Source organism: Protomyctophum parallelum (assembly GCF_964188405.1).
Source record: "Protomyctophum parallelum genome assembly, chromosome: 18".
Classification (NCBI taxonomy): Eukaryota; Metazoa; Chordata; class Actinopteri; order Myctophiformes; family Myctophidae; genus Protomyctophum; species Protomyctophum parallelum.
Window position 1 is genome coordinate 26,582,643 of NC_139716.1, and position 144,179 is coordinate 26,726,821.

Sequence of the window (144,179 nt, forward strand, 5' to 3'; positions counted from 1 at the left end):
TATTTCTGAGAGTAAATAGGGAACAACCACGGTCTATATCTTGAAGTTCCAAATCTGGAACTATAGGCACAATAAGCATTTTTACTGCCAAAAAGATTTTTTTAAGATATAACTGCCCAAACAATATCTATACTAAATTTCCAAACGATATAACCATATCAGTCTATCAATGAAGCATCCTGCAGAAATCATTGTTGTGACTAAAATTGCAATAGCAAAGCTTAACACTGCCGTGTAATACAGTAGCCTATGATAACCAGTGGACTGACCATACATGTGAAAAAGGACCCAATCTACCTTCATGCGCGTTTCACCTGCAGTCTGCACACTGTCTCTTGTTTTGGTGCACCCAATACATCCAGTCATTATTCATTTCTTCTTTATTTTTCTTTTAGCTTCATTTTGTCATTTTCTTTTAGTCGTTCTTCTGAGGTTGCACATTTCTTTCCCTTCCTCTCTAGTGCTCCGCTCCCTAACCCCTTCCTTGTAGTAGTGTGTGATGCTGCGATGTTGATGATGGTAATAAAGCTGCCAAGAACCTTAGATGTTAAGGCTCCTGTCCCCGAGGCTAGCTCTGAATAGACTGGCACCTTGGATGAATATAGCCTTGTTCACTATTTAGTTAGAAATGGATGGATCAGGTGCAAATGGTACAAATTGATGGATCAGGTGCACGTAGACGGTGGCCGACAACTTTGTACCACAGCGGTTCTCAACATGTGGGTCGGCTCCCCAGGGGAGGGCAGCTCATGATATTTGTGATTTCTCATGCACCTGCTGTTTGTTGATGTTGAGAAGAGAGTGGTGAGCAGAATGGGCGCCCACAGAGTGTAAATTGTCGACACACATGGCTCCAACTCGCGTGTGGGTTCAACCTTTTAGCAGTTTTTTTGCCGACGCTACGAGTTGAAGCCGTGCGAGCGTCATTTCCATCCAACAGCTGTTTAAATACCCGGAAGAGACGCCTGGATTAGGCGTTTTTTTTACGTGAAGGTGTGCCTGTACCATAGAGTTATAAAGGATAGAGGGAGGACCGGAGCGACACCCCCCAAAAAAATAATTGGTTGGCAAATGCAGAAGTGCAAACGAGCGCTCAATGTTAAACCCCAGATGCACAGGGCCCGTTTGCAGTTCCAGCTCTAACCAGTAGGGCCGAGCGCTCCAACTGCTCCCTTGGGGATTGGCCTGTACCCAATGTCTATACGTGATGGTTATAGGCTCCTCCCAGCTTTGTGTTCAATCAGGCATGGGAAGTTCTACCAAATAAGGGATTCATGGGTGAGGCCTAGATAATTTGCCAAATAAAGGAAATGGTTTTTTCGTTGGTTTTTTCCCCCCTGAGAGTGGGCCAGGGCTGTGTGAAATGCTTGTCCATTTTCTTTTCTACAATACTTAATTTCCCCTATTTTGTTTTCATTTTTGTAAAACATGTATTTTTTATCTCTGTGAAGTGTTAGTTTACCGTCCCGGTGTGCTCACAAGTTAGTCAACTGTGTAATAGTTCTTGTGTACATTTTTTAGCTTTAGCTCTGAAAAGGGAGAATAATAATAATATTAACAAAAAAGAAATAGAATACAATCAAAATGTACTTGTGTGGCTAATTTCTCTGTGTAATGCAATGCACATCATAAAAAATAATAAAAGCTTAAGAGAAATTTCAATGATTATCTTCTTTTTCTTTTCTTGTGATTTTTCTTATTTTATTTATTTGCCAAACACTATATTGGCATATTGTGTGTGTGTGTGTGTGTGTGTGTGTGTGTATGTGTGTGTGTGTGTGTGTGTGTGTGTGTGTGTGTGTGTGTGTGTGTGTGTGTGTGTGTGTGTGTGTGTGTGTGTGTGTGTGTGTGTGTGTGTGTGCGCGTGCGCGCGCATATACTGTAGGTATAAGGCACAGTTAAATTAGTGTGAACGATAAGGGAAATAATTATCACTGCATGTGTATTAAACACACACGCACACACACATCTTTCATTGAAGAAGTAACCTAATAAACCTGTTGACTCTAAGATTTAATGTTAATCCTTGTATGCATTTTACTGTAGCCTAACTGATTATAGCAGCCACATCTATTGAACTATTCAGTATGCTTAACCTTCATTAATTAAAACCTTCATAAATTAAGCTCGACCAGAACAGGGGGGGGGAAAGAAGTACCACAATGCTGAAACCTGTCAACTCAAGTGGTTAAAATGGTGGTGGTGTGGTCTACCTGGCAGGGTATGTATATAATAGTGGTGACCATAATAATTAAGAACAAGTAGCTATCTGTTTTTTGTCTCCTCTGATCTATATTCCCACACTTTTGATGAACTGTAATGCCATATAATGCCACAGAGTGGAGTGAAAGACAACATTTTATAACATTTAACATTCTATAGCCTAGAAATCATAAATAAATAAATAAGTATAGGCTAAGTAAGTAAGTAAGTAAGTAAATAAACACATAGGCCTAAATAAATTACAAATTACAAAACCATTTGCACCATCAAAGTAGCCTATATTGATGACCTGTTCACCAATTTGTTTTTTGTACAAACTTTAAAGTCGCTAAAATATAGCCTGGGTATTGTATTATGTTTTTTCTGGTACAATCTTATACATCAACTGAACTAACAGCACGACTTTACTATTTATCACATATTTAATTTTTTTTTACTTCAATTTAAGGTGAGACATGGTAGGTGAATAGGGAAAAAAAGTTTAATAATAGCTATCACAATGAAACTTCTCCAGTTGATTACTTATATTAAAACCAAGATTCTTTGTATTACAAGTTTTCTGAAATTATATGTTTAAATATGTAAATTAGGCATTATATGCGCTAATTTGCATACATTTCGGGACGATAAATCTGAAGATCGGATAAAGCCAGGTTCAAAATTATCATTTCATTTTGTTGACACATTAGAGACAAAGAAAATTACAGATGGGATTTTAGATATCTTTAATTATCACTCCACAAATCAGAAAATAGTGTCAACAGGCATAGAAAACCCAATTTTCTGCATGTTTTTAGGTATAAAATGTGATGTAAATCAGGCTGTGAATGATATATCAACAAAACAAAGATTCTTTGTCCCAGGTATGAGGGAAAACTCATTTTGAGAAAACGGCCTTTAAAGATTTGTATTGTAAAATTCCAAAACGTTTTATTTGAAGCCACTTTTTTGAGACAAAATATCTCATCCAAACCTTGGCAAGAAAATATAATGGGCTGGCATATATCATTGGAAAGGTCTGGACCTCGAGCTGACTGTGGTCTGATCCAAATATGGTCACTTCCTTTGTACCAACAACCAATCATGAAAATAGAGATGGTGGATTAATAAACATCTAAATCTGTATTTTTAATGTTTATTTTGCTTTAGTTTGATTTCCCCTGCCATGTCTCGCCTTAACATGCACAATCAGGCCAATGGAGGGCCCCAGGAGCCCTTGTCAGGGCCTCAAACCCTACTGTGCGCCTAGTTTTCTGAAGGGTCCCTGAGAGCCAATAAGGGCCCCTGGGCCTCGGCCCCACCGGCCCAATGGCTAATTTGGCCTGCATGACCAATGGTTCCATCCCAATTCCTTTTCTGCTCAGTGCTTGCAGCACTTTAATTGCACAATTTGCCAGACAGACAACATGGAAATAAAGTTTAATTGATCATATAGGCCAGTGCTACTCAACCCGCCCCTGTAATGTATGATCTGCGGCCCATCATGGTCATCATAACAATACCAAAAAGTTATTTTCATTATTTTGAACAAGATTGTAAGTATTGTTTGTTCCAAGAGGAAGTGATATATGGCCTGATGTCAGCTGAGACCACTTACTTATTTATTCACCTGTGATAATCTTCACATTTTGTGAAGCCTCATTTTGTAACTTCATTAATCACAATGTTGTTTTTTTGTTATTTTTTTCAGGTTCGGCCTTATAGATGGAAATGTGGCTTTTTACTGTGTGTTTCCTTCTGCTGAGTCACTCAGCAGTGGCCCCTGAGCCATTTTAAGTTGAGTAGTCCTGGCATGGGCCTACAGTATAGATGTTTTTTTAATCCATAAAATAGGCAGGTTGCTGATTCCATCAATTCTGTGTGGGTCTAGTAGGCGAGCGGATACGGAAACAGCACAGGCGGGATCTATAGGATGTAGACCGGATCACACTGATTAATTTGAATGACAATCAGTGATGAATGAACGATGACGCTATAGTGTGAAATATGTATTGTAATTTTGTTCCCCGAGAGTGCAACCAGGCCAGCTGCACGCCTGAAGACCGCACCACCCGGACCCGTTCAGCAGGACCGTGCCCTGCAGAATGTGTAGCAGCGCACAACCGGTTAGATGAGGTTAAAAGGCTTAACCGAGGGGGAAAATCAAAGCTACAAGCTCACACCGCGTCGCATCCGACATGAGTTGTGAGCTTGCAGGTCTGATATTTTTACCGTCTTAGATTTTTCGGGAGGGACCCGACGACGTCACCGCCAATCATGTAGTCCTCCTGTCATTCTTCAATCACTTTGAGCATCTCGACGACGCGCCCACACAGGAAAACAAGTGACAAACACACGCTCATTAAAACTTTACATAAACTCTATTATTGGCGTGCGTTGTGTTGTGTATTTGTGTAATGCCCCGTGTAGTGTAAGCCGGATAATAATCACAAAAAGCACGCTTGTTTTTTGCTTTGGTCATGAACGGAGATGCAGCTGTGGTGGTAAGTTGAAAGTTTGGTAAATAATTTGATTCTGGTGAGCACACGTACATGTGAGAAGTTTTGATTAAAACTTAAAAAGCTGGATTTTTGTTGTTGTTGATCGTGTGCTGTGAATGCCAGGAGAATGGAGAGATGGAGAATGGACCTCAATACTTCAGAGAAAGGCGTCCAGTGAGTAGATTAATAATCAAATTAGATGGACATGATGTCGTTTTTTTGGCTGTGGTTTAAAAAAAGTCCCTTTCATCTTTCATAATATTATTTCTATTGTTGTAGACTTCTATAACTTTAGAATAGGCCTACCTAGCTGATTCGCACATATATTATTGTACCATTCTTCACATTTATTTAATGTAGCTACTTCTAAATATCAGGAGAACAAAAATACACACGCACACACACATACAGCTAGGTAGGCAAACTTAAAAAGACATGTTTAACGTGTATTTATCTCTCTCTAGCTCAGTTGCACCTTAATTGCTGCTCTCCTAATAACCTTTAAACAGGATTCAGAACTGAACAACCCATCTTTTTCACACCATTTTTCACAACCATTGTTGTTAAGCACCCAAACCTTTATTAGAGACGGACAATAACATTTAGAGACCTACATAAGGTCTTCAGTAGCCTACAAATAATAACAAATGCCACACATAATTCCATTGACATCTTGTGATTCCCCTTCTACAGCATGTTCACTGCTCTGTTTCGAACAATTAAACACAGTGGGACTCACAAACATGGATATTAGTCAAATATTTGATAGGTTATTAAGTTTAGGCCCTAAACCTATCAAATGTTAGGCTAATAGAAATTCAATTGTCCTTTTTTTATTTGAGTTGCACAGTAGTTGTCCATTTTTGATCCTTGCATCGCTCTCTTTCATATATCCATTACCCATGCCTTGAGACATACATTTCTTTTTTCTTTCTTCAGTGCAATTGGTGTCCAGCCATTTAATTAAAACTTACTGTTTGGCATGCTGTGATAATGTTTTGCAGAGCATGATGAAAATACAAGGGATGCTGAAAAGAGTCTCTCAAAGTTCATTCCAGAACCAATCCAAGGTGACAACACACACACACACACACACACACACACACACACACACAGAGCTACGCCCACTCTAATTATTCCAGTGAAGTGGCAACCCTAGAGTGTAATGTATTAGGGAGGGACATGTTCCTGCCAATGTATTCATTGAATTCCTCCTGACGCACATTTTTTGTGTGTGTTGTGACTGTTGTCAGTTGTCACTGCTGTTTTATCCTACTGACTCCCCTGCCAGTGAGCCTCCGTCCCACTCCTCCCCACCAAACACTCCCTGCTGAGAGGTGCTGACTCAGCCCGTACAGTAGTACAGTACATAAAGTAACCCTTCCCTTCCCAAACACGGGCCAATTGTGTTTGTATAGACACTCGACAGACTGGTGGTGGGCACTGGGCAGCTACTCTGCCACTGTGCCAACCGAGTGCAATGCCTTTGGCTTACTAACTTATATTGTAGGGACATCATCAGCTACAAGTTAGTAAAATAATAATGCAAATGGTACAGAGAGTATAAAGTGGTAGTGCATCATCATTGAACTGAAGCATTCAAAATAGAAAAGAATTGACTGTAAATGACATATCATGCAATAAATGACATGGTATCGGAATGGCATTGACTGACATACTTGCCGATACCGCAGCTTTTCCGATACAACTCTGAACTCTATACAATATTATTTTGTGCCCAGTGTTGTTTTGTGCCCAGTGTTTTGTGCCCAGTGTTGTTGACGGTGTTAACTTGTCCCGTCTTCCCAGATGCTTCATGCTTTAACCGCTTAAGCCCTATATAGTGTTATTTGGCCAACATAGTGTTGCCATGGCATGCAGGGTTAATGTGGTTAAACCTAGCATTGCTGTTGTCCTGTGCCTCGCTTATGCTGTGCTACTGCTCTCGTTAGTCTTTCTTGATTTGCTTGTTCGTTACAACCAGGGACTGATTTCTAGTGAGGTTGTTATCGACTTGGAGAATGACTCAGCATGAATCGGCAGTTCTCTTTATGAAGTGACAGTGAATTAGTTTTTATTAGCACGTTGATAATGTCCCTCCAGCAGTGAGGGGTGTTTCAAATAGATGTCTACACTGTGTGTAACGATGTGTTGTTTGTACATTTGGCATGTGAAATATGGTCAACACAGTGCCTGAATCAATCTTTCATTGGTCTCTAAACTCATCTGCTGCACACTAACGAAAGCAATAGTCAAACTATGGGAAAACTGCTACATGTTGTTTTCAGTGGAAGCCAAGCCAGCGACATGACACTCCATCCGCACTGTGAGCAATGCGAACGAATGTATATATATTCGCTCGCAGAGTCTATTTGAGTGAGGTTTCGTGGCCGCAAACACTTTATTGGTTCAGGCTACGTCGCAGCACAATGGCCGACTCTCCATATCACTGGGGGTTAGCAGAGATGGATCACCCGTAGGAACTGGTTATTCGCCTAATTATCAAATTGGGATATGAAGGGGAGACATTTTTTCTTTAGATTGCTGCCATTGAACATTTTTATAAAATATTTTTAATGTGAATATTGTGGAAAAGTAAAATTTCTTCAGTCAAAAAGTGAAACTTCCATACAGTATATTCTAGATTAATTGTGCATAAAGTGAAACATAATGTCTAGAAATGAGAGTTTTGGATGTCGGGTAAGCTTGATTACAAGAGGGCTGGGTCATATATAAACAGGATTATCATACCAAAATATAAACTAGAGGCATGCCATGTAGGAAGACGATCACCTTGGGTCGTACCAAAATCTGGATTGTCTGCTCTACTATGTTTAGAATACAGTCACTCATTTTTCCACTTGATTTATTGTTTTATTTGTTCAGGGTGGCGCCAAAACGGAAGATTCGCCAGTCCTCCCTGCTGGTGCACAGGTACAGATTCCAGCCATTGTTGTGGTGCTGTTTAATGCATTTATAGGCTATTTATAGGCCTGCTGTAGGAAAAGGTTGTGTTGCAGCTAAGTCCATGATGTCAGCCTGACTGTATGCACGTGCACACACCTGCTTTGAGATGGAAGATTTGGCCACCACTGAAGAACCACTTTGACATTTTCAGCAGCATGTGTAGATGTGTTTGTTTTCATTTTTGGTGCACTTTGTACACAATGCATCATCAATCTGTCCTCCCTCTGTAATGCTGTCATTCTTTCAGAATGGAGTGTCAGATCGTGGAGCATGGAATCCATTCCACTACAGCCCTCAGGTATGGAGTGAAGTAATTTGGCAACAGACCAACCAAGTGAAATATTACACTTCTTCCTTATGTCTGACTTCTGCCCCCTCCTCCCCCCACCCACCCTTTTCCTTTTTTTCCCTCTTCTGTTTATTAGAATGGAGTCGGTGCGGGTTTGTCCAGAGTCAATCCATTCTATCAACATTATATTGTATGTATTCTTTTTGTATTGTATTATATTTTTCGTTTTTGTTTTCCCTTGTTAGACTATTGGAAAATGACACATACTGTACATACACCATATAAGAACCATGCAGACAAACTGGATCCATTAATCTTGATACACTGGTCCACTAAACATTATTTACTTTACTCTATTTTATTTGTTTATTTAGATGGGACGATGCATATTAATGGGCATTACATAAATGCAATGTAAATACACCGGATTTAACAAAGATCATCCGCAGTCCCCACATAAAAACATAAACGATACCTTACATTAGGAAACGAAGCATTAAAAACATATACATACACAAAAAGTACAAAGGTGTACTAAAGGTGTACTAGCTAAAGTAACCTGTGCATAAGGTTTCAAATACTTCTGGGTTCTGGCCAGTGGGTGGTGCCGTCTGAGCCTGAGGCCATTGGCTTTTGCTCTGTTGTTTCCACATTCCACATAATCTTATCTTATACAGCTAAACACTACACTAACGTATTTTTTCTGAAAACGTTTGGAGGTGTAAAAAAAGGCAATTCACTAACAGAATCTTGATTTGTATATATCGGCCCTGCCCAGTTTGATAGATTCATTGATCTGGCTTTCGCCAGCTGTTGTACAGTCATAACGTTGAGGTAGAGTCATGATTATGAAAGTTGAGATATGGCAGTTGTTGCTGTGTTGCATCCATCACGCACAGCCTAGTGGCTAGATCAGTGGTTCCCAAAGTGGCGCATAGCCAGGGGGCGTCCGCAAAATAATTCAGATTATTATTATTTTTTGCCAGTGAATTATGGTTTGTGACTATGTGTGATATGTGAGTTTACCATAATCACAGTAATCCTTAATCATATTCCATCATTCAAGGGCAATGAAACAGACTCCATGCAGTCACTTTCAGTTAGGGTGCTGCAGAGGCTGAGTGTCTGTGACTGTGACCAGCTGATGGTCGTTGACGCTTAATTGATGCATCAAGGAAGGCAAATTATGTTTCTGCACTGTCAAATAGGTCTACACCTTTTCTAAGATAGCATCTGATGGGTATTTTATCTCTAAAATACTTTAAAACAACTATGAAAGGACTGTATAAATAAAGACTATGATAAATAAGGAAAAGCTTCGATAGCAGAGAGCTCGGAGCTAGAGAGAGCTCCGGAGCACCGGAACTGAATAAATACTTTAGAAAGTAATCTAAGTACCATAAATACTCTTTACCAGAATAGAAGCAGAGGGCTTGTAACTTTACAGAAATGGATGTAAAAACCTTTTAGGCTATAATGAGTAAAAGTCAGAGTATAACCGAGTTAACCAAATACCTTAGAATGAATTGACGGACACAATGAAGAGAACTCAGACAAGCAGAACTTAGAGGGAGGTTCAATCAGATATATTCACCATTGTTTCGGGAGAGAAGAAGACATGCCATCCGGACAGCGTTTCACAACGATCTCTCCCCATGTTCAAATTGAACAGGGTTAATATAGCATACCGTAATCAATACACCGGAAAATGTGTTGAACAACAAAGTAAAAAAACATATTTGTTTACAAATGGACAGATAATGCAAGACGTCACGAATATTGCACACCGGAACTATCTCACGGGGCAGAGATAGTCCGGACCTGCAATATCAGTTAGTGGAACCGGGGGACAGGGCATCACGTCATTGAGTGCAGTTTACCAGTCTGTTAGAGCGAATACTAACTTTCAAGGGCAAAAACACAGAGGCTGGGTGTTATGGCCAACGGAAACAAAACAATTCTTATCTAACAACGCTGGCTAGGGGAGAAGTCTTACTATCTAGTCTCCGGCAGGGCCAGAACCATACTATTTTAACGTCAGTGGGACAGAGGGACATCAAATGTCAGTCACAGGGCAATTCATAATCCATCATTCTGCAAGACCATAGAACCGTCATCCACCAAAATAACAGATCTACAAAAGAAAAATACCCAACAGCATCTTAAATAAATGTTTTGAAAATGTGTTGACTTTGAAAAGTTTTAATACAAATAATTCCGATGGCATCTAAATGTAAGATTGCAAATATGCTTATCGGTGTTGCGAGGATGAGGGGGTACCTGGAAAAAAATCTTCACCCCAAGGGGTACCTGGGCCAAAAAAGTTTGGGAAACCCTGGGCTAGATCTCCTGCTCTGCATGCAAAATGTATTGGACCGTTCAGAAGATCCAGTGTGTCTGCAATGACAGGGGGTCCTCAATAATTCCTTTATATTTTTTGAAATATTGAGTAATGGAAGGTAGTGTTTTTATTGAAAGGATATATATTACTTGGAAATTAATTCTTAAAATCTGGTGTCTTTAATTCTTCTGAACTTTGTACTTTGGCCCTAGGAGTCCAGCAGTAAAACGATCAACGTGGTGAACATAAAGGGAGATGCACCAGAAGATACAAGCTTCACTACCATCTTTGCTCCTCCACCGGAGTTTGAGAGTTCGACTCTGGACCTGATGTCTGGCATTCAGACTAAGTCACCAGATCCCCAAACAGACCGGTCAAGCCATACCTCAGACCTCCTCCGAACCTCAGCCTCGCCCGAGAAAACACCTGGAAATGAGAAGGGTTTTCACAAATCCCCCCTGACGTCACTGGATATTCTTGGGTCAACTCCCCTGCAAAAACAGGATGTCTCCCAAACCCCGTGTTCAAATGGAAGAGCCACTGAAAGAGGTGACCTTGTTCAGGAATGCCAGAAGGAGGATTTATTCCAAGCCATGACCACCAAGGAGCCCGGAGTTTTCAATACTTACCTCGATAATTTTCTGGACCCCTTCCAGTCCCCTTCAAACAAGGTTGAGGATGTATGTCACCCTACGCCTTCTAAAGAATTTGAATTGTTCAAAGCACCTTCACTCACTGAGGGAAAATCCTCGTTCGACTCTTCTACTAATTCTAAGGCCTTGGGGGAAATATTTTCATCGCCGTTCACTACAGACCCATTCCCAAGTCCCAAACCATATAATCCACTCCCGTCAGACGCCTTTCCATCACACAACTATTTGCCAGATCTTTCAAATGGGACTCCAGACATCTTCCAGCCCCAGACCCCTGGCAGTTCCCAGCCCTGGCTCACAACAAACAGCCGAGACATTTTGAGACCGAAACCTAAAGCCTCTAAGTTCACATTCTCCCCAATGCCACTTCACAACTCGCCAGAAACTAGCAATGTTTTCACACCCACTTTGGCTGATATGCCAACACCACAAACGCCTTCAAGTTCCCATTTCGATGTTCACCCAAGCTCTTCTGATGGACCACGTGATGTTGATGTTGTGTTGACCACTCCGCAAGGAACCAAGCACGATCTTCTTCTGCCAACGCCTTTCATCCAAGCCAGGAATTTGTCGATGTCACCTAGCGATTCGACCCCAGGAATGACGCATGTAAGTGTCTGTCGAACCAGATTTTGGTCAAATAAATAACATCTTGAAGGGATTAAGCTTGTTCTGATCTATTTGACTGAGCAGGCGGGTGAGGCACACCACTTCTAGACCTGTCAGTGAGTGTTATGTAAGCTCATTGTAATCCTTTGATTGCACTTAATGCTTGTTGGTGTTGTGCTACTGTGGAAAACCCAACCCAGCTTAAAGCTGCTATAAGCAATAATATGTCAAAATTGGAATGACTTTAACGTTTTTGGTATTCAGACAGCCAGCAATGAGTAAAACGCTCCCCAAATCTTTTTTGTCTCTGTGACACATCTAGGGGCCACAATCTGCATTCAAAGATGTTCCTAGAAGCTTTGTCATTGGTCGAGAAAAAAATAAAGTAGACAGGCCTGTCCCTCAAATTGACCAATGACAAAGCTTCTAGGAAAATATTTGAATGCAGATTGCCCGCTAGATGTGTCACAGAGAGTAAATCTTTTGGGGGAGCATTTTACCCATTGCTGGCTGTCTGAATACCAAAAAAATAAGTAATTACATTTTTTACATAATAAATTGCTTACATAATAAATTTTAGATTTCCCATTATATTTTAATTTGTATCTTTTCACAATACGGTATATGCCTGTATTGCAATGGCAGCACTCTAAACCCTTTATTATATACACAAGTATATTATTTGTGTATATACTCTTGTGTGTGTGTACAGTGTGATATCTGGTATTTGAATCACTGCATCATGCTCTCAGTGTGCCATTCCTTTTACAAGGCCTGCGTGTGCTGTTGAATCTCATACTTGATCAGATAATTGTTATAAACACGACTGAGATCATAACTGCTCTAACCAACCTTCCAGGTGCAGAACTTCACCCGCCCCCCGAAGCCACTACCTCGGACCAGACCACCCATACCAAAGAAACCTGTAAGAGTTATGCTGATGATTATACTAAGGTTGCATCCCAATATAGCTAGTATTCATTTGTAATAAGTGTTCTCACCTCATCCACACTGCCAGCGACGCGAACGAGGACGTCTCATTAGAATACATGGTTTTTCAATGACACTGTCCTGACGTACCGCGAGCGACGTCATCCACCCCTCCTATATTCTAGTCTATTTGAGCAACACTTATATTGGTTGAGAGTTACACACAGCTACTATTTATTTTGTATTTTTCGCGCAATATTGCCGTCGGATGGCTCACTCCTTGCCTGCATAGATGTTAGAAATGTCCCCAAACACTAGAGTGCTTCCTGGACTTCCTGGACCGCCAGTCTAGTCTTATTTGTCAACAATGAAGAAAAAGTAAGTCAAGAGTCATGTCAGGATCTAGGTGAGGTATCATGATTACAATCACCTGTTGTTTGCAACCATGTAAATGACACAAAGGGATTGAAATGCTTGTTTAATTAAATGAAGCGGTACATGTTCTTATTCGTCAACAATGAAGGAAAAGTAAGTCAAGAGTCATGTAAGGATCTAGGTGAGATTATATCTTGATTACAATCACCTGTTGTTTGACTAATGCCTCTACAGTTATACTAAGACTAACGCAACATATGGCCTTATTTTTAACCCATTTAGACCTGAGGCAGATTCTAAAAACACTTTCTAAATCCTATTTATTCAGAAATTACAAAAGAATTATGTTGAAATGTACGGCACCCGTCCTTAAGAAAGATAGCATAAGGCCTTATCTAATATCTATTGTAACATTCTAGTTATTACTTGCTGTTTTCTTTGAACGAACGTGTCTTTTTTTCCCTTCCTTTTTCAGAGTGAGCCCGAAGTATCTCCCCTAACATCTCCCGTAGCATCTACCAAAACTCCTCCTAAACCTCCCCCCAAACCAGCTGTCAAAGTCGCCCCCAAACTGCCCCCTAGGCCACTTACTCAAGCCACAACAATACCACAATCACCTTTGGTGAGTATGTACTAACTATGCAACTCTTTAAACTTAATTACATGGTCAAACGAGGATAAAACATGACCAATGTTAATTATCATAGTGAAATAGAGAGTTGCTTGAATCATTTAATCATTTAATATGGTATGTTATAACTGATGACTATGAGCTTCTTTCCTTACTTTCTTAAGCCTGACATCGTTGAACGATGCTTGTAGATCTGTTTATTTCCCCTGTACCATGTGTATCTATGAATTAAACATATAGACCAAGGCAATTGTTTAGAATATCTACTTTACAACTATGTCCAAAATACAACACTAAGGGCACTAGGGTTACTATGGTTAACAATGAAGAACTTTCAATTAATATGGTCATGCATGATCAGTGAAGATAAGAGAATATGTGGACAAAGATACCGAAGGTAAAGTGTACGGTACATTCATCCCACTGATGAAATTTGGATTCTCATTTTACAGGAAGACCAACCAGTCAAACCTGAAAGCTTTGTGGTCTTTGAAGACATTCTGCTCATTGGAGAGGTATGACAACATGCAGTGATAATGAGTTTACATTTAATGCCACACCCTTTTTCTTATAACATCAATAGCATGCATGCTTAAGAGAATTACTGCGCGTGCGTGCGTGTGTCAAAATATGTCGGAAATCGGATAATAAAGATCGACTGGGTGGCAGAATACTGTGTTAAAGGAAAACTGTCTATCATTGTTAATGTCACTTTTCTCCCCAAACAGGAAAGATGTGTGGAGGACTGGCCTGAGAACAGTCCTCAGCTCCAACCCGAGTTCAGACCAGTATGAAACCTTTTCAGTCTTTAAATTAAATTTAGAATCTACACCTTTTCTTTTAATGTAGTGCCAATTCATCCGGTATTCTTTGGTTCTTTAGCTCCAGTGCCATGTGTTTTAGGGATGGGGTTTAAACACATACACGTTTAAACGCTGTTAAACGAAGAATGACGTCATACAGAATGTATACAAATGAACATTGCTGCACATATGACCAGTAAGACGTCTGAGGGCGAGAAGTGACCTCGCCGAGGTCACGTGTAATAGCCATATATTGAGCGTGTCTTGAGTGTACAGGGTGTGATGAGGTCAGATCAACATATGGAATGTCAGAACAGGTCAGCTCCATGTATGGATATCTAAGGGTGGCAGCGGGGGCAGTGTCTTGAGTGTACAGGGTTTTAACTTTCGGGCCTGGGGCAGTTTAGCTGTGACTACTGGCAGCACACATTATGTTGGCACGTCAAAGTAGTGCACGTCCCACATTGGAATGAAACGCTTGTAGAATGTTTAAAATCCAGGCTGAGAACTGCGTCACAAAAACGTGTGAAACACTGCGGAGTATTGTAAAGTCACACATAAATTAACGCAAACAAAGCAGATTGTGTAACACCACAGCTTTTCTTTTGTTGCATAACAAATATAAACTTTAAAGCCAACTTCCTGTTGATTTTACTACCGGTATTTTAATATTCCAACCTGGATCTTCTTCCTAATTACTATAGTAAAATCAACAGTAAGTTACCTTTTTTATTTAAAAAAATTATATATTTTATAAAACCCTCATTATGTTTTATATCCTAGAGGTGTGCTTTTACTAGGATACAAACAAACTGTTTCACTGTGCAATGTAAGTCAACGAGGAGATAGTTTTGGAACATCAAATGGGCATAATGATATCTTGCCAGTATTTGGAGTTGCATCGTTGCAAGGTAACCCACTACACAACCAAAACCTCTACCAAAGTGTTGTTTTGCTTTGTAATGGTGATGATCACCATGTTGACATTCCATGTTATTACTATTTTACACACACACACACACACACACTCACACACACACACACACACACACACACACACACGGTACTTGCATAATTCAGCATTATACCTATTTAAGTATGTTCTGGCTTTATTCATTATGTAATGATTAATGTATATTTCCACCACCCTTTTTTCCAGTCTGGTAGGCTGAGACTACGACGGGAGTCTTTGAAGGTGCAAGCTTCAATTAAATTAATCTATTGCTTGTTTAATATAGTAATATCATTGTTGCGTATGCATCATTTGTATGATGTATTTTTTAATCTGATTTCTAAACTCCCTATTTTTTCCTTTTCCCTAAAGATAAAAGTGGATTCTGATGGAGGGAGTGGTGGAGAAGAACAGGATGGCAGCGGAAAACATAACAAGGTACTCATATTTAACGGTGTATAGTCAAAGATGAGCAATTCGTCAATTACTAATCACGAAATAATTGCATATCCGCAAGTTTCTGTCCAATGATTTGCATTGGACTGAAACTTGCGAAGTATGCAAGTAGTTGTTTAACAGTATGTTAACAAGTACACTTCTATTACAGAATAGGGGAAAGAAGTTTAAAGTGTCCTTACTTTCCAGAAGAGGGTCCAAGGTAACTGAAACAATGTCCTCAGACAAAATAACACAAGACATCCTATCAGTTATTGTCAATTTGTGTTTGATGCGTTTCTTAACGATTAGTCACTTTTCCTAGGACAAATTTAGTGAGGACCCGAACGATGGAAACACTGCCAGCCAGACACTACCCAGAATGGCTAAGGTAAAGACCCAGTGTTTACTGCCAACACACTTGAAGCATATAGCTCCATTTATTCAAAGAGCTTTACAATTCATCCATTCACGAACACCTTCATGAACACTGGTCTCAGACAGGCTCACTGATAACAAACTATCTTTACACCTGTGGAAAAACTGAATACATTCTCTTTGGCTATGCAATTAATTAAACAGAGGACCTCTCTGTTACAATGACGGAGGCGGAGAAAACCATGCAAGGTCTACCTGCTCATCCCGAATAGTTACGGCCCGGGTTCAGACAATCTTGACACGGACCGGAAATCTTCCATTTCCCAAGCAGCTGCTCTATCCTCCTGAGACACTGCTGCCCCTCGGGTGGCTCAGGAGGTACCCCATATTGGGTACTGCTGCCCCTCGGATGGCTCAGGAGGTACCCCATATGGGTACTGCTGCCCCTCGGGTGGCTCAGGAGGTACCCCATATGGTTACTGCTGCCCCTCGGGTGGCTCAGGAGGTACCCCATATGGGTACTGCTGCCCCTCGGGTGGCTCAGGAGGTACCCCATATGGGTTCTGCTGCCCCTCGGGTGGCTCAGGAGGTACCCCATATGGGTACGGTGCCCCTCGGGTGGCTCAGGAGGTACCCCATATGGGTTCTGCTGCCCCTCGGGTGGCTCAGGAGGTACCCCATATGGGTACGGTGCCCCTCGGGTGGCTCAGGAGGTACCCCATATGGGTTCTGCTGCCCCTCGGGTGGCTCAGGAGGTACCCCATATGGGTACGGTGCCCCTTGGGTGGCTCAGGAGGTACCCCATATGGGTTCTGCTGCCCCTCGGGTGGCTCAGGAGGTACCCCATATGGGTTCTGCTGCCCCTCGGGTGGCTCAGGAGGTACCCCATATGGGTATGTGAGCGCTGGACTGCTACAGTATATGCATTTGTTGACCATGCAACATCTTCCTGGGTAAATTTTGCCTGGACAGATGTGTCCTGTCTTGCTACTCATTCTTTTCACGCACACACACACACACACACACACACACACACACACACACACACACACAAAAAAAAAAAAAATCCTATAAATAATCTTTAAAGCAATTGTAATTGATGTACTGTACAAAGACTACTGGTAGAACAATACAGGATTCATGAAAATGTCTTATTGTAATAAAAGTGCAGCTTTCTTGATGTTGACACATGTGTGTTGTGTGGTTCAGGCAGGGTTCCCAGGGACACATCTACTCGATGTTGGAGAAGATGAAGAGCAGAGTGGTGCTGCTGACTGCAAACCAGTACGATCTTTATTCATAAATAATGACAAGATTATGTTGTAATGTAACCCAGTTCAGGCCAAGTGATGTTCACTGTTGCCTTTTGTATTGTAAAATTAACTAATACTGCCAAGCTTCATTAAAGTTAGTGTGATGAAATTTAAACCTTTATCCAAGTTCTACCCATCTCCTCTCCAGCTCAACTTAAATTCTAGTGTTCCAGTTACAAATTTGTCTGCTCCCTTTTGTTTTTGTTTCATCACTTGAAATCTCACTTTTGTCTCACTATCTCTTGAATGAAATTGGCGTCCAGACCTGAACACTTATTTTCTCTTTACTGAAGAGCTATAGACTCGGGAGACCTCTGTAACTGAACAAACACTATAGTAATGATTTCTTTCAGAATAAACACTAATTTGAAAAGATTAGTGTTACACACTCGATGGTCCCCAGACCCCATGTATGGTGCCTTACCTATACAAAATATCTAATTATAGTTATGTCACAATATGTTTTTTTCTGTTTACCAGAGGAAACCCCTCAAGGACAAAGTGCATCAGCTGCTTCGGAGAGCTTCCATTGCTTCCCCTGTACAACATAAAAAAGAAGATGACCTGAAATATATGAATGGGGATTTACCCAAAGAATCAAAGGTATGTCGTATTATGCATCAGTACGTGACTTGTGTTGACTTTTGACTGTAGCTGCTCAAGTCTTACCTCTGGATTATTGGTTTTGTAGCAGCCTGGACTGACATGGAATTTTGCCCATGGCTATATTAAGCTCAATCAATTTCAGCTCGAATGTATATTTTACCCCATTGCATTGTATTTACTGATTAGCAGTGGCTAAAATGTTGACCTGAACGTCATTCTGCTATCTTTTGACCAAACTCTAATCAGAGGTTGTACTTCTAATTCTGAAGTAGAACCCATTTAGGACTGATGCCGATTCTCGAAAAACGCCTTCTAAATACTGAACTAAGTTTTCTGAAAATGTTCAAATATTAATTTGAAAATTACAAAAAAAATGTATGTTGCTGATATACTGTACATACTGTAGTAACCAGAACCCCAAAAGGGGTTCCTGTCCTGAATGGGTTAACACGGACTCATTTGGCATCAGAGCGGGAAATGTTATTTTGAATATCAGCTTCATCATAACATTACAATGGAGAGAAATCATGTATTGTATCCCCACAAATAACTTGAAATTCAACTTGACATTGACACAGGTAGGCACAGGTTATTGTGTAGGTGTACTGTATTCATGCCATTGTATAGTGATTCTGATCTTGCTTCCTATGCCACAATAGGACATCGACAGGCTCACATCACCACGATGGTCAATGTCCGAGGCGACCTACCTACCTACTGTATCTAAAGTGTGTATCTATCTACCTATCGATCTTCACTCCTATTGTCTCTACCTATATACATAATAGGCACCCACACACACATACCTTATAGCATTTCTTTAAACATCGTCAAGCATATAAAGCCTTTTGGAAGAAATAATTTGCTTAACCACTTAAAATATATAATAATAATAATGATAATAAATAGATTTGATTTATAATGCACTTTATAGTTATGCATAAAAAATCATCACACCACTATAAAATATTTAAGAAACAGAAATAAAACATATGTATACTTTGTTGACTAGACTGCAGTCAACCAGGGCTCTACACTTCCGGAAAAAAGGAAGGGTTTTTTTCCCCGTCTAGACCAAATTACTTTAAAAGAATCACACCCGTGTGAACTGAGTGGTGCAACTCCCCTCTCTCCCTCTCTCGCTCTCTCTCGCTCTCGCTCATATTAGCAGGCAACAGTGCAGCACTATCTCTCTCTGTTTCTGGCACAACAGTGCCCCTACTGGTACTCATAGTCATATCACTGGTGCTCATGGCCACATAGGTAGTCACATAGGTGAACACATAGGTAGGTGAACACGGACATTGCTGTTCCTTGGCTCCCTAGATCTGTCTGATCTAACCCCACGTGTCGTTTTGTGAGCTTCTATTTTCGCCAAATGTTCACCGCCATGCTAGGGGATGCTAGGGTTCACCTGGTTCAATGTTTTTATTGATTGATGACACAGAGGTCAATTAGGTGGCTTTCAAAGTATTTTCTTATATCCGCATGGCTTAGTGAATTGTTTTTATATTTTTTACTTGAATTATGGTTACTTTTTTTTACACTCATTAGTATCTTGTTGTATTGTATTGTTGTTGCATAAGATGTTCCACCAACATTTCACTTCTTGTACTGTGAGTGAAAAATAAATCACTTGATTTATTTATTCTTTTGCTTCCTCAAATTCAGTTCCAATTCCTATTATTGCCATTGCAGGTGCAAAACAAAGTTCAATGTTTGCTTTGACCACGTCAGAGTGGGAAGTGAGACGGAGATATACAAGCAACAGAAATAACTATTGTAACTACTGTACCACCAGTAAGACGCCTGAGGGCGAGAAGAAAATACGGCACAGCTAAGAAGCAGGAGTTAAACTATTAATCTGGTGTCCTTGCCCAGCAAGCCAAATGACGTCATGATGACGTTATGATGACGTCCTCCGGTGGCGTCCAGGACTAGGCCAGATCACAGCCCATATGGGGATGATCTTTACGTCATTTCCAGGACGTCCTTCACCAGTTGAAATAATATAGCTTATTCTGGGCCAGATCTGACTATAGTTATGATATGACTTAAGTTGATCTGGCCTCTATCGGACTCTCTCTAATTCATCCAGGGACGTCCGTCTTAGTGGGCAGAATGTATGTTGGTTGAAATCGGGTGATATTCTGGGCCAGATCAGACTAGTCTTGGTTTGACTTGATTTGGCCCCAATAGAGACGTCACTAATTCGTCCAGGTCCTGACCGTGCTTGCTGGGTGAGGTCAGATGTACTAGAGTTTCTGGCCGGCTCCATATATGCAGATCTAGGTGATGATCCAGTCTTCTCCATATATGAAGACCTTATCAAACCCTGAATAGCTGTTGAGCTGGTCGAGTCATCATTGTGATGTCGGAACAACATTGTAATGTCGGAACAGGCCAGCTCCATATATGGAGATCTTAGGGTTTGATGAAGTCGGATCAACATATGGAATGAATTCTGTACTGGCCATATATGGAGCGTGTCACAAGGCTTGACGGTCGCAGGATGCAGGTTTTCATAGTAAACTGCAACCTACGGTCACAATAATACTTTTCAACGTTCCCGCGCCACATGATCGCCAATGGAATGCGAACGCTCATTCCTGAAAAATAATGTTCACCCTCTGGCCAATTAAAATGATTGGCCATGCTATTTTACATTACACACTTGAACTTGCACAACAAGCATGCCGACCTCCTGTTTTGTGTATTACACTCAAAAGAGTAATATGAGTAAGTGAAATGGAACCAGATGTAAGAGAATACAGTGATGAGAGCTAAAATACTTAACTTCCTTGCTTGATGTAACATTTTCTTAAAGGAGATGAAGTTGGACCGAAGTTCTGAAGGTGAAGAAGATGATGAAGAAGATGGGAGTGAGGAAGCCAGAAACAATGGATTTGTAAGCTTTATAATGAACATTATATGCCAAACTCCAACAATTCCCTTTGATATTTGAATAGATTCCTGAACTCATCTCTGCAAGTTGCTATTGATTCTGACTCTGCTGTTCAGACAATCTAACGTACCTAATCGTTTCTCTCTCGCAGAAGAGGAGAAAGACTGTGAAGAGAGGGTTTTCCATCAGCCTAGATAAGGTACAGGAGATAATGGTGCTCTTTGCTATGTGTATTTTGACAATAACAGATCTACAAGCCCAACACATCACGATGTGAGCTTGTAGATTGGTTATTTTCGGCAAGTAGAGAGGGGGAAAACGGTTTCACAGTGATCTTTGATTTGTAATTGTATTATGAAACTTTGTCTTTGATAGAAGCAACAGGACCATGGGAATTCACCTCGGAGAGGCTCCAATAAGGTACAGGTATTTCATGTTTATGGTATTTGAGTGTCTATGAAACTGTCGACGCATTATACAGTGTTTTCTCTCTATCTCTCAGGAGAATCCGCATCATAAACGTAATGGTGAACATGGTCAAACGCATCAGAAAGAGCCACAGGTAGTGTACTGAAAGGGGTGCAAAAGTTAACTTTTAAATTGGCTCAACTGAAGATATAAACTGTATTTTTTTCACACGTGTGTGTGTGTGTGTGTGTGTAAAATGTACACGTTATGTTGAGCAGTCATAATACGATAACTTTATTTATTCTGGTTTCACCCTCAGGATGAAAACTTTAATGATATAGAAGGAGGAGCAGTCGGCTTCACTTGTCCGTCAACCAGCAAGGTGATGAATATAACATCTCATCCTAAAGTAAACCGGGCTTCCAAGCTCTTGGAAGTATGAGTAACTCGACATACAGTGCCATAGTGACTTTCATTACCTACTGTATATATGGCTATTGTGTGTAGAGCCTATTGAAGAATAGCACTTGAAACCGCCTTACTGTATCTCCTCATTGCGCCACTGCAGTATAAACTTTTCAAGCCTCGTATCCTTTACTTTCCATATCACAATATTATGTATCTCAGGCTGCTATCCTGGATGACGCAAGCCCACAGAAGGGATGGGATCTAGCCTCAGTTGGCGTAACGGAAAATGAATATCTCGCTGGAATGGAAGACTGCAAACCTGTAATTATTATCATTATTTGAAATAAAGGATACTGTGGCACTTTCCGATAAAACGCTAGACATTCACTACGTAACTCTACACAATATAAAGAGAGCTCAGGTAAACCATTGTCTTTTTTTATTGTACTTTTCTTAGAAGAAAACGACAAAGGGGAAACGGTTGTCTGTGGGTCGACGCAAATCTAAGGTACAGTAATTATTCTGCAAAGTAACTGGTTGCCTTCTTTACACTAATGTTTCCCCAGAGATTTAGTGATTAATTTGTGTCGTTTAGGATGACATGTTTGATGAAAAAAGCCCTCAGAGATGCAGTGTATCAACAGGCGAGATGGACAACGATGAACAGAATGGGATGGACTACTGCAAACCGGTATCATGTTTCTCCATGCATTATCATAAACTTCCATGCTGTTCCATGCCACTGACTTTACGTCTTTGTATCTGCAATTGCTTTTCATTTTCTACTATAATAACATTAACAATAGTCCCCTTTAGTTGTGTTTGGGGTATTTTTGTCACTGTACATGCACATAACGTGACATTTTCCTGGAATGGAAGACTGCAAACCTGTAATTATTATCATTATTTGAAATAAAGGATACTGTGGCACTTTCCGATAAAACGCTACAGACATTCACTACGTAACTCTACACATTATAAAGAGAGCTCAGCTAAACCATTTTTTTTTTTTTATTGTATTTTTCTTAGAAGAAAACGACAAAGGGGAAACGGTTGTCTGTGGGTCGACGCAAATCTAAGGTACAGTAATTATTCTGCAAAGTAACTGGTTGCCTTCTTTACACTAATGTTTCCCCAGAGATTTAGTGATTCATTTGTGTCGTTTAGGATGACATGTTTGATGAACAAAGCCCTCAGAGAGGCAGTGTATCAACAGGCGAGATGGACAACGATGAACAGAATGGGATGGACTACTGCAAACCGGTATCATGTTTCTCCATGCATTATCATAAACTTCCATGCCACTTACTTTACGTCTTTGTATCTGCAATTGCTTTTCATTTTCTACTATAATAATGAGTTATAAAGCCAGCTCAAATTATACAACACAGAGGACCAATAACATTCATTGTTGTCCAGACTACATTAGGACTAAATAGTGATATGATATGTGGTCTGGAACAACTGCATTGTGTTCATACCAAAGTCTTATGACTAAAGAATAACGCATGACCAGGTAAACTGTTCATAATTCTTGCATCAATGCATGGTGAATTGTGTGAGTGAATTGAGCAATACGGTGAGAAGATTTTCTTTAAAGGACTATATTTGCGGGTCTGGCATGTTTAAGACTGTGACTCATTTTACACTTGCACTTGAGACTTGAAACATTTTTGAGATACAGTAGGTAATCGAACACAGAGATAGTTCGTTTTCACAGATGTGTTATCATTGTTTTGGTTTTATGCGTTTGACAAGTCTAGCCAAAAAACATGAAAAGATACAGTAGTTTTTGGAATTAAATAAAGCATCCATGGCTTCTCAGTGGCTACAGAAATCGGTTAATCATTTTAAGGTGAATTCGTCCCCCGGAAATGAAGTAATTGAATGAAATGAACAAACAAGGTATGCTTTTGAAAATGGTCAGCACTATAGTCAAGTGTACTGTGAGGCCAAAGCACAGGTATGGTCTTTTAAGGCATTGTCCTCCTATTACAGAGTGATACAAAGGTTTAGGTTTATTTCTAACATTTTGGCTTCCTTCATCAGAAGAAGCACTTCAAACACAAAGGGGCTAGTCATCGTAAAACCAAGAAAACCCCGGAAACCATTCTTCATGACAGCTGCCATATTCGTTTGAGCCACGAATCTCCTCATTGGGCATCCGGAGTAAGTGTTGAGGTTGTTGACTAAACTTATTTATTACAACACAAAATACTAGTGTGTGTGTGTGTATAATTATATTACAGTGGCCTCCCGTTCGCCGTCATTTATTGGGGGTCTCCCTTAATTAAAATCCATGCAACATTTTAGCCTTGATCATGTCCAGGAGATGTACATCAAGCCACCTCACGCTAGAGAAATAAGAGATACTGTAGGCTCTTTTGGGCCACATTGGTTGGTAAGGCATTAACGTAAGTTTGAATGGCTCCCCGTTAAGCAAAGAATTGACTTCAAAGTACTCCTTACCGCCTACAAGGCCCCTGCATAACCTGGCTCCCCCTACCTCTCTGCCCTCCTCGAGCCACACGTCCCATCCCTCTCCCTCAGGTCCAGCGTCGCTGGCCTCCTTGTGATCCCCAAGAAGATCAGGCTTAAAACCTGGGGCGACAGGGCTTTCTCTGTGGCCGCCCCCACCCTCTGGAATGCTCTCCCCAAACACATCAGAGATGCCCCCTCACTCCCTACCTTCAAAACAGCACTGGAAACCCAAAATAAGGAGAACATTGGGAATCCAGGTTAAAACTTGATATAGGTCAAGTGCTTTGTGAAACAGGTTAAAGATCAAAGTGACAATCAAGAGACATAGCAAGACATCTTGGTAGCGGCAGGGTTTACATGCAAGGTGCATTTGTTTAATTCATTGATGGTTTATATTTCATTTCACCAGGGGGTGTTTCTAGAAGATGGTTCTCCTCGGAAGGGCGGAGATATATATATTGCTGGACAACTGGGTGGGGATGAAGATGAATACGGCAAACCTGTAAGTTGTATTGTTGTTACAGTAGGTTCACTGGTAACAGTTACTTCATTGCATAATTGTGTATACACGATATTCAACTTTTAATTTCTATGTTTAATCAAATCTTATTGGTCCATTTTTAAATGAAAATACCAGGTTTTTAAATATTAATCTCACACTATCTCTTCAGCAGAAGAAACCGTTGAAACTCAAAGGCCTTAAAAAGAATAAATCCAAGGTGGGTTTTGTGTGTGTGTGTGTGTGTGTGTGTGTGTGTGTGTGTGTGTGTGTGTGTGTGTGTGTGTGTGTGTGTGTGTGTGTGTGTGTGTGTGTGTGTGTGTGTGTGTGTGTGTGTGTGTGTGTGTGTGTGTGTGTGTGTGTGTGTGTGTGTGTGTGTGTGTGTGTGTGTGTGTGTGTGTGTGCATTTGCGTCTGTATGCATTAGACAATTATTCATATAATGTATAAAGGATATCGATAATGTTAAAATGGCTTAGTTAAGACAATAGGATAGATTGATTGAATACTTTATTAGTCAGAAAAGTAAACCGCACGAGGTAGAGTTTGAAAGAAGCCAGTGATCCACATTTTTAAGGGATGTTGTCGGGGCATTCCATGCACATTTTGGTGCCAGAAGGAGAATTTCCCCATGTTTGTTCTATTAAATGGGAGGTACCATATCGTTGTAGCTCCCTCTAGTATTGTGGGTGTCACTGACTTTGGAGAAGTGGTTAGTCAGGTGTGAGCATATTGAAGGCAATGCCCCTTGGACTATCTTAAAAAACAATCCCATTTTTAGGTGTTTAACCTGGTCTTCAACACTGAACCATACCAGAGTAGCAAAATGTGTTTGAATTAGCTGTGATTGGGGTCTGTGCCGCAGGTCCATGACTTGAAACATTTTGAGAACTGCTATAAATAGTTACTAGTGTAATGCATAGATATAGCTGCAATTCTTTGATTCTTTTTTTTCCTTTCATTTTTACTCGTCTCCGTCAGACCTCTGCCCTCGTTATATGCATTGTGAGCTGATAGATATAGTACAGAATAGAGTTTATAAGTGGCCACAAAATTATTTTGATGCTACAAATTTAGCTGGAGACCCGTCCCCAGACCCCTCTTTGAGAACCACTGGTTTATGGGATGTCCATTACTGTACCCTGCTATTGTCCTGAATATTACGGGGGGGGTTTTACAATGGAAATATCATAAAAATAACGGGGTCGCATTATTATCAGGGACTAGATTATGTGACACAGTACGGTACTTTCCTGTCCTCATGCCACCAATCTCGGTGAAACTCTCCAGCTCAATTTATACTCATCACATTTGGAGAATTCTAAAGTAGTTGACATGCTGATGTTCGTCTGTTCCCAGAAAAAGGCGACGGCTCTGGACTCGCCTGAGGATCCACCGGGAGCTACCTCTAGTGACTACTTCTCGGAAGCAGCACAGGTGAATGAATGTCTTATGAACAGATTTCTTTTTTTTTTTACTCCTTATCACTGTGTGCATCACAGATGGTTGTATGTCTGCTTGTAGGTCTGCTATTTTTGAAAAGTCGTTAATATGTGGCGCAAATCATTGAATATATATTTCAGAGCGGACAGACAGTAGGCTGACAGGAAACGGGAGAGAGATGGGGGGATGACATGCAGTAAAGGCCGTGTCGGGTCCGGGAGTCGAACCCGCGGCACACTGCGACTGGATTACCAGTCCGGTGCCCAGACCGTTACGCTACGGCCTGGGCCAAGAGCGAACATTTTTAACTAAAATATTTGTTTCTGGAGGGTTCCTGGAACAACATATTTTGAGATGGGGGTCCGTGGCCCAATAGAGAATTCTGGGGGTCCCGTCACCGTCAGGGAATGTTCCCCCCATAGAGACACACAGGGACTACAAATTTCACGCCCCCAAATGAGACAGCGGCCCCACTTCTGGTCCGTTTCAACGGTGTACTGCAGTTGTCAATGCAATCCCTATGAGAGGCATCATAAAAATACCCTCATTTCACTGGTTCATTACCAGTGTTGGGCAAGTTACTTTGAAAGCGTAGCTTGTAAAGCTACAAGTAGCTCACCATGGCAGTAGCTTGATCAAGCTACATAGCTACCCCTGGAGAGATGTAGCTTGTAAAGCTACAGCTACATGGAAAAAGTAGCTCAAAGTAGCTCAGCTACTTTTTATTTTTCAGCGTTAAATTGAGAATGTACATGCGGGAGACCCCTCCTCCCCTCTGGGAGACCCCTCCTCCCCTCTGGGAGACCCCTCCCACCCTGCTCCCCTCGGGGAGACCCCTCCTCCCCCTGCTCCCCTCTGGGAGACCCCTCCTCCCCCTGCTCCCCTCTGGGATTCCCCTCCCACCCTGCTCCCCTCTGGGAGACCCCTCCTCCCCCTGCTCCCCTCTGGGAGACCCCCCCACCCTGCTCCCCTCTGGGAGACCCCTCCTCATCCTGCTCCCCTCTGGGAGACCCCTCCTCACCCTGCTCCCCTCTGGGAGACCCCCCCACCCTGCTCCCCTCTGGGAGACCCCTCCTCACCCTACTCCCCTCTGGGAGACCCCCCCACCCTGCTCCCCTCTGGGAGACCCCTCCTCACCCTGCTCCCCTCTGGGAGACCCACCCACCCTGCTCCCCTCTGGGAGACCCCTCCTCCCACTGCTCCCCTCTGGGAGACCCCCCCACCCTGCTCCCCTCTGGGAGACCCCTCCTCCCCCTGCTCCCCTCTGGGAGACCCCTCCTCCCCTCTAGGAGACCCCTGCTCCCCCCTGGGAGACCCCTCCCACCCTGTGATACCAGGGCCAATCAGAGGCCAATTAGAGGCAGCTGTCAAGTGCTGATATGCCCTCAAAGCAATCAGAAAAAGTAACAGTCCTTGATTTTTCAAAGGGGGTTCTAGTACAAGAATTAACACAGCAACCAATGGTCAAAATTAATATATTTCTTTCATGTTATTTCCCAAAATTGTAGCTTGTAACTTGAGTAGCTAAGCTACAAAAAATGACCCAAAAGGTAGCTGAGCTACTTGACGAGGTACACAAATATGAATGTAGCTAAAATACCACAAGCTACAGCAAAATGTAGCTCAGCTACGTAGCTCAGCTACATGTAGCTTAATACTCCCCAACACTGTTCATTACTGAGGCTGTAGCGATTCTTTTTTTTTTGTTCCAATAAAGTCTCCCATATGTTTGATTTGTCCTTTTCAATGTCACATACCTGCCATCTCAATATACAGCCCACAATGTACTCTAATATACTCCATCAGTTTGTGAAAAGTGCTAGCATTGTAAATCTCAAGTCCAAGTCGTCGCACGGTATATACGTCACGGTCGCATCCCTTCAGGTTTTCAATACCCACATATTTGTTGCGTTTCTTTTATAGGCTATGTATTTGTGGAAAACTATCCAAACAGCATCTTGCAAGATGCAATAATTATTAATACTCATCTGGAGAATTCACTAGGTAGTTGAAAATGATATGTCACTCCTCCATTTAGCTGGGTTATTTTCCCAACTATTCAGCCAAGTTAATTATACAACAAGGTGACAACGGTAAAACACACCGTGTTCAAAATATTGACATGCATGAACAAAGTCAGTCGGGATCGGGATGTATTATTGAGAATTCCACTCTTCAAAGTCGGTGCTCGTAGCCTCGTAAAGTCCCTTAAAAGCGACAGGTTCTCTGTCTGCCGTCTCCCCTCGGCTCCGTTAACATTATGGGTAACTCGTTCAAGTGGTAAATTAAATGTGAAATGCATCCTCTATTGAGAAAACAACAATATATGTTGACAAAGACACTTCATACATTTGGATTATTCTAATCAATATAGTCTTCAGTTCATTTTGTATTCTTTTAAAAGTAGGCTAACTACAGTTTAATTTCAATGGACTTCTATGGGCTGGTCTGCAGTACACCGTTCTAACGTACCAGAAGTGGGGCCACTGTCTCATTTGGGGGCGTGAAATTTGTAGTCCCCATGTGTGTCTAAGAGGAGATTTGTACGGCTCTTAGTAGTGATTCTTTTTTCGTTTAATTTCAAGGAGCCTCAGTTTGACATGCATATTAGTCTACAGACCCCCATTTAATGGAATTTCTATCTCTGGGACCCCAATGTATATTGTAAAATCGAAATTAATTTAACTCGGGCCGTGTACAAATGGACCTGTTAGGGTCCATTTGGTTCCATTTGTACACTCTCTGAGTTACAGACGCATAAGGGTCCATTTGGTTCCTAATTATCATTTAGCTGGTGACCCCCTGGAACTCTCAAGGACCCCTAGGGGTCTTTGGGAACTACTGATATACAGTACATCTACAGTACATGTTGTACACACACTCACACTCTCTCACACACACACACACACACACACACACACACACACACACACACACACACATACACACATACAGTATACACCTCATCGGTGGCATAGATTGGGCCAGGCTCCTTTTAATCTTCCTATTTGTCAGAGTCCGACTGAGCTGTGAATGCGTTCCACACGCGCAGCCCCAGACACACACACCCCTCATATACATGTGACATAACTGGTTCAGCTGCATCAGTGGGATGTATACAGTTTAGAAATCAGACCAGGCAATGGAAATACCTTACTTAGTAATTTGAGCCACAGCTGTGTGTGCACAATGTGCTGGTGGTCGATGCCAAATACCTTTACACACAACGCAAAGGAGAATTTCTCGCCCACTCTCTTATTTATTTTTAATCTCTTCTATCACACAGGCGGAGTGGTTAGCTTCCCAAAAGGATGAGCGTTTGACTGGATTGGAAGAAGTCGAGGAGGATGAGGAGGACGAGGATGGGGTCAGTTTCAATCAATTAATCAAACTCCTTTTTCTTTTTTTTTGTTAATAAAAAGCAATACAATGTGCTTTTAAGTGAACGTGTACAGATGAAATGTAAAATAAACAGACACCAATCAAACACGTGCACTAATTTGACAAGGCAGGTGTCATCGCAGAGATATTGTGATCGGTTTGTCCGTCTGCACTCTGCAACTAATCTTGCATACTACTAGGCATGTCATGCTGCCAGCAAGCCAAAGACGGCATTGTTAGAATATTTTCCAAATCTGTGACTGTCATTTTTGTGAATTTATTAATCCCAGAGCAATCGTCCCTTCAGGGCTATAGGATACACGACCCGCGAGGCTCACGTCGTTAATGTTGCCTGCGGTCTTTTTGCTGTTCATTAGGATCAAAGTGTGCTTGTATACGTGCTGCAGGCATTCCGTTTGTACAGCGTGTGCTTGTGTTACAGGACACCGACAGCTTGATGGAGTGGTGGAACACGGTGGAACGTAAGTCTCTTCTACTGTAAATAAATGTCATGCTATCTTAAAATTGCTAATTGCTATCTCCTTTGATGCATGCCACATGAAAATGATGTCAATCAAATTCAACTAAATGCAACTATGATCTTTGTTTATTATAGTAGGTAGTAGGTACTAGCCTTAAGCCTGATTTATACGCACGGGTGTGTTGCTCACTGAAAACATCAGCGCTACACATTGTGAGCTGACTTAACTGAAGGTGGAAATGGTGTATACTATCTTGATTTGACCTGTTGACTAATCTCCTTCCAATCTTTATCCAAGTCTACACACCCACATCCAGGGCTCCACTCAGCATTCACTACGCACCCTGAAGAAGACACCGTTTGCTAAAACATAAGTTAACTTTTTCCTTTCTTTTTAATAGAATGGGATGAGGTGACATCAGACGATGAAAGCACTTGCAAAACCATGGAGGAAGATGAGTCCAAGTATGTTGGGAATGAAACCACTTCCTTCCCTTAATTTCACTGACCCCTAGTTTACTATGTATTAGGCCACAGACCCCCATAACTCTGAGAGTGTTCGAACTGCATGCATATACGCTACATTTGGTTCCATTTGTACACACTCAAAGTTTATAAATTATTTTAGTTCGAGAGCCTCCTGGGGGATCCTGGACACCACTAAGAACCACTGATATACTGTACTGAAAAATAGATGATCAGAATCAGATATATGGTTTATCTACCAGCCTTTTGCCTTCCATACTGTACATTGTCGCCATTATCAATATCACACTGATTGACTGTATATAGACACCTTATTTGTTTACCCATGTTTGCTTTGTAGTATTTATATTATTTTTATTATTATTATAGAGGGTATGTGCGTGACATCATCATCAAAAACCCGGAAGTTATGCGCAAAAACTACTTTCTGGCCTTCGCATCCATTCATCTACACAGAAATGTAGTATTTGATTGCAGTAAACTATATTAAACAAATTTAAACTCACTTTGTCACTCACTTTGCCACTCGATTTGCCATTCAATTTATGCATGTGCATACCCTCTATTATTGTTTCTTGATGTATCTTGTCTTTCTTTGCCTTGTTTCTACTATACTACAGTACATTACATGTAAGTTGTAACCTTAACTGCTGTGCCGCCACCCGTGGGTTAATAAAGTTATCTTATCCATTACCCTTCTCAGGGCTTTCCAAGCGCTGGCCGACAAGGTTAACCGCGGCCTACAGGTTTTCAACAAGGTGTTCACCGAACACGCCGAGGTCCTCTGGCAGTACATCATCACACTCCATGCCATCGCGGAGGACATCAGCACCTTCCACAAGAGGGCCAAGATGGCCAGCATCACCGGCGGCACGACCACGGCCGTGGGCGGCGTGACGGCCATCGCCGGCCTCGCCCTGGCTCCCGTCACCTTTGGTGTCTCGCTCATCGTGACCGCCATCGGGGTGGGCGTGGCCACGGCCGGTGGGATCGCCTCGGCCTCTGCCACCATTTCAGACAACCTTAACAACATGCAGGACCGCAAAAAGGTTTGAACTTGAATCGTGTTTTTTACCCTGCATCTTAATGTAACTGTGAAACTGTGAAATCAGACTTGCTCATTGGCTGTTGGGCTTTGTTGACAGTGAAAGAAGAATGCACATACAAAGTGACCCCACGCTTGATGGGGCATGAACTGGGAGAGATTTTCTGCTTTTAAATCATTAAAACACCTAAGCTGTTGGGTCCTCCACAGGTCCTCCACAGGACCCATTACTCCAAAGCCTGACTAGCAGAGATATATCCTAATGTAAACAACCGATGACCGTTGTAACCACGCCCCTGCTGATCTTAGTCACATGTTCTTTTTTTGCCCCAAACTATATATATTTTGGGTCTCTTTTTTAAAAGCCCTATCAGATGTCCTGGCACTGGATATCCAACCATGCCCTCGCATAGCCATCTTTGGGGTCCCCAATGACACATTAATCCTTCAATCCACCCATGCAGATCGCATTCACCTTTTGGCACGAAGGAGGATCCTGCTCATGTGGAAATCCCCTTCCCCCCACCTATATCCACCTGGCTGGTAGACGTGATGTTTTTCCTAAACCTTGAAAAATTTAAATTCACAATTAGAGGCTCAATCGAGAAATTCCATGCTAGATGGCAACCCCTCATATCACACTTTAACAACTTGGAAACACTCCCGAGCGATCAGTTATAATTTCATTTAACTACTCAGCATCAATTTCAATGTCCCAAGGAGGTATGCAGTAGGCTATATTATACGAATGTCTATTTGGTAAATGTTTGTATTTTATTCTCTGTTTGTCACGTTCCTTTTTTCTTGTTTTTCTTTCTCTTTTTATTAATTTATTCTTCTCTTTTGTTTATCTTACTTACTTTACTATTTATTTTTCCTTATTTTGTTGTATTTAAATTTATTTAAATTCTTATGTTTTGCCTCCCCTACGACCCATGGGAGGGTGGGAGGGTGAACGGGAGGGTAGGCTGGGCAAGTGTGACCACTCTTGGTCACTCTGCCCAAAAGGGGAAGGGTTGCACAAAAACATTATTATCCTCTTGACAAGATACGATATCCTCTTTTCAGGAAATGGGGCCATATCGTGCACTTTTCAGCTATTAAACTTAGGTCCACTGTATCTCTGCTTCTTTCCTTCCTATAGGTGGAGACGGTACTGCTGGACTACGAGAACCACCTGCTGGACCTCGTGAAGATCCTGCACTTTGTCAACGAGGGCCTCTACCGGCTGCGGGGCCACTCCTTCCTGAGGGCCGGCAATCAGCATTACTCCGAGGACTGGGAGATCCGCAGGGCCGTGCAAATGATCAGCCTGGTCGACGGGCCCGTGAGGCGGGCATCGGACATCACGGACGACTCCCTGGCCTCGGTCATGGGACTTTTCAAGGGCATGGACCGGTACTTCCTCAAGGACGCTAAGGAGCTAAAGGGGGGGCTAAAGGGCTGTAAGAAGGAGGTGGTGTCTCAGATAAAGGATATCGCTAACATACTCAACAATGGGTTGGTGGAGCTCAACGCCATCCGGGAGGAACTGCAGGATAACAATGGCAACTATAGAGCCTCTGTGGACAAGGTGTTTTAAATGTCGGTCACTGCCCCCCTCTACTGGTTAAATCGGGAACTACTGTTTTTGTGTTTTGTTTTGCTGTTCAAAGGGTAGTAACTGTTTGTTGGGAATGATCAGATGTTAAACTGTTGACATGGGTGAACAACGAGAGACGTGACCAAAACATATGAGGGTAATTTTTTACTACTAATAATAATGAGTAATCTGACACAACCTGTAGGCTACTTTGTTGTGAATGTATGTTCATATAAAGAGTAGCAATTTGTGCTGTGTGCGCATGTGTGCTGAAGAGACTTTGAATGTGTGCTTTCTCTTTTGTCATACAGTAGAGTATATTCCTTATTGCACTGATGGAAGAGTTGGCAGACTCGTCAAATAGATGTAGCTTCCAGCTTGGAAGTATTTATTTGCTAGACAATAAACGTTGCTGTTATTGGGGGGGGGGGGGGGGGGGGGCTTTTAATTATTTTTTTCTTGGTACCATTGCAATGCAATTTAAATGACACTTTGTAAATTAACTCTACACATGCCATGTAAACTTTGATTCAAGTTAGGAATGGGGTTGATTTCTTTCAAGAACATTTTTTTGTACCAACATGTTGAGGCTATTCTGTATATTACTGAACATTATAGGTTAATTATAATATCTTAACGCTTTTTGCACATGATAAGGCCTTTTGCACAATTAACTGTTTTGTGTTACATATCACAGTACCAAAATTCTGGCAACTTTCATGTATGCATGTGTTTGTCTGTCAGCATTGAAAATATAACTCATATTTATGCTTGTTTTAATGTGAACCGCCATACCTATCACTGTGCTGGTGATGACTTTATGAATAAATATAATTCTGAATCTATTTGGTGGATTTAGCTCCTGTTTGGATGCAAATGATGGATACTGGCATTTATCTTACTTTAATACATTGTAATGTGACATGTCACTGAACAAAAAACATCTCTCTTCACGCGGAGCAGAAATATGTAATATGTATGATCTACAATAGAGAACTTGGATACAGGTGATGAATGAGAAGCAAAAGGAGGAAGTCTGCACAAAGTTTTAAAACCATGTGCAGACTTCCTCCTCTTGCAGTTTATTTATTTTGTTCGAGCACCCGTTGAATTTACTGGAATGTGCGTGCACCTCCTGACCACTTTAAGCAACTTAACAGGGACACAAATGCTTTTAAGTGACACATACTATTAACATCCCTACAAACAGCCTAGTATGTTGGCAAGAGAAGAGAGACTGACTTGGAAGTGTGGGTAATGTTGAAACAGTGTTTCAACACAGACGGACAAGTGAATACTTTTGTCTGCTGCTTTACTGTGGGCTCTGCTGGGCAGGTTAACAATGGGACAGGACTGTTAGGATCCGTTACAGGAAACTGACTGCCTGGACATTAACATATACGCTTTATCTACACATGTTTTAAACATCATGAATAATATATTATCAAGGCTACACAGCCTAAGCCTATATAAATACACAGAGAATGAGATGTAGCTGAATTTGTGTTTGATGGACCCAATTTATATAGTATGACTGAGTGAAGATAAAACATTTACTTTGACAAACAAACTTTTGTCGTGTGTGTGTGTGTGTGTGTGTGTGTGTGTGTGTGTGCGCGTGCGTGCGTGCCCATGTTTTTTCTATTGAGAAGAAATATGATGCAGACAAATCAGGTAAATTGTACAGCACAAGCAACAAAAACAAGACAGACATACAGATAAACAATACAATATATAACAATACAACAATGACATCAAGGTTCGGGGAAAGACTATTCATACAGCTGTAGCATTTATTTATTTTTGCCTGTAGGTCGCTGATTACTATGAAAACCTGCAAAACCCGTCCGTTGCTGGACTGGCCAGGAACTCTAAATCTGACCTCAAACCCTATATCTCTATATCTGACCTGCTTCAAACTCTAGACGGGCCGGCCCTGCCCCAAAGTTATCAGTGCAGCCGCGCCCGGCAGCCAGCGAAAACAGGCCTTAAAATGAAGGCCTGACCCTATCTAGGCCCTCATCAAACCCTGTACACTCAAGACACTGCCCCCGCTGCCACCCTTAGGGCCGATTCATACTCCTGGGGGGGGGGGGGGGGGGGGGGGCGGGGGCGGGTACCGTCCTAAAGTCGGCTCTTCGGTGCTACTGAAAATTTCTGACGAGCCGAAATCATTTTGGCACTACAGCGCTGAAACAGCGGTAAAATAGGAGTATGAATCGGCCCTTAGATATCCATATACTGTATGGAGCCGAGCTGACCTGTTCTAACATTCCATTATGTTGATCTGACCTCACCAAACCCTGTACGGGGCGGCGGTGGATCAGGGGTAGAGTTGCCTGGATGGTAACTGCAAGGTTGCCACTTGGAACCCGGGTTCCTTGAGCAAGACATTGAACTGCTCCCAATGTGCTGGTTGGTGCCTTGCACATGGTTTCCGCCGCCATTGGTGTATGAATGTGTGTGTCAATGGGTAAATGTAATGCACAATCTATGTAAAAGCACCTTGGATAAAGGTGCTACAGTATATAAATACACTCACCCAGGAATCAGCCCAGCTCCTAATCCAGACAACAGTCTTGTCAAAACTCGACTATTGTAACTCCCTCCTTACTGGCCTACCAGCATGTGCACTTAAGCCTCTCCAGCTGATCCAAAATGCAGCAGCTCGCTTGGTCTTCAACCAGCCAAAATTCTCACATGTCTCCCCCCTGCTCCGCTCCCTCCACTGGCTCCCGGTCGCTGCCCGCACAGAATACAAAACTCTGATGCTGGCATTCAAAGCAACCAAAGGTATGGCTCCCCCATATCTTACAAGTATGATTGAACCCTACAAACCCTCCCGCGCACTCAGATCAGCCAACGCAGGGAAACTGGAAGTACCCTCACTAAAAACGCCGGGCCAACGCTCCACACGTCCCAAACTCTTCTCCCTTCTGGCTCCAAAACTGTGGAATGCACTTCCCATTGCAGTCAGAACTGCAGCATCACTCCCAATCTTCCGCCGTAGCCTGAAAACCCACCTTTTCAGACTCCATCATGGCCCATAGCACTTACCCTAACCCCTTAGATAGCATTTCTGTTGGCTTAGATAGCATTTGACACAGACTTATAGCATGTTATGTAGACAGCACTATAATTGTATTGTATATAGTTATAGCACGCCATAGTACATATGTATAGCATAGTAGTAAATATGTATAGTTTATATGTATAGTGTATGTATAGTTTCATTATATAGATATTCCACTGTTACTTTCTTAGCTTACGCATGTTTCATGATATTGATAAATGCTTTTATGTGATGTATTCCCATGCTTTTGTTCTTGCTTAAATGTAAGTCGCTCTGGATTAAGAGCGTCTGCTAAATGCCTAAATTGTAATTGTAAATTGTAATACACCATTTGCCATGTTTGTACACTCAAGACACGCTCTATAGTCTATAGTCTATATGGCCAGACCTCATCAAACCCTGGCTGTACACTCAAGACACCCCCGCTGCCTGCCACCCATAAATCTCCATATGGAGTTGACCTGTTCTGACATTCCATATGTTGATGTGACCTTGTCACCTCATCAAACCCTGTACACTCAAGACACACTCCATATATGGCCAGTACATAATTAATACTACATAATTGATACTGACCGCCCATGCTAAAGCACCAGCACTCGCCCAGCAGTCTGCCGTCACCCAGGCGGATGCGTGCACGTGACCTATAGGTAGGTCGCTAGAGAGCATTTTAAATTCCAAAATGAAGTGGGTAAAGTTTGGTAAATTAATTGAGAATCTTTGTTTGTATAATTATAGTGAATTTAGCGTATAGAATAATAAAATGTAAAACAAATTCAAAGTGCACCATATTCTGTGTGTTTTGTATTGGCATATGTATTTGAAGGTCATTACATCATAGGGATACTCGACCACGCCCAGATACAGGTGTACGGAAAGAATCTATACGTTGGGGGCGGTGCTCTGAATGGAAGGACAAACTTTTCTCCTGAGAGAAAAGTTTGAACAGCCGCGGCGCTGCATGTCTGCCCCTGGCGTTATTGTTGTATTAGCCAAACAGAAACCTGCAGTCCATGAAATCAGAGTAGAGTAGACGGAAGACAGAGAGCAAACTATAACTCAAGTAACCGAACCGCGGCGGCCCAGTTTTGTGGCGTTTGTTGTCTTCTGGTAAAACCTGTTTGACTTTCCTCGCTACTCGCAGCCAAGTGAAGTGACTCAGACGGAGACCTTCTCCTCCGTGACCGTGCTCTCTTTAAAAGTTTATTTTTGTGTCGGTTTCAGCCAGTTTTCTATTTTATATTCTACAGTACACCGAGGTAGGTTTCCCATATTACGACTCACGGCTCACGAGTCATACTATTGTGTTGTTGGCGTGGTGGCGTTCGTTTGCGTGTGAAGCATTCTTTCCTGTAGTGTACACTGTACAGTCTACAGTATGTGTCACAAAAGAGCGCACCACGTACGTAGCAGGCAGGCTTATGGCGCAGACCATAGCTGATCTACAAGCTCACAAAGCGGTCAGTCGCGACCCCGTTGTGCGCTTGTAGGTCGGCTATTTTCGGCACAGTCACTGGTCAGCCAGCTGGTGGTGATAGCAGCCAGCCGGTGAGCCGGTCACAAGGAATTTTGTAAAACAATTGAACGCATTGTGTTGTTGACAATAAGCTGACTGCTGCTACGTATTGGGTATTATATTAGTCCATGGTGGTTCTAGGTCGGATAAAAGTTTTGTGGATATTCGTGTTAAAGGTAAAAGTCTCTCTCTCTCTCTCTCTCTCTCTCTCTCTCTCTCTCTCTCTCTCTCTCTCTCTCTGTGTGTGTGTGTGTGTGTGTGTGTGTGTGTGTGTGTGTGTCTGTAGGAAACTGTCAAACTGAACATGTTTCGTAGGGATAAAGGCAGAACAGGAGCAACGACCCCAGCTGTCCCCTCTCGACCCAGCAGGGAGGTATGTGTGTGTGTGTGTGTGTCTCAAATGAATACAGGTGTTTTATTGCAAGAGAGGGCTGCTAATGGGCCATGTGGCAACATGTCATGTGTCACCAATTATGTAACATAAACAGTGGAATCATCATTGAGGGATGTTGAAAGTCTTGGATCAATTTCTCAAGTTTCAAAGTAATTCTTTCATACAAATGTTGCTTCTGGTCAAGCAGCATTAGGTGTCTCATAACAACACATAAACCTGAATTAGCTCTTCATTAAACCTCAGTTTTGCATTCACAATATGAATGTAGCCTATGCCGTATAACCGTATTAAACTATAACGCACGAGATTTTTCGATTGACATCTTTATTTATGCAATGCATACATACATAAACATGCTGTGTGTATATATAGGCATTGACACTAAGGGTTGCCCACCTGCCTCAGGCGGGTAAATAAACATTTCAGGCAGGTAGAGTTTGCTTTCAGGTTGCCTGACGGAGCAAGTGCTTGTTTGAGAGGGGACGCAACTGCATATAGTATACAGTAAACGCAACACACATCTTCTGGTCTGTGGAATGTAAAATAAGAGCACTGTTTACCTATAATGTACTGTTTTCACTGTTGCTACAATTAAAAATATAAAATAATTAACGAGTGTGAACCGATTGTCATAAACTTTATGTAGGTAGGCTATTTGGTATATTCAGTGATTTCACTCAAAAAACCTTAGGTTTCGTTTTTGGCTGTGGGACCCAGCCTTTCGTCCAATCAGGATAGAGAGTCAAAAATGAAACCTAAGGTTTTTTGACCCCCAGGGGTTAACTGGGGACAGGGAGGAACTCCTTATATGGCCAGCACACTCTATAGTAGGGAGGATTATCACAACAAAACAAAAAAATAAGTGATATTTGAATTAAGTGAAATCACTGAATATACCTTTAAATTGAACGGTAATTAAAAATGTACCTATCATTTTATAATGGACGATTTACTTTTTGGCCAAGTATAGGCATGGCCTTGGCTTTGGGCAAGTAGAACATGACCTGTACTTTACTTGCCCGACGGGCAAGTGCCTCTGAGACCTTAGTGTCAAACGGTAATGCTCGAGTGATGTGGTGATGGTTGTGTTTGTGTTTTTTTGCTCTAACATATGAGAGATGTCATTTGTCACCAGGAGCTGGACAACCCTATTGCACACAGTCTGAGTGAGAGAGAGATGGACACTAGCTCACAGGTAGAGATGACTTTTAAAATATGCTCTGATGAGGAAGGCTGAGGCCGAAACATGTCAAGTGTTCTCAATAAATAAGAACGTGTACATGAGCCAGAGCCAGTCTCACTTTCCTTTTATTGTGGAGTGCTGCTTTTTCCACTTCGGTAGGTAGAGAGTTCATCAGTGTTGCCATGTCCGCTTAATAATACTATATGAGCCATCTTCAACCACTTATCAGTAGTCGGGTCACGGGGGCAACAGCTCCACCAGAGAGCTCTAAACTTAAGTTCCCTCTCCGGAGCAACATTAGTGATCCCGAGACGTTCCAAGGCCATTGAGTCAATGTGTTTCCTCCAACTGCGCCTTGGTCTGCCTCGGGATCTCCTCCCAGTGGGACGTGCCTCGAGGACCTCCCTAGGGAGACACTCGAGAGGCATCCTAACCAGATGCCCGAACCACCTAAGCTGGCACCTTTCCAGGCAAAGAAGCAGCAACTCTACTCCGAGTGACTGAAATTGTGACTGAAATTCTCACCCTATCTCTAAGGGAGATGCCAGCCACCCGTCGAAGAAATCTAATTTAGGCTGATTGTATTCGCGACCTTATTCTTTCGGTCATGACCCACACTTCATGACCATAGGTGAGAGTAGGTAGACAAAACAGGAAAGGGCGCACACCAGTGTTGGTGAGGTGCTGGCCTAAGGCAGTAAATAAGTAACATTTTGAAAAAGGCTGCACACACGTAGCCACGATGCTGTATATTTATTATTATCCAACTTTTCGACCTAGGAGGTCTTCTTCAGGGAATGATGGGTGAGAGTAGGACATTTTATGTCACCCCCAAATTTATATATTTGTCTACAAGCTCACAACGCGTTTGCAAATATCCAATGCTCATGTGGCCTAGGCGCTTATTTTGTGCCTGTTTTCATAGACTAGTAGTTGCTTATTTCTCCAGCAACACTGGTAGAAATGGAGAGACGGACACGCACAACAATAACCCAGTATACCAATAAGTGTAATTGTTTCTTGCAGGAGAACAACAGTGATGTAAAGAGTGAGCCTGTTCTAAAGAAGAACAAGGTGAGAGCATACAATACACACACACACACACACACACACACACACACACACACACACACACACACACACACACACACACACACACACACACACTTTAATAATTTGTGCAAATACATCAGAGGTATACTAAAAGCCTATACAAATAGCCTTGTGTTGGTTAGAGTGTCCGCCCTGAGATTGGGAGGTTGGGTTTCAATCCCCCGGCCGGGTCATACCAAAGGCCATTAAAAAAAGAAAACGTGACTCGATGCCTCCTTGCTCAGCACTTGGCATCGAGGTCTGGATTCTCCCACATACTAGTGTCATGTCCAGGGGGTGTACTAGATATTATAAAAAATAGATGCCTCACTGGCCGCTGCAGTTCATTGGAGCGACGTGTCTCCCAATGAAGGCAGGAAGTAAAGTGGAAGTGCAGTGCTGAAGGCACAAATCTTTATAACAGTCATGACATACAATACATTACAATACAAAACAAGACAAACAAACAACAAAGTTATTAATACAACAATTCAACATCAGAGCCAGGGGGATTACTAACAGAAAACATTAAAGAAAGCAACAAAGCAACAGTTCTCTGCAGCTTTCTTATTTAGAAGTGCTGAAGGCATGCTGCGTCGCTGCCCAAGTGACGTCACTCATGCAACTCCTCCATGTTTCTCGCTGTCACTCAAGTGACTACTGGCCAATCACAGCGCATCTTTTCCGGGACTTCTGTTACGCACGCATTGAAGGCAAATTCTTTGCAAGGAATCTTGCCGGAAGAGGCGTCTACGTTTATATGTCTATGGGTGTACTTGTCTGGGGGAAGTATAGTTGTACATAAAGCCACCTCATGCCACAGAAACAGGAGATCTTCCTGAGTCCTGCCCTATGGGTCACATGGCTCGGGAACCATTCATTCCCAAGGCTTCCGACATACTATACTAAACCTTTTAATACTGAAGTTAAGTGTCTTCATCTATAATCATGTGATAAAGGGTTCTGTAAGTTACTTTTATTCATCCTCACCATTCTTCAAAGCTAATTTTAGCTGATCCTAAAAGTAAAGTCTTACAAACCTTGTTCTCAACATTGATACATCACTTCACAATGAAACATCACGTCCGTTTTATGTTCTCTATGAAATATGCATGTTTTTCAATTTAGAGCACAGGAGTGATGGGGGTCATGCAGAAGGTCAACCCATTCAAATCCACCTCACAGGTAACTATCATATGATGTCAGATATGCAAAGCAAGTAGAAAATAACCATCAGATGCTAAGCGTTTTCTTTTCCTTCTCAATTTAGAAGAGCCAATTACTCAATTGTATTTTTATTTTCCCAATTCCCTACACATTTCTGTGGAGTCTTACTGCCCTCTATTGGCTCACCTGCCATTGAGGAAGGAGGTCACTGAGATCCCTTTTCCATCAAAAGTACTTGGTTCTGGAACTCGTTCCGTTCTTTATTTTTTATGATGGTTTATATCACATCTTCCAACCTGAATAGTGGCACGCCCACTTTGGTTCCCACTTCAGGGCAAGAAGTATTTTTTTGGTTCCAGTTCTCCGCTAACTGTTAGGGATCCTGAGAGAATGTAGTGCCTACCTCACCATTCAACACAGGCGTCGCCCCAGGTTATAGGAGTCACTAGAGATCCCTTACCGCCCTACTTGTATGGATGCTTGCCTAAGCCGGAGACATTGCGGATGATTTGTACCCCTATTCTCCACAGTGTTGTATCCCTAAATGGGGATACCAAGTGCAAAGTGTTTAACCAGCCGGTGCTATGGTTTACTTTAAATCACAAAATCCAACATCACCATTGAACCTTCTTGTTGGTTGTAGGTCTCTCCCACGGTCAGTAAAGCTTCTTCGTCTGAATCACTGACATCACTGGAAAGGGGAAATGCAGATTCCACACAGGTGAATGGATAAAGATAATGACACATTTCAATCATATATTCCAAGAGCTTTACTGTCAGGTTTCTCTGACAAAAACAGTAACTTTTATAATCGAAGATCAGCTTTGGTTTCGGTTTTCATGTGAAGAGTGTACATTTTCTCACGACTTGATCTAATCGTTTCTTTTCCACATTGTGTAGAACCCTGGCAGACTGAAAACAGCCATGCAGAAAGTCAATCCATTCAAGTCAACGTCACAGGTCAAAACACACTACAGTACATCAAACACACAGGGGGTTTTATTATGGGTTCTTCTGTAAAATTACACTTTAAAGCAAAAGGACACTATATAGAAGTTTGTGTAATTACTTTGCCATGATGTAACTGCAAATATTGGCGAGATATCGTCAATGGTTGGAGAAATTGATAATCCAAAATAGTCTCCTCACTGACCTACATTGCACAGAGAAACGTACCGGTATCTCAAAGTCACTCTTTTTTTCACACGAACATACACAAGCAAAATGGGTTCTGTGTAAACATTACTTGGAGTAAGTTGACATTTTTATTAAATCAAAAAACGAACTTGTCTGGCTTTGTAATATTGCAGATTGACAGAATCCACTTTGTTTGCATTAATTTATGTACTAGTCTGTACAGTACTGTACAGAGTAGACCAGTACATAAATGAATGTACTAGTGCACATAAATGAGCATATATCAATGATTTTGGCAACCTTCTCAACCTTTTCACTGATCACTGGATCACTGGAAGTACTGTAGCAGAGGAAAAAAAGAAAATCCATGCCGAGCGTGTTTTTTTTGTTTACACCTGTTGTAGATGATGTGGGGATTAAGTCCACAGAATGTTGACACTGTCCCATCCTGCTTACACAGCATGTCATTTGATGCCACCTACCTTCTTAAAGACTTGGGGCTGTATCTTGCGACACCCCTTAACCCTTATCCCTAAACAAATTTGCCATGTTTTACTATTTAAAAAAACCTTAGTAATAGTTCAAATAGCCGATCTACAAGCTCACAATGTCTCAATGTAGATTGGCTAGTTGAACTATTTTAAAATGTTTTTCAAAATAGTAAAAAATGGCAAATACGTTTAGGGATAAGAGCGATAAGGGTGGCACAAGATGGAGCCCCTAGTGCCCTATATATTTTGTTTTACTATTTTTTTCGCCATTTTATTTTAATTTGGATCTCTTTTAGCCTTTAGGCTAATCTTCCAAGAGTCCAGAAATAAATTAAAACATTACAGAATGCATTATATTACATTACAAAACAGTACATTGCATTTCAAAAATACATTACAAATTACACTGATGCTAAAAGACAACAGTGAGTCAAGTATTACAGCGTAACAAACATACCTATACCTCTAATCCTCTACTCATACAACCGCACACACAGGCACAGCATATGCCTGCCCACAGACAGATACAGTACATTCACCTATCTATAGTGGACTATGCATGGCAGGGTCGTCCTCTTCCCTGAGCCAGCTGAAAACCTGACCGCATACCAACACAAACTAAAACTAAAAAAACAAAGCTAAACTAAAATCACAAAATGGTAATGAATCAATAAAAGCAATCCCAGCTATAATGACTAGTTCCATAATTGAACTGCCCTAAAAATAAAAGATCGGCTTCCCATACTAGTTTTTTATTTTTGGTAGAACATAATTATCTTTGTGTCTTGATCTTGTGTTGACCTGATGTTTCTCGCGAACTAATGTTAATTTATTCTTTTATGTTTACTGGTTTATTAGATTTTTATTTTAGAAATCGATGCAAGAGACTGTTTTCTTATGCACTCAAGTTCTGTGGGCCATCCCATTCTGTTATGCAGTTCACCTGTGCCTATTTCATAGCCACATCTTAAGACCATTCTAGCGGCCTTGTTTAGTGTGATCTGCAGTCTTCTCATATCGGTCTGAGCTGCGTTGCCCCATATTGCACAGCAATAGTTTACGTGACTATAAATCAGACTACGGGATATTAGCTTCAACGTCTCTTCAGATAGAAGCCCTGCAATTCGCCCAACCATTCCTGCCATTAACAGTGGTTCACTGTTAATGAAAAAAATAAATAATGTTGGGACCCCCAACCCACTTGTATCATGAATATAAATATAAAATATTAAATGTTCCTTTAGCATAGTCTTCCTTGGCCCTCATTCATTCGTTTGTTTTGTGTGTGTTTTTCTTTTGTTTGTTTTTTTGTCACTGACATGTCTTGGCTGATTACAATGGTATATTTGCCTAAGGTGGTCTGTTATTTGTCAGTGCTTTGGTATAAATCACAAAATCCAACATCACCATTGAACCTTCTTGTTGGTTGTAGGTCTCTCCCACGGTCAGTAAAGCTTCTTCGTCTGAATCACTGACATCACTGGAAAGGGGAAATGCAGATTCCACACAGGTGAATGGATAAAGATAATGACACATTTCAATCATATATTCCAGGAGCTTTACTGTCAGGTTTCTCGGACAAAAAAACTAACTTTTATGTAAATGTATAATAAAACATTCAGCTTTGGTTTCAGTTTTCATGTGAAGAGTATACATTTCCTGATTTCCTCACGACTTGATCTAATAGTTTCTTTTCCACATTGTGTAGAACCCTGGTAGGCTGAAAGTAGCCATGCAGAAAGTCAATCCATTCAAGACAACGTCACAGGTAAAAACACACGCATCAAACAACACAGGGGGTTTGTTCTAACCCCCTGTGGGTTATTCTGTAAAATGTCACTTTAAAGTAAAGGGACACTTTGGTAGACGTTTGTGTCGTTACTTTGCCATGATGTAAGTCCAGATATTATCGTTAATAGTTGCTCCGTTGACAAATGGATATTCCAAAATACAAAAAAAAAAAATCCGTAACTGGGGACCTCCCACCCTGACAAGCACTTGGAATTGTAGGAGTTGTTCAGTTGCTTCGTATTAATATTCTGTGCCTTAAATTCTTATTTTAAACTTCAGTTTTAACCCATTCAGGACGGGAACCCCTTTTGGTGTTTTAAGCATTATGTTATACTTAAGCTATTGAAAAATAGCTGATCTGATCTACGAGCTTGTAGATCTGCTTCTTTTTTTTATCGTGAAAATGTGTCGCAAATCTTTGAATATAATTCTATTCTTTCAGAGAATTGAAAAAGGTTGAGCACCACTGACATAGAAACGGAGGTTTTTCATGAAATTGTTTTGTAAGTGAAAGTGTATTCTCCATCCAGGTCTCGTCTACAGTTGGTAAAGCTCCTTCAACAGAGTCCCTGGAACAGGGAGGGCGTCCACAATCCACACAGGTGAGTCTTGCAAATGTCATTAGTCTTGCAGATGTGTTACTGTATTCTCTGAGGGCAGGCACGTGCAGAAAGTGTTAGAGAGGCAGGGGCTGAAATCCCATAAGATGGCACTTTTTGCCCAAAATAGCAGATCTACAAGCTCACAACGCGTCGTGCTGCGATGCGTTGAGACTGAGAGCTTGTAGATCAGCTATTTTTGGGGCGCATCCCTGCACTCTTTAGCCTTTATCTACTGGAGATGTGGTGTACGACATGGATTTCGAAACAAATTAGTTCAGTGCAAAATGCTGCGTTCAAGTGCAGGAGACTTCGGAAAAAAACAATTCTCCTGAATGCTGCCTTCTGTTGTGGCATGGAAAGGAGAGGAGGGCATTTGCATTTCTTTCACCATATTAATTCGTGGTCTGGAGAGGGCAGTTGTTTTACAGACGGGTAAAGGGGCAGGGTCTGAAGCCCCCTTTGATATCTATGTGTGGACGTCCCTGTCTGAGGGGTTTGGGGAAAGTGTTGACCAATGAATAGTGGTCCGGTTATTAGCTCTGATAATTGCTCAAGAAAAGCAAACATCTGGAATGTTTGAGTTGATGAGAGTTTGGTATGGGTGCATAACATTGAATAAAAGTATAAAACCTTTATGAAATATTGATGTAAAATGTCAAACATGTCAAATGACATATAGATGCCGGTAGTACGACGACGACTGAACATGTCCCTAAAAGTACTTTCCTCTAACATCCTAGTGTGACGATCAATGTACAGCAGTGGTTTTCAACCCGTTTCATATCGGACTCTCAGAGTCTATTATTTATTCAGCATTTGAGCCATGGACCACCATTTGATATCATTTAGCCTCTCAGACCCAAAAATGAAGAATATTTTGTTGTCGTTGGATAGCTCTGGTCCATATCCTTAAAGGGATTGTGACATAAAAAAAAGTTTTTGTAATTTCTCTTAATTTCTTTTAGTTTTTTTTTAAGGATGAATTGCACCCAATACACAAATTACATCCACCAATTCAAGAATGTGGAGAGAATTCTGTTGGAAGAACCTAATGAGATTTTTTATTACCCCCAAAATTAAATCGAGACAACTGAAAACAGATCAGCCTTGCTGTGTGGCCACAAGGGAGCGGGCCACGCTCATATTTTCTGGTCTTGTCCTAAAATTCAGAAATACTGGCAGGACATCCATTCCACCTTGGAGACCATTCTGTGTTTTGAGATACCTCTGTCTGTTTTTTTTCTACTGTTGGGAAATATCCCTGAAGAGTTTCTAACACATGATAAATATTTAATCAAGATCCTCTTAGCAGCAAGTAAAAAAGCAATCACACGACGCTGGTGCCAGCAGGACCCACCAACGAAAGATCAATGGATGGACATTATTGAGGAACTGTATTCTATGGAAAAACTAACATTCATACTTAGACTACAAGAGGATAAATTCTATAAAAAGTGGGAAAAGTTGAATCTCTTCTCTCAGCCTAGCGATATTGCAATTGGATTTCATTGAAAGTTTTTTGTAATATGAGAAATGCAGCCTTTTTTTTCGTTTACTTTTTGTCTTTTTTCTTTCCGTATTGTCTTGTCAGTTGTGTATGTTTTTTTCCTTCAATAAAAATTAAGTAAAAAAAAAAAAGGATGAATTGCACCCAAAAGACCTGGACTTTTATAACATTCAGTAGATTTTCTCTGGTTTTCTGGCTCAAACAAGTGCTCTGACTTTCCACAGCCTGCAAATCCCATTATGTCAATGGGAATTGCCAGCAGATGTCACTGTTTTGCCTGTTTTCATTGCAGCTCAAAAGGCTCCAAACCCCAGAGAAAACTCCAGACCACAGAAAATCCACTGAATGTTCAGGTTTTTGGGGTGTAATAGAGCGTCGCAGTCCCTCCCCCTTTCAGAACAACGAGTGGCCCAGGAAATGAATCGCAATGCATTTGTCCCATAGGCATTTCGTGCTTTATTTATTTAAAGACCTTTTAAACGTTGTACGAAGCCAACTCTTGTCGTGACAAATCATGACAACACACACAATATTTCGGGCCAAACAAAGAATTAGAAAGTAGAAAGAAACGGCAGGTTACAACCCTTTTTTTGTAATTATTTGTTTGGTCCAAAATATTGTGTGTGTTGTCATGATTTGTCACGACAAGAGTTGGCTTCGTACGACGCTTAAAAGGTCTTTAAATAAATAAAGCACGAAATGCCTATGGGACAAATACATTGCGATTCATTTCCTGGGCCACTTGTTATTCTGAAAGGGGTGAGGGACTGCGACGCTCTATAGAGATCAAACCTAAAACAAAAACGAAAAAACAAAAATAATTAGGGCATTAGGGCTTTGGACCAGAGCTAGTAGTTACTTGCGCAAGCAGAGCACGCAAGTAATGGTTTCGCCCGGCTCGTATGCACCGTCCCAGCCAACCCGCCACTTTTGATGCGTATGCACCGTCCCAGCAAATTGTGCCTGATTTGCTGGGACCAGATTACATGGTGTGTATATGTATAACTAGCTCTTAATGATGACGTAAAAATATGTGGATTAAAGGACCCAATGCCAGAGTGTAATTGGTTTTCGATGGTGACGTAATGACGATATGTTTTAGTGTTGGGAGGATTAAAGGTAATGCTCCTATGTATACATGTATGTAATCTGGCACCACTGCCGTATCGGGCACAATTTGCTGGGACGGTGCATACGCATCAAAAGTGGCGGGTTGGCTGGGATGTGTATACGGCGCAAAGTAACCACAGTATACCGCTAATCAACTTACAAATTACATATATAGAGTATAACTAGCTCTCAATGATGACGTAAGAAATATGTGGATTAAAGGACCCAATGCCAGAGTGTAATTGGTTTTATTTAATGGATTAAATAACCCCGGCCAAGTGTTAACAATAATGGAACTCTCGAGAGTGTAAAATTAAACCAAATTGACCCATACGGGTCCATTTACCACTGGACCACTGGTTGAAAACCGCTGATTTAGAATGCATCTTTCTTTCATGACAGAACCCTGGTATGTTCAAAGGAGTCATGCAGAAAGTTAATCCATTCAAATCCACATCACAGGTAACGACCAACTCTACACATCTTTTGTTATAATCATGGATACCATTGAGTAGGATTGGGTGATATATAAGAAATATAGCAAAAATAGCTGATATGCAATCACGATGTTTTAGGACGTTTTCGAAAGTATAAAATAGGGCTCAAGTAATTAACCCAGGGAAATACAACACTTGCGCAATATTATAATCACGATATGCAAAATCCCAGACGATAATTACTCATGTCTCGTAAGGTTGGGTATTGCCTACAACCTCACGATACGAATCACGATACAGAGGCCACGATACCTATGTATCTCAATACGTGTTGATTTTGAATGACCAAAACATAAAGACTGTGTCCTTCCTAAATTTTGTTTTGCAGAGTCGTAGACGACTGATTGCCCTTGTTTTGACCAATATATTGTCTGAAAATGTAATGTTTCCAAATCAATTTTAAAAACTTAGTTGCATGTAAACAAAAAACTAAAAGCAAGGAAATAAATAAAAATAATGTGATAGATGCCTATGCAAAAGCATATAAGTAAGTAGCCTTGCCGAGCCATGAGGCCCATAGGGCAGGAGCCTATCTCCTGTTTCTGTAGTGTGAGGCAGCTTGATGTACAAGTACACCCCCTGGACATGACGCTAGTATGTCGCAGGGACTTACACCCCAATCCAACCCTTGATGCTGAGTGTCAAGCAGGGAGGCATTGGGTCCCATTTTTAGAGTCTTTGGTATGACCCGGCCGGGGATCGAACCCCGACCTCCCAGTCTCAGGGCGGACACTCTATCAGGACTGACACTCTAAAAAAAGCATATATATTGCATATATATTATGCATATTTTTTCATAAATGCCAATTTTCTTTTTACTGCGACTCGCGTCACACACAGCATTTCCTGCCGTATCGATATGTAGCCTTTGCTTCGATGCGATTATCGGCAAGGAATTCGATGCGATTGTTGCCGTATCGATTAATTGAGCACAGCCCTAATATCTCAGCATCAATATACGGTAATGGGGATATATTGCCCAGCACTACTGAGCTTCTCTGTTCATGTCGTCAGGTCTCTTCTGCAGTCGGCAGAGCTTCTTCATCAGAGTCACTAGAACAGAGTAACTCTCCAGAGTCCACACAGGTAAGCAACATTTTCCTCTGAGATGTAGTGGAGTCGAAGTAAATTGATTGGAAATACTCCAGTAAAGTAAACAAATACCTTGTAATTGTACTTAAGTACAGTACTTGAGTAAATAAATGTACTTATAGTAACTATCCACCACTGCTGATTGATAAGGATGATGTTGATGGTGCATTACAACCCCTGAGTTTAGGTGAATTTAGGGCTGAAATCAGGATTATTAATCACGATTATTGGTAGTAAAAGTATATATATAAAATATATGAATTGTCCCCGCACAGGAGGCACTATAGGGAGCCACTGACAACCAAATGTGTTTTTTAGGATGTCCTTTATTGGTGCAATTCCCCTTTTTGTGTGTGTGGTTGTGGTTTTTCCTGTCATGTGACTGAGCCGAAGATAATCTTCCACCTAGTGTGGAATATAAAGTTGTATAGCGGATGTGGTACAGTACCAACCATAAAAGTCAGTCCAGGTACCTCACAATAGGAAATCATTCAAATAAGCCTTCCACACAAGGCAAAATAGGAGCAATGGCTGATTCCTGCCTCACCTACAATATTACTACCTACCTCCACTGTGCACAATCACATCACAAATAGGACATTTTGCTTAGTAATGTGCACTTCACTGTAGTAGGGAATGGTGCAACCGTAAATGCAATTATTGTAAATTACTGTGGACTGAGTTAAATATCCCTGGATAAATGAAAGGGAGATGAAAGAAGCTTGCAATGGAGCACGGATGTCTTGGGGAGGTCTGTCGGTCCAAACATTTCCAGCATAGCCATAAACATAGCTGGTGCGTGTTAAAGCTACTGTACAGTGCACGACACGTTGGTGTTGTGGATTATCTTCTGTGCACACAAAGAAGCCAAATGGATGACCTATGTATGCCTCTGTCTTCTTGACCTTTGGCTGCAGGTGCCAAAGGAGGATTCTAGCAATGTCTCTGATCTGCAACTTACTAACAAACAGCCTGAGGGCAAGCAGGTAAAACCCGTTGATGTGACCTGGTATCCATTGATCCTGTTGGGATGACTTTGACCCATTTAGGCCTGACCTCAAACTTATAAAAAAATCCAGTTCTCTGAAATAAATATTTTCACGATTTTTCAAAAATAGCAGACCTACAAGTTCATAGCGTGCCACTCGGTGGCACGCTATGAACTTGTAGGTCTGCTATTTTTCAATAGCTAAATTATAACATGTTTAAAACACCAAAAGGGGTTCCCGCTCAAAATGGGTTAAACTGTTGCACTCTGGCTCAAATGTATATAATTCCTACCCAGTCTCACCCAAACAAGGTGAAATAGCACGGAATTGCAATTCCTTACATACACGCTTAGAAAACCCTAAAATCTGCAAAATCCTCCCCATAGACAATGACTGAGGGGCGCCGTCTCTACTGAACTTGAGCGACGGGAGATGCCACGAGCGGCCCTTTAGGGCCTGGAGTTGCCGTGTCGAGTGTTGCCAAGTTCGGTAGAGCCGACTCAGCCCCGTCCGAGTTGTAACCCGATATGGACAGAATAGTAAATATTGTCAAACCGGAACTCACCCAGCCCGACACAGCCACTGTGAAATAGCACCTCCGTACTAGTGATAGCCATGCCTCCGTCGCGGTCAAAACAGTAGTCGTGTAATATGTGCAGATTTTGGGGTTTTCTAGGCGTGTATGTAAGGAATTGCAATTCTGTGCTATTTTGCCGTATTTCTGTGAGATGGGGTTGATAATTGTCTCTGTTGCAGAACCCAGGGATGTTCATGGGGATGGTGCAGAAGGTCAACCCATTCAAATCATCTGCAAAGACACAGCAGGTATAGCGGCCATGATGATGAGATTATTGGCATGATGATACTACTGTTTATACTTCTGGCCGTGTTGCTAGCCGAGTGTAACTCATTTTCAACAGAAAAATGTGAAATGTGAAAAGTTTGATAAGTTGCAAGTTATTTAAAATTATATATTGTATTATAGATCTGTTGTGTACATGGTCGTACAACAAAGTATGAATAAGCCATGGCCACTTCAGCCCTATTGTATACTTCAGCGTATGACTGTCGCACAGTGAAAATAGACAATTCTTCTACGTGTAATATTGTTTGTGGATATTCAACCATAATGACGTGGACGCCAGGTTGAACATTGTTAACCTTTTTATCTTTTCAGGACACTCGGTCACTTCACAGTGACCTTTCATCCAGCGCCGGAAGCTTGGCAGACAATAACAACCTGACAGAGAAGCAGGTCACTATTCCTGTACACATCTATACACTTCTATCTACAGTACAGTATGTGAACAACATGTTACAATCCGAAAGAAACTCAACAAAACCATACAATTAAACATGCCTGTTCTCTTTGTCACCCACAGGTGACAAAGGGCGGCACAGACACTGCGGATCAGCAGTTGACCAAACAGGTACTGGAGGCTAACGTGTGTCGATGTAACAGTAGATTCTGATGAATCAGGCATTGTATCTTGAAACAAGATGAATAGTTTCAAGGTTTTGAATGTTGCTCTGCCATGGTTTAATGTCTTTCAGAACCCTGGGATGTTCCAAGGTTTTGTACAGAAAGTAAACCCCTTCAAGTCTACTGCACAGGTATGAATCTTACTAGTATTATTTATGTTAACCACTTGAACCCTATACTGTATATGCATACAGTATTTAGTAGACGGGGGGGGGGGGGACGGGGGACGGGTCCCTCGTCAGGGCTCTGTGCTAGGTCCCCCCCCCCCCCCCCCCCTCTACATCAGATCGCTTTGGCAAAAATCAAGATAAGATCACAGGATAACAATGTGGCGTATTGTGATCTTGTAGGTCTTCTATTTTCGCAGAATGTTCGCCCCAGAATAGGGATGCCAAGATTCATGTGGTTAAATTATGTCTAGGGGTTGTGTCAAGATCCTATATTGTTATTCTACACTCACAAGTTCTAAAATCTAAATGCTTTGGCCTTCACTCAACTGAAAGACAGTCTCCCAGCTTTCATCATTATAACTAGGTGGAAACAATCCGTTCAGTAATTCTCAAACCTTTTAATTTCAAGGACCCCCATAACTTTGAGTACGGTACTGTAACACGCTATTGGTGTCACAATGTTTCAAGTGCTAAATATTAACCATCTTTTTTTCGGGGGTGAAAATCAACAAGTGGAAAAGTACAGCTAATTTATTGGACTAGTGATGACACTCGGTGTCATTTTCTCTGTCACATGTACAGTAGATGGTAAATGTTCAACCTCTAACCGTTATGCTTATTTATCACCATGTTCATACAGGAGTGTATTGATTTATACTTGTTGATATATATTGATTTTTCAGTCTGAAGCACAGTCGATTCACAGCGACCAGTCCTCCAGTTCCGAAAGTTTGGATGAAAGCACCATCGACAGACATGTAAGACATGAAGCATTGTGTTGGAGAGTAGTGAATGTCTTCAATGCAACAATGTAAAATTAACCTGAAAGAGAGACTATTGAACTGTAACTAAAAAACAAAGAGCATCCAATCTGTAAAATTATCATTTTATCACAACCAAAACTGTGAGTCATAGTATAATGCTGTATTGTCTTAACGATTCATAAAGCTTCCAAACGGTGATGAACTTGGTATAGCCATTATAGTTTGTACTTAACTCTACTAACTCTGCAACTTCCTCCTCAGACTGTTTGGTACACTGATACGGCGGGCAGCTCTGAGGTGAAAAGCCAGCCAAAATTGGCAGAGAAGAAAAGGACGCCGGTATGTGGACAATGATAATTATTGTATATGTAATGGCACAAACAAACAAACATGAATTAAGACTCACTGCACTACATTATATTAATTTGAAAAACAATGGTCACATGTATTAATACTTTTGGTAGTTAAAGATATTGACCAGTTTATTTGCATGTTCTCCCTGACGTTACAGTAAACCTGTGTAGTGTTTTTAGTACTTCCTGAATTTATAGACTTGTGATAAAAGTATTTTAATCTAGAATACCACAGTGATGGACACTAGATATGTCAATAATTCCTACTGTATGACTTCTTTGTGCTCTTAATCTGCCAGACATTCAGGATAAGACGGATTCTCCCAGGTGCTTTCTTTGGCTCTGGAAACAAGGTACTGTTTGAATGTACAACCCTAATGTATCTGAAAACAATTCCTCTCTGCTTCTTGGATTCTTTTGATGTCCTGTGATGCTTGTCTTTGTGCCTTTCAGAACTCTGTTACAGAATCAGAAGACATTCAGCCCATCATTCAGGTATGGACTGTTTTCTTTTTTTTTTTTTACACCTCAGGTACTGCACTGAACTGGAATGAGCTAGCTAAACTGTACGTCTATCTAGAAGATTGCTATTGATTTAAGTGGATAGAGAAGTTTCTTCGGGATTAGGGTTGGCCTCGGATGGGTACAGATGGCATTGCAGTTGTGTCTAAATTGTGTATGTTTTAGTTTAGATTTTGTAAATGCCAGTGGTTTACTACTGTATGTGCATCAATCTAACTAGTTAATCAGGATGAGAAAGGCAGATGCCATTCTCTGCTATCCTACTAACGACCCCTAGAGGGCAGTTTTGGCTCATAATGGCTTTTGTACCTAAATAATAAATAAATTAATAAATAGAAGAGCCTTGTATGCAGAAGAAACTAAATAAATTATATATATATTATTATGTACATTATATATAATGGATATTCAAAGGGATATTCACCTCACAAATAGGGTAAAAACAGTTGACAACTGTCAAGTTAGTTTAATGGTCTTCGATACAGTATGTGATGTAATTGTCATGATGATATTGTAAACCTCACTTTGTACGCCAAAAAATGTGAACAATCCAGTTTGAGTTGAATTGTGTTTTTCTAGGAGGAGGTCGTGGAGGTTGAGCCAGTGGACTTGGCTGATGTGCCTGTGCCCTGCGATGGAACCACCACTGACCCTATGGATGTAAGATTCCACTATATTGGATTAATCATGTTTTTACAATGAAGTGGATTCAATCTGTTACAGTATATCCATTTTGAGAAACATTTATCATTCTGAAACACTTACACAGTATTTTCTTAACTGAAATGCAATGCATGTATGTGATGTATTTAAAAAAAAAATATATATATATAAGAAAAAAAACATGGCATGCTGCACAAGGCTGAAATTATAGTAAGTACACAATGTGACAGCTGTGGCTATTAAAATTGCACATTTTGGCTTTGCACACATAAATCTAACACCACTTAATAATTATATTGGCTATAGCGGTGTTGCATACTAGTCTGTCATGTTCTTACTTTTGGGACAAGAGGAAAAAATTGTCTGCAACACTGATCACAGGATCTTCCTGAAGATCCTAAGGGATCGAAACGTTGAGTCAAATAAACCAGTGGAGCTGAGTTTTCATACTAGTGTTGCGGACTTATGTTTTCCCTTTTGTACTGCCTTTTGTCCAGCACCTGGGCTAGAGTGGAGGTGCATGCTCTATTTCCTTTCTTACTTTTGGGACACACACTGATTATGAATCATAAGTTGTCAACCTGTGTACAGGAAAGCATACAGACTGCCTCCTTTTTTTGTAAAGTGTGTGTGTGTGTATTCAAGTATATAATGAAATTATATTATGCCTTTACTCGTGTTACATTTTCAGGATGAAGATGGCCTGATGACGTGGTGGGGAACAGTAGAGGGTATGTACTGTACACGAAACATTCACGTGTACCTTGTCTATCAAGGGTGTAGCTGAACTTCAGAAGCATAATTTCAAAGGCACTTTCACTTTCAAAGCACAGACGGCATCAAATTGTTTGTATAAAGCCCAGAGGTAGAAAGAATGTGTACCATTATCGTTAGTGCTTTGCTTTTGTTCTTGTAAATCCTTTGTGAAGACTGAATTGGTTGCTGTCCTAACTGTCCCATAGGCTGGGACGAGTGGAATGACACCAACAAGGATGAAGAGGCGGAGGAGTAAGTACAGGCTTACAAATCTAAGCCGACAAACACTTAACCCATTCTGACCTAAGCCGACAAACACTTAATTCATCCTCGACCCTGAGGCTTAAATTAATATAACGCATGTTAAATTGACACTCCTGTGATAATAGAGCCAGACAGATACTGTATGTTTTGCAATGATCCTTCAAATCAAACAACTGACACAGATATAATACAATGGAGAATATTATATTAGGGGCGACTGTGGCTAGAGCAGGTCGTCCAATGATCCATGGGTCGGTGGTTCGAATCCCGGCTCCTCCTGTCTACATGTCGAAGTGTCCTTGGGCAAGACACTGAACCCCAAATTGCTCCCGATGTGCTGGTTGGTACCTTGCATGGCTTCCGCCGCAATCTGTGTGTGAATGGGTGAATGTAATGCACAATCTATGTAAAGCGCCTTGGATAAAGGCGCTATATAATTGCACCATTTACCATATTAGGATATTTTATGTTTCAATGCATTTGAGACAGGCGGAAGCGCGTACTGTACATAGATGTGTGCCAGTTCAGATCGCAAAGTCATAGACCGTGACGTAGGCAAAAACTGCCGTTCCCCACTGTGCTTTCTCTACATCCAGACTGTGTTCTGGTCCTCATATGTCACTGGCTTCCCCTTTGCATTCTATCTCCACATGCGACGGCGCTCCCCATGCCTTTCACGCCCCTCGCGCAACATTGATCTGTGCTCTGGCACCAACGTAGACTCCTTTCACCACCGTCAATGTGCTTGCATTCTTTTATTTACTTTATCTCGCCAATAGTACCCCCCTCCCCCTAGCAAGTACCCCCTCCCCGTAGCATCGCGCCTGCTTCCGTTTCTGAAAGCCGCCATTACTCACTCCGTCTGTCTAGAAAGTGTATCTCTTCAGAAGCATTAATGTTGTAACCTCGACACAGCATAACACAAATGATCCCAGAACGCGCTCTGGTCAATCATCGCGGATGCCGCCTAGATTCAGAGAAAACGGCTTCTTAAAACGGCTCAGAAACAGGAACTGGACTCCTGTGTTTCCTTCTTCCAATTGGCTACGGCCGATCACGTGACAAGCGCATCGACACAGTGCAAGGCTTGTTGGGTTACAGGTGCATGATGGGATGCAGATGTTTTTTTGTTTATTTTAAGCTAGATGTCCATCGTCCAATATTTAAAAAAGTGCACTCAAACAGTAACTTTAACTGGGAATTTTATAATTATAAATAACTATAAAACAAATTCACAAATGGAACATTTACAAAATTGCCCATAACATCTCTTTCTGCATTATGTTCTGTAAAAACAATAGTATTCCTATCGGCATATTTTGGACGACGTCAGTGGATGTGAGCTTCCCACCATCCAGGACGTGATCCGGATGTGATGTGAACAAGCAGACCAGGAAGAAGATCAATAATGACTCATTGACTTATCCTCTATTTAAGAGTTTTTAGAAGCATTCATATTTTAACCGCGCAGTAACCGGGATTTTGTATTGAGCTGCGTTGTTCAATCCAGCTCAATCTGAGCCGTAATTCCGAGATTCACGGCTATAAACATCAGCGGCCCCGGGATTGTGTGCGGGCCGCCATCTTGCTGCGGGTTGCTAGGCACAGGGGGGTGCCTAGCAACCGGGAGCCCTGCTTTACGGTAAATATGAACGAGATGATTATGAATTATTACAAAGCTCAACGTGTAAAAGGAGTTTTTGGCGCTGTGGGATTTCATGAAAAATAAGTGAATGAAGTCCTCGTGTATCTACAGTATGAGAAGTTTGGGGAAAAGCTAAAGACGAGGCTACTCTCCCTCAGGGTGGTGGAGGACGCGGCGGACCGCGTGTTCATGGCGGCGCGCCTCTTCGTGCGCCTCTTCAACCGGCGTGGGGCCACCCTGCAGAAGTGCATCCTGGAGCTGCTGGCGCTGGCCGACGCCGCCGACACCTTCCACAAGAAGACGGTGACGGCGAGCGTGGGTGGTGGTGTGGCCAGCGTGGCGGGCTCCATCACCACCATCACGGGCCTCATCCTGGCGCCGTTCACCATGGGCACGTCGCTCATCGTCACGGCGGTGGGCATCGCGGTGGCGACCGGCGGCGGCATCGCCTCGGCCTCGGCCAACATCACCGACACGGTGCACTCCAAGACGGACCGCAAGAAGGTGGGAATCAATCAATCATTCAATATTTATTGTCTCAACACATTACAAGTAACGTGAATGAGATCTTTGGTTGTGCATGCTCATCATTGCAGTTAAAAGATGGAGAGAAAAACAAAGTGCCTAATCTACATAATTCTAACACAATATGTATGCAATAAAATAAATAAGTATTAAATGTTTATATGGTCTACGTGTATAATATAAAGGAGTCTCTGACTCTCTATTAAAACAACAGTCAGTTCAGTTCAGTCTGTGCAATGTCACCAGACTTGGTTCTTGTTCAGCAGTCTAATTGTTGACAAATAGAAACTCTTCAAGAGTCTTGTGGTGCTGCTTTTGATGCTCCGGAAACGTTTGCCCGGCCGTGTGTGCGGCTTTGGCTTGAACAGGCTATGGCTGGGGTGAAAATATGCACATGTATATGTTACTATTTTTGAGGATTGCTCTTTCTTGCACTCTTTATTCTATCCCTTTGTTTGCTGTGTTTTTGTTGTTTTGAATGTTATGTTATATATGCTGCTGTATTGTCTGAAGGAAGCCAATTTTTTTTTACTCTTATCATGTACCTGTACACAAGATGTAACAATAAGTTTTACTCTTATGTACCTGTACACAAGATGTAACAAAGTACAACCTGTACACAAGATGTAACAATAAAGTACAACCTTGAACCTTGAAGGTGGAGAAGATGATCCAGGTCTACCAGGCTGAGATCAAGGACATCAAGGAGTGCCTGGAGTTTCTGCAGGTGAGGGGGATGTGCATGGGGGAAATGTTTGTTGTGTTAATCTAACGTGTTGGTGCTTTATAGTTGTGTTTCTCCACAATATGCTGATACGTATACGGCCAAATAATGGAAAACATTGACCAGTGAGGGCAATGTGCCAGTGTGAAGTTAACTGCACAGGTGCTGTCCATGCTGGTACATGGTTTAACACTTACATAAGACACATTCAGTGTATGTTTTACCGTCAACTGGGCTGCTATGAAAGGTTTCCATTGGGGCCATATAAATAAGTAAAACTATTTGCATTCTGCTGATAAAAGACCCCAAGGATAGAGTCTCACCCCTTTTGCTCGCTCCACCCACCCAACAGGCAGGCATGGACGCGCTGGCAGAGTGGGACTTTGAGGCGTATGCGGACAGCATCAACAAGAAGCACCTGAACCAGAACGTCAAGCACGTGATGAAGGAAGGCGGGCGGGCGGGCAAAGCCCTGCTGATCAACGCAGAGAGTCTGATCAGCACCGTGCAGATCCTCAGCGTGGCCGGCGGGGCGGCCAAAGCCGCACAGGTGATGAGCGTCACCACGGGCGTGATGTCAGGACTCTTCCTGGCCCTGGACGTCTTCTTCCTGGCCAAGGACTCCATAGAGCTGAAGAAGGGCGCCAAGACGGACTTCGCCGCCAAGATCCGGGAGGTGTGCAAGGACCTGCAGGACGGGCTGCTGGAGCTGAATCACATCAAGGAGGAGCTCCAGAAAACCATCGACGGTATCGAGATAGAGGTAGACGAAGAGGAGGAGGAGGAGGATGAAGAAATGTTGAAGTCTGACCTGAAGAAACTGGCCCTGCTTGAAGAGTAAATGGAGGTGGTTGGAGGAACGCTGAACGTTAACCGTTGGAACATTTAGAGCAAAATGCAAAACCAGGGTTTAGGGTTATGCATATTTATGAATGTACTAGGCAATTTCCTTTTGAATGTACTAGGCAATTTCCTTTTGTTGCTAAAAGAAAGCGACTATTATATTTCAGAACATATAATGTAAGATTACTTTAAAAACAATGTAGCAAAAGGCAAAGTGAGGCAAGGGGTTAAACCAGTTCAACATAAAACAAGATGCCAAATGTCACTCTAAACTACTGAGAGCTGTAATTTTATTTTTCATAGAATCTCAAGCCTAATTTAGTAGGCAAGTGATACCGTACTCTATCGTACGGTATCACTTGCCAAAAAAAAGATATGCGATGAGTATGAATTAAGCTTTAGAGTAAAGTGACACGTTAGCACTTTTTAATCACACATTTTAATGACATGATACAATCTTGAAGGAGCTGCTTTATCTGGAAATAACTGCTGGTATCATTTTTCCATGGCCGGAGTTAGGCATGTAACGATTCACTCAACTCACCATACGATTTGAATCACGATATTAGGTTCATGATAATCTTTTTCACGATACGATTTGAATCACGCTATTGGGTTCACGATAAGACTTTTCACGTTTTTCTTAAACACTAATTTATTTTCCCCCCAAATTACCGAAATATATTGTATTTCTCTTGCACCAATCCAATATTATTTTTCTTTTACAATACTGTTTGTGCGTCACCACGCCGCTTCACCCCGTGTTCGTCCATCCCCACCACTACGTGTCAACACATGTGGCCATGTTTTTATTAAATAGATGTAAGTGGCCATGTTTTTATTAAATAGATTTAAGTGGCCATGTTTTTATTAAATAGATTTAAGTTGTCATTGTCACCATATATCGATATACAATATATCCTTACATGCCTAGCCGGAGGTCATGTTTGTGTCATTTTAAGAATGTAAAGAGAGAACTTTAAATGTAAGTCAATAGTTTTAGCAACGGAATCCAAGCTCCATTAACACCTTGTATTCTTAATGAGGGTTATTTTAAGTAGATATATTGTATCTTAATATATTTTAATATGTATTTTATAGTACTACTTAACAGACTGTTTCTATTGTAATTTTACCTATTCTTTATTTATTAGATGATGTTGCAAAATCCTGGTAATAAAAGTTTGTTCCTAATAATGCTACCTCCCTAATCATTCAGGGTTGATCCCCCTATACTGGGAATTTCAGTTTGAAGAAATTCCATCTCTTTGTTGATGTTGTTTCACAATAATATCCATTCAATACATTCAATGGGTTTGTTGATCCCAAAGGATGAGTAACAAAATGCATACATAAATGGATGCACCTGGGACGTATCCTCAGTGATGTATCCTAAGGTCATCGGGGTTTCGGGTCTCCCAACGTCATACCCCTCACTCAGGTGACCCAGCTGGGGTGATCAAGTCCCGACTTACGTCCCAGTAGCTACCCTCGATAAGTCCCATTGGGGAAAAACCAGGGCCACAAAATCCGTTCCTCCTGAACTACTCTGCCGGGACTAGGAGGTAACATTCTGGCGCATGGAAGGATAGGCTCTGTGGGTTGACTCCTGTCCGGGCCCCTCCTACGTCTCACCAGGTCCACTCCTGCTCTCACCAGGTCAGGCCCTGTGCGTTGCACCAGACTCCCAGCACCAGGCACTTTATTCAGGAATGGTGGATTCTCGAGCCGCAACGGTTCCGCAGGCTCCGCTTGAGGCTTGAATGGCCCTCCTAAAGGCCTCACCGTGGGTTTGTTGGGCTATACGGAAGAAACAGGCTGGGGCACCAACCCATACTGCTCCCGGGTGCCGTCTAATTTCCGGCTGTCACCCGTCTCTCCGGTGGTCACCAGACTATTCCTTGTCATGTAGTCTATTCCTTATGTTAATGAGAACAATCATGTCATACATAGAAATTAATGAAGAATTCCACCTTTTCATTAAGTTTTGATTGACTAGATTCGAGTGGCTTATTTTCAGTAGTATTTCCAGTTTTCAGTCATTTTACTTCTACTCCACTTCCACTACATAATCATATCAGAGGCAAAGTACTTTTACTCTACTACAATTACATGGAAAGTTTAGTTGCTAGTTACTTTGTAGATATTGATTATTACAACACATATAGTACTGCATTACAACACATTAACCGTTCAACCCTATATACATTTCTGCCATTTGAAAATAGACAATCTACAAAAAATGGCCATAGCCGTCATCACGAATGTGATGAGGTCAGCACATTTGGGCTGGCCTCTATGGCTATGGCTGAATTTAGCCTGGGAATGGGTTCAGAATCATGAACACACCCTAGTTTGACACGTCTAAACTTACTTACTAAGTATAATGAAATTTTGAACATTTTGCCTCATTGGTTGCCTCAATGTTGATTGTATACCCCAACTTTCAGCTGTCAAAAGTTCCCCTAGGGTGGTTGAATAGAAACCAATGTGGTAGTGGTAATGTTAGTAGACTCCTTTACAAACACCTTGAACAAAATTATTATTATTTTTTATTAAAGATATTTTTTTTGCGGCTTACGCCTTTTATTGATTTTTTCAAGGGACAGATAGTAGGCTGACAGGAAACGGGAGAGAGATGGGGGGGATGACATGCGGTAAAGGCCGTGTCGGGTTCGGGAGTCGAACCCGCGGCACACCGCGACTGGATCACCAGTCCGGTGCCCAGACCGTTACGCTACGGCCTGGGCCCAAAATTCTTGGTAAGAAATGTATTCCCATATTGTATTAATACCCCCTGACTATTAACAACAATGACAATCACACATGGTGACTGCTGTCAGTCCTAAAGATCAGATTTCCGAAACAAATTGGATGTGCCTGTAGTGTGAACAAAACTCCATGCAGGGCGGCCTGGCGGCATACTTGTATGCCCATTGTGCTCCGTCGTACAAGTACCGTATATACTGTAGATCATGGATCATCAGAATAACTCGAGTGGAAGATCTCATCCATCTCGGTGAGTCTTATTTTCGCCAGTGCCTTACCCCTTATCCCTAAACTTCTTTGCCTTTTTTTGAAAAACATTTAAAATTTGTTTAACTAGTCGTTCTACATAGTCTATTTGGCTATTCAAACGCAAAGATGTTTAGGGGTAAGGGCACTTGTGAAAATAGGGCCGTTACTAAATGTCTACAAAGTTTGTATACATATTTATTTTATTATTATAGAGCAATATGGCAAACATGTATTTATTGTATTCATTATACCGTTATCATAAGTTGTACATGTCCTTTTGTCTGGATGTTCTTTGCGTCTCCAGGCTGCTGACAGGTTATTAGAGGTCTCAGGTCTACTGAACATTTATTTTCTACAGCACAGTGTAGTTCAGGATTGTGTTTCAATGAATCCTAATTCCAGATTTTATTATAACACACACCTTTCTTTCGCTCTCTCTCTCACACACACACACACACACACACCCTCACACACACACTCTGTCTTTATGAGGTTTGTATGTATTACATTATGGGGTGCTCTTGGAAATGTTTACCCAGGAAATGTTGCATTGTCTGTAAAGTCATAGTCATTATATGATTTGTTATATAGCCTATGCATGTTTAATCTTATGTGTGATTTAAAGTAAACTAGATAAAGTGCCAATCGGCACAGGTCTCCACCAGGGCAGGTCAGGTTGTGGCCTCATGGTGGCGCTATAACAGGCTGTTGAGGAAGATTTGGGCCGGAGGTTCGTGTTGGAGGGATGCAGGTACAATGTTTTTCCATGTGTGCATACATAAGTTGTATACAGATCGATGCAGTTATAGCTAAAAACAGGAATTGGCCTGTTATAGCGCCACCGTGAGGCTGATTTTGAGGAATAAATTGTGGCATGTCGTCCTCGGCCTAGTGAAAATGTGCGTGTATAATTTAACGGAAATTGCACACTGTGTTTGTGATTTGTGGCCTTTTTTGGAAATGGACGAATCGTGTGAGCTTTGGAAGCCAATCTTAGCCAATCAGGATGGAAGATGGGAAATGGTGCCGCTCCGTGTTGATCACATGACTATGGAGATCATGTGTACCGATTTGCGTGAAATTTGGATAAAATCTGAAGGAGTAATAATAGAAAATGTGTTTTACATATGTCGGCCTCCTGGTGGCGCTATAAAGAGCAGATGTGAAAAATTCCAGACAAAGGTTTTTCCTTGGCCTCTAGGGAGTTGGCATACAAAGTTATCCACAGATCCGTGCAGTTAGAGGTAAAAACACTTTTCGGCCAGTTATAGCGCCACCTTGAGGCTGAGTTGAAATTGTTCATGTGGCATTTCGTCCTCTGCCTAGTGGGAATGTGGGTGCACAATTTCACGGAAATCACGCGATGTGTTCATGATTTGCAGCATTTTGTTTGAAACTGAGCACTCCTGTGAACTTTGGAAGCCAATCTTAACCAATCAGGATGGAGTCTGATAAATGTGAAAGACCCGTTTCGTTGAATGGCTCTAGAGAGACTGTGTACCAATTTGCGTGATGTTTGGACAAAATCTGTAGGTGTACTGTGCAAAAACTTGTTTTGCACAAAGCGGCCTCCTGGTGGCGCTATAACAGGCTGTTGTGGAAAGTTTGGGGCAGAGGTTCATCGTTGGCATCCAGGGAGTGCGTGTGCAAAATATGGCATCGACCGGGTTAACGGTGGCCGAGATTAGCTGTTCACGGACACACGGACGGACACACGGACGGACGGACACACGGACGGACGGAGTGCAAAACATACTCTCCCCACATGCCTTCGGCCTGGGTGGAGACAACTATTATTGCATATACAGTATGGTACTGTATATGAGATGAATAGATAGACAGCACAAAACCTACTGTGGATGGAAAAAACATTTCAAATGGTGATCATGTTTTTAAGTACTCCTGATGCTGAGTTTTCATTATGCAAAGACAGTGGCCAAACCGGCCAGATGACCTTGAGGTCAAGGTGGCAAAGGTAGCACAAAGACCTATTGAAACAGTGACTTTTATTTATTTTAAATTTTTAGCTTTCATAGTGTCAAAGACTTGGCCAGAAAGATTAACTCCCTTGGCACTTGGATATGCTTCATTCATTTGCTTTTCTGAATCGTTAAATACTTTTGAATACAAATTCATGGCCTGAAGAGATTGTCTTTCCTCAAGGTACCATTAACCTAATTGTTTGGCATGTCTAGGTAGTTATTAACAGCAATAGCACAGATTAAAGGACAACTTTAGTTTTTTTTCCAACCAAGATTCATGTTCTAGGTTGTTATTAGAGAAAGTAAAAGATGAGGGTTATTATTATGATTATTATTATTATTTTTTTTTTTAATTTGTTGCTTTCTTTTGTTTTTATGATTTTAGCTATTTTTTACATGGGGACGGGGGCGTTCAAACATGAGGCTAAATATGTTTTTTTTTTTTTTACAAAATGTTATAGATATATATAGCCCCATGTTAGAATGCCCCCGCCCCCCCCCCCCCATCCAAAATAGCTAAAATCGTTTAAAATAAAGAATGCAGCGAGGAAGAGAATGCAATGCAAGTATCCAGTTGATCCTGTTCTCTTTAATACAGTAGCCTACTGTTGTTGTTTCTGAAAGAGGAAGGCCGAGAAGTCACAAGCTCATTGCATCATTGTGTGTGTGTGTGTGTGTGTGTGTGTGTGTGTGTGTGTGTGTGTGTGTGTGTGTGCGCGCGCACGCACACCACACGCGCCAATGAAAAACGGGAAAGGCTACTTTCGAAAATGATACTGTATGTCTCACAAAGGTGTATACGAATAAAGGGATTGAAAGGAGATGTATTACTTGTCATTGTTGCTATAGAGGGTATGCACATGCTTAAAGTGAATGGCACATCGAGTGGCAAAGCAACAGGCAAAGTGAGTTTAACATTGTTTAATGCAATCAGATAGATAGTTCTATGTGACAGTTCCATGGAACAAAGCTGTTTTAAAAGGGGCAGCATGCAGGTATCAAAGGGGTCCCGGTACTTTTCACCATCGTGACAGTGTGTCCTTGAGCAAGACACTGAACACCCCCACCTTTATGCCATAGCTCTGCTCACTGTTCCTAACAGTTTGCTTTAATACAGAGGATACAATCCAGGGATGTGGAAATATATCCTGGGACCTGGTGCTGCCTTACAGATGACGTGACATCAAGTTTTAGAGATATATGTTGTCGGTTACATAACTGAGTGTATTAGGCAAGCGGACATAGACAGAAGATAATTTATGTCAATGGAAACTATGACTGGAGCACATTTACCAACCTGGTAAAGGCGTAGGCCTACATATTATTAAAACAAAGCCTTCTCCGCATATCACGTCATGATGCATGTGATGTTTACTCATCTGAACCAGTTTGTCTGTTGTCCTTTTATTTTTAACTGAATACACAGCTTAACTGAAGTGGTTAAACAGAGGGTAGGGTCTGGAGTGATCTGAGACCAGATATGATGGCTGCCTTTATTCATGTCAAAAGAGACCACCCATGACCTCTCTCAGTTCACCATTAGGTCAAAGAATAATAGGCCAATAATATAACCTTTCTTTGCAGACCACATTTCAAAGAAAAGTTACAAAGTTCTTCACAGCTGTCAGAATAAATAAATAATGGCAACAGAACGTCACTTAGTTAGCAATTTTAAGAAGAAACAAGAAAAAGTGTGGTTTAATTACTTATCACTTCACTACACTTGTCTATATGTGTTCAATCCAGTCCATGCATGTATTTGCCAGAGAATCACTGTGTTAATAATTTATATCCATATTAATACATTTTTCGCATAAAAAACCTGCACTATCTATACATGTTTTACACAGATATAATGTCTTTGCTAAATAGTTACAGTATTGATTTTAAATAATTTAATCGTATCACCATCCATGAATGAACCAATATCGCCCATGTATCGTGATACAGTTCATATCGTATCACTGTTGAAAGGTATCGTTACACCCCTACTTAATTAATCAGGTAGGTTCACTTAGGTTGTTTCAAAGCCATAATGGCAAAGACAAGCTCATCATTAATCTCAAGTCTAGTCTTTGGAACTGCCAGAAGCGCCCGAGGCACCAAGGCTGCACTATGGCTCATATTAGGTTAACAATTCTGACCGAAATATTATCTGGTCAAACAAACGCACAAAGGAACTATACTGTACATACAGTACATTGTGTGCCTTGTTGAATGACCTCCACTAATTGTATTAGGCTCTCGGTTATGTAAGAAATATTTTGTCCGTGTACACTAAATAAGTTAATCCTAGTGCTTTAATGCATTAAATGTACTGACCACAGGGTTGTGTTGACATACAGTAGTTGACTGATAGTTTATACTGTGACAGTAGCTTATAAGGATTAGTTGCAAGTGGAGAGGATTAACACCTGCACTCTCATAAACATAGGAAGTCTAAATATGCTTCAAATTAAGACAACACGTACACAATTATTGTGCAAACAAACTTCACCTCAAATAATACAGTGTGTATACAGCCTCCAGAAATCCTTGCAAATAGCCACACACTAGCAAATCTACAAGCTAGCAGATCTACACACTCTTGCTTGTAGCTTGTAGATCGGCTATTTTCAAATGGGTGAAATATATAGGGCTGAAGTTGTGTAGTGTGTTTTGTAATAATAATCAAAATCTACAGCAACTAGTCACTATAAGGTTTTCATATCATTGGAAATACTCCAGTAAAGTAATACTTCAGTACAGTACTTAAGTAAATGCTCTTGGTTACTTTACACCTTACTGAAAATCGCTCTGGATTAAGAGCGTCTGCTAAATGCCTAAATTGAAATTTGTAAATTTCACATAAAAAAACAATTTAACTTGTCTATTTACATAGACACATCATGCCAGGTGAGGTGAACTTCAGTCTCACAGAGCATGTGGGGTCATCCAAATCCACAGACCCAAACCCCCTCTGCTGTCTGTGTATGTGCATGTCAACTGGACGGAGTTGTAAAATCTCTTGCCACATCTTGAGGTATGTGAACTGATCATATATGTGGCCTTCAGCTCTCCTTGAACTGTCACAAGGTATTACCCAGACTAATAATAAGTCACACTGATACGCTGTCAATGTTATGACCTAGAGTGAGTCATTGTATAAAACCTTGAATGTGGCACATTCCAGTCAGGCAGCATATTTGAAATCTTATTCGCTATAGGTTAAGTATAGGTTATGCTCTACTGCAGTGGTTCTCAAAAATGTTCACGCCAAGGACCCCCACATTGAGAGGCCTATGTATTTGGAAGCAGATACCCATCTGATAACACTTCCTACCAGGGACCCCCAAAACCTCACTGTGAGAGGGAGGATGACTGATTTAAGCAGTCACACCTGGCCTGAGTCAAACTAGAACTGGACTCAGAGCTGGGTGTGGCTGCGCACCTGTTGTGCATGGACTTGATCAAGGCACAACAGGTTAAATCAGTCATCTCCACAAACATTCAAGGGAGAGCCTCTGTCCGGACAGTGGAGAGCCATCTGCTCTCCTGTGTAATGGGAGATTATTGTTTGTAATTCCCTGCACATGGAGAAATAAAACTGTCAACTAATCCTGGTCTCTAAACTGCCTCCCCCTGGCCAGCCGGGGCGCCTGATGGAGGGGAAAGGAACTGGTTGGAATAACGTGTTCCTTCCACGCGCTATGTCCAACCAAAGGAGCAACTTGGACACTCAGGCATGAAGAAGCATGAGTTCAAGTCCGTTGCTCTCCCCATGTTGGCGGAGGGTGTGTAGAGCCCAGGATCACAGTAGATGATTGACACAGGGGTGAAAAATGGGTTACAAAATCGTGGAATAAAAAAATATATATAAAAAAAACAAAAAAATGTCAACTCAAGGAAACTGCCTGTGTCGTGTCCTTCCTGGCCCTGGGTAGTGACTACACTGTCACACTCACAGAGATGGGAAGTGACACGCAGCAAAGGTCGTCAGGATCGGGTGTCAAACGCGTGACATGCTGTCAGGCTGGATTAGCAGCCTAGGTGCCCGGACCACTAGTCACGGTCCTCCTCAAGGTATTTCTAGATGTTTTGACGATAGCAGCTTTACAAGCTCACAGCGCTTCACAATGCGGTGTCAGCTTGTAGATTTTCAAATAGCCAAAAGGAGGTTAAAGGGGTTCAATTGTTCCTTATGTTGCCCCTGTGGGTCCCTGCCCGTACCCCACTTTGAGAACCGCTGCCCTACTGTACTGCATGCTTTCAATCAAATTCAGTGGTTTTCAAACAGTGGTCCGGGGATAACCAGTGGTCCTTGAGGGGGTTCCAGGTGGTTCCCAGCTAAATAAATGACGGAGAGTTGATAACCAAATGGACCCTTATAGATCTTTAACTCTTGAGAGCGTCAAATGTCATTTTTTGAGTGGTGCAACCAGCAAGGAACAGCAATGTCCGCGTTAACCTACCTATGTGACTGTGTGACTATGTGACTATGAGTACCAGTAGGGGCAAAAGTGGAGCTGTTGTGCCAGAAACAGAGAGAGAGAGATAGTGCTGCACTGTTGCCTACTAATGAGAGAGAGAGAGAGAGAGAGAGAGAGGGGGGGGGGGGGGGGGGCGGGGGGTGGGAGTTGCACCACAGGTGTGATTTTTTGTTTGTCACTTTACCAGAGATTGTATCAGACACAATCCTGCCACACCCGTATTTTTTGCATGTCTGCTCCCTGGCTTTGTCTCCTCCTCACATTTCTTGTTATTTCTATGAGAATCTGGTCAAACTGGCTAAGTGTCCTGATTCCAGTAAAGTGACACCATTTCTTCCACATGAGTTTTGTTTTGTTGTGATAATCCTCTTTATCACAACAAAACATGCTCCCAGTTAACCCCTGCCTCGTTTTTGGCTAGGTGGCCCAGCCTTCATCCAATCAGGATAGAGGGGTCTTCCGCCAATCATGATCGAGCGGGGACGGGCCTTGGTGTGCGTACTGTAGTGGGTGCATGTGCAGTTTGTGCACATCTTGTTACCGGGGCAGACCGGGAGGTTTTCCAAATCACCCAAATCACTGAATGCTCCTTTAAATTATTAATTAATTAATAATATTAATGAATAATAATTGCGACCGAAGGTCGCAGTTAACTATGGAATTGTGCGCTGTTTTTGTCCGTCAGTCACTCAAAATCCCCATATATCTCGTGACATCATCAGGGATGATAGTAAATCAGGGATCATAGTAAATGCGATTTGCTGTCGCAATTAAGCCCATATATGGAGATCCCTGATGTCATCAATATTAGTATATGGATATGTGTCAGAACCTGTTCTGAAATTCCATATGTTGATCCTTCCCCAACCACCCTTCCTCTTAGATGTCCCCCTTTTGACTGATACCTGTCCATTTAAACTCTAGACAGGCCTGCCCCAAAGTTATTTGTGCAGCCGCGGCCGGCAGCCGTTCTCAACAGGCCCGAAAATTAAGTCCCGGCCCTACCTGGGTCCTCATCAAACCCTGTACACTCAAGACACTGACCCCGCTGCCACCCTTAGATCTCCATATACAGAGCTGACCTGTTCTGACATTCCATATGTTGATCAGACCTCATCAAACCCGGTACACTCAAGACACGCTCCATATATGGCCAGTGGGGCACCCTTTAGGGCACCCTTTATGGCGAGGTCGCTTCTCGCCCTCAGGTGTCTTATTGAATAATCTCTGCAGAGAGTCTATAGGTTGGCAGTGCTGAGCTGTTTTTACCACTCTCTGTAGTAGTAATAGGCTAATAATAATAATTAATTAATTTGATTTATATAGCACCTTTCATGAACCCAACGACATTTACATTAAAAAAAAGAACAAACTACTATTTGTCATAGAGAATAGGTGTATTTTCAAGGCAGTCCAGTGTTGGAGCATGGTGAATCTCCATTTGGAGATAATTCCAGAGGGTGGGGGTGGGGGGTGGGCTGCTATAGAGAGCCTTTTGGTCGTGATTTCAACATCTTTCATACCAGGCAGGCAGTGATTACATTACTCAACGGAAGAGTTGCCCTGCTGCCTTGATGTTGGATGCCTGTGTGGCGTTCACAACACAAATGGCTAGTAGATTGGCTATTGACAAAAAACTTAGAAATAATTAGTTAAAAAAATGTTTTGCTTTGGCCTGTAATGACATTGGGATGCTGGGGCCTGGGGTTAAAGTTAAAGTTCATGATCCTTAGAAAATATTGAAGATCCATCAGATCTTTAGTTTTAAAATGTACTTTTAAGACTGTTAATACTTCATCCCTGATATTGTAAAATATTTGAGAAATTTGATTGTTTTAATAGTATTGCGTCTTTTACTTTATTGCATGTCTGTATTGTATTTTCCATGTTCAGAACCTGAGGGAGATTAGAAGCACACACATGCACGTGCTTCCAATAGGATCGTTAAATAAATACTTACATAAACATAGGCTATCGGCACATTGCAACCATTTTAGCATTCACAACCTTGGTATGCACAACCCAAAGAGCTACACCTGCTTGACAGGTATAGTTGGCATAGCTTTTACGTTTTAATGGGTTGTGACATGGTGGAATGAGCAATACAACTAGTCACAGTTTTCATAGTTTAACACATACATGTACACACTGTACTGTAGGCCTTAGGTTTTGTTTTCACAAGAAAAATAAACTAGTGGCCAAGGTGGGAACAGATGAGAATAGAGCCACCAACCTTGGAGAACTAAACAATAAGACCACTGCACATTATTTCAACTTCAACAGAACAGTACGTCATACAATGACCATCTTAAAAGCCCTGATACCTGCAGCGACACCCTTAAACAATAGCGGTCCCTCAACAGGCCTGAGTGTACTGCTGCCTGGATTTCGTTCTTATCTGTTATATGTTGTGTTGTTATTGTGTGCAGTTGTTTTGATTGTAGAATAAAATAATAATAATTCAAAAGTAGTTTTCTTAAAATACCACCATGGTGCCATCTCATCGGTTTCTGATTTAATAGCCTGTTTGGATATTGAGGTCTGTAGAAGCCATTCTCACTGTTGTATTTGCTTGATTATTATAATTATCATCATCATTGTTTTTATTTTTGCAATATTTGGAATTAGTTTGCTTACTTTATTGCTTTATTTGATTATGTATGGGCCTCCCCAAGCCTATAATTGATTGACAGCAAGGGCATAATAGGCCAGCAAGGGCATATTATCCACATACAAACCCCAGGAAAGTGTTTCTTGTATCATTAAAATAAGATCTGATAAGTCGGTTTAACCATCTTGCATAATACAGTATGATTTACTAATTACATTTTGTATCCAAAATAATTTCCAAATAATTTTCACTCACTTCAGCAATAATTTAATTTTCATGTGAACCAAGCCATTAGGGGACACATGCTTGTTGCTAAGACACAGAAATAACAAAATAAGAATAGTTTTGGCAACAGCTAATAAATGCATATCCGTGAAATGAAAGGACGAGTGAATTAACCTCCTTCCTAGTGAAAGAATAATGTCAAACCGAGACCTGATTTTGAGAGTATGTCAGTCGGATTGACTTTGTGGAGGCAAATAATGTGGACGATTGAGAAATCATACAGAAAGAATACTGCTACAATTTGTGTACACAACATATACTATGAAAACACACCAGTCCAGATCCTTAACCACACGGATGTGGTCAAATCATTAGTTTGTCCTTAGTTACAGTAATGTCAATAAGGAGCTTCAGCAGTGGTCCATTAGACTAGTCCTATCTGTATAGAGGATTGTTCATTCTTGTTACACACCCCGAGGCTTCGTCTGCATTATGTAAAAGTGTAAACGTGTTTGTTTGCACAATACATGGTAAGATAAGTGTTGTTGGCACCTTTGCAGAGATGTTATCACATCCCAGTTTAATTATAGCCTACCAGGTAGACTAGACATGGTAGTATACAGTATGCACCTGTGTGTAGCCCGTGTGTAACATACAGTAAGTGCACGGAATGAGTGTAGCAGTCTGTAGTAAACAGATTTTCATAATTGGCATAATATGTGACCATGCCATTAACAACCTATAGGCAAGGCAAAAAAATCAAATATTCATCATGCTTTATGTAGCATGTGACGTGTCATGATGCTGAATCCATTCCAAGCATTAGTTTTACAAAATAAATACTCATTGGGCTAAAAACGCCCATAGCTACTATGACGGCTATGGCCGTTTTTAGCCCAAGGAGTGTTTTTGTGCAAAACTAATGCTTGGAATGGATTCAGCATCATGAAAACCCTCTAGTTTTGACATGTCACATGCTACATAAAGCATGATGAAATTCTGATATATTTTTCCCCTTATAGGTGGTATGTTCACATTATGTGTAAATTAGCATCCGGCAGTTGAACTACATCCTGGGGACCCATACTCAACATTTCTAACATAAAACATTGGTGTACTCAACATGTCCAGGTTCATATTCTGGCTAGTGGACTAAATGGGGAGGGTTGTTGAGTAAAAGACAGAGGTAGGGAGTGAGGTAGGGAGGGAGATGGATCGAGGCAATGGAGCGAGTGAAGAGAATGAGATGTACTGTAGAGCAAGAGAGATAAGAAGAAAGTGTGACAGAGTGAGAAGGGGGGGGGAGAGAGAGAGAGAGAGAGAGAGAGAGATAGAGAGAGAGAGTGAGAGAAAATGTGTTGCCTAAAAAGATACAGGGTGAACAGGGCTAACGAAAGAATGAGAGGAATGGTAAAGAGGTGGAAAACCCCAGAAACTGTTGAGATTGTCTCTTAAGATAATGATTTTCCTGTGTGTAATGTTCAAATTAGTCAGGCCAACACAGGGCAGGGAGCGCATACCAGCGTTGGTGAGGAGGTACTGACCATGGCACGTTATGTTGCGAACTCTTAGCCATGTACAGTAGCCATGTAGCCAGCAAAAGTTTAAAAAAAATCACACCCATGTGAAGTGAGAGGTGCTAATATATTAAAGTCTAACTCATGTTGCTATATGATTAGGTGATGTAATGGTGATGTAAAACAAATGGTGACAAAACAAACATTACATTTCTCTTTATTGTTAATGGCATTTAATGTTTGTGTTAGGGACAAGATGACGTAGATTTTCCCTTCATTGTCAATGGTGTTTTTAAAACAAACATTGAACTAAAACAAACATTAAACCTGTATATAGGAAGTATAAATCACACCCGTGTGAAGTGAGGGGTGGTTTGCTGATTTATTGCTCACACACATAAATTATGACGTAAATTCTCAATTCATTGTCAATGGCATTTAATGTTTGTGTTCAGACAGAATCTACACTATAGCTATTTATTTTTATAGGAGGGGCTAGCGCCCCTCAAAATACCAAACCAACTTCTCAACAAGATAGTCTTCCTCAGGGTTGCCAACCTTAAACTTTTGCATTGGGGAGTTCTGTGGCCTCCTCCTTGACAGCTGCTGCGTAATTGGAAGGTCCCCAGAATAGGAAAGCAGAACAGACTCAAAATTATTTGTATCCGTAAAAACTGATTTCTACTCGCAGTAACAAACATAAAGTGCAATTCATAAGTACAAATACTTGGACTTAAAGAGTTGAATGAGGAAATGGTTAAATTCACATCATATGAATATATATGATGGGCAGAGTGAATGGAGAAGGAAAAATGGAAGAGACGGACAGATTTTGGATTTGTATGAACCTTACATACATTGTCCATAACAGAACGTGGGCTCTAATTCATAATCTCAGATATAACTACTATTATGTAACTTACACATAATATTATACTTTTATTGGGATTGCTAAGCCGTGCTTTTACTTTAAGCGTATTGGACTAGCTCTGTATTATGAATAGTACCAGAGTTATACATTCTGTACCACTTTGAAAGATATATCTTTTAATTTTTACGGTACAAAAAAACACCCAAATATATGTATATATATATATTCAGTATATTTTCTCCATGCAGTTATCTAATTTGTAATCATTTAAGTTGTCACATATTGCCGTCATCAATGTACAGGGACAGTGTTACGGCTGTAGGTACTGTATCTGGGTCTGCTACTGTATGTCTGTGGTTACAGACCGTATGTGCGTGTGCGTGTGTGTGTGTGTGTATTAAGGTGATGGTGATGAACAAGAATATTTATGCTTATGTCATTTAGGTACCCAACCTTAAGCAAACGCAAACCGACGGCTCATATTTCAAAAGTGTTGGGAATTTGTGTGTGTGTGTGTGTGTGTGGTTTAGATTCACGTCGTCCCTGTTTAACGAAGTAGAGAACTTAACCCTTGTGTCTACATGTCAATAAGCAATTGTACAGGCAAACATATCGGCCATTATTCACAATGTCAGAATGATGATGCTACATTTACTCAAAATCAGTATTATTATTATTTTTTTAATTTAAACGCTATCATGTCAGCTCCAATACTACAATACGTTACACAATTTATTTAATCAGGTAGCTAGAATGTAATGATGCTTTTTGGCTAAAAACTAGTTTGAACACTTATTAGGTCTAAAATCCATATTTTGTTTCCATATCTTGCATCCTATAAAATGAGGTTGCTGAGAAATCTGAAATAAATGATGGACCATGTTCTTGAATAAACAAGTTCGCACTCGGCCGAGACCTGGCATTCAGGACACATCTGTGCAAATGTAAGCTTGTGTTAGCCTTCATGTGCAAATGTACAAAAGTATTGGCTTCACAATATACTTTAAGTAGGGTACCTAAGTAAAAGGTACTGTGTGGCATTGTGAAATGCATGATCTCGACCGCGTTCGAACAATGATGATGAAATAAAAGTACTCACATTCTCCAAAGATTGTCGACAGCTTTTCCCAAAATAGCAGATCTACAAGCTCATGACCCGTCACATTGTAGACCCGCTTTTTTTCGAATAGCCAAAATATTAAGTAGTTATTAAGGAGTAAATATTTGGTAAATGGTACATGATTTATATAGCGCTTTTATCCAAAGCACATTCACCCATTCATACACTGATGGCGGGGGAAAGCATGCAAGCCAGGCGCCAACCTGCATATCGGGAGCAATTAGGGGTTCAGAGTCTTGCTCTAGGACACTTCCACACTAACTCTGGAGGAACTGGGAACTGCTGGGAGCTCTGGGAACACGGTTCCCATCCGGCTGCTCTACCGGCCACTCTACCCCTGAGCTATTATGTTTCTCTTAGATCTGCAGCCTTCGATAAAATGTGGAAACTATTTCTGTCTTAAGCCAAGCTCACAATCATTTTGTATCTTTTTTTAAGAGGAGTATTTTTTATTTGTATAGTATAGTATAGTATAGTATAGTATAGTATAGTATAGTATAGTATAGTATAGTATAGTATAGTATAGTATAGTATAGTATAGTATTGTATTATTTATTGCTGTTGTTGTACTCTTTGGGCTCCATCTTATGCCATGCTTTATCCTCAAGTAATAAACATTTTCCATGAATTACGCATTTGGGAGCTTTCACTATGCGTAAACGTTATATTGCGGCCACACAATCCACTATTCATTTAGCTGACTCCTATATTTGCGGGTGGAGGTGTGTCTGTAGGCGTGTTGATGCGCTTTCCCTATATTTGCTATCTTATGCACACAGGTTTAGGACAATGGAAAGTGCCTCTTCAAACCACCCCTAATGCGAATTATGTTTGATAAAAGTTGGAGCTGCCTCGGCTTGAGTCATGTTGCACAACATTCGCAGCTCAGAGGTCTCGTTCTGTCTTAATTCTCCACAAATCTCTGTGATTGGAATGTTACTATAATCAGCAGTGTCAATTCCTTGTGCTTATTGTGTTTAATTGTCTAGTCAAAGAAGTTATTAAATTTGCATGAGCGAGGCTGTGTTGGAGCTACTGGACACAAAACAACCCGGCCTCTGTATCAAATATAAATAGGCTATATTTCAAGGCAGCAACGTGTGTCGCTCTTCCATGGCCATGGGCCATAGTGTAAAGTAAATCACTGGGCATAATGTTAAATGGATAATGGATCTTAAAGGCAATGGCAGGTGGCACGGTGATTGGTTTAATCATTGTAACGCCCAAACCACACCTATGCATAATGTAAGGGGTAATGGAGGGGTTTTAGGGACTTAGGCTGTGGCACAAGATAATATGTTTTACAGGGCCACACCTCTCACACAATACTAAATCCCCAAATTAAGGATGTGGTCACAAGTTTGTTCTCACACTCATATACACTATACACTAAAGCCATTCTAAACAAACAGGTCTGGCATGGTTCAATGAGGTGAAAGGTGTGAAATGAGGTGGCAAAGAGAGAGGTAGTGCCAGCATTTACTGTTGCTCTTACCATAAGGCCTGGCGATGAATCACTCAAATCAAACAGGTGCAGTCTCTGTCGCTGCCAACCCCTTGGGGAGGGTGTGTAGACAATCACATACCTCCTTCTATAGTCACCAGATACTGTACATGCTTTTCATCTAACGGCAAGCGGTTTCACCAGGAGAGCGGGTCATGCGCAGAGGTTTACACTATAGCCTCTAGGACTGTTCTGGCCTAGCTCCCTCAGGGTCTTTGGTTCAACGACAAGGGTGTAAACATATTAATCTGGGGTTTATGTGTTTACTTTAAACCACTGGTTTAAACAACATTAGGAAGCAAGCCCAAATAAGACAACCAGCAACTACTAATATTTACATGCGACTTTACAGAAAAACAAGCCCAAGGTCGCTTAAAATAAGCAGACATGGCAACACTGGCAAGTGGCTGAATAGGATTAGGAAGTGTGGAGGAAGTGAAGCACACACAAGGAGCCCCAGTACATTCCCGCCGAAACAGGTCAATGAGGCCATCGACCAATGACAGCTCCTATTCCCAAACACGTCTTTTGGAACATGGGGAGAACAATTCAAAATCCACACAGAAAGGCCACAGTACATATTTGACCCAGTGCCTATATTTTTGCTGTGAGGTAGTGCCAGCTATCCACGGAACCACCACGCTGCGATCATGTATCTGTATAGCAACAGGGACGCTTTTGGAACAATTGCTGATCCCTGCTCTGCCACATTTCACTGCTGCCCAGACTTGTCCGTCACACAGAAGACAGCTTCAAGAGAAACCACATAACAATGGTGATAGAAACAAGAGGATGAATGCCGCCAGTCCAGTGGACAGACCAGTTCCTGGCCTCAGTCTCATGACTAACTGTCACTTGTCTTGTACAAACATAATGACCATGCCGTCACAAATATATCACGCACACATGTCGCACACAAGTTTCCAATAGGTCCTGAGCTGACGGAAGCCACCAAAGAAGCTGTAGTTTATCAAAGTGATTGTTTAACATCACAGGTGAATAGTTTCATTGTTCATTGTTTAAAAATGGACGCGTTGTGAGCTATTTCAAAATATATACATTTGTAACCGTTTGCATAATTTCGATCAGCATGTTCAGGTTCCAGTAGGCCTACCCTGCCTGTAGCATTGGATGGGTTATTGTGCGGGTGAAGTAGTCTCTCTCCTTCAATTACTCCCCCTCCCTTTCTCTCACAAAATGTCACGCAGAAGTAGTACTTATTTTACTCTGTCTAGAGTAAAGGTCTATTTTATTCTCTCCCTCTCCTATCTCCTCTCTATCCTTCTCCCCCTGTCCCTCTCTCCCTCCCGTCCTCTCTCTCTTTCGCTGTTTATAGGACCTATAACCTTGATTATTTCTCTCATCTGCGTGGGCAAATACTGATACACTTGACGCCATGCCCATCAACTGCCTCATCAGATAGATAGACTGACACCTGGGCACAATGATATGAGATGCTTCTGTTGTTGTCTCCACCAGGCCGAATAGAAGGCATGGGGAGAGAGTATGTTTTGCACTCCGTCCGTCCGTCCGTCCGTCCGTCCGTCCGTCCTTCCGTTCGTCCGTTACCAGCTAATCTCCGGCACTGTTGGCCCGATCCATGCCAAACTTTGCACACACACTCCCTGGATGCCAACGACGAACCTCTGCCCCAAATATTCCTCAACGGCCTGTTATAGCGCCACCATGAGGCCGATTTAGGCAAAACACATTTCTGCAGATTACTCGTACACATTTTATCCATACACAATTCAGTATACACTATCTCCATAGTCATGTGATCAACACGGATCTGCACTATTTCCCATCTTCCATCCTGATTGGCTAAGATTGGCTTCCAAAGATCACATGATTGGTCCGTTTCGAACAAAATGCCACAAATCACAAATACAGTGTGCAATTTCCATGAAATTATACACGCACATTTCCACTAGGCCTATTTTTTTTCTCCAAATCAGCCTCACGGTGGCATGGCAATTCCTGTTTTTACCTATAACTGCATCGATCTGTATACAACTTATGTATGCGCACTCCCTAGAGGCCATGGAAAAACATTTCCCTTGCATCCCTCCACATCTGCCAGTTATAGCGCCACCATGAGGCTGATTTCTGCAAAACACATTGTTTGTTAGTCGCACAGATTTCATCCAAATCTCACGCAAATCGGTACACATGATCTCTGCAGACGAGTCTGTTGGATTTATCAGATTCTACACTGATTGGCTGGAAGATTACCTTCCAAAGTTTTCAGGAGTGCCCGTTTTGTACAAAATGCTGCTCATCCAGAATTCTATCCTCAGAGATGCGAAAACTACAAGAAACTACAAATCGCCATCTTGAACCGGAAGTATGACCCGCTTTCTGTCCGTCGCTCAATCTGGTCCTAAACTAGCATGCAACACATTAATATGCTAAACGGAACGATGCACGAGGATTTTTATTGATATCCTAAGATCATACTTCATCTCATTTCACCAAATCTGAGCTTTAATTCCGAGATGACCGTTTTTCAACTGTTTTTGTTTTCTCTCGTCCGTTTCAAGATGGATGCCGTTTCAGGTCATAGGCCTACACGCCTGCCGTAAGAGGCCTGCTGTAAACGGACGTCATAAAATATATATTTACGACATTGGCGGGCAACGTCAAATATTGTAAAACGTATGAATACATGTTTTGCGGTATGACCTGCTGCAAACGTGATGCATAGTCAGACACCATGCTTCTGGCTGCATATAGGAATCATAGCCCATTCCACATGTGCACTTTTTTTCAGGTTCGCATTTTGCAGCCACTTTGGGTTCAAATCATGAGACTGTGATGGCCACTGTAGGATCTTCCAGGACAGGTTGTGTGTCAGTCTGGCGAGTGGGAGACTGGGGTTCATCCCCGCTCCTGCCCATACAAGGCACCAACCTGCACATTGGGAGCAATTAGGGGTTCACAGTCTTGATCAAGGTCACTTCGACACTAACTCTGGGGGAGCCTGGGATGATGCGGGATCGAATTGGGAACCTTGCCGTTCCCATCCGGCTGCTCTCTAAAGCTTAAGCCTGAGTGTCATTGGACCTTAGGGACAGGACAGGACAGGACAGTAATCCCAATCATTCCTCAAAGTTCACTTATAAGTCATGAAAGATTCTAGACTGGCTGTAAGAGTCTCCTGATTTGAAACCCATAGCGGGTGGTATTTGAAGAAGGCGGTTGCAGAAGTTCCAGACTGCAAAGTGAACTGGAGTGACCGACACTAAAATGCCACGAAGGAATGTTGCCAGAATGTTACCAGAATGTTGGCCAGATTTGCAGTGGTGTTTGAAAAAAATTGGGCGCAACCCTATACTGTATGCTCATAAATACCTTTTTAATTCAAGACCACAATTGAAACGAGGGCTTTTTGCGTTATCCTTCTAACAATTATTGTAAATCGTGCCTAAGTTGTACAACTGTTAATAAAGTATTCAATCGATCAATCTTTGTTTTGGAAGAAAAATCACCAACCTAATGAGGAAACTATTCTGTGAGGATTCGGTAACACTTGCAGATAAGGTTCATGAAATAATTATTAACTAATGATTCAAGTGTTACCGAGGATTCTAACTGCTTTCATTTCTGGATTATGATGCTACAAGCAAGAGGAAATGTAACTGAATACCCTACGGGGCACAAAGAAACAGGTTCACACAAACAGGTGCAGTGACTCGGCACTATGGGAAATGCAGGCCTGCTGCAGAGGTGTTTCCATCACATCAGCCTGGAGCTGCATTTTGATTGATTATTATTAAGTGTAATAGTTTGTCGTGGGTTATAGTAGCGTACAATATCCTGCAGATAAAAAAAAAACACATGGGAAAGACTTGTTTTCGTACCTTAATTGCTGCAGCAGCAGTTATGTGCAATTATGTACCTGCGAGCCTTAGGTCGATTAGCTACATTGTTCATTTCATGTCCTCCAAATAAAGAGCTGGCTGAATAGCAGCTGAAATTATAACCATCAATTAGTTGAGGTAACCATATTGCCATGTCCGCTTATTATAAGCGACTTTCTTCTGTAAAGGTGCTTGTAAAATATTGGTTGCGTTTCTTTTGGGCTTGTTTCTAAAAGTGTAGTTGGGCTTGTTTCCTAAAGTTGTTTAAACCAGTGGTTCTCTCTCAACCTTTTTCATGTCAGCCTATAATAACCTATGTATTTGTATGGGGACTCGCATCTGAAAATATGTTGTGCCAGAGACCCCTCTGTAAATCAGTTATTTTCAAATGGCTGATGTGTATAGGTTTAAAGTAGGGCCGGGACTAATTGCGATTAATTACGATTAATTAACTACAGAAAAATTAATGCATTCAAAAAATTAACACATTTTAATCGCACTATTTATTTCACCGCGGAACGTTGTCACTGGACAGTTTTCAGACCGACCTGCGCACCAAGTGTCCGTGTCCTCTTAATTCAGACAATAACACCACCAGAAACCGCAGACCGCTTTGAGATCACTTTGCTTGTCCCCGTGGATTGGAAATAGGATTTAAAAGGCTATCCGATGGTAGCGTGGATTACAGCACAGTTGTGTGCAATTATTCAATAAAGAATTATTACCCCTATTACTACAAAAACAATGTTTTATTGCTTAAACGTATGTATTCACTATTCATTGATTCACTAGTATACCAAAATCCATTTGAAAGAATTGCTTTCTCACTGTTCTCGGGTCAAATAATGATATGCGATTAAAATGCGATTAATCTAGATTAATTAATCGCAAAGCCTCTGATTAATTAGATTTCTTTTTTTAATCGAGTCCCAGCTCTAGTTTAAAGTGATCATGTGACCTATAGTGGACCTATTTTGGGCTTGTTTTCACAGACTGCTTAAAAATCTGGCAACACAGGTTGTAATTTACAATTAGTAGGCTATACATTGTTTCTATTTTATTTGTTTAGTAAGTTGGATTGTATGAATGTATTTGATTGATCTTATGATAATCTTATCTTACTGTATGTCTGCCATAACGGAAATAAGCGAGCTCGAGTGGTCTTGTTTTCTTTTTGACAGTTGTCTAAAGCATGTTCATGCAGCCTTTCTGTCAATAAAAACCTAATCAACCAGTCAATATAGGCAGGCAGAGCAACAGATTGACAAGATCACCTTAAATCACAAAATTGAGTAGAAGGAAAATAACAAGCCAACTATGCAACTAACTGTAGCCAGGCCTGATCAAAATAAAACTAAATAAATAAAATACAATAAATGTGGCCTATCTTATGTTTTTTTTTAAACGAGGCTTAATTATTCAATAGAATGATACGGACAGTATACCCTTAGGCCATGCATAGGTCCACTACTACATCCCTTTGGCAAGATGACGTCAACAAAAGAAAAGAAAGGACAACACCCATGGTTGCAACTAAAGAGGTTTCGGCGTCTTTTCTCCTCCCACCCCATCATTGTGTTTAAATAGCAGAAGAGGCAGCATCAGGTGTCAGTCTCTCTTACCGCACCGCGTTCTCTCAGCATCACTTGCCACAGGCACACGTGGACATTATTGGGAACGTCAGATTGGGCTATATACTTCTCACCGGGATCTCGGCAGTCAACTGAACTAATCAGTAGGATAGGATACACAAACAGATAAAGGTACGGTCTTTTTTGGTTTTGTTTTGTATTTTGCAAGATGATTAGCTTTAGCTTGTTTTACAGTAGCTATGTCCAAGTCATGCCTACTTAAATCTGAACTGGTAGGCCTATAGCTATGCTATTATATCTAGGAGGCTATGTCTGCTATTTTAACAACAAAGTCAGGACAGTGGGTATTTTTAAGCAAATGATTAGGTTAATATTTTTAATACAAAAAATAATTAATACAAGACAACAACAACGGTTTTTGATGAATAGAAATATGGAAGGCACACCATAAAAATAAATCACTCGTGTGAAGTGAGGGGCGCTCTTATCACCATACATACATCATCATTCATCACATTCCGTGCTCAGCCAATCAAATCATCACAAATGTGGTACCGGCTATAATCACAATTGGCGTCACAACTTTTCTGCCCTCACTTTTTATCCTCAATATGTACTTTGCTCAGCCAATCAAATCATCGCTATGGGGTGATCAGCCAATCAAATAACCTATTATTCACACAATTTCACAAAGCCTATGGCCCCTCAAAATAAAATATATAGGATATTTGTATAAGCCTATATAATGGTCACCCATTCTTGATAACTGGTGCAAAACCTTTAATTTTATAAAAAGTGGTGACTATTAGGCCATGCATGTAATGGGCCAACCTCGTTTTTCTATTTACATGTCAACTCCATAAGATGGCATATATCTGATGCATGGAGTTGACATCTTATGAGTCTGTAAAGTGTAGACACACATTTTTTCAACGTTGCTCAGAGTTCTGTTGATGCTATTAAAATCGTAAATTTTTAACCTAGATTACTTATTTATTTTGGCTTTAGAAGGACTTATGGAGTTATATTATGTTATGGTTGAGACACATCTGATAGCAATATTATTTGATGCATATCAAAAATGTAAATCTTACAATAGCTTCAGCAGCTTTCCTACCTTTTTGAGGGGCGCTAGCCCCTCCTATATATTCAGCTATAGTGTAGATTTTCGTCTTACACAAACGTTAAATTCCCATTGAAACGGAATGGAGAATTGACATTGTGGACGAGCAAATCGGCTGTTTGTCCTACACAAAGATTACATTCCCATTGACCATGAATGGATGATGTACGATGATAAGAGCGTCCCTCACTTTTTTTAATCAGCAAGTGAGACATCGGACCTTAGGATATAGCTACGCCTGTTTATGCATGATTAAATTATGTTTTTGTAGTAATCTGACAGAGTTGACAAAGATCTTTGACACAACGTTAAAGTACCAACAGGACCAAAACATTGTATAAATTATATGTAATTCTAAATTCTTAAGAGTGTGTGTGTGTGTGTGTGTGTGTGTGTGTGTGTGTGTGTGTGTGTGTGTGTGTGTGTGTGTGTGTGTGTGTGTGTGTGTGTGCGTGCGTGCGTGCGTGCGAGTGTGTGTGTGTGTGTGTGTGTGTGTGTGTGTGTGTATGTGTGTGCCTGCTTGCTTGCTTGCGTGCGTGTGCGATTATCTATTCTAGCACAGTATAATGATACATTTGAATGATGGCAAAGATTGATCTTCCCCTTGACTTGAAATCCCCTTTGCTTCCATCCAGACATGGACAGACTGGTACTTTCTGTGATGCTTGCTGCATGCACCTCAATGCTTATGGTTGCCAACGCTTCGTCAACGGCATCACCGCCCACCGCAACATCAACGGGGACCAATGCGACCGGCACAACACCTATGACCAATGAGACCGGCGCAACACCTATGACCAATGAGACCGGCGCAACACCTATGACCAATGCGCCCGGTGCAACACCTATGACCAATGAGACCGGCGCAACACCTATGACCAATGCACCCGGCGCAACACCTATGACCAATGCACCCGGTGCAACACCTATGACCAATGCGCCCGGTGCAACACCTATGACCAATGCACCCGGCGCAACACCTATGACCAATGCACCCGGCGCAACACCTATGACCAATGCACCCGGTGCAACACCTATGACCAATGCACCCGGCGCAACACCTATGACCAATGCACCCGGCGCAACACCTATGACCAATGCGCCCGGTGCAACACCTATGACCAATGCACCCGGCGCAACACCTATGACCAATGCACCCGGCGCAACACCTATGACCAATGCACCCGGCGCAACACCTATGACCAATGCACCCGGCGCAACACCTATGACCAATGCGCCCGGTGCAACACCTATGACCAATGCGCCCGGTGCAACACCTATGACCAATGCACCCAGTGAAACACCTATGACCAATGCGCCCAACGTAGCTCCACTGGTAACCAACACCACAGTGGACACTCTCTCGGTAGGTGATTGTAGAATATAGCAGTGGTTCTCAAACTTTTTCATGTCACGACCCCCAAATTGATATGTATTTGGCCACATCTGAAAATATCTAGTGCCAAGGACCCCTGCAAGAAGATTTGTGTTAAAAAAATACAAAATAATTCCAAACATTTTAACTTAAAAATAGCAGATGTACAACCTTATATATCTGCTATTTTTGAATAGCCAACTTATTATGACCCCCATGGTCCCCTGGGTCCCCACTCTTTAGAGAGCCCTTGGACTGATTGTGAATCAATGTTTGTGCGAGCCACACCTCTAAAAAGTGATTATTCTCCCTCTCCTCCCCACACATACAGTTAAACATCAACAGGACCGGTTGTGGTACCAGCAAGCTCTGCGTGGCAGATCCATCCACCTGTGACCCATCCGTGTCTACTTCCTGCTTCTTCGTCTCCGCCAAGCAAACTGCCGGACAGAACCTTGAGTTCGAGTTGGCCGGAGAGTCAACTGGATATATTGCTGCCACTCTGTCCACAGACACCACCGCGGTATGGAGAATCTACTTAATGAAAATTTAATAAATGCGCTACATGTATGTACGTATGTATTATTATTATCCACATGCCTGTGTGTTTTAAGATGAGGCTAAGGAATCCATCTAGCTGTATATATGTCTGTCTGTATCTTGTGCTGATTGTTCAATTCTCCACTACAGGGTGGTAATGATGTAACCTACATCTGTGCCAACAACAACGGTGTGATTCAGTTCTTCAGTGCCTTTCTCAACAACGGAGTTCTGAATGTGACAACTGTGAGTTTCCTCCATGTGTATAGGCTATTTGTAAATGGACATAAATATCAGTTCTGAATAAGAATGGTATACTAAGCTAATTGTAACAACTGTTGTCTTGTTTGAGCCATATTTAGCTGAAACTTTGTTTTCTTTTTTTCTTTTCAGATGAATGTCAACTCTGTGAAGGGAGTATTGGTTGGAAATCAGATCCAGTGTACCTTTGCAGCCACCATACCAGATTCAACTGCCGCCAGACGCAAGAGAAGGGCCACCACCACAGCCAGCCAAAGCTTCTCCATGGGTGTGTCCACTGGCACTGGCGGTACTGCCGGTAAGCAAAGCATCACTTCATGTTCTAATTAGAAACAAACACTTTGTTTCCCAAAGAAAGTTAGGAAAAGACTTGGTAATCTGTATGTTAGGTCACAAGTCACTATAATGTTGAAGTAGTTGTGTTTTCAAGTTGTCTGTCTGGTGTCCATCCGTGTACGTCACAACCTCATTAACTCAATATCTCAGGAACGCCTTGATAGAATTTCTACATATTTGGCATGAATGTCCACTTGGACTAAGGATGAACTGATTAGGTGGTCAGGGAGGTTAAAGGTTAAGGGGAATGTTTTTGTTGAATAGTCTCTCTTCATAATGTGTGAATTTACTCCATATTTAGTGGGGTGAAGGCGAGGCATAACATTGCGAACTTTATTTGAATGTTAAAAAAGTGGCCGTGTCATACTGTATGTACCAAACATGCAGGATTTCAGTTGAAGATTGATTGATGGGTGGATTTCATATTATTGGTCGGTTCAAGCCTACGTAAACACACATAATGTGTTTTACTGGAAGAAAATGTGATGTGGTTTTTGATAAAACAATACAAAGAAATTGAGGTTTTAAATGTTTTGTGCATATTGTTAAATAGGCGCAAGATATGAGATCATGTCATCGTGACACACACACACACACACGCCTGTACGATTTTTTTTTGTCTTTCATCTTTTGTATGCCCTTATTCCGATCTGTCTCTTCTAAGTGACTCTGGATAAGAGCATGTGAGCTGAAGGCCTAAATTGTAATTGCTTGTGTCCTCAGGCACTCTTGGAACCCCCACGACTAAAGTCCAGAGCAACGTTGTGAACCTGGCTAATCCGGCGAGCGCCGTCACCCTCGTGACAAGCAGCAGCACAGCTACCACAGCTGGCGCAACACCGGCGGTGACCAATGCGCCCGGCGCAACACCTATGACCAATGCTCCCGGCGCAACACCTATGACCAATGCACCCGGCGCAACACCTATGACCAATGCTCCCGGCGCAACACCTATGACCAATGCACCCGGCGCAACACCTATGACCAATGCACCCGGCGCAACACCTATGACCAATGCACCCGGCGCAACACCTATGACCAATGCACCCGGCGCAACACCTATGACCAATGCACCCGGCGCAACACCTATGACCAATGCACCCGGCGCAACACCTATGACCAATGCACCCAACGGCACAACGGTAGCGGTAACAGTAGCGGCGACCACTGTAGCTCCGCTGGTAACCAACACCACAGTGGACACTCTCTCGGTAGGTGATTGTAGGATATAGCAGTGGTTCTCAAACTTTTTCAAGATTTGTGTTAAAAAAAAATCCAAACATTTTAACTTAAAAATAGCAGATGTACAACCTTATATATCTGCTATTTTTGAATAGCCAACTTATTATGACCCCCATGGTCCCCTGGGTCCCCACTCTTTAGAGAGCCCTTGGACTGATTGTGAATCAATGTTTGTGCGAGCCACACCTCTAAAAAGTGATTATTCTCCCTCTCCTCCCCACACATACAGTTACACATCAACAGGACCGGTTGTGGTACCAGCCAGCTCTGCATGGCAGATCCATCCACCTGTGACCCATCCGTGTCTACTTCCTGCTTCTTCGTCTCCGCCAAGCAAACTGCCGGACAGAACTTTGAGTTTGAGTTGGCCGGAGAGTCAACTGGGTATATTGCTGCCAGTCTGTCCACAGACACCACCGCGGTATGGAAAATCTACTTAATGAAAATTGAATAAATGCGCTACATGTATGTACGTATGTATTATTATTATCCACATGCCTGTGTGTTTTAAGATAAGGCTAAGGAATCCATCTAGCTATACGTCTGTCTGTATCTTGTGGGTGCTGATTGTTCAATTCTCCCCTACAGGGTGGTAATGATGTAACCTACATCTGTGCCAACAACAACGGTGTGATTCAGTTCTTCAGTGCCTTTCTCAACAACGGAGTTCTGAATGTGACAACTGTGAGTTTCCTCCATGTGTATAGGCTATGTGTAAATGGACATATCAGTTCTGAATAAGAATTTGGTATACCTAAGCTACTGTAACTGTAACAACTGTTGTCTTGTTTGAGCCACATTTTGCTGAAACTTTGTTTTCTTTTTTTCTTTTCAGATGAATGTCAACTCTGTGAAGGGAGTATTGGTTGGAAATCAGATCCAGTGTACCTTTGCAGCCACCATACCAGATTCAACTGCCGCCAGACGCAAGAGAAGGGCCACCACCACAGCCAGCCAAAGCTTCTCCATGGGTGTGTCCACTGGCACTGGCGGTACTGCCGGTAAGCAAAGCATCACTTCATGTTCTAATTAGAAACAGAAACACTTTGTTTCCCAAAGAAAGTTGCGAAAATACTTGGTAATCTGTATGTTAGGTCGCAAGTCACTATAATGTTGAAGTAGTTGTGTTTTCAAGTTGTCTGTCCATCCGTGTACGTCACAACCTCATTAACTCAATATCTCAGGAACGCCTTGATAGAATTTCTACATATTTGGCACAAATGTCCACTTGGACTTAAGGATGAACTGATTAGGTGGTCAGGGAGGTTAAAGGTTAAGGGGAATGTTTTTGTTGAATTTACTTGTGTGAATTTACTCCATATTTAGTGGGGTGAAGGTGAGGTATAACATTGCGAACTTTATTTGAATGTTAAAAAGTGGCCGTGTCATACTGTACAGTATGTACCAAACAACGGATTTCATATTATTGGTTGGTTCAAGCCTACGTAACCACACATGATGTGTTTTACTGGAAGAAAATGTGATGTGTTTTTTGATAAAACACACACACACACACACACACACACACACACACACACACACACACACACACACACACACACACACACACACACACACACACACACACACGCCTGTACGAAAAATGTTTGTCTTTCATCTTTTGTATTCCCTTATTCCGATCTGTCTGGATAAGAGCATGTGAGCTGAAGGCCTAAATTGTAATTGCTTGTGTCCTCAGGCACTCTTGGAACCCCCACGACTAAATTCCAGAGCAACGTTGTGAACCTGGCTAATCCGGCGAGCGCCGTCACCCTCGTGACAAGCAGCAGCACAGCTACCACACCGGCGGTGACCAATGCGCCCAGCGCAACAACGGTAGCGGCGACGACCACAAGCCATGCTATTCCACTCTGTCACTCCTTCTCCAAAGGTAAGCCAGTTATGTTTTCCCGTGGTATTTTTGTTTGTATTTTTATTTGCTTGTTTCAAACCGTGACTGTGTGCATGTAAGCCTAAGAGAAATATGCATAGCGAGAGTATTAAAATCTAAAGAAAGGCCTTTTTATAGACCAATTCTTTGTTTACAAACATTGGGACTGGGCGCACGTGGGTGACTGTTTCATGTAAGCAATTCCCAACATATCTCCAAACCTGTTGTTTTGGGGAGCGCTGGTTTCAGTCCATTCAACCTCCTCTTGTGTGTTGGCTAGTGAGATGCACCCTAGGAGACATTTATATTTCAAAGCCCAACAGTGTTGCGCACAGAGAACAGATGATATACAAGCTCACATCGCATCGCGGATGCGACTGCATGCTGTTGCTTATCAGTGTGACGTCGTCTCTTAAGGAGTCTATACAAATACGTTTTCAGAAGTGATTTTAAAGATGACACTGACCTAGCTAGTCTTCCGCAGGGCATTCCACAGCCTATAGGTGACCGGGCTGCAAAAGCCCGATCACTCATGGGAACTACCAAGGGTCTAAGACACACACTCCGGCTTACATGGTTCCAGCATAATCTAAGATGTAGCTGGGAGCCAGGCCTTGCAAAGCTTTAAAAGTCATCAGTAAAATCTTAAAATCAACTCTGAAACTCACTGTCAGCCAGCGAACTGCACTGCACTGCAATTCAGTGCAATGAACTGCACTGCACATTGCAATTAACCGCACTGCACTACACTGTTATGAACTGTGTGTGCTGCAATGAACTGAACAAGTATATCTGCATACTGACTAATTTATCTTTTATCGCCCCACTTCCTCTCCCTCTCCCTCTCTCTCTCTCTCTCTCTCTCTCTCTCATTCTGTGACTTTTACTGTGCGCCTATTCAAATACAGTTCTTTTGATCATTTTGGCCGTGGTTGGTGTGTCCATACTCTGAGGAGGTCGGCTCAGAAGAACAGCACAGCTTCGTAGAGGAAGCGCCACTCTGGAAGTTCATACATTTCCCATCTGCTTTTATTATTTACCATTGTACATATTTCTCAGACTCATATCCACCTACTGGGTGCAAGTTGTCTTCGTTAATACGTGGGGGGGGGACACAAATTACGTCAAACAGGCTTAATTTTCCCTCCATTCTTCTGTAACCTTTACAGTAAGAGATGCAATGAAGGATGCTTAGGTCTTAAAACAGACCCTGTTTACAACCAATACGTCAGCTGTAATTTACAAATGTATCCACTGCACAAGTCCTAAAATACAAATTTATTTCCTTGAACCGGCATTATGTGGGATCAGTAACTTGTTACTCAGATTTTATTCTGTACAACATATTTATTGCTATTATTTTGTCTTTTGTAAAATAAGAATGTTCATGTTATGTCTATTTGTGTTTGGGCATGTGTGCGTGTGCATGCATATTTTGTATATGACATGTGAGCGAGGAAAAGACCAACCTCTGCTCTATAGTCACTCATCAAAATGATGTGAGCATATGGCAGACAAATCCCTCTGCATGCCTGTGCTTGCATGCTACAGATAAAAGACTCAAAAAGTCTGAAATTATACCTATCGGGCAATCCTAAAAATATGATGTGTATTTGTATAAAGTGTATCTAGATGAATAGCTAGACAAGAGCCAGTAATTGTGCAGATGGAGATGGGGTGTTCACACCTTCTATTTGTTTTGGTCCTGGAAAGTCAAGGATTCAGGGGATCTATTGAGAGGCTGCTCCACTGGCACTCTGTCTATCAACATTTATCCCAGACATTTTGTCTGTCCTATAGTGACTGTGCCGGTGTGACACAAGTGAACAAGCCCAAAGCAGTGCTCTAAATGAAGCCTTCATTGGCAGTGTGTGTGTGTGTGCGTGTGTGTGTGTGTGTGTGTGTGTGTGTGTGGGTGTGCATGTGCCCTTGAAGAAGGGTGAAGCAATAAAGCCACTGGTTGGTAATTATATGTATGTGACTTTTCATCTTGTACTGTACTGCACTGTACAATAATTGTATTACATTTTTGCAATAAATGCTCATCAATACTAATTAATTTACTGTCTTTATCTAACTCTTTAGAGTTGAGGGGGGGGGGGGGGGGGGTGCAGCACCATAAGAAGGAATTGCATGCAGTTATAGTCTGGAAGTACAGTAACAAATTCCTGGAACTAGTTTTTCTGCATCTTTTTGAGACTGGGTGTTCCAGATTGTCTCATCCCCTCCTATCCCACCATGTAGCCCATACTGTTTAAATAGCAGAACACAGAGTCCACAGGCGCACCTGTGGCGTTAGAGCCTCGTTTGTGTGGAACCTATAGCTCTCAACGAATCTTGGCATCAACTCAAAGAAAGTAGCGATACAGAAACAATAGTTGTCAGGTAAGGTAACTGGAACTATAGGGTTTTTTGTCAAATCTGCCTATATTTAGTCTACCTTTCAAATGGCTTATGCATCTATAATGCAGCTGTACTGTATGTAATTTTGTCTTAAGATTCTAAGTATATTACAACTTTGTTTTTTTTTCAACCAAGTTGAAGTTCATGTTTTAGGTTGTCATTAGAGAAAGTAAAAGATGAGTGTTATTGTTTTTGCATTTGCTGCTTTCTTTCGTTTTAGCGATTTTATCCATTTTTGACAGGGGTCGGGGGCATTCGAACATGGGGATAAATATGTATTTTTTTCACAAAATGTTACTGCAAATTTTTTAATTAATATTTACTATAGTCCTATTAGACTCCAGGAATTTACATCTGTCCACACAATAGTGTGTATATATACTGTAGGCTCAATATGTCAGTTTGTCACCTCCCCCTTCACATTCAATAGATCCTGTGATATTTTGTGGAGAGATGTAATTTCCTGGGGTCTAGTAGGACTATAGTAAATAAAAGAAGAAATCGCTATAACATTTTGTGAAAAAATACTTATTTAGCCCCATGTTCGAATGCCCCCGCCCCCCTGTAAAATAATTGCTAAAATCACTAAAACGAAAGAAAGCAGCATATGAAAATAAATTAACACTTATCTCTTACTTTCTCTAATAACAAGCTAAAACATGAACCTTGGTTGAAAAAAACTAAAGTTGTCCTTTAAGTTTATTACTGTATCTATGACTATGTCTTACTAAAGTATTACATAGGCCTACCTTTTTTTTATAGGGTGGTTATTGAAGATTAAAATAGATGCTACTGTACCACAGAAAAGAAATATAACCCTAATCAGTAGCCTACTAATTCAAAGTCTTTCATGTTAAGATGTATTGGGACCGCTGTGAGTCACATTCCCAGAAAACGAGTGTAGACAAGGTAGTGGTAGAAAGTGATGAAAGATTGCTCAATTTACATCGAAATCAATAATCATTTGGTATCATAAGTAACAGGGTGAGGGGTTATATGTGTATGTATTGCATCACTTCTTACGCTTGAGTACATTCAGTACAGTACAGTACAATGTATGTGAAATATGTGAAATATGTGATTGCAGGTATTTCATCACTGGGCTTGAAGTACAGTACAGTTTAAGTGTTTTTTTATGTTGAAACTGTAAAAAGAACAGGAAACTAGCTATTTGTTGTTAAAGAAAATAAATAATATAAATGTTGTTTTAATCAAAAGGATATCACTTACAGCACCTCTAAAGGTTATAGACTCATTGGGCCCTATTTTCGTCACTGGCCCTTATCTACTATGCTTACTAATTGCCTAATATTTTGAAAAACATTTTTGAATAGTTCAAATAGCCGATCCACAAGCTGACAGTGTGTTGATTTAGATCGGCTAGTTGAACAATTTTAATATATTTTTCAAAATAGTAAAAAAACTAAACAACGGCAAAGAAGTTTAGGGATAAGGGGTTTAACACTGACAAAATAGGGCCCATTGCCTTCAAAATGTGTCTCATCATTGAGATTTTTTCTGACTGTAAAGTTGCCCGAGGGCCAAAAGGCTCCAAAAACTGTCAGCGATGCTTTTCATGGATTTTATTTCTCCCAACTCCAGCTCCAGTGCAGATATTCAATAATAATACTGGCCAAAAATCCAAAATAAAGAACTCAACAATACTTAATGCAAAAAGAACAAAACCGCACTAGGCTATGCCCATGAAATGGGCCCTAGCAGCTCTCTCACTAGGCTGTCAGCATGTTGCCTGCCCGAGCATCACTGACTAGCTCTGCCTGCAGTCTCCTCCCACAAACAGAGAAGCAATTACATCTAAACAGCTTATCTACAAGCTCACAGATATCTGCCAAACATGAATAAGTAACCAAATAAATAGATGTTCTATTCTAGACTAAACATCATTTGGGTTTGCTTTAATTTCCAAAGATAATAGAAATACTTTGCTCAACAATATTGTGAAACACCCCTACTCCTCAACAATACTTGGCACCTTCCCCCCCTTCTTAAAGGGACACTTCACCCTTTTTGCAAAAAAATATATGTTAATGACGTTTAGAAGCTTTAGAACACTTTCCCGGGGGTCTTTATATGTGTAATATGTGGTTTTAGATATTTTAGATTGTAGCAGTGAGCCCAGTGTCTCTGATGTCATGGACACTGGTCTCACTTCCTTCCTGGACTACAATTCCAAAAATACTTTGGTGCACTGCTCCTCCTTGTGTATAGGGGGGGAGGTCTGTCTTACTGAGTACACATGTAGTCCAGGAAGTAAGTGATCCCAGTGTCCATGACATCAGAGACACTGGGCTCACTGATACAATCTAAAATATCTAAAACCACATATTACACACATAAAGACCCCCAGGAAAGTCTTCTAAAGCTCCTAAATGTCATTAACATATATTTTTTAGCAAAAAGGGTGAAGTGTCCCTTTAAGCTGAATGGCTGAACCCTGCTCTGGTTCAGCAGTTCAGATTCAGACAGAAGAGTGCCAGCACTGGAGAGGCCATACCAGTGACAAACAATGAGCTAACCACAGGTTACAATAAACTAACCGTTTTCCCTGCAAGTCTGTGTGTATCATTTCATTTGTACATCATTATGAAACCTGAATATGTTGTGAATAAATTGTGAATGCATTCATCAACAGTATTGACATTATATCATGCTAGGACCTGTCTGCCCCACTACCCACAGTCTGTGTGGTGTGTGCGTGCGTGCAATGTCCTTAATCAGAGTGTGTGTGTATAGGGCACGGGCTGCCCCGTGACACTGACTATCTAGCACTGTCAATTATTATATTAGCATATTTGCATTATATTAGATCCTAGCTGACTTGAATGACCCTTTGCTTCTACCCAGACATGGACAGACTGGTTCCCTATGTGATGTTTGTTGCATTTGCCTCAATGCTCATCGGCACCAACACTCAGACCACCACACCGTTAGTTATGAGTTCGTCCGACAGTGCCACAACAACAGCAGCAGGGACGAATGCACCCAGTGACACAACAGCAGCACCAGGGACGAATGCACCAGGGACGAATGCACCCAGTGACACAACAGCAGCAGGGACGAATGCACCAGGGACGAATGCACCCAGTGACACAACAGCAGCACCAGGGACGAATGCACCAGGGACGAATGCACCCAGTGCCACAACAGCAGCAGCAGGGACGAATGCACCAGGGACGAATGCACCAGGGACGAATGCACCCAGTGCCACAACAACAACAGCAGCAGGGACGAATGCACCAGGGACGAATGCACCCAGTGCCACAACAACAGCAGCACCAGGGACGAATGCACCAGGGACGAATGCACCCAGTGCCACAACAACAACAGCAGCAGCAGGGACGAATGCACCAGGGACGAATGCACCCAGTGCCACAACAACAGCAGCACCAGGGACGAATGCACCAGGGACGAATGTACCCAGTGACACAACAGCAGCAGGGACGAATGCACCAGGGACGAATGCACCCAGTGACACAACAACAGCAGCAGGGACGAATGCACCCAGTGACACAACAGCAGCAGCAGGAACGAATGCACCAGGGACGAATGCACCCAGTGACACAACAGCAGCACCAGGGACGAATGCACCAGGGACGAATGCACCCAGTGACACAACAGCAGCAGGGACGAATGCACCAGGGACGAATGCACCCAGTGACACAACAGCAGCTGCAGGGACAAATGCACCAGGGACGAATGCACCCAGTGACACAACAGCAGCAGGGACGAATGCACCAGGGACGAATGCACCCAGTGACACAACAGCAGCACCAGGGACAAATGCACCAGGGACGAATGCACCCAGTGACACAACAGCAGCTGCAGGGACAAATGCACCAGGGACAAATGCACCCAGTGACACAACAGCAGCAGCAGGGACGAATGCACCAGTGACAAATGCACCAGTGACGAATGCACCAGTGACGAATGCACCAGTGACAAATGCACCAGTGACAAATGCACCAGTGACGAATGCACCAGTGACGAATGCACCAGTGACGAATGCACCAGGGACGAATGCACCAGTGACGAATGCACCAGTGACGAATGCACCAGTGACGAATGCACCAGTGACGAATGCACCAGTGACGAATGCACCAGTGACAAATGCACCAGTGACGAATGCACCAGTGACGAATGCACCAGTGACAAATGCACCAGTGACAAATGCACCAGTGACAAATCCACCCTATGACACAACGGCAGCAGCAGGGACGAATGCACCAGTGACGAATGCACCAGTGACAAATGCACCAGTGACGAATGCACCAGTGACGAATGCACCAGTGACGAATGCACCAGTGACAAATGCACCAGTGACGAATGCACCAGTGACAAATGCACCAGTGACGAATGCACCAGTGACGAATGCACCAGTGACGAATGCACCAGTGACAAATCCACCCTATGACACAACGGCATCAGCAGCGACGAATGCACCAGTGACGAATGCACCAGTGACGAATGCACCAGTGACGAATGCACCAGTGACGAATGCACCAGTGACAAATGCACCAGTGACGAATGCACCAGTGACAAATGCACCAGTGACGAATGCACCAGTGACGAATGCACCAGTGACGAATGCACCAGTGACAAATCCACCCTATGACACAACGGCATCAGCAGGGACGAATGCACCAGTGACAAATGCACCAGTGACGAATGCACCAGTGACGAATGCACCAGTGACGAATGCACCAGTGACGAATGCACCAGTGACGAATGCACCAGTGACGAATGCACCAGTGACAAATCCACCCTATGACACAACGGCAGCAGCAGGGACGAATGCACCAGTGACGAATGCACCAGTGACGAATGCACCAGTGACGAATGCACCCTATGACACAACAGCAGCAGCAGGGACCAATGCACCCAGTGCCACAACAGCAGCAGAGACTACTGTGCCAAGTGCTACAACAGCAGCAGAGACCAGTGCAACAGTCGCTGCACTTGTACCCAACACCACAGTGGAGGCTCTCTCGGTAGGTGATTGTAGAATGTAGAATAGACTGACAAAGCTGGCAGTCATAGCAGCCTTAGTTTGATTCACACACCTTGTACTTGCCACACCTCTAAATGATTCTTCTCCCTCTCCTCCCCACACATACAGTTACACATCAACAGGACCGGTTGTGGTACCAGCAAGCTCTGCGTGGCAGATCCATCCACCTGTGACCCATCCTTGTCTACTTCCTGCTTCTTCGTCTCCGCCAAGCAAACTGCCGGACAGAACCTTGAGTTCGAGTTGGCCGGAGAATCAACTGGATATATTGCTGCCAGTCTGTCCACAGACACCACCGCGGTATGGAAAATCTACTTAATGAAAATTGAATAAATGCGCTACATGTATGTACGTATGTATTATTATTATCCATGTGCCTGTGTGTTTTAAGATAAGGCTAAGGAATCCATCTAGCTATACGTCTGTCTGTATCTTGTGGGTGCTGATTGTTCAATTCTCCCCTACAGGGTGGTAATGATGTAACCTACATCTGTGCCAACAACAACGGTGTGATTCAGTTCTTCAGTGCCTTTCTCAACAACGGAGTTCTGAATGTGACAACTGTGAGTTTCCTCCATGTGTATAGGCTATTTGTAAATGGACATAAATATCAGTTCTGAATAAGAATGGTATACTAAGCTAACTGTAACAACTGTTGTCTTGTTTGAGCCATATTTTGCTGAAACTTTGTTTTCTTTTTTTCTTTTCAGATGAATGTCAACTCTGTGAAGGGAGTATTGGTTGGAAATCAGATCCAGTGTACCTTTGCAGCCACCATACCAGATTCAACTGCCACCAGACGCAAGAGAAGGGCCACCACCACAGCCAGCCAAAGCTTCTCCATGGGTGTGTCCACTGGCACTGGCGGTACTGCCGGTAAGCAAAGCATCACTTCATGTTCTAATTAGAAACAGAAACACTTTGTTTCCCAAAGAAAGTTGCGAAAAGACTTGGTAATCTGTACGTATGTTAGGTCGCAAGTCACTATAATGTTGAAGTAGTTGTGTTTTCAAGTTGTCTGTCCAGTGTCCATCCGTGTACGTCACAACCTCATTAACGCCTCAGGAACGCCTTGATAGAATTTCTACATATTTGGCACAAATGTCCACTTGGACTTAAGGATGAACTGATTAGGTGGTCAGGGAGGTTAAAGGTTAAGGGGAATGTTTTTGTTGAATAGTCTCTCTTCATATTGTGTGAATTTACTCCATATTTAGTGGGGTGAAGGCGAGGTATAACATTGCAAACTTGATTTGTTCAGAGCAGGAAGGAGCAGAAGGGAAGAGACAGTAATAACACGCTTAAGATTTGGACATACAGGCCTAAATGCAGCACTATTTATGGTAGGAAAACATAACACAGGGAGGTGCGATCATTGTGGGGAGGAGGAAACAGTTAAGCATGTAATGATGAAGTGTAGGGCATATGAAGGAGAAAGAAGACAGCTAAGTGTGCAGGCAAAGCGTTAACAGCCAAGAGACAGAGCTGCCAGGGCCCTTAGTTAAGGGATAGCCTTTAGTGCAGTCACTGTATGGTGTGTTGTCTTTAGTTGTGCTTTAAGTTTCCTTTGTTTTTGTAAATGTATTTTCCAGCACAGTCTTATTTATTGGAAAGGCCTTCATTTTTTAGAGAAATAAAGAATCAGAAAACCGGTAATCCTGAACTTTTGGAGCCTAGGCCACTCGGTCAACTCTACAGTGACATGCCTGTGTGGTAGATTAATTCACTACCAAAGAGAAAACAAAGTCAAGAGGCAAACTGCACAGATTCATCTTATTGTAGGCTGTCAGTCCCAGTGATGTCTTAAAAACGAGTCAGTTCTGTGGTACTGGTGCTGCAGGCTTTATTTCTTGCCTTCTTTCAATAAGCCAACACACCAGTACCACAGAACTGACTCGGAGTGACAGTCAAAATTCACTGGCTGCACGTAGTCAGTGTCAAAGGTAATGAAGTTGTTGGAACCCACATGAACATAAACAATCAAAACTTTTACTTGTGACACGCTCCATGTAACAAACATTCAAACTCCCGTCTGCTCAGCACGCAGACGGAAGCTGCAATAACTTGTGTGCGCCTGAGCTTACTCAGCACCATATAAGGCAATTCTACCGGAAATGACGGCAACACACTTTGGGGAACATTTTACCAACATAAGTAAATAGTAAAACAAAAATCATAACATTACGGCAGTCACATAGGCTATATATTTAATATATAAATCATGTTGAAAGACAGAGTGAGCACTTTGAAAAGTGCACATGAAGTTTGCAACATGAGAGCTGTTTATTCCTGAGCTGCAATTTCAGGTACGGGACGAATGTTGTCACAATGTACTAAAAAGGTTTGTCTTTAATCTATCGGTTGTTTTCTTAGACTCTCTTGGAAGCCCCAACACCCTCGTCCGGAGCAACGTTGTGAACCTGGCAGACCCTACAAGCGACAACACAAACATATTAGGCAGTACCACAACAGCTGCTCCCACCACCACCACAAGCCACGCCATTCTACTCTGTCAGTCCCTCTCCAAAGGTAAGCTAGCCACACTGCCATGGCTCACTTTGTGTTATTTGTTGAGTGGTGCTAGCCACTCCAATGAACAGCTTGTGTGTGTGTGCGCGTGCATGCGTGCGTGCAAAACCGTATTAAGGATGGTCCACACCAATGCAACTCCTTGCAGCTGCCATTGGGGATAATGGTTGGACGTGTGACTATAGTTACATTGGTGCGGTCTGGGACGTGTACATAAATTACTCATATATTTGCTTCTTCCCTCTTTCTTTCTTTCTTTCTTTCTTTGTCTTGCTCCCATTCTGTGGCTTTTATGTGCACCTGTTTAAACACAGTTCCTCTGATCATTTTGGGTGTGGTTGGTGTGTCCATGCTCTGAGGAGGTCGGCTCAGAAGAACAGCACAGCTCCGTTGAGGAAGCTCCACTCTGGATGATCATCACTTTTTTCTGATTTACAATGCACACACTTCTCATATATTCAGCTAACCACCTCTGGAACAAGTGGTCAGTTAATCAAACACAAACACACTTATACCTCAGTTTTTATAATTTATAAGCTTAAGAGATGCAATGGCTGACACCAGTAATGTTTACTGTACAACCAATACCTGTGCTTTGATTTACAATTGTGCCGGTATCCAATGCACAATTTCTCATTTGTCTGTGGTCAGAGTCACATTTTGTCTTCAGGTGTCAGAAGTTACAAAGAATGAGTGACAGAATGATGTATTAATTACGTGTTGTAACTTGCCATGTGTGCTCTCATAGCTCAGATTTTGTCTTATTTACATGACCAACTCATCTGAAAGCATCAACCTATTTATTACTATTGTTATTTTGTCTTTTGTAAAATAGATGCTCTATTGACTGTTCATGTTGTGTCGGGGGTCATCCCTGTGTTCCCCCGGCTGGGTTCTATATGTCCCCCGCCTATGTTCCCAGCTTACCAAATGGGCTATGGTTATAAATGAGGGTGAGGTTCGGGGGGGTCGAATTGGCTTACCCAACCATAAATATATGTTCTATTTTCTGGAGATCTGAAGTGATGTGGATACCCCTGTTACTGAACTCTTCGGGTTAACGTAAAGATGCATCCAATACACATAATAATACTGTGACGTTGTAGGGAAGCTAGAAGGACGAGACGAGGTTCAAGGTTCCTAGCTCAAACACACTGAGCCTGGATTTATTCCCTTTCCAAGGCAGCACAAACTAACCCGAGGTTGAGGGTCACTGACTTCAAACAATAAAACAAAGGGTGGCCAGCCCAATGCTACTAATATCAGAACGTGCCATGTCTCTCAGTTATCTCAATCCAGTCTCTAGCACAACAGAACAACCCAGAACTTCCTTATCTTTCCCCCTCACCGGAACACATGTAACCAATACCCAAACAGTGACACCTCCCTCAATCAAAGTAATAGAATACATGTGTAAATAGCACCCCCAGCGTTACAATACTATACTGTGAAAGAAAGAAGGACTGAAAATTATGAAAGTCATTCTTTATTTAAATAATTCATTTTAACCATGTTGTTCACATGGTACTTTTTTAGTGTACTCATCTGAAAGCATCAACCTATTTATTTATTGTTATTTTGTCTTTTGTAAAATAGATGCTCTCAGATGGACTGTTGTCTGTTTTTTGTCGGGGGTCACCTGCTTCTCATTAAAATATTTTAATGTTAAAAAAGAAAGTGTTGGGGCGCCTGCTGGCCTAGTGGTCCAGGGCGACGCATGCCACATAGGCCCACTGTTGGCCTTGGCCTGACAGCGCGTCGCGTGTTCGAGTCCCGTTCATGACGACCTTTGCTGTGTGTCTCTCCCCTTCTCTCCCTCCCTTTCCTGTCTATCTTCACCTGATAGGCTACTATCAATAAAGGCAGAAAAGCCACAAAAAAAAAAGAAAGTGTTGTTCCACACCTCCCCTGCCTGTGTGTGTGTGTGTGTGTGTGTGTGTGTGTGTGTGTGTGTGTGTGTGTGTGTGTGTGTGTGTGTGGTACCCTCACAAAAACATGCAGTAATCCTGGTCCAGGGCGCCTGATGGAGGGGAAAGGAACTGGTCGCAATAACGTGTTCCTTCCACGCGCTACGTCCTGTCAGGTGAAAAGAACCAGCTTGGACTCCTCATGCATAGAAGGAGGCATGAGGTCAGTCCGCTGCCCCCCCAGGTTGGCAGAGGAAGTGTAGCGCCCAGGATTACATTAGTTAATTGGCACTGGGTGAAAAAACTGTGTTGCAAAATCATGGCATAAACATTAAGAGAAGAAAAAAGGTACACAATTTTCATTAACCACTTAACCCTCTTGTTGTTCGTCTACATGTGTTGTGAGCTTGAAGATCAGCTATTTTTGTGGAATAATAGATAATTATTAAATGCCCAGAATAGGGATGCTATAAGGTTCATGTACCCATTGATGTTTCGCGGCTGAACACACATACTGTATGAACGGGTGAAAATCATAGTAGGAGGAGAAGAGTCAACTTTTCACGTTGATTTTCCAAACAGTTTCCCAGTTTCTAGGAATTACATTTTGGGTGGGCAAGATGGGGCGGCGTCGCGTCGTTGTGTGTGTGTGCGTGTGTGTGTGTGTGTGTGTGTGCGTGTGTGTGTGTGTGTGTGCGTGTGTGTTGTGTGTGTTTGTGTGTGCGTGATGTGTAGGGCACAATGGGTTTAAAAACACAGCTGAAACATGAAGTGGAGTCTATCAACTCCCACAATTTCCTTCTTCCCATATTGCGCTGCAACGTAACTATAGGATGAGCTGCCCTTCGGGCGGCTATATATTATCAGGATATATGTGATATGTACCATACAAGGCAAGATTTATTTTCATGATTCTGAATCCATTCCAAGCATTAGTTTTGCACAAAAAAACACTCCTTGGGCTAAAAACGGCCATAGCCACTTGCCAAAGCCCAAAATGTGTCTTTTATGAAACAAATTGCTCAATGCTGACAGCCAGTCAGCAAGTGGATTCATGATGATGATTCTTATAAATCTATTGGTTAAACTATGGTTGAATATTTATGTAGAATATATTGTGTTATGTGAAATGGATGACCAAGGTTGAACTAACCTTGGTCATCCATTTTCTGTTGACAAAATGACAAGGTTTGATCATAGGAGGAGCTGTGGGGGAAAAGCATGTGAGCAATAGTTCCAGGAATAGTTCCAATTCCAGGAAGTGAGGTGCCAGGAAGCTATAAAGGTACAGGAAGTGAGGCATGTTTGGGTGTGGTGTGGTGGAGGTGGTTGTTTGGCAAACTCTCAAAGAGCAAACGCTCTTTAAAAGCCAATACTAAGTAATAAATCAGAACTTATTAAACCAATAATAAACCTTTGACCGAAGAAGTTTATGAAGGAGAAGAAAGAAAGTTTGGTCAGACATTTCTGATGCTTTGAGCTCTGAACAAACTAATCTGAGCATTCTAACAATAAAGGGAACCAGCCGAGGACTCCTGACATGAAGGTTGGGTGAGGTGTATACATATTTTTCCTTTTTTGTCAACCAATGCATTGACTTTTTGCTTTATAACTTTAGGGACTACTTTATTCGAGAAAAGAGATCTACAATGTTTGGTACGGATTTTTTTATTACTTTTTGAATACTTGACTCTTGGGACACATTTAAATTGACATTGCGGGGAAAAACTGAAGTGAATTGAACATTTTCATTTATATTTATAATTGTATCGTTTGTTTGATCTACTTTAAATAATATCAATTTAATTGAAAAATAAATAGTTTTGTGTTTTCCTTTTGCTCTGCAATACAGTTATTTTCCAGTACAAAGATTTACTGGCGCAGGTACAGGACCATTATTTCTTTATTATAACTCGGACATGTAATTTTAATATTTTATGGTTCTGATTGTTATAAAATACCAACACAAATTTCAACAGAATCTGATACCATGGTGATACATTAAATTTAATCAGGTGTAAGAAGATCCTATATAGGCTATTCCAAAAATATATAAATGCCTTACCTAACTCATTCTGAAGTAGTTTTGGATAATCATAAGCAGTGACCTGAGATCCTAATACGCAAGTACTCTCCCTATGAATGTAGACAGATTGTACAGCTCAATTCACTCAAAGGGGTCGACAATAGATTTTATGTATGTTGTCTTTCAACAATGTATTTGGAGAAGTTGAAAGGGTCAGTAGTAGTAGGACAGTATGTCTATAAGATGCGATGAGCAAAGGTAGCATTTCCCCCAATTTTTCAGAGGTAGTTGAATAGAGAGTTGAGGAGATAATAGAATAGTATTAACAAAGGACCTGTTTCAGATGCACATCAACACTCTTCATATTCATATTCATGTCCACAGAGGCACCTCTCTGAACAACATTATTATATGGATGGATGCACTGCAAAGAGTTGAACAATAATCATTCAATGTGTAATGGGGAGACCTGTCTAGTCCACACAGAGTTCACACCCCAATTACTCAGGTGTAAGTATAGTCATGATTACCCCAGTTACTCAGGTGTAAGTTGTCACTGATTACCCCCTCCCCTATAAAGCCTGCATGGTGCTCATTCATTCTTTCCAGCTTGGCTCTCGGTATGTTCATTTCAACAAATGGACGTTCGCCTCCTTCTGTCTGTGCCTTAGTTCCTGGCCAACTAGCTCTTGTCCAAGCTCTAATGTGTTTCATTTTTAGAGCTATGTTACTCTCAACTTCCGCCGCCGCTCACATGAATGCAGACACACATGAATGCAGACCAATTTCAGCGTAAATAAAAATAACGTTTTTGCTACCATCCAAAACAAAGGCGTGTCGTGTCATTAGAAAGCCTACTTTCCTTAGTGGACGCACTCTGAGCCCCCACCACACGTATAAACTGTACTTTTTGGGCAAAAGGGGACTTTGTTTCCACCGGGAAAAAAATACTTTTAGTTACTCCACTGCGCCTTCTACCGATATTGCCCAGAGAATTGCCTCATAGAGAATATTTTTCCTCTGGTGAAAAAAATCCCTTTCTGGCCAAAAAGTACAGTTTATATGGGGTGGGGGGCTCAGAGTGCGTCCACTACGGAAAGTAGGCATTCTACTGACACAACCCGCCTTTGTTTTGGTGAGTAGCAAAAACATTTTTATTTACGCTAAAGAGGAGAGGCTGTTCTGCATTCATGCGAGCGACGGAAGTTGAGAGTAACATAGCTCAAAATGCAACGCATTAGAGCTATGGAACAGAGCTACCGGCCAACATGCTCTCCTGCATGAAGAACATTCTGTGAAATTGAAAGTAAAAAAAATTCTGGTGATATCCCATATCATCTCCTCCACAGGGTTGCAGGTGGAGTAGTGGCTGTAGTTGACTTTGATTTTAACTCGTCACTTTTAGTGTTTTATTGCTTTTCATTTATTCTCTTACTTCTTTAGCTTTTTCCAATAAAGTTGTCATTATTTAGTTTTGCTCTCTCCCCCCAGCCCCCACACATGTAAAGCGTCTTTGAGTAGCCTACTTAGAAAAGCACAATACAAATCCCAGATATTATTATTTTTAGTATTATAGTTGTTGCTGGTGCAGTACTGGATGTAGTAGTTGCAGGTGGAATCGTTGCTGTAGTTGCAGGTAGAATAGTTGCTGTAGTTGCAGGTGGAATCGTTGCTGTAGTTGCAGGTGTTATAGTTGCTGTAGTTGCAGGTAGAATAGTTGCAAGTAGAATAGTTGCTGTAGTTGCAGGTGGAATCGTTGCTGTAGTTGCAGGTAGACTAGTTGCTGTAGTTGCAGGTGGAATCGTTGCTGTAGTTGCAGGTGGAATAGTTGCTGTAGTTGCTGGTGGAATAGTTGCTGTAGTTGCAGGTAGAATAGTTGCTGTAGTTGCAGGTGGAATCGTTGCTGTAGTTGCAGGTAGAATATTTACTGTAGTTGCAGGTGGGATCGTTGCTGTAGTTGCAGGTGGAATCGTTGCTGTAGTTGCAGGTGGAATAGTTGCTGTAGTTGCAGGTGGAATCGTTGCTGTAGTTGCAGGTGGAATCGTTGCTGTAGTTGCTGGTGGAATCGTTGCTGTAGTTGCAGGTGGAATAGTTGCTGTAGTTGCTGGTGGAATCGTTGCTGTAGTTGCAGGTGGGATCGTTGCTGTAGTTGCAGGTATAATAGTTGCTGTAGTTGCTGGTGGAATCGTTGCTGTAGTTGCAGGTGGAATCGTTGCTGTAGTTGCAGGTGGAATAGTTGCTGTAGTTGCTGGTGGAATCGTTGCTGTAGTTGCAGGTGGGATCGTTGCTGTAGTTGCAGGTGGAATAGTTGCTGTAGTTGCAGGTGGAATCGTTGCTGTAGTTGCAGGTGGAATAGTTGCTGTAGTTGCTGGTGGAATAGTTGCTGTAGTTGCAGGTAGAATAGTTGCTGTAGTTGCAGGTGGAATCGTTGCTGTAGTTGCTGGTGGAATCGTTGCTGTAGTTGCAGGTGGGATTGTTGCTGTAGTTGCAGGTAGAATAGTTGCTGTAGTTGCAGGTGGAATCGTTGCTGTAGTTGCAGGTGTAATCGTTGCTGTAGTTGCAGGTGGAATCGTTGCTGTAGTTGCAGGTAGAATAGTTGCTGTAGTTGCAGGTGGAATAGTTGCTGTAGTTGCAGGTGGAATAGTTGCTGTAGTTGCAGGTAGAATAGTTGCTGTAGTTACAGGTGGGGTAGTTGCTGTAGTTTCAGGTGGATTAATGGCTGTGCTAGTTGCAGGTGAAGTAGCTGCAGAGGATCTTCTCACTATAGCGCTATTTACTCTAACCCAGTATATGTTAGCACTGTGCATGAATGTTGCTCTGTTTGAGATAATAAAGACATAATTAGCAGAGGTTAAACACTACTAGATACATAGGGTAAAACATCTCAAATTGTATTAGACATTAATTGTGAGTAGCACATATGACTTACATAAAAACAATGTCCTTGTTACTGGAGGGTGCTGTCCAATTTAGGAGTACACTTGGGTTAGGGTTATTGTTAAACTGAATCACTGCTCCACTCTGCAGGGTTGAGTAAAACAACATAATAATAAAATACTGTGTGTGCGTGTGTGTGTGTGTGTGTGTGTGTGTGTGTGTGTGTGTGTGTGTGTGTGTGTGTGTATGATGTACTTGGACACACATGCTGTCTATAGGAGTGGCTAGCACCACTCAAAAATACATGTTTGTTTGCTCATCACGCTCTAGTTATTACCATGTATACCTGCCACAAGGGGGCGGTAAATCTACAGGTATGTAGGAACTCAAGTGTGCCATTCAAATCCAATCTAGTACAGAATGGTTTTACTCATACCGGATTGTTGTTACAATTCATTAATCTCGAGTTGCGAGTTGGTTGGAGCCCTGAGAAATTTCCCACAGCACTACCTCCCGGTCCTCCCACCTCATGGGCCTCAACTTGAAACCCTATGAATTCGAATGATGATGATGCCGATAATTTCACTGAAAAAGGAAAGATATTGTCAAGTAACAACAGAGACAACAGTAGACAAGGTATATGGTAATTCACAAATATTTGCATGTCTAAGCTAACCCAATGGCCAAAATTTTACACTAAGTAAACTAATTGATTCACACTTGTTAATCATGTGGTCCAGTGATAACATCTTCTGAACACTTACAGCATCCAACTTGTTACAGTTAACTGAAGCCTGTTTGATTGGACAACGACAATGAATATCGCATTACTTAAGTTCTAACCAGTATGTTTTGGGGCAGTCGGATGGTCGGACCGACCACTGACTGGAGTCTGACTGACATGCAAATATTGAATCATCTGTTTCAGTCTTGTTTCTGCTCTACCTATTTGCCAAGCATATCAATTAAGTCTCACTTGCAGAGGTCTCATACTCCAGTATAGTGCCGTTTGATTTATAGATGTGGACAGAGAGTACTTGACCCCAGTACTTGAGTTTGAGTACGAACACGACCTGGTCAGATTTACTCCACTACAAGTAAAAGTAGCTCAGTCAAAATGTTGCTCAAGACTAAAAAAGTGTGAAGTGAGGGGCGCTGATATGTTAACTCATGTTGATTAGGTGATGTAATGGTGATGTAAAACAAACGGTGCAAACACAAACATTAAACGCCATTAACAATAAAGACACAATATGGCGTAAATGACACATTATGATGTACATTTTCCCTTCATTGTCAATGGCGTTTACAAAACAAACATTGAACTAAAGACAAACATTAAACCTGTGTATAGGAGGGGCTAGCACACCTCAAAAAGTGAAGTAAGGGGTCCCCAGTGGGGCTGCCACATGACGTCACAGGGGGGCATGCAGATTTCCGAGGGGCCTGTGTTTTGAGGGTTCTCCTATGCCCAGCTTTGTGCACTTGTATGAATAATAGCGATTTGATTGGCTGACCAAAGTACGTATTGAGGATAAAAAGTGAGGACGCAAATTGTGATTGGCCAGAATGAGATGATGTATGATAAGAGTGCTCTCACTTCACACAGGTGTGATCTTTTGGGGTTTCCCTTGAATTAGACATTTAAAGTCTATACTTGGCTGCCCCAAGAGGGGTAGCGCCCCTCAAAAAACAGCCAACATAAAAGTACAGTCGTCTTAGAAATGTACTAGAGTAAGAGTAAATTTGTCTTGGAGTAAGAGTAATAACTCTTAATAAAGTATTAATCAATCTATTAATACTCATGTACACAGATCCTCAGTCGGGTTGAGGGGTCAAGTACCCCCTTTGACCCCTCGTGGTGCTGGGCCTGATCATGGTACTCCATCTTTAACTGTGATGTTATGTGTTGCCAGCCGCTATACTCACCGTTGATCACATCTCCTGGTATATAAGTGCTTTGGGAGACAGTGACGGAGTACGGTGGGATGGAGCTTTGTGCATCATAGGTATGGATATTTATCATATTTAAGCCGGTTGTAGTCCTCGGATCCAAATTCCCACAGCACTGTGGGAAGGGTTTACTACTTGCATATCCCTGCACGAGGGCGCTATTCCAATAGAGGAGCAGGCAAAGAAGACCCAGGAACATTTCTACAGAATAGTGCAGAGAACACATGGAGACGTCACCCATCGCACAGTATTTACCCTACATATGGACGGATTATAATAATAATAATAATAATAATAAAACTTTATTTATATAGCACCTTTCAAATTGCATTACAAAGTGCTTTACAACAACTAACAGAAAATATACAGCAAAGGCATTTCAATAGAAAACAAAAGCAGGAAAATATATATACTAAAATGTTAGATTGGCAGTGAAGGCTAATCTATAAAAGTGGGTTTTTAAAAGTGATTTAAAAGAGGACACCGATTCAGCACGCTTGATGTGTAAGTGCAGTGTGTTCCAGAGTTTTGGGGCTATAGGGAGCTGAAAACCTGGTCACCTTTGGACTTTAGCCTGCAAATTTGGGGGTTGAGAAAGTCTTTGGATGAGGATCTCAGGGAGCGGGTTGGGATATAGGGGGAAATTAGATCGGCGATGTAGGGTGGAGCTAGAATATGGTGAGAAGGAGTTTAAAATAGATTCTGAAGGCGATTGGGAGCCAGTGCAGGGACGCTAGAACGGGGGTGATGTGGTCAAATTTCCTGGAGCCAGTTAGCAGGCGAGCAGCAGCATTCTGTACTAGTTGGAGACGATGAATAGATTTTTTAGTGAGGCAGTTATACAGAGAGTTACAGTAGTCTATAAGCGTGAGAATATGAATGCGTGAATTACTTTTGTCAAGTCGGAGGTGGATAGAAATGATTTTATTATGGCGATGTTTCTTAAATGGTAAAATGATGATTGAGTGACTTTCTTAATGTGGTGTTCGAAGTTGAGGTCAGGATTATGTATGACTTGTACTATACCAAGTGTGCACGTGCACAGGGCCCTGAGCCAATGGGGGCCCTTGGATTCAAAATATCCTCAATGTCACGTTTCCAACAAGTTTTAAACTGAGCAGCATTTTCCGTTCCACAGATAATCCAAAACATCTTGAAAACGGCCACTTTAGCCGATAGCCTATTCGATCGCCGATTATTGATTGAGTTTTGGCCATTGTCACCCGAGCTGCATCCAAAACATCCACTTGTGTGGTCTATGACCCTACAACAGCTATCCTTTAAAAACACAATTAACCCATGAAAGTAGTGAGGAAAAAGTGCCCAATGCAAAGATACAGCCTACGGTACAAATGTTCAAAATGGCAAAACTGGGATGCCGTTAACATAATATCAAAAGCCACTGAGTATTCACCCCTCAGTTCAGTAAATTCAGGTTCTGGCGATATACGCCGTGCTCATGCTTCTAAATTAACGTACTCTTCTTGGCAATTGTCTTTGTTTTCCATAAATATAACATACTGACTGATCTGTATGTACCTTCATATGTGTTCCCTGCTGGCTCGGTGCTGCTGTTCACTATTATCACATTATGCATGCTGGTATTGCTTGTTTGTTTTTGTTTTGTTTTTTGCCTAATAACATGCATGGTCTTATTGTGCAATGGGTATATTATTCCCCATATAACTCTGCTATTTAGGGTTGAAACAGTGGGGTGGGAGCTATCTTTGGGAAAGCTTTTGTTCTGTTTTGTTTTGTTTTGTGAACTGTATTGTACAATGTATCTGTGTTGAGGACCCCCTCTAAAATGAGATGTGACATCTCAAGGGGCTTATCCTTTCAATAAAGGTGTATATATATATATATATAGAAAAAATGAATAACTGAAATGCCCTTCAGATCATTTTATTTAGATAGGGATGGGCAGCATACGGACACATTTTTTGGCAGACCTGAAATTGCATCTCTGCTGAAACGTTGTACTGATCCTGTATGTTCTGGTATGTTTTTCCATTCATACAGATGGGAATGACATGATGGGAAGCTGAGTTTTTTGGAAGCTGAGAGTGGGACCCCCAATAGTCCGACTGCCAATAGTCAGGCGGGTACAGGCTTCAGCGTAGACAGTCAGACTATTGGTCCGACTGTCATTAGACCGACAACCTACCTCAAACCCTAACTGCAAGCACGGGAGCATCGCATGTTCCGACCGCTGTTTCTGCATGTCGGTCCGTTTGTGTCTAATCTGCGTGTGCATCCCTAGTCAGACAACCTATAGAGCGTCGCAGTCTCGTTAAATTTGTTAATTTTCCTCATAGACATTTCAAAAAGTATTTATTTAAAGACCTTTTAAGCCTCGTACAAATTAAGCCAACTCGAGTTGTGACAAATCATGACAACAAACACAATTTTTCGGGCCAAACAAATAATTAGAAAGAAGAAGAAAACGGCAGGTTACAAATCAAATCAAATCAAACTTTATTCATAGAGCACGTTTTAAAACAACCAAGGTTGACCAAAGTGCTGTACATCAGTAGCAAAACAGAGAACAGGCAAGAGAACACAGAATATAAATGAGAAAACACAATAATAAAAATTACAAAAATGTAAGCATGAAAGCATAAAATGGACTCAGGAGGGATTAAAATCCAGGGAGAAAAGATGAGTCTTAAGGTGAGACTTAAAAACACCAATGGATGGGGCAGAACGAATGTGAAGGGGCAAGCTCTTCCAGAGCCTGGGAGCTGCAGCCGCGAAAGAGCGTGCGCCCCCTAGTGCTTTTATTGATTATGCAGCCCTCTAGCAGTACCTGATCCGCGGAGCACAGAGCTCTAGTGGGTGTAGGGCAGTGTTTCCCAACCCTTTTTGTCCCAGGGAACACTTTTCATAGCCTAAAAGTCTCGGGGAACACCTAGGGGGGGGGGGGGGGTATATATATATATATATATATACACACACACACATACATATATATACATATATATATATATTAAATATACATATATATTAAAAATATAGTCAAAGTAAATATACTTTTAAAAACACACATGACAGCACTCATCAAATAACTTAAAAGAGTTTAAAGAAATTGCTCATATACAATGTGAAATTCCACCTAATCCTTTTCCTTGTCATTATTATGGGCCAACTTGTGAAAGCTGCATGCTTTTATTGTGAAGGGTCTGGGGGAGAGTAAGTAACACTATAACTTAATTTCGGTCAAATTACGCGGAGCACTTGGACACATCAAACGGAGCACCAAAGCTCCGCGACACACAGGTTGGGAAACACTGGTGTAGGGTTTTATGAGATTGGAGAGGTATTCGGGGGCCAGCCCATTTAAACATTTAAAAGTAATTAAAAGGACTTTAAAATCAATTCTAAAAGAAACCGGGAGCCAGTGAAGGGAGGCCAGCACAGGGGTTATGTGTTCTCTCTTTTTAGTGCCAGTTAGAAGGCGAGCAGCAGCATTCTGGACCAGTTGCAGTCGTCTAATTGCAGACTGTTCGATACCAATGTATGGTGAGTTGCAATAGTCTAACCTGGAGGAAATAAAAGCATGGATTGCAGTTTCTAGTTGTTTTGGGGGGAGGTATGGTTTGACTTTAGCCAGGAGACGGAGTTGGAAGAAGCTGGTCTTGACAATGGAGCTGATCTATTTGTGAAATTTAAAGGAGCTGTCAAGGATAATGCCAAGGTTTTTTGCAGATGTGCGAATATTGGGTGTAAGGGTATCCGGGGTACTGAGGGGAGGGGCCAAGTGAGGGTCGAAGATTACTATTTCGGTTTTATTTTCGTTGAGGAAATTAGTGTTCATCCAGGTTTTGATGTCCTGTATGCAGTTGAGTAATGGTTGAAAATAATTGAGGGAGTTGTGTTGTGTTTAGACAGGATGGGACCGAGGGGAAGCATATATAGTAGAAAGAGGAGGGGGCCCAGTATTGACCCCTGGGGCACCCCGCAGCTGAGAGGGGCTGGGGGGGAGGAGAATTGGCCTAATTGAGAAGAGAAGCTCCTATTTTCTAGGTACGATTTGAACCATGCTAGTGCGATACCCCTGACTCCGACATGGTGCTCAAGCCTTGACAGGAGGATCCTATGATCGACCGTGTCGAAAGCCGCCGATAAATCGAGGAGTACCAGGACCGCAGGTTGACCAGAGTCTGAGATTAAAATCAGGTCATTAAAGACCTTGAGTAGAGCCGTTTCAGTGCTGTGGCCTGGTTTGAAACCGGATTGAAATGTCTAGTGGATGTTATTTAGGGTAAGAAAGGACTGTAATTGATTGTATACTATTTTTTCCAGAGCTTTTGATAGAAACGGTAACTGGGAAATGGGCCTGAAATTTGCGAGAATTGAGGGGTCAAGATTATTCTTTTTAAGCAGGGGAGTTACAACAGCGTGTTTGAAAGCAGTGGGAACACATCCTGAGGCAAGACAGGTGTTAATTAATAATAAAATTGTTGGGCAGACTGCATCAAAAACCTCAGTAAGGAGCCGGGAGGGGATGCTGTCAGAAGGGCTATTTGTGGGTCGTAAATGTGTAACTACCTTTGCGAGTGATGAGAGTGATATGAGTTCGAAATGGGAGAAATAAGCAGGGCAAGTCGATACGGCTGGGTCAGAAACAGTGTAAATATGTAGTGATCTGAGGTCGTCAACTTTTGAAATGAAAAAGGTTTGAAAATCTATACAAAGGTTTAAAGAAGGGGTAATAGCGGGTGCATCACGGGGGTTCGTAAGGGAATTGAAAATATTAAAGAGCACCTGGGGTTTATTTCTGTTTTTGTTAACTAGGTCGGAGATATATTGTATTTTTGCTGTTTTTACTGCTCTCAGATAGTCACAGACTATTGCGTAAAATGTCCAAGGAAACATGGAGCCGGTCCTTGCACCATTTCCTCTCTGCGCGCCTACACGTGCGCCTGAGAGAACGCGTGGTCTCATTTAACCATGGCTCAGGGATGGCTTTGGTGCGCCGGTCCCCGAGTGGCGCAATAGAGTCTAATATGTCGGTGCATTTGGAATTAAACATACTGAGAAGTGTGTCAACACTTTTTTTTGTTGTTTTTCTTCTTTGTAATTATTTGTTCGGCCCAAAATGTTGTGTTTGTTGTCATGATTTGTCACAACTCCAGTTGGCTTTGTCCGCGGCGTAAACGTCTTTAAATAAAAACTTTTTGAAAAGCCTATGGAGAAAATGAACAGGGAATTCACCTCTGGGTCTCACGTCGTCATGCGACACTCTATAGTCAGACACTCTAACAGCACCTCTCAGTTCAGTCACCCATGGCCACTTCGCTATGCATTTCCCATTGTTAGGTGCATTCACATGTGACTCCAGTCTGTTTCTACATGTATTCCTTGTTTGACAGAGAGGCTTGCAGCTTACAAAAGGAAATCAAAAATACACAGAGAAGACATCCTATACAGCCTACAGGTATATATTCTGTTGATGAGCTGTTTTCACAGCACGGTATTTTCTTAAGGTTTAAAATGTAACACAAATCTATATATCAGCGTGAGATAAATGTTAATCCCTTCAGTGACTATCTTTCCATAGATCCCAATGTGTTAAGGAAGGAAAGAAAGAAAGGTTTTTGGTCCTAAATTGTAATCTATAATTAAAAATACAACTTACTGTAGCACTTCAGTTCAGGTATAGTCTCGGTGTCAAACTACAACAGACAATGGATCTACTAAAGTAAGCTGCCAAAATCTTTATACAAACAGACACACCTTTCCTCTTCTATCACAATTGGCAATCATGATTCACCTACTGTACACTTCTCTGGAAAGCTATACTTCCTTGTTATGTCTAAATAAAACAACCTGCAGGTAAACACAAAGACGTGTGTGTGTGTGTGTGTGTGTGTGTGTGTGTGTGTGTGTGTGTGTGTGTGTGTGTGTGTGTGTGTGTGTGTGTGTGTGTGTGTGTGTGTGTGTGTGTGTGTGTGTGTGTGTGTGTGTGTGTGTGTGTGTGTGTGTGTGTGTGTGTGTGTGTGTGTGTGTACACGTTCGTAAATGTTCCATTTGTATTCTCAGAGTTACTAAATGGATAAACTAACAGGATTTTGCTGTGTATATAAAAGGTGTTGTTGTGTTGTGTTTGTGTGCGCACGGATTTGTACGGCGTCGGCGATGTGTATTTGTTTGCCTGTGCATGTAGGGTCGGGGAAGTATGTGCGTGGCGTGCGTGTGTGTAGTGCGTAATTAGCCCGGGCTGGATTTCAGCTGATCTGTGACTGGCAGTAGAAACACATATATTATCTACCCTATTAGTGCACCCATATAATAGCCACGATCCCGATACAGTTCAAAATGCGATATATTGGTTCGTCTGATATTGGACAACCTCTACTTTCCTGCCTTGCTTCCACTGCATTCGGCTCACTATAATGCACTGCTGCACAATTAATCGAAAAAAGATCGAGATCTAGATTCAGGCACCTATGCAATCTCATTTTGTGAAGAATCGTGAAGAATCACGCAGCAGCACTAAAACTATGTTTTTATTTATGTATTTTTAATAAATATTTTCATGGGAAAAAATTATAATCGTGTGATAATCGTGATCTCAATTCTTGCGGAGGAAAAATCGACATTCACATTTGAGCAAGAATCGTGAAGCACTAGCCCTATGTGGTGGGGGGGGGGGGGGGGGGGTTAAACAGGCTAGAGCTGAGGTAATACAAAGAAGAAAAACAGACATTAGAAAAGTATGGCCGGGACAATTTTGTTTACATTCTTCAGATAGAAAAGTATAGTGGTCATTGATTAAATTAAATATGCTGCTACAGTCATGGGAGACAAGTTACCTTTTAACATATGTTATCGATAGTAGAACAATTCAAACTGATCAAATACAATATATTCAAATGATTGACATGATTGTGTTAGCCTATACCTGTATACTTAAAAAGACACACACACACACACACACACACACACACACACACACACACACACACAGAGAGAGAGCAATGCAATAAAACAAGTACACCCTGATGAAACCATGGCTAGCTGCCATTTTCTACCCTTTATAGTGAGTCACATAAGGTGCTACAGTATGCCATTGCTACGTAGTGGCGATTACCCTCAGCAAGGTTCTGGACAACCGTGAGACCGATCCATCTTTTGTCTTTACGCTGTCGGAGTGAGATTGCTACCCTGTGCAGGAGGATCGTGACATACTTCCTATTTGCATTCAGCTTCGTAATGTTCCTTTCCTTTATTTAGATTGATGTCTTCTGTGTGCGTGCGTGCGTGCGGCTATAGACTCCCGTCTTGAAAGATAAAAACGTGCACACACACATCCATGGCTAGCTGCCATAAAAACATGGACCCTGGGCAGGGGCCCGGGTCCAGAGCCCAGGCAGAGGCCTTTTTGGGGCAGTTCTGGACAACCGTGGATCTGACCGACTCGACACCGGGTACAGGCGATGGTGGTGTGGAACGCGTGTATCAAATTTGAGTTACGTGGATTACAGACGTACAGACATACACACAGAGACTTGGTGCATTTATAGTTAGATTGTCTAAAACTAATGTAATGACAGTCAACACAGAGGACAAAACCATTGCCACTGTAGACGGGACGGTGCTCAAGCCAGTCGAGGACTTCAAATACCTCCTGAGACATGGACCCTCACAGTCCAACAGAAAAGAGCCCTGGATGGAGTCTACACAAGAAGGCTATGAATGGCACTATAGGTGTCACATGGACGGACCGCATCAGAAATGTGGACCTCTATGGGGACTTAAAGTCAGAGACTTGGCAGGGCACTGCGTCAGGCACCCAGAACTTGAGGCAAGTAAATTAACTCTATGGGAGCCAACCCAGGGCAAAGCCAGGAGGGGAAAGAATCGTACCACCTACAGTACGTAGATGCACTGCGGCGTGACACCTTAGCTAACAACACTACAAAGCTCAAGAACCTGATGTTAGATAGGAAATTGTGGAGGGCACTGATCCAGGAATCCCGAGTTACATTACAATTAAAATTACATAATTAGTTTGAGATGAATGAAGTAGCTTTCAGATAGTGACTAACGACGCAATACAAGTCCATACTGCGTTGTAGTGGGTTGTTTAACTCAGGTTGTGATGACTTGACTAATTTGCGTGTAGTGTAAAAAAAGAGAGCCAATCACAGCGAGGTCAGAACTATGACAGAACTGTGACATCGCTGTCAATATAAGAAAAGGTATGTTCAAGCAGTCGGTGCAGTTTGCAGTGTTGGTTGCAGAGAATATAATTCCAAGAAACTAAGATAAAAGTATAGATCGCAACTCAAATTCCACAAACATGCAGATCTTTGTCAAGACGCTCACCGGCAAGACCATCACTCTAGAGGTGGAGCCAAGTGACAACATTGAGAATGTCAAAGCCAAGATCCAGGACAAGGAAGGCATTCCCCCTGACCAGCAGAGGCTGATCTTCGCTGGCAAGCAACTGGAAGATGGACGCACCCTGTCTGACTACAACATCCAGAAGGAATCCACCCTCCATCTCGTCCTGCGTCTGAGGGGAGGAATGCAGATCTTTGTCAAGACGCTCACCGGCAAGACCATCACTCTAGAGGTAGAGCCAAGTGACAACATTGAGAATGTCAAAGCCAAGATCCAAGACAAGGAAGGCATTCCCCCTGACCAGCAGAGGCTGATCTTCGCTGGCAAGCAACTGGAAGATGGACGCACCCTGTCTGACTACAACATCCAGAAGGAATCCACCCTCCATCTCGTCCTGCGTCTGAGGGGAGGAATGCAGATCTTTGTCAAGACGCTCACCGGCAAGACCATCACTCTAGAGGTAGAGCCAAGTGACAACATTGAGAATGTCAAAGCCAAGATCCAAGACAAGGAAGGCATTCCCCCTGACCAGCAGAGGTTGATCTTCGCTGGCAAGCAACTGGAAGATGGACGCACCCTTTCTGACTACAACATCCAGAAGGAATCCACCCTCCATCTCGTCCTGCGTCTGAGGGGAGGAATGCAGATCTTTGTCAAGACGCTCACCGGCAAGACCATCACTCTAGAGGTCGAGCCAAGTGACAACATTGAGAATGTCAAAGCCAAGATCCAAGACAAGGAAGGCATTCCCCCTGACCAGCAGAGGCTGATCTTCGCTGGCAAGCAACTGGAAGATGGACGCACCCTTTCTGACTACAACATCCAGAAGGAATCCACCCTCCATCTCGTCCTGCGTCTGAGGGGAGGAATGCAGATCTTTGTCAAGACGCTCACCGGCAAGACCATCACTCTAGAGGTAGAGCCAAGTGACAACATTGAGAATGTCAAAGCCAAGATCCAAGACAAGGAAGGCATTCCCCCTGACCAGCAGAGGCTGATCTTCGCTGGCAAGCAACTGGAAGATGGACGCACCCTTTCTGACTACAACATCCAGAAGGAATCCACCCTCCATCTCGTTCTGCGTCTAAGGGGAGGGCAGTGAATGATTCCATAATCGGGAATTATATTTTGTTTACCTGGCTATATAGCGTTCCCGACAGCAGAGATATAAAAATGAGGGTTTAAGTAATGCACATGATAGGGCTAGGGCCCTGGGGGATTTTCGGGACCGACCTGATAATCAAGAAATGTATATATATAATATATATATTAGTAAATTGGCAATATATTTGCAGAAGGAAAAATAAATTAAAAACAAAAGTTAAAAAGAGGCGAGCGTGGTGTCTCACCGAGTAAGAATGCATATACTCTACCATGATGACGCAGTAGGATGCCGTGGCGTGGGAAGATTTAAATCCGGTGTCAGCTGCAGGAAGAGGGAAGAACTTGAGTCTATCTTCATAATGGTGTGTGTGATCTTAACATTGTGACCCATGGGGTGCCAAAAACAAACAAACAAACAAAAAGATGCCTCTCAAAATCCAACCCTACGTCCTCGTTGTGAGAGGTGGAAGCAGGTAATGCTGACTAACGGGGCTCTGGTAAAACATGCATGGACCCGTGCAGTGGAGATTCAGACTGCATCCGTCAGTCCGTGATGATGATGTCTAGTCATCTCTGATGCCTGTATGACGTACAGTATGCATGCAGGAGGTACATCTATGATGTATGGCTTCAAATGTGTGCAAGTTTTCAGCCCACTCACAGCCCCATTGAATTCCATTATGAGTTCAGAAAATAATGTGTGGAAATAAGTGTGCCCCTTTGTAAATATCAACCAGCAATGTTTCCATTGCAATTTCCTCTCAACCTTTAACACTGAACTTTACTTCAGTGTGAGGACCATAATATAGCTTGTCATGTTTCCTCTCAACCTTTAACACTGAACTTTACTTCAGTGTGAGGACCATAATATAGCTTGTCATGTTTCCTCTCAACCTTTAACACTGAACTTTACTTCAGTGTGAGGACCATAATATAGCTTGTCATGTTTCCTCTCAACCTTTAACACTGAACTTTACTTCTGTGTGAGGACCATATAGCTTGTCATGTTGGCAGGTAATATAAACTAAAAGCAAATGATGAATGATTATGTTATTATTTTTCTTTTTTCTTTTCGTTTACTGAATAGCTATCCAGTACGAAGAGGATTAGTAAGAATAGGTTCCCAGATTCCGTTGGCACAAGAAAGGCAATGGGAAAACAATATTGATCAGTTTTATTGTATATAATTATATACATGAAAAAAAATCAGAAAACAGAGTAATAGCTATATATATAGGCCTATACGTGATCATTTGTTTATTATAAAAGGAAGCGAAGGAGCGGTGGAGGACAATACAAACGTAAATCTATACGGGAGTAGTTCAACCTGTGGTTTATCTTCAACAGGGTAAGCTGTGAGGAAATTAGGTGTTAAGCACCTCTCTGACAGGAAAGGAGGTGCACACTGGCTCTTTGTTAGTGAACAATGCATACTGTACGAGTGCCCTCTAAGTGCACTTAAGTAAGACACTTTATTTAACCTCCAACTGCACAAACTATTGTTATATTCTGCAGCTAAAACAAGATGGGTGTGGATTCTCCTCTCCATAGTTCTGATGGTGTTCCACACCGCCGTCACTCCTGCTGAAGGTATCTGACATCAGAATAGGTTACAGTGTCACTGTTGGACTTCACTCTGTCCATCCTGGTGGAGGCAGGGCCTCTAGAAGTGAATCTCACGGCTGCATAGCTGACATCATTGCCATTCTGACACTGTAAGGGTTGAAACAGAAATTAATGTATTCAAAAACAAGAAGAACCTAGCAGGGCCTATAGTCAATTCAGACCGATCAAACCACAGGAATAAAATAATAGTTAGTGTAACCTTTATTACATATATAATATGTATAATAAATACACTATTTATAATATGTTTTACCTACAATATCACATTGAATTTTATTCAATTTTATTCAATAGTGTACTGGGTACAGTAAGCTGACAGGAATTGGAGGGAGATAGATGGAGAGTCAAACACAGCAAACGTCGTTGGGATCGGGAGTCAGCTAGGCCGACCTGGGTCGTAATAAACATTCATTAACAGTTAATCAGGCCCTTATAAATCCATATTAGATTAACACTATATAAGCGTTGGCTCAGACTATGATGTATGACATTTATAAGCGCTTATAAGAAACTTGTTAACATTTAAATTGGCTGCTAAAGGTAGGTAGGCACAAAATATGCTTAAAAACATAAATCAAATTACCTGAGAGGAAGATGGGTCTGTATTCCCTGTAAATTGAGATAAAGAATTACATTTTTGCAGGGACAACATTTTAGTTTTCACCACAAGAGCTGTGGTTGTAATACTGATGCTGTGATAGACTTATATACATTACTGTACAAATGCAGTCAATGGGCATGTTTGACAATCATTCTACCCTTCGGCCAAAACAGCAGTAGTAAACATACAGAATATACTGTCAAATATTCATACTGTGTAAAAATTTAACATGATAAATTATGTATCATAAATGCCAATTATTTCGTTAAATTCACATTGCGTTTGTGGGTTGTGTGTTTGTTCTCCTGAGAATGCTTTTCTGTGTTTCTATCTTCTGACCGTGTAATAACTGGATTGCGGGCACACTACAAATACCAAACCTATGAACCTTCAAACAGTAATGTATCTGTCTTCATCCAACAATATAATCATTGGGATGGGAGGCAATGGCAATTAAGTGTTCATACTATTGTAAAATGCATGATGGATTGATGGATACAACCGGAAATACTGAACTGATTCAGGAGGTCTGAAAAGAATCATTTACATTATGAAGTACATCTTTGTAATATCACTTCATAATGTGATGATTTTTTTTCAGACCTCCAGTTCTAGGCAACACAGAATGCGGGGACTTTTTTATTATTTCCACACAACTCTTAACGTATATTAATGACATAATAAAATGTTGAAAGTTTGTGGTATTCCCCTTCAACAATATGATTTACAGTATGCATGCTTTATATAGTGAGCAAGAAAATACCCATGCAGTCTGATGTGACATTCTGTTCAATACACAGAATAGACAGAATGAAATAATGGGACATATTTGTGCAGCTGATTTTCACCATTTCACACCATTGGGCACTTGGAATTGCAAACCATAATATAGTCATTAACCACAATGAAACCTATAGCATCTCTGGCGCAAACATTCATTTTTACAGTACAGTATAAGGCTTAAGTGGTTACGAGAAGAGGTCTTATAAAAGATCACACTCTGTCTACATTCATTAACAAGTGTTCATACCTTTGCTGCATGACTTGCAAAGAGCCCATGCAAGTAGAAGTGTGGACATCCCAAGAAGTACATTTGAAATCACCAACACAGTGATGGTTGGAACAAGAAGCATTGTACACTCCATGTGAAAGGCATGGTAACATATAGAAACATTAGCTTAGTGTAATTCCATAATTCCATCATCTAAATGCTATTCCATGTATCACACATGTGCAATTGGGAATTACTTTTAACATCCAGCGTTGTTCCATTTCCAAAGAACATTTCCCCACAAAGGGTCACCGCACAAATGTAAGCTCCATCGTCTGCGACAGTGACGTTCGTCTTGGTGAGTTGGTAGACACAGCTCTGTGTAGAGTAAGACTGCCCAGATTCAGGAGCCTTCTTGCAGACTTCAGTCTTACTATTGGTGTAAATGACTCCAGGTTGAGATCCTCTGGAGCTTCTGAACCAGGAGACGCTGTGTTCTCCATCACAGATTTCAGTGTGGACGGTACAGTTCAGAGTCACAGAGTCTCCTAGCTCGACCGACTCAGACACTGGCTGATGGATAATAGCTCCAACGTTGGACCCTGAACCTTTTACACTGAGAATAGCCCCGTCTGAAAATGTGATAGGAGCAAAGTAACCGATGCTCAGACAGTAGTATGTACCTGAGTCTGAGGGTTGTAAAATTGAGATCTGAAAATGATTTGTGCCCTTTACTGCAGTGTGCAGTGAGAAGCATGTATTGTCCTTGAATTCACCATGTAGATCGAAATTGTGATCGGCATTTTGATATAACTTATAGAAGGTAGACACAAGCTGTGGTTTCTGTCCCAGTGTTTGCTTGTACCAACTAAACATTTGGCCGGTACTAACATTCCCATTGAACTTGCAGTGCAAAGTTATATTGTCTCCAATGTTAGCTGATATAAGTCCACTGTCTTGATGGAGGGCTGAGGCTTGTTTCAGATGAACGGCTGTAAAAAATAGAAACCAATTTCAGATGTATCATTTATTATCATATGGCATATATTGTGTTGTAAAAAACAGGGGCATTAATGAAACACAAAATGGTTGCAAAAAAGTCCCAACTCACCATTAATTTCCCCAAAGAACAGAAATACGACACACAGTGTGAACTTCTGAGTTGTCATCTTGTTCAAATGTCTGCATAGAATGGAAAGACTGGCTCTTTTACTCCTTTGTTCAATGATCAAGGTTTCTTTTGATTGGCTATACAGATCTTGTTTGAATTCGGATAAATGCCTTATTCGGGTAAAACGGACTACCTGTTTCATAGCATCCTAGTATGATGATGCTTGCAAACATATTTGTGGAAGTATTGGTTTGTGGAGTTAGTTGACTTAAGTAGATACTGTACTGTATACGTACAGTAAGACCTGTCATCCTGTATCTTCACTTCAGCTACAGTGAAGCAGGGTCTTCTATGTTGTACTTGAGATAATTAGTAATAGTAAGCTATAGCATTATAATTACAACTTTCATAAGTATATTAAACCAGGTAGCTAACATAATTTACACACTGTTAAGTATTTAATGGGGAAAATCCACATGAACTTCAAATTCATGTGCTCTTCTATTGACCGTAGACTTATACAGTTTGTGTATTATGAACATTACCTTTTACAACGATATATTCCAGAAAACTAATCTACAGTATAACACCAAAAGTTGACAACAAATCTTTGCTGGATGGCCTATGTTATCAGACAAAAGTGCTTTTCATGGAAGCTATTTAAAAGGTCCTCAATGGCCTTAAGCTTCTTGTGTGTGAAAGTATGCATAATTCTGAAACCACAAAGTCTGATGCAATGAAAGAGATACAAAGCAAGAAGATGAAGAAAGATCCAAATTAAGGACCTTATGAAGTCCCCTGGATGAAACGTTGGTTTATGTTGTGGGAAAATAAAGATTGGGACTGTGCATACACCCTGTGCAGTAATACTTAAAGTTTAGTTTTGCCAGGTCTGACATACTGCAATAATTGATGCCACCAGTCTTCCTTTCCTCGCTTCATATAAGTTTCCACCAGCTACTAACAACAGTTAGTAGCCCACACAGGAGTGTGGCTTTTCATCTGAGACTTGGTTGAAGGTGCAAACCAGTGTTGTTTTTTTTGCAGCAAATTTCTATTTTAGTTTATAGTCTCTTGAAACGTTTTCATTTAGTTTGAGTCACATTTTAGTCACCTGGAATGTTAGTCTAGTTTTAGTCGACTAAATGTCATACGTTTTTAGTCGACTACATGTACAGTTGACTTAGTCAAACAAAATGTATTTTGGCGGGCCTTGATACCGTCGTATGATGCCGTCGTCACTTGCGTCACAACCGTCGCAACGTGTCGCAGCTCGACGCTTGTAGATCTGCTATTCTCAGCATGCAACCAAGTGTAAAATGACTTATACTGGATCTCTTGTCCACTATAGTCCCTTCCTAACATTTTAGTCTAGTTTTTATTTGTTGACAATTGTCAGTATATTTAGTCTTAGTTTTAGTCATCATAGCTTAGTTTTTATTTAGTTTTCATTTAGTTTTCGTCAGTGGAAAAAGGTAGTCGGCGAACATTTTTCGTCTTAGTTTTAGTCGACGAAATCAACACTGGTGCAAACCGCATCAACATTGATAATCAACAGAAAGTATTTATAGACACATGAGAGCCTGAGGTTGTTGTTTTTCTTGACCATGCTGTATCTGTTCTGACTACATGCAAAAGTCACATAGCCCCACCTGTGAGCTTATATACCATAATCACAGTAATCCTTAATCATATTCTATCATTAAAGGGCGTTTGGATCGAAATGAAACACTCCATGCAGTCACTTTCAGTTAAGAGTAGGCCTACTGCAAGAGGCATCTGTGACTGTGACTAGCTGATGGTCGTTGACGCTTAATTTATGCATCAAGGAAGGCAATTATGTTTCTGCATGGTCAAATAGGTCTACACCTTTTCTAAGATAGCATCTTGAATACAAGTTGTAAAAATGTGACTTTGAAAGGTTTTAATACAAATAGTTCCAATGGCATCTAAATGTAAGGTTGTAAGTATATGATTATCGGTGTTGCGAGGATAAGGGGGTACCTGGAAAAAAATAGTCAATAGTCAAAAATATTGTAACGTTTAGCTCACCGAGCTGGAATCGAACCCCGATCTCCAACTCAGCAGACCAGTCAGGCAACAAGCGCTCCCTTGGAGGAGCAAGTTAATTACGGCCGGGTCTTTAGCAGGGTCGGATTAACATATTTTTTTTCTTTTTTTTTTACACTGAATGTGTTCCCAGATTGCGTTGACACAAGAAAGGCAAACCATGGGCAAAGGAAGTTTTATTGTACTATATTGTGTACATGAAAAAGTTGAGAAAATAGAGTAATAGATATATTAGACATACCGTGATGTTTTTTTTTACTATAAAAGAGGCGATGGAGAGGTGGAGGATAATGAAAACATAAATGCATACGGGAGTAGTTAAACCTGTGGTTTATCGTCAACAGGGCATAAGCTGCAAAAGTGTTAGAGGAAATCAGGTGTTAAGCACCTCTCTGGCAAGAAAGGAGGTGTACACTGGCTCTGTATTAGTGAACAATTATACTGTATGCCCTCTAAACTCTAAAGTGCCATTAAGCAAGGACACATTATTTAACCTCCAACTGCACAAACTATTGTTATATTCTGCAGCTAAAACAAGATGGGTGTGGATTCTCCTCTCCATAGTTCTAATGGTGTTCCACACCGCCGTCACTTCTGCTGAAGGTATCTGACATCAGAATAGGTTACAGTGTCACTGTTGGACTTCACTCTGTCCATCCTGGTGGAGGCAGGGCCTCTAGAAGTGAATCTCACGGCTGCATAGCTGACATCATCGCCATTCTGATGTTGTAAGGGTCAAAACAGAAATGTATTCAAAAGGGCCTATATTCAATTCAGACAGATCAAACCTTAGGAGTATAAAATAACTGTTAGTGTAACCTTTCTAAGTAAAATATGTTGTACCTACAATATCACAGGTTGATATGATAATACACCTGAATTAATTGTGGTCACAACTTCTAAGGAGCTTGTAATAAACATTATTATACTGTACATGTTTTATGATTTTGGGGCTTTTTCTGTACACTGTAAGCTGACAGGAAATGGCGAGAGAGAGAGATGGGGAGTGACACGCAGCAAAGGTTGTCGGGATCGGAGACGAACCTGCGACACGCTGTCAGGCTGGATTAGCAGCCTATAGGTGCCTGGACCACTAGGCCGGCCCGGGCCACAATAAACATTAATTATAAATCCATACTAGATTAAGACTATATAAGTGTTGGCTCTGACTATAATGACATATATAATAAACTTGATAACATTGTATAGACTGCTTAAGATTATTAATACAAGTCATCACGATACGTTGTGATCTTGTAGGTCTGCTATTTTAACTTGTAACAATTGTAAAAGGATTGAACATTTGGAAACTTTTGATAAACTAGAGGTTCGACATGGATACTATGACTTCCAATTTGTGATATGAAGGTATAGGTGGCCGTCGGCCCAAATTAAGCTAAAAAAAATCACACCCATGTGAAGTCAGGGGTGCTCTTATCGTCATACATCATCATACATCATCTCATTCCGGCCAATCACAATTTGAGTCCGAACTTTTCTGCCCTCACTTTTTATCCTCAACACGTAGCCTCCAATCAAATCATCTCAATTCCGTGATCAGCCAATCAAGTCATCGCTATGATTCACACAAAGCACACAACGCTGGGCATACAGGAGGGGCTATAGCGCCCCTCAAAAATAAATAAAATTACCTGAGAGGAAGATATGTCTGTATTCCCTGTAAATTGAGATAAAGAATGACATTTTTGTACAACATATTCATTTTAGTTTTCACCACAAAGCTGTGGTTGTAATACTGATACTGTACAAATACTGGGGTTTAATGTTCATGTTTGACAGATTCTACCCTCGACCAAAAGATACAGAACATGTACTGTCAAATATTTATACTGTGTACAAATTCAAGAAAATCAATTACTATATGTATCATTATAATGCCAACTATGTTTGTTTGTGGGTTTGTTTCTACTCCCTCCTTCTGTGACTGACTGACTGACAGTGTTTCTTGTTGTCCCAGTCTAGTCTTCTTTGTCTTCTAGGTTCTTTTCTAGCCTATTTCATCTTTAATTTCATCTTTCTTCTGGCTGTGTAATAAGTGGATTGGGGCGCACTACAAATGCCAAACCTATGAACCTACAAACAGTAATTTATTTGTCTTCATCCAAAAATATAATATCTCTGCTGACGGGGAGAAACCACCGAACTTAAAAGTATCAATTTTTCAGGAAATAATGCAATACTGCCTCATCAAAGTTGGTATTGTGACTTTATATATTGTCAATTACTTGCATGAGAGGGGGAGAGGTGGTGGAGTTACTGTATCTGCTTTAGCAGACAGTTTGAGGGTCCAGTGGAGTTAAGAGTTTTTTTCCGAAGTGCTTTTTGATACTTTTCTTTGGTTCAATATTTTTTTAACCAACACACAGACGTAAAGGCCGTTCAATAACATTACATCGACAGCGACGATATAATAATCAATCGAAAGCAATAGCAATTAAGTGATTACCTACTATTTTAAAATGCATGATGGATTGATACTTTGGATACAGCCAGTATTACATATTTAATTGATTCAGTGATTCATAAAGTCTTAAGTCCTGTTCAACAATATGATGTACAGTATGCATGCTTTAGTTAGAAAGAAAATACCTGAATGCAGTCTGACGTGACATTCTGTTCAATCCACAGACAGAATGAAATAATGGGACATATTTGTGCCATTGATTTTCTGTTTCACCATTTCACACCATTTGGCACTTTTTGTGAAAACCAGGTACATTGTAGTCATTAACCACAATTAACACGTGTAGCGTGTCTCTAACTTGGCGCGTGCATTCAGTTGCAAACGCCACATCTGTAAACTCACAACGCATAGTGAGCTTGTAGATCTGCTTTTTATATACGTACTAGGGCTTAAGTGCTTAAGAGAAGAGGTCGTAAAAGATCACACTGTGATCTACTGTACATGCATTAACAAGTGTTCATACCTTTGCTGCATGACTTGCAAAGAGCCCATGCAAGTAGAAGTGTGGACATCCCAAGAAGTACATTTGAAATCACCAACACAGTGATGGTTGGATCTTCATGTACTGAAATGAAGGCAGATTAATTATTAGTTCACATTCACCACTTCAGATGAGAACAAGAAGCATTGTGTGAAAGGCATGGTAACATATAGAAACATTAGCTTAGTGTAATTCCACCTTTTTCATCCATCTAAATGCTATTCCACAGTAACACACATATGCAATTGGGAATTACATTTAACATCCAGCGTTGTTCCATTTCCAAAGAACATTTCCCCACAAAGGGTCACCGCACAAATGTAAGCTCCATCGTCTGCAACAGTGACGTTCCTCTTGGTGAGTTCGTAGACACAGCTCTGTGTAGAGTAAGACTGCCCAGATTCAGGAGCCTTCTTGCAGACTTCAGTCTTAATATTGGTGTAAACGACTCCAGGTTGAGATCCTCTGGAGCTTCTGAACCAGTAGACGCTGTGTTCTCCATCACAGATCTCAGTGTGGACGGTACAGTTCAGAGTCACAGAGTCTCCTAGCTCAACCGACTCAGACACTGGCTGATGGATGATAGCTCGAACGTTGGACCCTGAACCTTTTACACTGAGAATAGCCCCGTCTGAAAATGTGATGGGATCAAAGGAACGGCTGTTCACACAGTAATATGTACCTGAGTCTGAGGGTAGTAAAATTGAGATCTGCAAATGATTTGTGCCCTTTACTGCAGTGTGCAGTGAGAAGCGTGGATTGTCCTTGAATTCACCATGTAGATCGACATTTTGATAATAGAAGGTAGACACGAGCTGTGGTTTCTGTCCCAGTGTTTGCTTGTACCAATTAAAGATTGTCATACTACTAGTACCATTCCCATAGAAGCAGTGCAAAGTTACATTGCCTCCAACATTAGCTGATATAAGTCCACTGTCTTGATGGAAGGCTGAGACTTGTTTCAGATGAACGGCTGTAAAAAATAGAAACAAATCTCGTATCATTTTCCGATTATCATATGGCATAGAGTATATTGTGTTGTAAATGTTTTGTGGAAAAAAACATTATTCAGAGCTGTATAATCGATGGCAATTCAGTTTTAAACACAAAATGGTTGCAAAAAAGGGCCCAACTCACCCATTTCCCCAAAGAACAGAAATATGACACACAGTGTGAACTTTGGAGTTGTCATCTTGTTCAAGTCTGCATAGAATGGAAAGAATTTCATATATAGTCCTCTGTTCAGAGATCAGGGCGACTTTTGATTGGCCAGACGGATCTTGTTTGAGTTTGGGTAAATGCCTTATTTGGGTAAAACGTACCACCTGTTTCATAGCATCCTACTATGATGTTGCTTGAAAACATAATTGTGGGAAGTATTGGTTTGTGGAGTTAGTTGACTTTAGATATACAGTAAGACCTGTCATCCTGCATATCAGTTACAGTGAAGGGTCTTCTATATTGCACTTCAGATATAGTTATAGTAAGCTAGCCTACTAAATTACAACTTTCATAAGTATATTAAACCAGGTACTGTAGCTAATAACATAATTTAATTCTCTCAAATGTTTGCAGATTAACTTGGAAGATTTGTTGGCCTTGTACAACAACAAGTTGTATGTGAACATTCCAGATATTTTACAACAATATAGCCTATTCCAGAAAACAAATTAGTATAACATCAAAGGGTGTGGGTTGTTGTCAGTGTCACTGATTTTGCCAGATGGGCTATGTTATCAGAAAAAAATGCAAAAGTGCTGTCCATGGAAGCTAAAGGTATTCAATGACCTAAGCTTCTTGTGTGTGGAAGTAACATACGAAACCACAAAGTCTGATGCAATGAAAGAGATACAAAGCAAGAAGATGAAGAAAGATCCCAAGTCCCCTGGATGGTTTATGTGGGAAAATAAAGATTGGCACTGTGCAATATGTGTACATTAATATTTTATTGTTTTAAACTTCATTAATATGACTTAAATTGATAGGATATAAATTGAACTATCCAAAAAGTGTCTAGTCTACCCAATTAATGATGGTGCCAAACGTACTGTATCACACAGGCGGAGCTGCCATTTCATAGGGCCGATTCATACTCCTATTTTAGAGCCGAATAAAAGTCGGTTCGGCTCTGTAGAGCCTACAATGTGACGTCATTTGAGGTTCGGGGGGGTGGGTACCGTCCTAAAGTCGGCTCTTCGGTGCTACTGAAATTTTCTGACGAGCCAAAATCATTTCGGCACTACAGTGCCGAAACAGCGGTAAAATAGGAGTATGAATCGGCCCATGTCTCAGCCTCATGATTCCAATATTTGGGTGTACAGGTTATCAGTTTATTCTCCTCCCATGAGCTAATTTTAACTCTTTGGTGGAACAAGAAAATGAGATCTCCAAAGATGGGATAGCTCGCTTTGACAGGTAGAATCCAATCTATTAAAATGACCATACTTCCTAAACTTCATTAATAGTTTCTACATCCATAGACCACTACTGTGCAGTAATACTTAACATTTGAAACTAAAATCTTTGCCTGGTCTGACATATACTGCAATAATGGTACATGGTCAGTGACCTGTTGAATGAATTCAATAGATAAATCAACCTCACAAATTGGCCTCTGCTACACTGTACGATGCTGTATGATGCTGTACGTGACTCTTGAGGTTGCAGTCAGACCAGTCTTCCTGTCCTCGCTTCACATAAGTTTCCACCAGTGGAAACTAAACAACTGTTAGCCTAACCACAGGAGTGTGGCTTCTCAGCTGAGACTTCGTTGAACTTGGTTGAAGGTGAGAGAGAGAGAGAGAGAGAGAGAGAGAGAGAGAGAGAGACACCACAATGCAGCTTTGTTGTCCAAATCTACTGTTAACAGTATATATTATAGCCATTATGTACATTAGCACATACATGTGGTTGCATGACTCACGTCTTTGTTCTGCCTCACACTTCACTTGAAGATCATACTTAAATGATGTACAGTAAAATGCTCTTATTTTATGTTATTATTGTCTCTCTGTATTAATTCATTGCAATACAGATCTATGGCACTACCATGTGACCTAAATAGTGTTCTGTGTGACTGGTCTCAGTGTACATTCTCTTAGAGCATTGTGGTGAGGGGTTAGAGGCTTGTCACAGCTCAGGAGATACTTACCAACAATGTTCACTTTAAGATCTATTTCCTGTGTAGTTCGTACTGTGAACTGTGTGAAGTGACAGTAGGATGGCCTGATGTTATGATAATGGTTCTCATACTTATGTTAGTCAAAAATATAAACTGTGATAGAGTTCAACTTTCTCCTTTAAACTGAATAATGAGATTATCTTGCATCATTACATCCTCAGAGTTGTTTTCTGTAAGCTTTCATACACATACAGCGGCCATTTCAAACAACAAAAAGGACATATTTCTTACTGAAGACGTAAAAAGACAAAAGTGAGTTTTATGAGTCACAAAACATAGACACAATCAAGAGACACCAGCTAATAATTTCTCTTATCATAACATTCGTAGCCTGGCATGGCCTGCTGGAGCTAATGATTTTGCTCTGGTAGATTTGTCTTGCAGGAAACTCAAACTGCAGAGTTGAAACATATGAGCTATTTATATAGGAGGGAGCTTGATGTTTTTAGATCATTTAGAAATTTGTCTTAGCTTTTTATTGTAATGTAATTCACTCACTGTAATTTCGAGAATAAATAAAACTTGAATGAATGTTGTGTGAAACCACATAATAATACTGGATCACCAGTATGGAAATGATAATACTGTTATTGTTCTTATTTTGAGCTCTAGGTTTTTAAATGTACTGCATATACTTAGCACATCATCAAAATGCTAGCTGCAGTCTGACAGGCAAGAGTAAACAGTGATGAGGCAGAGATGTACTGTAGCCACCAGGAACCAGGAACACACTGTCTATTCTGACCTGAGATCAGATTCTAAAAATGTCTGTTTGAAAATGACAGTTTTCTGAAAAAGCCATGTTTCTATGTCAGTCGTTCTTCGATTTTTCAAAAATAGCAGACCTACAAGCTCGTAGCACGCCATTCGGTGGTGCGCTTCGTAATTGTCTCCACCAGGCCGAAGGCATGGGGAGAGAGTATGTTTTGCACTCCGTCCGTCCGCGTGTCCGTCCGTGTGTGTGTCCGTCCGTTAGCAGCTAATCTCGGCCACCGTTAACCCGGTCGATGCCACATTTTGCACACACACTCCCTGGATGCCAACCATGAACCTCTGCCACAAACCTTCCAGAACGGCCTGTTATAGCGCCACCAGGAGGCCGCTTTGTGCAAAACAAGTTTTTGCACAGCACACCTACAGATTTTGTCCACACATCACGCAAATTGGTACACAGTCTCTCTAGAGCCATTCAACCAAACCGGTCTTTCAGATTTCTCACACTCCATCCTGATTGGTTAAGATTGGCTTCCAAAGTTCACAGGAGTGCTCAGTTTCAAACAAAATGCTGCAAATCATGAACACATCGCGTGATTTCCGTGAAATTGTGCACCCACATTCCCACTAGGCCGAGGACAAAATGCCACATGAACAATTTCAACTCAACCTCAAGGTGGCGCTATAACTGGCCGAAAAGTGTTTTTACCTCTAACTGCACGGATCTGTGGATAACCTGGTGGAGACCTGTGCCCAGAAGGGCACTTTTTCTAGTTTCAGTATGTTCTGTATTTGTCACGTCACGTGTTCCTAGTAGTTTGGTTTTCTGGTACTCTGTTGTTGTCTTGTTTTCATGTATTTTATTTTGTAGTATTGTTCCTAGTGTTTCCTGTCTGCCTAGTTACTGTTTACCCACCTTGTCTAACCTAACCCAGATCCTAACCTACCCACCTTGTGATGATGTGTCAGTGTTTCCACCTGTGTCCTGATCCCCAGCATATGCAAGTGTTGATTGTATTTTGTTTACACCTGTGCCCTGTTATCCTGCGTCTATGTAAGTCCTGTGTTTGCATTGTCATCTTTTTAGTTTGTAGTTTCCTTCTTAGTGCATCTGCCCTATATTTGTATTCTGAAACTGTAGGCCTATCTGCTTTGTTTGCCCTTATGGAAGATCCTCTGTTTCGTTAATAAGTAATATTAAACACACGCACGCACGCTGTTAGATACTTGCCCAATGTTTGACCATACCGAATTTCAAGAGTTAAAGGACAACTTTAGTTTTTTTCAACCAAGGTTCATGTTTTAGGTTGTTATTAGAGAAACTAAAAGATGAGTGGGGCATTCGAGCATGGTGCTAAATATGTATTTTTTTTACAAAATATTATGGAGATTTATTTTTTTATTATTTACTATAGCCCTAATAAACCCCAGGAAATTACATCTGGCCACAAATAAATCACAGGATCTACTGAATGTGACGGTAGCCTACTGGGGGGAAGCCACACTGTTTGTCATAGGCTCAATGTCAGTTTGACACATTCAGTAGATCTCGTGATGTTTTGTGGCCAGATGAAATTTCCAGGGGTTTATTAGAACTATAGTAAATAATTAAAAAAGAAATCGCTATAAAATGTTGTAAAAAAATACATATTTAGCCCCATGCTCGAATGCCCCCGCCCACCTGTCAAAAACAGCTGAAATCCCTAAAACGAAAGAAAGCAACAAATGAAAAAAAAAGAACACTCATCTTTTAGTTTCTCTAATAACAACCTAAAACATGAACCTTGGTTGAAAAAAACAAAAGTTGTCCTTTAAGAGCAAACTTTAAGAGAAGGCTGATGCACACCTCAAAGGTTAATGACAGCCTGGCTGTCATTAACCTTACTTTTTGGTCCAAAGGGATCTTTGATATCAATATCAAAGAAAGAAGTCGTGCACACTGTACACAGCTGAACTGTCAGGAGCTGTCTCCTTGTTTTATGTAGTGTTTCTTTGTCTAGTGACTAGTGGTATACTGTAATAGGTTTTAATTTACTGTATTATGTAGTTTATTTTATTTTTTAATGTTCCTACAAAGATTACAGGTATAACATCTGTCTTGTCTCACCTTCCTGTGATTATTATTAGTTATCTCCACTTGTAGTCCGGCAGCTGACAGGCTTCTTTTGTTTGAAGTGAATGGCAAATCGAGTGGCAAAGTGAGTTTATCGTCGTTTAATGCAATCACATTGGACATTTCTGTTTGGATGTATGGGCTGTCAAGGCCAAGTAGTTTTTTGGCACTCAGTAGGCATTCACGGATAACTTCCTGGTTTCATGATGATGTCACGCGCATACCCTCTATTCTACATGTGTTCCTGTGTTTAGAATACATTTGTGTGCCTCTGACTGTCTGTTCTAGTCTACATTTCCTGTGTCATACCCTAGACAGGAACTATGGTATTGTGACCTAAATCCAGTTTTCCATGTGGGTGGTCTCTGTGTACATTCTTTAAAATAATTGTAAGTGGTTAGAGGCTTGACATAGATGAGGAGATCAGATACTGACCAACAATGTTCACTTGAAGATCTACCTCTGTAGTGGTTTAATAATTCTCTCATTCAGAATGGAGAAACTGTAATAGGGCTCACATCCTTACACCGAATGCCTATTTAGACACATTATGTAAAATGACTACCGGTAAAATAAACAAGATGTTACAAAGAATTTCGAAGTCGAACACATTTCAGAGGGACATAAACAAACACTGAGTCCGTTTGATTCAAACTGTTCCCGAATACTGTTGCCCATATGGTCCCCACTGGCCATGATTCCCATTGGCCTTGATTCTTCCACACCCGAGTACACTTCATTCAACTGTATTCAATGCTTTCACATTGCATCGATCCGTGTCCGAGTACACTTCAATTGGTCCCGATGCGGTCCCGGGAACGGTTGGGTGATCCGCTCCCGGGAACGGTACGTAGCATTCACACTACCACAACATCTGCCTCTCTCTCTCTCTCTCTCTCTCTCGCACATCCGAGACCATTGTGTGAATCCCCTAGTGTTCTATCGAGCGGTCTTGGAAAACCTGGTCAGATTTGGCATCACAGTTTGGTTCGGTAATCTCTCAGTGCAAATGAGATCCAAATTGGTGCAGACTGCAGGGAAGATGATAGGGGTAAGACAACTCCCCTCTCAACTACCCTCTCTGCAGTCTTATTTATGAGCTGGCTTTTGTACTTTGTACTTCTGCCCTCTGGGTGAAGGTACAAATTGGAGAAGGTACAAATTGGAAGTAGGCCTACATCAGGTTTAAAAAAAATCGTTTGTACCAGCATCAACTAAAATGTTGAACCCCCATTTCCAGCCTACTGTCTGTCCCTCCATAAAAAATATAAAATAAAAAGGCGAAAGCCACAAAAAAACATAAAACTGCAGTGACTGTGAGAGGTTAGATTAGCCACTCTACGTGTGCAATTGTATAATGTTTGTGTCTCTGTTTTTGTTTTGTTTGTCACTGATTTTTTTTATGTGTGGCTTTTATGTGTGGCTGGGGGGTGAAAGCTGGGGGTGAAAGCCTAAGACAAATTTCCCTTATGGACAATAAAGTTTACCTTGACCTTGACAGGTCATTAGCCTGGAATCCAAACAGATTCTGTTAAACTGACATTTTTATCTTCACTTTGCTTCATCGATCTGGCCGTACGAGTGTAGCATTCGAACCTGATTTCCGAACGTCAGTTCTATTATGGATTCTACAAAAGGTTATAGCTGTGTCTGCAGGTTGCTTCCTGGCAGGCATATAGTTTTACTGTAATACCAAGATGAGATTCTTGTTGCACAGGAAATGTGGTCTGCTGGAACTGTAGGTCACACCTCACATTGTTCTTCTTACACAACTCAATGCACACACAACGTACTGTACAGTACCCCCCCCCCCCCACACCTGCAGATTCATCTGGTTTCCAGGCAATTCTTTGTGACCCTATGTCCTTTCCTCTATCTATGGTCTAACTCTATGCCATCCTTAGGGCAATATTTCCTGTTGCACAAAAGCTATCTCATCTTATGTTTGAACCCTAACCATGTGAATGACATCTCATCTTAGGCCAAAATTGTGACTTGTTCTATAATGTTATCAATTATAATACATATCATTATAGATATTAAAAGAAAATAATAGGATAGACTAGTATATTTTGTATAAGAATGCTTTATTTATAGGTCACAAAGCCTGTTGTGTAAATAAAGAGTTTTGGATAGCCTACAAATTGCATTGCATAATGGAATTATGAAGTGTTAAAATAGTTATAATGTATAATAATAAAGCAATTGCAAACAGGTAAAATATTTTAACCAAGCTTTAACCAAGTGAGAGACAAAACATTCAAAATTGTGTGTTTTGTCTGTCCACATAGTATCATGGCGTCACGGGTTGTTCCGTTTTCTGGTCATGTAGATGGTCACGGTGAAGATGCAGCAGAACACAAATACCGTTCTGCTGATGGAGAGAAACACAAGCGTCCTCATCTGGCTGCAACAGTCATCTTTCTTGATCTCCAACGTGGTTCCATTTCCAAAGAACATTTCCCCACAAAGGGTCACCGCACAAATGTAAGCTCCATCGTCTGCAACAGTGACGTTCCTCTTGGTGAGTTCGTAGACACAGCTCTGTGTAGAGTAAGACTGCCCAGATTCAGGAGCCTTCTTGCAGACTTCAGTCTTACTATTGGTGTAAACGACTCCAGGTTGAGATCCTCTGGAGCTTCTGAACCAGGAGACGCTGTGTTCTCCATCACAGATCTCAGTGTGGACGGTACAGTTCAGAGTCACAGAGTCTCCTAGCTCAACCGACTCAGACACTGGCTGATGGATGATAGCTCGAACGTTGGACCCTGAACCTTTTACACTGAGAATAGCCCCGTCTGAAAATGTGATAGGAGCAAAGGAACGGCTGTTCACACAGTAATATGTACCTGAGTCTGAGGGCAGTAAAATTGAGATCTGCAAATGATTTGTGCCCTTTACTGCAGTGTGCAGTGAGAAGCGTGGATTGTCCTTGAATTCACCATGTAGATCGACATTTTGATAATAGAAGGTAGACATGAGCTGTGGTTTCTGTCCCAGTGTTTGCTTGTACCAATTAAAGATTGTCATACTACTAGTACCATTCCCATAGAAGCAGTGCAAAGTTACATTGCCTCCAACATTAGCTGATATAAATCCACTGTCTTGATGGAAGGCTGAGACTTGTTTCAGATGAACGGCTGTAAAAAATAGAAACAAATCTCGTATCATTTTCCGATTATCATATGGCATAGAGTATATTGTGTTGTAAATGTTTTGTGGAAAAAAACATTATTCAGAGCTGTATAATCGAATTGGGTAAATGCCTTATTTGGGTAAAACGTACCACCTGTTTCATAGCATCCTACTATGATGTTGCTTGAAAACATAATTGTGGGAAGTATTGGTTTGTGGAGTTAGTTGACTTTAGATATACAGTAAGACCTGTCATCCTGCATATCAGTTACAGTGAAGGGTCTTCTATATTGTACTTCAGATATAGTTATAGTAAGCTAGCCTACTAATTACAACTTTCATAAGTATATTAAACCAGGTAGCTAATAACATAATTTAATTCTCTCAAATGTTTGCAGATTAACTTGGAAGATTTGTTGGCCTTGTACAACAACAAGTTGTATGTGAACATTCCAGATATTTTACAACAATATAGCCTATTCCAGAAAACAAATTAGTATAACATCAAAGGGTGTGGGTTGTTGTCAGTGTCACTGATTTTGCCAGATGGGCTATGTTATCAGAAGAAAATGCAAAAGTGCTGTCCATGGAAGCTAAAGGTATTCAATGACCTAAGCTTCTTGTGTGTGGAAGTAACATACGAAACCACAAAGTCTGATGCAATGAAAGAGATACAAAGCAAGAAGATGAAGAAAGATCCCAAGTCCCCTGGATGGTTTATGTGGGAAAATAAAGATTGGCACTGTGCAATTAATTACATTTAATTACATTAATATTTTATTGTTTTAAACTTCATTAATATGACTTAAATTGATAGGATATAAATTGAACTATCCAAAAAGTGTCTAGTCTACCCAATTAATGATGGTGCCAAACGTACTGCACTACAGTGCCGAAACAGCGGTAAAATAGGAGTATGAATCGGCCCATATCTCAGCCTCATGATTCCAATATTTGGGTGTACAGGTTATCAGTTTATTCTCCTCCCATGAGCTAATTTTAACTCTTTGGTGGAACAAGAAAATGAGATCTCCAAAGATGGGATAGCTCGCTTTGACAGGTAGAATCCAATCTATTAAAATGACCATACTTCCTAAACTTCATTAATAGTTTCTACATCCATAGACCACTACTGTGCAGTAATACTTAACATTTGAAACTAAAATCTTTGCCTGGTCTGACATACTGCAATAATGGTACATGGTCAGTGACCTGTTGAATGAATTCAATAGATAAATCAACCTCACAAATTGGCCTCTGCTACACTGTACGATGCTGTACGTGACTCTTGAGGTTGCAGTCAGACCAGTCTTCCTGTCCTCGCTTCACATAAGTTTCCACCAGTGGAAACTAAACAACTGTTAGCCTAACCACAGGAGTGTGGCTTCTCAGCTGAGACTTCGTTGAACTTGGTTGAAGGTGAGAGAGAGAGAGAGAGAGAGAGAGAGAGAGAGACACCACAATGCAGCTTTGTTGTCCAAATCTACTGTTAACAGTATATATTATAGCCATTATGTACATTAGCACATACTGTACATGTGGTTGCATGACTCACGTCTTTGTTCTGCCTCACACTTCACTTGAAGATCATACTTAAATGATGTACAGTAAAATGCTCTTATTTTATGTTATTATTGTCTCTCTGTATTAATTCATTGCAATACAGATCTATGGCACTACCATGTGACCTAAATAGTGTTCTGTGTGACTGGTCTCAGTGTACATTCTCTTAGAGCATTGTGGTGAGGGGTTAGAGGCTTGTCACAGCTCAGGAGATACTTACCAACAATGTTCACTTTAAGATCTATTTCCTGTGTAGTTCGTACTGTGAACTGTGTGAAGTGACAGTAGGATGGCCTGATGTTATGATAATGGTTCTCATACTTATGTTAGTCAAAAATATAAACTGTGATAGAGTTCAACTTTCTCCCTTAAGCTGAATAATGAGATTATCTTGCATCATTACATCCTCAGAGTTGTTTTCTGTAAGCTTTCATACACATACAGCGGCCATTTCAAACAACAAAAAGGACATATTTCTTACTGAAGACGTAAAAAGACAAAAGTGAGTTTTATGAGTCACAAAACATAGACACAATCAAGAGACACCAGCTAATAATTTCTCTTATAACATTCGTAGCCTGGCATGGCCTGCTGGAGCTAATGATTTTGCTCTGGTAGATTTGTCTTACAGGAAACTCAAACTGCAGATGATCAGAGTTTGAAACATATGAGCTATTTATATAGGAGGGAGCTTGATGTTTTTAGATCATTTAGAAATTTGTCTTAGCTTTTTATTGTAATGTAATTCACTCACTGTAATTTCGAGAATAAATAAAACTTGAATGAATGTTGTGTGAAACCACATAATAATACTGGATCACCAGTATGGAAATGATAATACTGTTATTGTTCTTATTTTGAGCTCTAGGTTTTTAAATGTACTGCATATACTTAGCACATCATCAAAATGCTAGCTGCAGTCTGACAGGCAAGAGTAAACAGTGATGAGGCAGAGATGTACTGTAGCCACCAGGAACCAGGAACACACTGTCTATTCTGACCTGAGATCAGATTCTAAAAATGTCTGTTTGAATGTCAGTCGTTCTTCGATTTTTCAAAAATAGCAGACCCACAAGCTCGTAGCACGCCATTCGGTGGTGCGCTTCGTAATTTCAGTATGTTCTGTATTTGTCACGTCACGTGTTCCTAGTAGTTTGGTTTTCTGGTACTCTGTTGTTGTCTTGTTTTCATGTATTTTATTTTGTAGTATTGTTCCTAGTGTTTCCTGTCTGCCTAGTTACTGTTTACCCACCTTGTCTAACCTAACCCAGATCCTAACCTACCCACCTTGTGATGATGTGTCAGTGTTTCCACCTGTGTCCTGATCCCCAGCATATGCAAGTGTTGATTGTATTTTGTTTACACCTGTGCCCTGTTATCCTGCGTCTATGTAAGTCCTGTGTTTGCATTGTCATCTTTTTAGTTTGTAGTTTCCTTCTTAGTGCATCTGCCCTATATTTGTATTCTGAAACTGTAGGCCTATCTGCTTTGTTTGCCCTTATGGAAGATCCTCTGTTTCGTTAATAAGTAATATTAAACACACGCACGCTGTTAGATACTTGCCCAATGTTTGACCATACCGAATTTCAAGAGTTAAAGGACAACTTTAGTTTTTTTCAACCAAGGTTCATGTTTTAGGTTGTTATTAGAGAAACTAAAAGATGAGTGTTATTTTTTTTCCATTTGCTGCTTTCTTTCGTTTTAGGGATTTTAGCTGTTTTGTACAGGGGGGCGGGGGCATTCGAGCATGGGGCTAAATATGTATTCTTTTACAACATTTTATAGCGATTTCTTTTTTAATTATTTACTATAGTCCTAATAAACCCCTGGAAATTTCATCTGGCCACAAAACACCTGTCAAAAACAGCTGAAATCCCTAAAACGAAAGAAAGCATGAACAAATGAAAAAAAAAGAACACTCATCTTTTAGTTTCTCTAATAACAACCTAAAACATGAACCTTGGTTGAAAAAAACAAAAGTTGTCCTTTAAGAGCAAACTTTAAGAGAAGGCCGATGCACACCTCAAAGGTTAATGACAGCCTGGCTGTCATTAACCTTACTTTTTGGTCCAAAGGGATCTTTGATATCAATATCAAAGAAAGAAGTCGTGCACACTGTACACAGCTGAACTGTCAGGAGCTGTCTCCTTGTTTTATGTAGTGTTTCTTTGTCTAGTGACTAGTGGTATACTGTAATAGGTTTTAATTTAATGTATTCATTATGTAGTTTATTTTATTTTTGAATGTTCCTACAAAGATTACAGGTATAACATCTGTCTTGTCTCACCTTCCTGTGATTATTATTAGTTATCTCCACTTGTAGTCCGGCAGCCGACAGGCTTCTTTTGTTTGAAGTGAATGGCAAATCGAGTGGCAAAGTGAGTTTATCGTCGTTTAATGCAATCACATTGGACATTTCTGTTTGGATGTATGGGCTGTCAAGGCCAAGTAGTTTTTTGGCACTCAGTAGGCATTCACGGATAACTTCCTGGTTTCATGATGATGTCATGCGCATACCCTCTATTCTACATGTGTTCCTGTGTTTAGAATACATTTGTGTGCCTCTGACTGTCTGTTCTAGTCTACATTTCCTGTGTCATACCCTAGACAGGAACTATGGTATTGTGACCTAAATCCAGTTTTCCATGTGGGTGGTCTCTGTGTACATTCTTTAAAATAATTGTAAGTGGTTAGAGGCTTGACATAGATGAGGAGATCAGATACTGACCAACAATGTTCACTTGAAGATCTACCTCTGTAGTGGTTTAATAATTCTCTCATTCAGAATGGAGAAACTGTAATAGGGCTCACATCCTTACACCGAATGCCTTTTTAGACACATTATGTAAAATGACTACCGGTAAAATAAACAAGATGTTACAAAGAATTTCGAAGTCGAACACATTTCAGAGGGACATAAACAACCACTGAGTCCGTTTGATTCAAACTGTTCCCGAATACTGTTGCCCATATGGTCCCCACTGGCCATGATTCCCATTGGCCTTGATTCTTCCACACCCGAGTACACTTCATTCAACTGTATTCAATGCTTTCACATTGCATCGATCCATGTCCGAGTACACTTCAATTGGTCCCGATGCGGTCCCGGGAACGGTTGGGTGATCCGCTCCCGGGAACGGTACGTAGCATTCACACTACCACAACATCTGCCTCTCTCTCTCTCTCTCTCTCGCACATCCGAGACCATTGTGTGAATCCCCTAGTGTTCTATCGAGCGGTCTTGGAAAACCTGGTCAGATTTGGCATCACAGTTTGGTTCGGTAATCTCTCAGTGCAAATGAGATCCAAATTGGTGCAGACTGCAGGGAAGATGATAGGGGTAAGACAACTCCCCTCTCAACTACCCTCTCTGCAGTCTTATTTATGAGCTGGCTTTTGTACTTTGTACTTCTGCCCTCTGGGTGAAGGTACAAATTGGAGAAGGTACAAATTGGAAGTAGGCCTACATCAGGTTTAAAAAAAATCGTTTGTACCAGCATCAACTAAAATGTTGAACCCCCATTTCCTGTCAGCCTACTGTCTGTCCCTCCATAAAAAATATAAAATAAAAAGGCGAAAGCCACAAAAAAAACATAAAACTGCAGTGACTGTGAGAGGTTAGATTAGCCACTCTACGTGTGCAATTGTATAATGTTTGTGTCTCTGTTTTTGTTTTGTTTGTCACTGATTTTTTTTATGTGTGGCTTTTATGTGTGGCTGGGGGGTGAAAGCTGGGGGTGAAAGCCTAAGACAAATTTCCCTTATGGACAATAAAGTTTACCTTGACCTTGACAGGTCATCATTAGCCTGGAATCCAAACAGATTCTGTTAAACTGACATTTTTATCTTCACTTTGCTTCATCGATCTGGCCGTACGAGTGTAGCATTCGAACCTGATTTCCGAACGTCAGTTCTATTATGGATTCTACAAAAGGTTATAGCTGTGTCTGCAGGTTGCTTCCTGGCAGGCATATAGTTTTACTGTAATACCAAGATGAGATTCTTGTTGCACAGGAAATGTGGTCTGCTGGAACTGTAGGTCACACCTCACATTGTTCTTCTTACACAACTCAATGCACACACAACGTACTGTACAGTACCCCCCCCCCCCCCCCACACCTGTAGATTCATCTGGTTTCCAGGCAATTCTTTGTGACCCTATGTCCTTTCCTCTAACTATGGTCTAACTCTATGGCATCCTTAGGGCAATATTTCCTGTTGCACAAAAGCTATCTCATCTTATGTTTGAACCCTAACCATGTGAATGACATCTCATCTTAGGCCAAAATTGTGACTTGTTCTATAATGTTATCAATTATAATACATATCATTATAGATATTAAAAGAAAATAATAGGATAGACTAGTATATTTTGTATAAGAATGCTTTATTTATAGGTCACAAAGCCTGTTGTGTAAATAAAGAGTTTTGGATAGCCTACAAATTGCATTGCATAATGGAATTATGAAGTGTTAAAATAGTTATAATGTATAATAATAAAGCAATTGCAAACAGGTAAAATATTTTAACCAAGCTTTAACCAAGTGAGAGACAAAACATTCAAAATTGTGTGTTTTGTCTGTCCACATAGTATCATGGCGTCACAGGTTGTTCCGTTTTCTGGTCATGTAGATGGTCACGGTGAAGATGCTGATGGAGAGAAACACAAGCGTCCTCATCTGGCTGCAACAGTCATCTTTCTTGATCTCCAACGTGGTTCGAATTCCATACCATATCTTCCCACAAGAGGACACGGCGCAGTAGTACATGCCAGCATCAGAGTGACTCAAGTTAGTCTTGGACCAGTGATAGATGCAGGTGTGTGTTGGAGATTCAGTATCAAAGCTTCCCCTACAATTCTCATAGCTGCCTTCATGGGTGTGAATGACTCCAGGTTGAAATTCTCCTGAGCTTCTGAACCAGTGGACGCTGTGTTTTCCTTCACAAATCTCAGTTTTAATGGTACAGTTCAGAGTCACAGAGTGTCCTGGCTGGACTGAAGTCACTAATGACTGTTGGACAACAGTACTGTTAACAAGGAGCATTATTCCTTCTTCAAACTCGACAATATATAAGGATGTCCCACAGTAATATGTGGCCGAGTCTGAAGAACGCACGTCTGTGATCTTAAGATGGTTCACTCCCTCCCCAGGATCCACAGAGAAACGAGGATCATTTTCAAACTCGTGGTAAAACTTCACATCCATGGTGTGCTTCATACGAGATGATACCAGCCTAGGTGTATCGCCTGCGCCTTGCATGTACCAGGACAAGTATGGACCTTGGTTTCCATCCTCATGAAAGCAGTGCAAAACCACAGTTTCCCCAACATTCACTACAACAAGCCTTTCCTGTGGTTTCACTGTGGAGGCTTGTGTCAAAGCTGTCAGGAGGTGAACACAGCATGTTAAGTCACTCATATGGGCATATGCACATGAAAATGGATTTCAATTAAATTAACCAAAAGTTTCTTCAAACAGATTTATTTAACTGTGTGATGGGGGGTATATGAGTGTATATTCTATCCAACAAAATAGTTCCTCTGGAGAAAAAACAGGAAAACAGAAGATTGAGTGGCCGGATCGTCTCACTTTTTCTAGAAAATAGTTCCTCTCTTCACCATCCTAGCATCCCTATTCAGAGGTGAACATTCGTCAAAAATGTTCAATTCAAGCTCAATCTACCGAAGCTTGTAGACCTTCGGTGAAGATGTTTGGTGTAGAGGGGGGAAAATAAGTGGTTGAATCTGGTCCTTAGTGCTGCACGATTCTTGCTCAAATGTGAATCTCGATTTTCCTACAAAATAATTGAGATCTCGATTCTCACACGATTCTCATTTTTTTTCCATGAAATTATTTATTGTCTTTAGTCTGTAGTTGCTTTGAACATTACTACATTCAAAATGTGGCACCTGGAGCCAACTATTGTGGCTTTAAACAGACAACATCAAATTGCTTGACTTAAACCTCTCTTAAAGTCTCTCTCGTAGCAAAAACATAAGAGCAACTAAAATGAGTTGGACAGACAAAATGAGATTGCATAGGTGTCTGAATCTAGATTGCGATCTTTTTTTCCGATTAATTGTGTAGCACTAATCCAACTTACCCAAGTTTGCATATATCACAGACGCCATCCAGAGCCAGGTTGTCATTGTTGCTACTGTATGTCTAATTTGAAGATGAATTGCATTAGTATTTGTTAGTTCACCCAAAACCATCTACGGAACTGTTTATGTATCAGCTAAGCTTCCTTTGACACGCCCCTGCCCCAATAGAGGGTATACGCGTGACATCATCATCATACCCATAAGTTATGCGGGAACGCCTACTGAGTGGCAAAATTACTTTCTGGCCTTGACAGCCCAGTACATCCAAACAGAAAATCTGATCTGATCTGATCTGACGTTAAACTCACTTTGCCACTCACTTTTCCACTCTAATTGCTCACTTTATGCATGCGCACTATTGTCCTGAGTTTTAAAAGCTTGACATATAGGACTTAATTTACTCATGAGGAGTGCAACATGTATAATGAAAACATTCAAAATGAACCATTTCATCACAACTAGATTGAAATAATTTAAACAAATAACCATTACTACTATTAATTAGCCCGGCCCTGGGACCAAAACCAGCAGAAAATAGAAGGTTAAATTTCAATCATCCCAAATATTGAAACATAAAAATACAGCCTTTTATAGCACAGCAACTGCAAGTTAAAATATTGTTGCTGTGGGACAGAAACCTTGTAACTTCATATTTCAACTATTTATGTTTTATTTTGTAAATGAATGCTCTACTTTGTTTGTACAACAGTAGTGAACAGTGCCAATATACTAGTCTGGTTATACAGTATTATACCAGCTTTAAATGTACTTGCAATCCTCTTTACAAAATGGTGATCAGTTCAAGCTAAGCTTGTAAGGCCCTTTC

At 41.4% G+C, this 144,179-nt stretch overlaps 5 protein-coding genes and 1 long non-coding RNA gene across 6 annotated transcripts; all 6 read left to right on the forward strand.

The window, feature by feature from the left end:
• The first annotated feature begins 4,533 nt into the window (after window positions 1-4,533).
• LOC310875341 lies at window positions 4,534-5,774 on the forward strand. Its single transcript, XR_014570642.1, has 3 exons — window positions 4,534-4,706; window positions 4,827-4,877; window positions 5,708-5,774. It is a non-coding gene; the product is annotated as an uncharacterized lncRNA (long non-coding RNA).
• A 2,146-nt stretch (window positions 5,775-7,920) lies between these two features.
• LOC310875734 (uncharacterized protein) lies at window positions 7,921-33,520 on the forward strand. The gene is made up of 33 exons (XM_083789055.1): window positions 7,921-7,968; window positions 8,096-8,149; window positions 10,513-11,562; window positions 12,422-12,487; window positions 13,343-13,489; window positions 13,951-14,013; window positions 14,227-14,286; window positions 15,461-15,496; window positions 15,626-15,691; window positions 15,861-15,911; window positions 16,014-16,079; window positions 17,276-17,350; window positions 17,860-17,982; window positions 18,645-18,713; window positions 20,813-20,893; window positions 21,042-21,089; window positions 21,266-21,310; window positions 21,393-21,452; window positions 21,618-21,680; window positions 21,926-22,027; window positions 22,164-22,214; window positions 22,302-22,397; window positions 22,736-22,786; window positions 22,874-22,969; window positions 23,756-23,875; window positions 24,597-24,689; window positions 24,859-24,906; window positions 26,045-26,122; window positions 29,415-29,495; window positions 29,952-29,991; window positions 30,392-30,455; window positions 31,180-31,525; window positions 32,666-33,520. The coding sequence occupies exons 3-33, from the start codon at window positions 10,630-10,632 to the stop codon at window positions 33,101-33,103; spliced, it is 3,756 nt and encodes a 1,251-aa protein (XP_083645181.1). The 5' UTR covers window positions 7,921-7,968; window positions 8,096-8,149; window positions 10,513-10,629; the 3' UTR covers window positions 33,104-33,520.
• A 4,407-nt stretch (window positions 33,521-37,927) lies between these two features.
• On the forward strand, window positions 37,928-60,623 carry LOC310875735 (uncharacterized protein). Its single transcript, XM_083789056.1, has 26 exons — window positions 37,928-38,065; window positions 39,222-39,281; window positions 40,296-40,343; window positions 41,490-41,546; window positions 42,172-42,249; window positions 42,429-42,488; window positions 44,589-44,666; window positions 44,865-44,924; window positions 45,478-45,549; window positions 48,569-48,628; window positions 49,678-49,749; window positions 50,673-50,741; window positions 51,501-51,569; window positions 51,922-51,999; window positions 52,127-52,174; window positions 52,299-52,358; window positions 53,081-53,155; window positions 53,423-53,500; window positions 53,814-53,867; window positions 53,968-54,009; window positions 54,616-54,696; window positions 55,391-55,430; window positions 55,662-55,707; window positions 57,523-57,868; window positions 58,548-58,616; window positions 58,966-60,623. The coding sequence occupies exons 1-26, from the start codon at window positions 37,997-37,999 to the stop codon at window positions 59,452-59,454; spliced, it is 2,358 nt and encodes a 785-aa protein (XP_083645182.1). The 5' UTR covers window positions 37,928-37,996; the 3' UTR covers window positions 59,455-60,623.
• Window positions 60,624-82,229: 21,606 nt separating this feature from the next.
• Window positions 82,230-90,665, forward strand: LOC310875204 (uncharacterized protein). Its single transcript, XM_083788350.1, has 11 exons — window positions 82,230-82,399; window positions 83,987-84,717; window positions 85,058-85,249; window positions 85,417-85,512; window positions 85,660-85,825; window positions 86,587-87,074; window positions 87,335-87,526; window positions 87,694-87,789; window positions 87,941-88,106; window positions 88,805-88,996; window positions 89,905-90,665. The coding sequence occupies exons 2-11, from the start codon at window positions 83,989-83,991 to the stop codon at window positions 89,946-89,948; spliced, it is 2,361 nt and encodes a 786-aa protein (XP_083644476.1). The 5' UTR covers window positions 82,230-82,399; window positions 83,987-83,988; the 3' UTR covers window positions 89,949-90,665.
• A 5,600-nt stretch (window positions 90,666-96,265) lies between these two features.
• LOC310876045 (uncharacterized protein) lies at window positions 96,266-99,334 on the forward strand (the record flags this gene model as incomplete). Its single annotated transcript, XM_083789492.1, has 6 exons — window positions 96,266-96,358; window positions 96,537-96,728; window positions 96,896-96,991; window positions 97,139-97,304; window positions 98,802-98,957; window positions 99,272-99,334. 6 exons carry the CDS (start codon window positions 96,266-96,268, stop codon window positions 99,313-99,315), a joined length of 747 nt encoding a protein of 248 aa, XP_083645618.1. The 3' UTR covers window positions 99,316-99,334.
• Window positions 99,335-116,028: 16,694 nt separating this feature from the next.
• On the forward strand, window positions 116,029-117,174 carry LOC310876046 (polyubiquitin-G; the record flags this gene model as incomplete). The annotated part of the gene is made up of 1 exon (XM_083789493.1): window positions 116,029-117,174. One exon carries the CDS (start codon window positions 116,029-116,031, stop codon window positions 117,172-117,174), a length of 1,146 nt encoding a protein of 381 aa, XP_083645619.1.
• Window positions 117,175-144,179: the final 27,005 nt, after the last annotated feature.

Excerpts from the sequence above, each read along its gene's own strand:
- LOC310875734 (XM_083789055.1), top strand. The coding sequence starts at position 10,630 with ATGTCTGGCATTCAGACTAAGTCACCAGATCCCCAAACAGACCGGTCA. Across the intron at positions 15,692-15,860 it reads GCAGCGGAAAACATAACAAG|AATAGGGGAAAGAAGTTTAA; the intron begins GTACTCATATTT and ends CTTCTATTACAG. Across the intron at positions 21,090-21,265 it reads TTTCCATCAGCCTAGATAAG|AAGCAACAGGACCATGGGAA; the intron begins GTACAGGAGATA and ends TGTCTTTGATAG.
- LOC310875735 (XM_083789056.1), top strand. The coding sequence starts at position 37,997 with ATGTTTCGTAGGGATAAAGGCAGAACAGGAGCAACGACCCCAGCTGTC. Across the intron at positions 51,570-51,921 it reads CATCTGCAAAGACACAGCAG|GACACTCGGTCACTTCACAG; the intron begins GTATAGCGGCCA and ends TTATCTTTTCAG. Across the intron at positions 54,697-55,390 it reads CCACCACTGACCCTATGGAT|GATGAAGATGGCCTGATGAC; the intron begins GTAAGATTCCAC and ends TTACATTTTCAG.
- LOC310875204 (XM_083788350.1), top strand. The coding sequence starts at position 83,989 with ATGGACAGACTGGTACTTTCTGTGATGCTTGCTGCATGCACCTCAATG. Across the intron at positions 87,790-87,940 it reads GAGTTCTGAATGTGACAACT|ATGAATGTCAACTCTGTGAA; the intron begins GTGAGTTTCCTC and ends TTTTCTTTTCAG. Across the intron at positions 88,107-88,804 it reads TGGCACTGGCGGTACTGCCG|GCACTCTTGGAACCCCCACG; the intron begins GTAAGCAAAGCA and ends TTGTGTCCTCAG.